Source organism: Sturnira hondurensis, unplaced genomic scaffold, assembly GCF_014824575.4.
Source record: "Sturnira hondurensis isolate 20B ecotype Veracruz unplaced genomic scaffold, ASM1482457v3 Scaffold0020080, whole genome shotgun sequence".
Classification (NCBI taxonomy): Eukaryota; Metazoa; Chordata; class Mammalia; order Chiroptera; family Phyllostomidae; genus Sturnira; species Sturnira hondurensis.
In genome coordinates, this window is record NW_028092711.1 from 696,922 (window position 1) to 841,100 (window position 144,179).

General features: G+C 37.5%; 2 protein-coding genes across 2 annotated transcripts; one reads left to right on the plus strand and one right to left on the minus strand.

Annotated features, from left to right (window-relative positions):
- Positions 1-5,772: 5,772 nt before the first annotated feature.
- TMEM68 (transmembrane protein 68) lies at positions 5,773-55,694 on the minus strand. Its single transcript, XM_037028563.1, has 8 exons — positions 55,496-55,694; positions 48,944-48,993; positions 47,944-48,337; positions 30,771-30,935; positions 28,257-28,450; positions 21,680-21,740; positions 19,477-19,616; positions 5,773-6,856 (listed from the first exon to the last, which is right to left on the minus strand). Exons 3-8 carry the CDS (start codon positions 48,266-48,268, stop codon positions 6,752-6,754), a joined length of 990 nt encoding a protein of 329 aa, XP_036884458.1. The 5' UTR covers positions 48,269-48,337; positions 48,944-48,993; positions 55,496-55,694; the 3' UTR covers positions 5,773-6,751.
- On the plus strand, positions 55,685-109,145 carry TGS1 (trimethylguanosine synthase 1). Its single transcript, XM_037028562.1, has 13 exons — positions 55,685-55,980; positions 68,371-68,435; positions 70,591-70,766; positions 71,119-71,941; positions 73,981-74,098; positions 75,536-75,622; positions 77,896-78,070; positions 79,764-80,070; positions 82,279-82,425; positions 90,627-90,770; positions 92,527-92,743; positions 93,614-93,692; positions 108,721-109,145. The coding sequence occupies exons 1-13, from the start codon at positions 55,877-55,879 to the stop codon at positions 108,841-108,843; spliced, it is 2,565 nt and encodes an 854-aa protein (XP_036884457.1). The 5' UTR covers positions 55,685-55,876; the 3' UTR covers positions 108,844-109,145.
- Positions 109,146-144,179: the final 35,034 nt, after the last annotated feature.

Consider the following 144,179-nt stretch of genomic DNA (forward strand, 5'->3'; position numbering starts at 1 on the left):
CGGGAACTGGCCTGCAACCCAGGCATGTGCCCTGACTGGGAATCGAACCGCGATCATGTGGTTCGCAGGCCCACGCTCAATCCACTGAACTACACCAGCCAGGGCAATGAACCCTTACTTTAAACCAAACATACACACAAAATAACCAAAACTGGTTCAAAGACTTAAACTTAAAAATTAAATTTTTAAAACTTTTAAAAGAAAACATACAGAAAAATCTTCATGATATTGGATTTAGCATTTTTTTTGCTACCAAAAGTACAAGCAACAAAAGAAATATTGATAAATTATACCAAAATTAAAAACTTTTGTGCATCAAAGGACACTATGAAGAGAGTAAAAAGACAACCCATTGAGCAGGAAAAAATGTTTGCAAATCATATATCTAGTGAGGAATTAATACCCAGAATATGTAAGGAACTAAAAAAAAAAACCTCAACAACAATAAAAACCTAATTCAAAAATAGGTTAGGGACTTGAATAAATATTTCTCCAAGGAAGATATGCAAATGACTAATAAGCACATGGAAAGATTATCATTGGTCATTAGGAAAATGCAAATCAAAATCACAATGAAATGCTACTTCACATCCACCAGAATTTTTATTGTCAAAAATACTGAAAATAACAAGTGTTATTTAGCAAAGTGTTGCTAAAGATAATGAGAAATTGGAACCATGGTGATTTCCTTTTCTTTTTTTACATTTTTAAGTATATTTTATTGATTATACTATTACAATTGTTCTATTCCCCCCTGCATTCCCCTCCACCCTGCACAACCCTCCTCCACCATTCCCCACCTTTAGTTTATGACCATGTGTCTCAAGTTCTTTAGATTCTATATTTCCCTTACTATTCTTGCCCTCCCCCTATCTATTTTCTACCTACCGTCTATGCTACTTATTTTCTGTATCTTCTCCCCCACTTCCCTTCCTCCCACTCCCCTGTTGCTAACCCTCCATGTGTCCTTCATTTCTATGGTTCTACTCCTGATCTAACTGTCCTCTTGGTTTGCTTTTGTCTTAGGTGTGGTTGTTAATAACTGAGTTTGCTGTCCTTTCACTGTTCATATTTTTATCTTCTTTTTCTTAGATAAGTCCCTTTAACATTTCATATAATAAGGGCTTGGTGATGATAAACTCCTTGAACTTGACCTTATCTGAGAAGCACTTTATCTGCCCTTCCATTCTAAATGAAAGCTTTGCTGGATAGAGCAATCTTGGCTGTAGGTCTTTGGATTTCATGACTTGGAATACTTCTTTCCAGCTCCTTCTTGCCTGTAAGGTACCTTGAGAAATCCACTGACAGTCTGATGGGAACTCCTTTGTAGGTGACTGTCCCCTTATCTCTTGCTGCTTCTAGAATTCTCTCCTTCATTTTAATCTTGTCTAATGTAATTATGATGTGCCTTGGTGTGTTCCTTCTTGGGTGCAACTTCTTTGGGACTCTCTGAGCTTCCTGGATTTCCTGGAAGTCTATTCCCTTTGCCAGACTGGGGAAGTTCTCTTTTATTATTTGTTCAAATAAATTTTCCACTCGTGGATGTTTCTTTTCCCCTTCTGGTACCCCTATAATTCGGATGTTGGAACGTTTAAAGATGTCCTGGAGGTTCCTAAGCCTCTCCTCATTTTTTTTTGAATTCTTGTTTCTTCCTTCTTTTCTGTTTGGTTGTTTCTTTCCTCCTTCTGGTCCATTCCATTGATTTGAGTCCTAGTTTCTTTTCCATCACTGTTGGTTTCCTGTGCATTTCCCTTCATTTCAATTAGTTTGGCCTTCATATGTTCCTCTAATTTGTGACTATAATCAACCAGTTCTGTGAGCATCCTGATCACCAGTGTTTTGAACTGTGCATCTGATAGGTTGGCATTCTCTTGATTGCTTAGAAGTATTGGCTCTGGGGCTTAGAGTTGTACTTCTTTAGTCATAATGTTTGGGTCTGTTCACACCTGTTATGTATGAGGGGCGGAGCCTTAGGTGTTCACCAGGGCAGGGCAACTCAGTCACTGGGTTGTAATGCTGTATGTGGGGGCTGGGTAAAAGGGGAGCAATGGCGGTCCCCTCTGCTGCCTCCCGCCGCTGGGGCCTGTTCAGTCCATCCCACTGCACTCAAATGTGCCACCACAGTCAGCCCGCCGCCTCTCGCCCTCACTGGGTCCACTGCTGAGGCCTGCGTGGTCCGTCTCACTGCTCACTCCTTTGCTGGTGTATCTGTGTGCAAATGTGTGACCTCGGTCAGCCTGCGGCCCCACACCCTCACTGGGTCCACCTGATGCTACCCCAGCTGCCTGGGCGCCTGGGGTTGGGGAATCTTTCCTGCCTGTCCCTGCTCCGCTGCTGGCTCTGCCCCTTACTGGTCCAGTTGAAAGGTTCATTGTTGTCAGACTTCCGTATAGTTCAATTTTCTGTTCTTTGGCTGCATCTTTGTTTACTAAACCTTTGTTGTATTCAAACTTGGTTGTGGGAGAAGGCACAGTGTTTCCACCTACGCTTCCATCTTGGTGAAGTCCCCGGAACCATGGTGATTTTCAAGAGGGAATGTAAAACGGTGCTGTTGCTGTGGAAAACAGTTTGGTAATTCCACTGCTGGGTATATACCCAAAACAATTAAAAGCAAGGACTCTAGCAAATACTTGTACATCAGCATTCACATCATTACTCACAATAGCTGTGACGGGTAGAAACCACCCAGATGTTCATAATACGTGACGACATGAAAAAAAATGTAACATATATGTGCAATGGAATATTTTTCAGCTTTCAAAAGGAATGAAATTCATTGATGAACTTTGAAGACATTATAGTAGATTATATATACAGGGGTGGGCAAAACTAAGTATACAGTTGTTCATTTAGAAAAAGACATGCAGACTATGATTGTTACAATAGCTTTATTAGCTCAAAAGAATGTTACAACTCTAAACCTACATTTGCCCACACCTGTGTATATTCTTTGTTCCCAGTTCCTGGTACTGAGTTCCTAAAACCTTGGATTTTCCTGAGTGACTCCTGTACGATAATGAGATGACTCACTGGGGTACAGAGGCATAGAGGTTGAGTTCGATCCACCGGTGGCCACAAGCAGGTTTGGAGGAGCTTCTCAGTTGAACACATCGGTGTGCAGGAAAGCTGGCGCACCCACAGAGAACATGGAAGTTCTGCACAACCCACCTCCATACCTTACCTTCTTCCATTTCTCCATTCCTGAGTTGTATTCTTTATAATGAAACTCTAAGTATCGCATTTTCCTGAGCTTTATGAGTTGTTCTACTCAATTTTTCCAGTGCGGGTGGGATGGGGGATGTCATGGGAACCTTCAAATTTATACTAGGCCAGGGAGAACTGGCATCTGAATGGGACAACCTTGTGGGAATTGATTCCCCTTACCCTGCAGCATCTGTGCGAATTCCAGTAGTTAGTGTCAGGACTGAATGGAATTGTAGGACACCCAGTTGGTGACAATCGGAGAAAGAGCATTGAAGCTATGTCGTTTGGTGTCAGAAAGACATTAAATAATCATGCTAAGTAAAATAAGGTAGACACAAAAGGAGAAATATTGTATGATACTCTTTAGAACAGGTGAATTCAGAGACAGAAAGTAGAATGGTGGTTGCCAGGGCCAGTGGGTGGGGAATGGATACAGAGTTAAATAAACACAGAGTTTCTGTTTGGAATGAAAAAGTTCTGGACAAGGATAGTGGTGATGGGCACACAATATTGTGGATGTACTTAATGACAGTGCATTGCATACTTAAAAAGAGCTAATATGGTCAATTTGGTTATGTGTTTTTTACCACAATAAAAGTTACAAAATATATTTTTAAATAGTAATCATATACACATATACAGAAACTCATCCCACTTACCCCTGTAAACATCTATTATTTCAATAGTTCATAAATGTCATCAACTTCAGAGGGTTTTATCTATAAATTAGAGTATATGCATAATCCTTTGAACAAAATGTGAACTTTAGAGTCCATACTGGTAATAAATAAGTCAGGGAGGATTGGAAGGTTTTTATGGTAAAATGCCAACTAATAAATGTAGAAGAGTTAGAAAGTCACATGTTTAAAACCCTCATAGTAATAATTTATTCACACAATAGTCAATTCTAAAGCAGAGGGTTTGTTTAGAAACAAATATTTACATGGTCTCAAAGTATTTCTCCATAAATTCATCTATTACAAACGGCAAAAAATAACAGGGCAGAAACCTGGCGGGCACCATTTTAACCAAGTGATTCAAGTTACTACCATTACTAACAACACAGAGCAATGTTATCGGCTGCCTGATCCAACACACTAGGAAGAACATAGCATCATTTATGTGGTACTTCTGAAATAATGCATCATCTGAGTTAAATCATGGTGAAATATCAAAGAAAACTGAAGGGTTATCTATAAAACAAATAATCTGTCTTCTCCAAAAATTTTACTACCATTAAAGAAAAGAAAGGCTTAGAAATTGTTCCAGATTAAAGGTGACTAAACAGATAGGAAAACTAAATGCTGGGTGGTCCTGCTATGAACCATGGATCAAGAAGAGCAATTGATATACAGGCTATTGTTGAAACAACTGACATTTGAATCATCTTTAGATTAGATGACACTATATATGGATTATAAATTTCTTAATTTTGATCATTGTTCTATTAATGGATGGTCTTATAGTTTAGGATAAATGTAAGGGGCATGTTATCTGCAATTTTCTAGTAGTTCAGGAGAAAAAGATTTTTTCAGGAGAAAAAAATATATATATTCAGAGAGATAGGACAAGGGGTGTGCGAAGAGAGTAAACCAAATGTGCCGTAACGATTGGTGAAACTCAGTGGAGGGTATATGGGAGTACTATGCAGTTACTGCAACTTTTCTGTAAATCTGAAATTGTTTCAAAATGAAAGATTTTTTAAAAAGAGTCTGAAAGATTTCCCATACAAGTGTGCCATGCTCACGTTTATGGAGAGAGTCCTAGTTTTCATCAGATTCTAACTTGTGAACACTCCCTTCAAAAGGTCAAGAACCTCTTTTTTCCATTATTACTTACGTTTTAATATTTAGTCATATTCCCCCATTCTTCTAAGTAGGGTTTAAATTCAAATAACCATGATAAAGATCTTATATTAAGCAAGACAGGAAGCCTTTCTATTACTTTCAGTATCAGAGAACAAGGTTTTAAATAAAGCTGGAAAACCTAAATACTGTTTTTTTAAAAACTTGCTGCATTATCAATGAGTAGTATTCTCATTTTTTAAAACCCAATAGTTACCCCAAAACATCACCTCATTCATTTTATGATCATCTATTCATTCATTCTGGGAATGTATTATCAATTTTAAATACCAGAAGGAAAAAAAAGCTTCAAAAATCATTAATTGACTCTTTTCACTGAAATTAAAATATATTTATTACATTAAAAAGTAAGTTTTATTCATTCTGGCTGAGATACATGAATATGACTGTGGATGAGAAGTAAATTCATCTAAAATAAGAAAATATCATATATTCGATTTTGTAAGAAAACGAATTACAATTCAGCTTTTTTATGTAGCTTGTTTATTTATATTACACATATATACATACATATATACATACTTGTTATACAAAAATATATTTTAAAAATCCAAGTGGAGAGGAAGATATTGCATTTGATCACTGGAACTATTCTGTTTCAATACTTTTAAAATTCAGATTTGAAGGAAACAACAAATCAAATGTCATTAATTTTTCAGAAAGCTTTATGTTCACATAAATTCATCATTCAAGTATATTTTTACTGAAACAATAAGCCATTTGACCTGTTGCAAAGTCAAACTGAATAAGCCATGATATGAAAAAAAAGGCAGTTTTCTTTAACTCTGCTTTCATCAGCCTAGAATCAGCTTCTGACATGAAATGAAGAGCATGACAGTGACTTTTAACCTTACAGTGATTTTTAATTTCACACTATTAATGCCATATTATAGGGCTGACAATTCACAAAACACATTATATTATTTGTTTACAGTCTCATTAAAAATAATAATTGTAAATTTTACTTTTCTTAATTTCTTTTTTATTCAATTTGAATGACAGTACATCTTTGTCATTGTGCTTGGCAACTTCACATCATACCTGAAGGAATATTTAAATATCCTATGGACAAAATATGTATATAAACTTATGAAAGATCTTGGTACTTTTTAATTAATTCAATAATAATTTCAATTCTACTGTAACAATCACAACAAATATAAAGAATTTAAGATAATATTCCTCACCATAGTCTTAACATTTTTTAAAAAGTGAATTTTCAAGGCACAAAAACATTATGTGATTTGCCCAAGGTCATGAAAGAAATGAAAGGCAGGCATAAAAGCTCCTTTTTTCTAACTTAAGCATCTGTACTAATCCTAGGTTATACCATCTTGCAAAATTAGCTCAGTGCAATAAATACAGAAACTAGACTCATTATTTAGGAGTACTTGTTTAACTGAAATTGCTATTATTAATAAACTTAACTCTAGTAATCTATATGTTTATCATACATTATTAGGAGTTCATAAAAGGAAACATGATAATTTTCTGAATTATTAGGCATGTACTGAATTAAATTTGACATGACTAAATAAAACAAAATTTACAATTTAAATGAGTTCAGCAAAGGATGCTTATTAACATGATTTTTATAATAATCCATGATTATAAAATTTACAAAATTTAGAAGACAATACAATACACACAAACATATTAATATAAATGTACCGAATCGCCTTCTAGTGGAGCTTTTGATTTTTATGAAAACGTTCTAACAAAGCACTCATAATGTTTCCTGGTATTCTTTGATGCTTATCAATCAAAGCTTGAACAGCATTCTTCGTCTATCAAGAAAATAACAGAAAAGCCATTATTCTTTTAGTTCTCAACAGAGATCATTTATTTTGTAAAGATTTTAATGTACTATTACTTTTAAGAAATCATCCCTAATTTAGCACCCATTTCTCTTCAGAATTATTGGTTTTCTTCTCAGAATAACCATAGGATATTTCTTATACTTACTTTATTATGCTTGAATTACAGTATTGTCCACCTGGGTATTTCCTACACCAGAGATATATACTAACATTTCTACAGCACTGCGTACAGCAATGCCTCTCACACTTTTTAAAAGAAGTAAAGGGAAAAACTCAAATGAACAAAAGTAGCAGGAAATTTTCTGGTAGACAAATGGAAGTTTTACTCCTTTCTATCCATTAATAAACTGTTGTATATTTTTCTTTCATCACCATAGACACCAAAAAATTATTTCAGGCAATGAAAAAGGAAAAAGTGAGGAAAACTATAAATGAATGAGCTGATATACTTTAGTTCATTACCTAAATGTCTAGACAGTTTAAAAAGAATTTAAATTAAATCATAAGAATAGAAAAGTCATTTGGATATTTCAAGAAATCAAAACTATTTGTTTCCCATTCAGTTCATGACAAATTTCAACAAATTTCAAATTTTTACTTTGAAATCAGTTGTGGCTGTCAAAAAAAAAAGTTTACGCACGTATATCGTGCATGCATGCACAAGTATACATGCTTCCTTTCAGATGCTAACCTTTCAATGAGACTTCTTTTTAAAACCTTGGAAATCCCTCTATTTAAATATAAGTAATAAGCCCTAGCCCAAAGATGAATTTTAAAAATATGCCTCTCGAAACTACAGATTTTCATATCTGTGAAATGGAACTATTTTATACAGTTATCATAAGGATTTAAGGAAATTGAAACTATGTCTTCAGGTGAGTAACATATAGGTTGTGTTCTATGAAGTATGTTTTTAAAATTTTATTCACTTCCTCAAAAAAATATTAGGTGCTTTAGAAGCTATAACATCAGCAAAACAAAGCTCAAATCTCAAGGAGCTCATAAGCATAATCAAGTACAAAGTATTTACAACGTAAGATCATTTGCGACATGTATCATCTGAGATGTGAAAAGAAAGTATTTGAAGTTCAGACTTGTGGGCCCATTTGGTGGGCAAGAACCAGGGAAGAACACATCAACGAGGTTTAGTTTGAGTCTCCAGAGACCAGTAACATCTCAGTAACAGTGAATGAAAAAGCATGAGAGATGAGACCACAGGAAAACAACTAACTGTAGAAGGAATGGCAAGGTAGAGAGTTTGGCTAGAGTTTCAGGTATGTGTTCATAATAAGCTGGGTTGCATAAGGCTTTAAAATTAGTATTCTATTAAATCATAAAGGGAGTTAAACACCAAGTGGAAAAGTATAGATGTTGTTTAGTATGAACTGAGGGGCCAAGAAAGGATTTGAGGATGAAGAAATATAAGGACTATGTATCAAGAAAATACAACTGTTGCAAAGATCACCAATGATCCCCTCGGGTCACTAAACCCAATAATCATTCTTTTAATCTTATGTGACCTGTCAATCACCCTTGATCTTACTCCTGTAACTACTGATAAACATGAGAGGAAAAGCTAGTTTCGTCTAGCTTTCAGGTTGCTCACTTTCAATCTCCTTCTGTAGATTTATAACCCCCAAATCAGGCACAGATTTATTCTTCAAAGGTTCAGTAATCTTACTCATTTCCACAGCTTTAATTACCATCCATTTGCTGATGACTCCAAATTTGTATCTCCAGGCCACTCAATTTCAAATAGAAATGTTAAATATAACTTCCCTTGATTGTTTTAAAGGCACCTCAAACCTGCTTAAGACTAAACTAACGTTCTTTCCCCCTCAAATGTCGTCCTTTCCTGAGTTCCCTCCCTATTACAGCCAATGATACATAAATCTAGCCAGGTAAGCTGAAGCCCCAGAGTCAACCTCACAACTCACAACAGCCATTCCATCAGTAGCAACCATTAGTATCACCTCCCCAATACTACTCAGATCAGTCCACGTCTCTCCATCTTCCTTCTACCTTAATAATACATACATACATACATACATACATATATATAAAACGTACATACATGTAAGTGAATCTGTACTTAGATGCCTACGTGGATGTGAGTATGAGGATGTAGAGTGAGAGGAGTAGAGACAGAAACAGACATTGTAAACATGGAAACAAAACAACGGAGAAATTAAGACTGAGAGAACTTTAAGGAAATATCCCAAATGTCCTCTTCAATATTAGTGCAATGGATTTTAATTTAGATGTAGTGTTTACAAAATGGTTCTCCACAATCAAATGCCTGAATAGTCTATTACCCATTTTTAAAATGAGGTTTATTTCCACATTAATTTGGATGCTAGTCATTTTGAATGTGTAATAATCCAGGGATCATTATGTTCTTGTTTATAATTTTATTAACAATGAAGATTAGAAAATCATAACAATGTATTTACAAAAGGAAAATTTCAAGTATTCTTTATTTCAGGTACACTTTAGTTCAATAATAACTTAACAGTAAAAAATACGGCTGGGGCAACAAGATACTTAAGTACATTCCCTCAAGAAATTCTATTAAACTGTGCTTTAGTCAGCTGCTTCTGCTAACTTAAGTACTGATAATAAAGTACATGAAGTAACTGGAGATAATAACTAAGATATTTCAATGGTCCAGAAAGACATTTCCTTTCTTGCTAAGTTTGAATTGGTGAAGCCTACACACACACACACACACACACACACACACACACACACACACACGATGAAGCTTATATATGTATATATGTGAAACTTACATATATGTATGTATATATGTAAGTAACACACATACGAAGAGGGAGAAATTTTTTTTCATATAAAATCCTCATATGAAAAAATCAAGTCACTGGAATTCAACTATCAATAATACATCCTCTTTAACTGAGAAAAGAAAGGGAATAGAATTTGTTTAATTTCAAACTTAAAAGAAACCTTTGAAATAAGGTCAGGCTTTTCTTCCCCTCTCTCCCCATCAGCTTCTATTTTGACCATAAAAAAAAAGACAATATCTGTGAAGTATTTCTAACTAGCTCTGACCCATTTAAATCCTAATAGATAGGAAGAAAAAAATTGAAAAAGAACAAAACAACTCGGTTATATCCTAAAGGAGAATACATTTGTTAGAGGACAGCAAAGAAATGTGCCATGTTAACAATAGAGAAGCGATGTCACAGGGTGAGGTCTCAGCCTGGTGGACTCCTGCAGCTATCTTAGGAAGGCATCGCTTCAGGATGAGAGAAAGAGTCATGCTTTGCAGAGAGCATGTCCTAATCCTGAAAATCAGTGTCATAAAGTTTTACTTTTAAAACAAAAAAGAGCAATAAACTGTGAGTGTACTTAATGAACCATTAGAATAACTGGAGGTAAGTTTTCTAAAAATAGACAAGTTCATAGACAAGGCCCATTAACGTTACCTTCCTGAAACTTCCCATGTAGCAGCTATTTGATTTGAATAGTATCATCTAATGTAACATTATAGTTGGTTCAGGTAGTCATCCTTTTCTAAGTGTCTGACTTTGCTGAGTCAGACCATAACACATTCATGCATTCCCACCACCTGTTCTGGGCCTTATCTGAAGAAGGAGTCCAGGTCCTGTTCCACTAGAATCCAGTGTAGCCATGTGACTGCTTTGGCCAATAACATGTCAGTGAAAGTGAGTGAGTCACTTCCAAACAGAAGCTTTGAGTGCCATCTCATAGTTCCATTCCTGACATTTTCCATTTGCCATGAAATGGCAACCTCCAACACAGGGTTCTTTCAGCCTGAACCCTGGATGAAGAACACATGGACCTCAGGGGAAACATAACATGAATAAAAAGTAAGTTTTACTATCTGAACCCTCTCAGATTCTATGGCTGTTATTGGAGCATAACCCAGCAAAGCTGACTAAATCACCAGTATTCCCGTGTGAAATAGTGATAACAAAGCCTATCCTAGAAAATTGAAGTGAGGAGTAAATCAGACTATACATGGAAAAGAAGAAGTGAGATTATCTTTGTTCACTGATGATATGATTTTATAAGTAGGAAATCCAAAAGATTTCACAAAGAACTGTTAGAACTAATAAATTCTGCAAAGTTGCAGGATATAAAATCAACACACAAAAATCAGTTGTGTTTCTATACCCTCGTTATGAACAATCTGAAAAAGAAAATGAAAAACAATCTCATCAAAAAGAATAAAATACTTAGGAATAAACCAAGGAAGAGAAAATCTTATACATTGAAAACTATACAAAAATTGCTGAAAGAAATTAATTTAGACACAAATAAATGGAAAGATATCCTGTATTCATAGATTTGGAAGATTTAATATTGTTAAGATGACCACACTATCCAAAGACATCTACACACTCAACACAATCTCTATTAAAATTCCAACAGCATTTTTGTACAAACAGACATCTTAAAATTCATAAGAAATGTCAAAAGACACTGAATAGCCAAAATGATTTGGAACTGAAAAAAGAAAATCAATGTTGCAGGCCTCACACTTCCTGATTTCAAAACATACTACAAAGCTACACTAATGAAAACTGGCATGAAGACAAATATTATGAACCAACGGAACAAAATAGCCCAGAAATAAACCTTTGCATGTATGATAAATGTTCTTTTGACAAGAGTGCCAAGACCACATAATGAGAAAGGACAGTCTCTTCATCGGGTAGTGGGAAAATTGGATATCCACATGTTAAAAAAAAAGAAGGTGGACCTCATATTACATATAAAAGTTAACTCCAAATGTACTGAAAAGCTAAACATAAGACCTAAAACTAAAAGACCTGTACTGGGAAAACTATAAAACACTGAAGAAACTGAGGAAGATACAAATAAATGAAAGCATATACTGAGCTCATGGATTGGAAGAATTAACATCATTAAAATGTCCATATTATCCAAACCAATCTATACATTCAATGAAATTCCTATTAAAATACCAGTGGATATTTCAAAGATCTAGAACAAATATTCCAAAAAAGATATGGAACCAAGAAAGACCCCAGATAGCCTCAGCAATCCTGAGAAAGAACAAAGTTGGAGAGATCACAATACCTAATATCAAACTATACTACAAGCTCACTGTAATCAGGACAGTCTGGTAGTGGCATAAGAACAGACACACAGATCAGTGGAACAGAACAGAGGGCCCAGAAATAAACCCACATCTCGATGGTCAATTAATATTTGACAAAGGGGCATCAGCATACAATGGAGTAAAAACAGTCCCTTCAATAAATGGTGTTAGGAGAATTGGACTGGTACATGCAAAAAAATGAAACTAGACGACCAACTTACACCACACACCAGAATAAACAACTTAAATATAAGTTGTGATACCATAAAAGTCCTAGCAGAAAACATAGGCAGTAATTTTCATATATCCCATGTAGTGATATTACTGCCAATATATCTCCTAAGGCAAGGGAAATGAAAGAAAAAATAAATAAATGGGACTATATCAAATTTAAAAGTTTCTGCATGACTAAAGAGACCATCATTAAATAGGAAAAGGGAACAGACTGTTTGGGAGAACATATTTACGAATGATACATTGGACAAGGGCTTAATCTCCAAAATAGATAAAGAACTCATATGACTGAACACTATCAAGACAAACAATCCAATTAAAAAATTGGCAAAGGACCTTAACAGATACTTCTCCAAGAAGGACATACACATGGCTCATAGACATGTGAAGAAATGCTCAGCATCACTAGCCATCGGAGAGATGAAAATTAAAACCACAGTGAGATATCGCCTCACACCTGTCAGATGACCATCATTAATAAATCAACAAGCAACAAGCAACAAGCAACAAGCGCTGGTGAGGATGTAGAGAAAAGGGAACCCCAGTGCACTGTTGGTGGGAATGCAGACTGGTGCAGTCAGTGCAGAAAACAGTATGGAATTTCCTAAAAAAATTAAAAATGGAACCACCTTTTGACCCGGCAATTCCACTGCTGGGAACAGACCATAAGAATCTTGAAACACCAATTCAAAATAACGTATGCACCCCTATGTTCATAGCAGTGCTATTTATAATAGCCAAGTGTTGGAAACATCCCAAGTGCCCATCAGTAGATGAGTAAAAAACTGTGATACATTTATACAATGGAATACTACGCAGCAGAAAGGAAGAAGTTCTACCTTCTGCATCAGTGTGGATGGAACTGACGACTATTATGCTAAGTGAAATAAGCCAAACACTTTTTGGTGAAAGACAAATACCATATGACCTCTCTTAAAACTGGAATCTAATGAACAAAACAAACTAATGAGAACCACAGAACCAGAGACATGGAAACATGGAACAGACCGTATCTGTCGGAGGAGAGAAGGGAAAAGGAAAATGGTGGAAGGAAGGGAAAAGGACTAGTTAAAGAACATGTATGAATGACTATGGACATAGACAAAAGAAAAGATTGACAGTGGGAGAGAAGGGTGGGCTGGGTGGAGGGGGGGAAGGGAAACGAATTGGAGCAATTGTAGTAGACAACAATAAAAAACAAGGTAGGAAAAAAGGACCTAAAACTATAAAACTCACAGGAGAAAAGCATCATGGTATTAAATTTGGCAATAATTTCTTGACTATGACACCAAAAGCACAGGTGTAAAAAAGAAAAATAGACAAATGGGACTATATCAAAGTGGAAAACTTCTGCACATCAAAAGAAATAATCAGCAGGGTTAAAAGGAACCTATGGAATGAGAGAAGATATCTGCAAACCGTATGTCTAATAAGGCACAGGTGGCAAACAAGGCCTGAGGGCCGAACCTTGTTTTATCCTGCCCGGCACCTTGTTTCTACACGGTGGCTGTGCCAAGCTCTCACCTAGCTGTCAAGGACTAGTTACATTTACACGGCCCTAAAATTACATTTGGCCCTTTGAAGGCAACCGCAAAGCTGATGTGGCCTCTGGTGAAAATGAGTTTGACACCCCTGCAATAAGGGCTTAATATCCAGAATATAAAGAGCTTTCGTAGTGCAGTGGTTACCATGTTATTCACCTCACAGAATATACAAAGAAATCCACAATTCAACAACAATAAAAAAGACCCCAAATTATACAATTAGAAAATGGGTGATTTGAACAGACATTTCTCCAAAGAAGACATACAAGTGGTTAAGCAAATGAAAAGATGCTCAACAGCACTAATCATCAGAGAAATGCAAATTATAATTAAAATGAGATACCATCTCAAATTCATTAAAATGGCTACTATAAAAAATAAAAAATAACAAGTTTTTTAAGTACTCTAATAAAATTCTAGTTGAAGCTTAAAAAAAAAAAGTTTTGGCAAGGATGTGGAAAAATTGGAACCCTTATGCACTGTAGATGGGAATGTAAAATGGCATAGCCAGTATGGAAAATAGTATGGAGGAGGTTTCTCAAAAAATTAAAAATAGAGCCCTGGCTCATGTGGCTTAGTGGGCTGAGTACCAGACTGAGAACCAAAAAGTTGCAGGTTCAATTCCCAGTCGGGGCACATGCCTGGGTTGTGGGCCAGGTCCCCAGTTGGGGGCATGCATGAAGCATCCACACATCGATGCTTCTCTCCCTCTCTTTCTCCCTCCCTTCCCCTCTCTCTAAAAATAAATAAAACCTTTTTTTAATTTTTTAAAAAATAGAATAATCACATTGTGAAATATAGAAAATACATACTGATCTCTGTCCCTGGTTCCTGGCAGCAGCTCCAAAAACCCTTGTAATTTTCTGGGTTATAGGAGTGTCTTTTGTTTTATTGAGGCAACTGTGGGTGGGCTCCTGGATGAGGGCTGGTCATCAGGATGACCAAGCCACGGTTTGAAGCTTGGAATTTTCAGCTCCATTCCTCAGTTTCCAGAAAGGGGAGAGGGGATGGAAATGGAGGTTATAATTGATCATGCCTATGTAAGGAAGCCTTCAAAAAATCCCAATAGTACAGAGTTCAGGAAGCTTACAGGTGTGTGAACACATCTACACCAGATGGGTGATGCACCTATCTCCATGGGACCAGAAGCTCCTGTGGTTGCGACAATCCCAGACCTGGCCCTGTGTATCTCTTCCTCCGGCTGTTTACCTCTGTCCTTTATCATAATCTTTAGTAAACTGGTAAATGTGTCTCCCTGAGTTCTGTGAGCCACTCTAGCAAATTAATTAAACCTGAGAAGGGAGTTGTGGGAACTTTCAATTTGTAGCCAAACAGGACAGAAGTTGTAGGACCTAGGGACCTGCTACTTTCCATCGGCATCTCTAGGCAGATTGTGTCAGAACTGAGTTAAATTGTAAGACATCCAGCTGGTGTCAGAGAATTGCTTCATGTGGGAAGAACCTCCAACCATCTGGTGACAAGAGTGTCACAAGTGTTCTGTGTAAGAGTACACACAGATGAAAGAAAGACAGGAAAGAGACATGTTTTTGATGCCTATGCTTTTGGTATCATAGTCCTTCCCTACACAGAAGGGAAAAACTAGTTTCTCCCTTCCACATATGATGCAGCAATCTCATTTTGGGTAGAGGGGATATCCACAGGAATTCAAAGCAGGATCTTGAAAACATATTTGCACACCCAGGTTCACTGTAGTGGAAGCAAACCAAATTGTCCATCAATAAATGAATGGATAAACGGATAAACAAAATGCGGCATATACATACAATGGAACATTAACCAGCCTTTAAAAAAATGGAAATCCTGTCACACGCTACAATATGAATAAACCTTGAGGAGTGAAATAAACCAGTCACAAAAAGGCAAATAACGTTATGATTCCACTTATATGAAGTTTCTAAAGTAGTCAAAATAGTAACAGAAGGTATTTAGAATGGTGGTTGCCAGGGACCTGGGGGAGGACAAATGGGAAGCTGGTGTATGATCTCACTTGTATGCGGAACCTAAAAAAGCTGAACTCATGGAAACACAGGACAGAATGGTGGTTGCCAGAGGCTGGGCTGTGGGGAAATGGGAGGTGTTAGTCAAGGATACAAACTTCCAGCTATAAGATAAATTAAGTTCTGAGGATCTAATGCATAGCATGGTGACTCTAGTTGACAATAGTGTATTATGTATTTGAGAGTTGCTAAGAGAACAGATCATAAATATTCTCAGCACACACAAAGAAAAGGTAATTATGGAGATGATGGATGTGTTAACCTTTGTGTGATAATCATTTAGCAATATATACATGTATCAAATCTTCACACTGTATACTTTAAACTTACACAATGTTATATTTCAATTACATCTCAATATAGTTTGGGGAAAAATATTGTGTAGTCCATTATCATGAATCAGAATAAAGTGTTGATGGATATATACGATAAGAAAGAAGGGAAAGGAAAGGAAAAGAAAGGGAAAGGGGAAAGGAAGAAGGAAAGAAAAAAAAAACAGTTGGTGTTCACTAGGTATAGAGATTCAGTTTTGCAGGATAAAAAGGTTTTAGAGATTATTTGCACAATGTTTAGTATATTTAACTCTATTGAACCATACATTTAAATTAAAAATGGTTAAGTTGATAAATTTACATTATATGTTTTTACCACAATTAAAATTTTTTTTAAAGAAATCAAACTATCTATATAAAAAGCATAGCATATTCATCTTATTTTCTAGGAGATTCAATGATATAACACTTATTGCCTTTTATGTAGTTTCTTTCATACTCTCAGAAAAGTATAATTGCAAACTGAGTGGACTTATCTCATGTCTCTTTATCTCTTTGCAGAAACGAATAGTACTACTGATCATTCCCACTTTTTAAAAAACTTCACCTGCTGACTTCTCTCACATAATTGTACTTGTTCTCCTACCTCTCTGCTACTTCCCTTTCAGCCAGCTTGGGTTGTTTCCCATCACCTGTTCCTTAAATGTTGTATCTTCTACAATCTGCCTTTAGTTCTCTTTGTTCTCTAACCTGCCCTGTATAGCTCATGGCTCCAGTAATTATGTCAGGGCAAATGACTTACAAACCATCACCAGTTCTGACTTCTTTCCCAAACTTGAGTAAAATATTTCCAAAAACCTACATATATATGAGGTCTGTCCAGAAAAAGTCAAACCATTGTTAATATAACAAGAATGATTTGCACAAAACTGATGTAACCCGCTGGCCAAGAAGAGTAGACTGGGACACACATACGTGAACAATGGTGACTTCACCATACTAGCCAATGGGGGCAACAGACATTGCTGAGTGAGCATGTGTACTCTGAGGCTATCCCATTCAAAATGACTGAGCAAGTAGAGCAACAAATCTGTTCAAATTTTGTGTTAAGCTTGAACATTCTTCTGCAGAAACTATTTGGATGATTCAGAAAGCCACAGCTATGGGCAGCTGGTGATTGCCAACTTTAACATGACAACACACCCACTCATATACATCACACCTTGCACAGGGTTTTGAGGGAAAACATCAAATTACCCAGGTGACCCAGACCCTCTACCACTCAGATTTGCACCCTGAAACTTCTGGCTTTTCCCAATATTTAAAACTACCTTTGAAAGGGAAGGGTTTTCAGACCATCAATGAAATTCAGTAAAATATGACAGGGCAGCTGATGGTGACTGAGAGAACTCTGTGAGGTCCCAAGGTGTCTGCTTTGAAGGGGACAGAGGTGTCATGGCCCTATGTATAATGTTTCTTGTATCTTGTATCCTCTTCAATAAATGCTTCCATTTTTCTTATTAGATGGCTGGATACTTTCTGGACAGACCTTGAAAGTGTATGCATAGCTATCATTATATAGAATTATACAGAATTAGTTTTCAAGTCTGGTGCATTCTATCTCTGTAAAATCTCTCAAATCTGTACCTTCCTCTACCTTTCAAGTAGATAAGATCATTACCTAATTCATTCATTCATCAAACATTTATTCAGATATAACTACCTAATACTGTACTAGGAACTAGAAATACAAAAATTCAAGGCATAACCTCTGCTCTGAAAAAGGGCACTTTAATTTACATGTCCTAAGTTATCACAGTTGCTAGTATCAACACAAACCATTGCAGAGGAAGAGATTATACATCTGCTTGCTCTAGCCAACAAATTCTGAGTGCACCTGATATGAGCCATTTCTAAACACAGGTTTATCCTAATTTAAATATATTTGATAGACAAATTTCCTGGTATGATACTTAAGGGCCTAAAAATGTAGCTCCTACTTACTTTTTCAATTTCATCAACCAAACCATACCCACTAAGCTAGTGATCCCAAATTTATTCCACAGCTGTTGTTAAGTGCTATTCAAGGAGAAACAGAGGGTTTTGGTCAAATGAGATTGGAAAATGCTCTTTGAAAAAAAGTTAAATAGACCACTCTACTGTAGGGCTTCTTAAAATCTTTAATATGTTAATGTGCTTTGCAAAATTCTTAGAGGAGAATTTATTACACAGTCTTTCCCAACCTCCCTGTTCTAATCACATCAGACCACTCAAAACTATTGGTATATGCAGTCAACTTAGTTCCTACCACTGTTTCTTTGTTCATACTCTGTCTTCCACGCCAAGTCCACACATCCAAAACATGCCCACCTTTCAAATGCCCTCATTCTAAACAGTTTTCTAGTTTTTCAACTTACAAAGAAAGCAGTCTCTATTCTTTTTGAGTTTTACTAGTCTCACTCAAATTCAGCCTCCATAGTGCTTCTATGGAGCTTCTAGTAATCTTTCTAAATGCAAACCTATTATGGGTTGGCCAAAAAGTTCATTTGGTTTTTTCCATGAGATGGCTCTAGTAGCACTTAGTTCTCTTTAACTTCATTTGAAACAATTTTGTTAGATTGCATTATGACAGCTGTCACAGCAGCTTGCATTAAAAAAACAATTTATTGAAATTAATGAACTTTTGTGAAGCCATTTTAATATTGAAGATGGAGGAAAATAAGCAACATTTTCAGTATATTACACTTTATTATTTCAAGAGAAATAAAAACATAACTGAAACGCATCTTGCTGGATGATGTTCCACGGTCAGACAGACCAGTTGAAGGTGATAGAGATAAAATAGAGACATTAATTAAGAACACTCAATGTTATACCATGCAGGAGATAGACAACATACTCAAAATATCCAAATCAATAAAGTTGTCAGTGAAAATGAAAAATGTGTCATTCACAGAAAAAAGGAAATGAAATTTTCCGCTAACCCAGTAATTTAGATACTTTCCCTTTGTGCTTCCATAATACTCTAGCACAGCAGTTCTCAACCAGGGTTGATTTTGTGCCCCAGGTGACATATGACAAGGTTTATAGACTTGTTTTTGTCATACTTTAGAACAGACAGTTCTTTGTTGCGGGGAGCTGGGGAGCTGTCCAGTGCATTGTAGGATGTTCAGGACCATCCAAGGCCTCTGCTCACTAGATGGCAGTAGCACCACCACTTCCCAAGTCCTGCCCACTGTGACAATGAAAAATGTCTCCAGACTGGCAAATGTTCCCTGGTGATCAGAAATCACCACCGATCTACAGCATGCTTGTAAAGTAAATTAATAAATTAATGAATTAATTTTATTATAATATTGAGAGTAAAAAAGTCTACCAAAGGACTAAGAAAGAAAAAATAATTTACCTTTTCTGCTAATTCTTCTGCTGTTATCTTTGGGTCATATGGAATAGGATCACCTAAATAGGTGCGTAACTTCACTGGAAAACCTCCATACATTGGAGCAAATGGATAGCGGAATTTTTCATAAAGCCACCTAAATAACCCTGTTTTAAAGTAAACAAAATCATTTAATTGGTTACATATTCTGAGCATGTAACTACAAACTCTCAAATTAATCATGTAAAGTTTAGAGGAAGGTGGCAAACAAAATCACCTCTTGGTAATTTTTGTTTTAAGTTGAGCTTTTCCTCAGTTGCCATAAATGTGCAGGAAGTTAATAGAAGAAACTGGAAAGTAATGAGGGAACTTATGGGTACTCTGTACTTTCTGTTCAATTTTTCTGTAAACCTAAAAATTCTCAAAAAAAGGCCTATTGATTTTTTTTAAATTAGCTTTTAAAAGTATGAGAATTTTAAAGGCAAACAAAGTACTATTATTGAAAAACAAAGGGTAAAGCCTGAAACCAAAAACTAGAAACTAAAAAGTCTAGAGACTCAAAAACATGTAATTTAGCCCTGGCTGGGTGGCGCAGTTAATTACAAGTTGGTTGGAACATCATCCCGTACACCAAAAGGTTGCAGGTTTGATTCCTGATCAGGGCACATTGGTTGTGGGTTCAGTTCCCAGCTGGGGCATGAACAGGAGGCAATCAATCAGTCTTTCTCTCATATGGATGTTTCTTTCTCTCTCTCTCTTCATTCCCTTTCCATTCTCTCTAAAATTAATAAACATATCCTCAGGTGAAGATTTTTAAAAACCTACTTAAAAAAACTAAGCATGATTTTAAAAAATATATGTGATTTACATGAGTAAAAAAAAATGGAAGCATAAAATAAATTCACAAGCATGAGACCAAAATGCATCAATAAACTAGGTAAAAACTAAAATATTGTAAATTAGGGCAATCATGACAAAGCAAAGAATTACTAATGCTAATGATAATGTATATATAATTTAGCAAGATTAAAAGTATTAACAATGCAAAATAAACTGATACTTTAAGACTAAGTTAAAAAAAAAATCCAAAAAGGCAAGCAACATGGAATACATAATCATTAATTGTACTGGATATTTAAATCACTGTTTACATATGGAAACACTGTAAGGCCCAAAGAAAAACTAAAAAAAAGTCACTAGGCACTAATTTTTGATATTCAACTACCAAAGTTAAAAAAAAAATTAAAGCAGTATAAAAGGATTTTGAGATCACTTTTCAATTAAAGAAGCAAAATCAAGAATAATTTCTGGTATGCAACTTAAATTCTAAAGAATGATCTGTGAGAAATTAAAATAAATAACTTCTGTCAAAAAAACAAAAGTTAAATGTCTCATCAATCTGCCTTTCCACTTAAGTTTGAAAAGAAAAAAGTAAGACCTATAAAACATAATGGAATGTCAACAACAAAGCAATGTCGGACAAAAAAGAAATAAGTTTAAAGTTCTTCAGAAAGGGATTTGGGTGAGGATATAAACACTAACAATATAATGCTAGGGATATAAAATACAGTCAACCAAATGTCATGTATAAAGCTTACAGTAAAAAAAATAAAAGCACAAAAATTTCAAAAGAGAAAAGAGACATTGCACAGGAATAGCACTCCTATAACTAGATTCGGAGCTTATTTTGTTACTGCTCAATTAAAGGTCAGCAAAAAGAAGCAAGCATATCATGGTTCAAAATATTTGAAAACAAACAAATAAAAAAGTAACAAATCAAGAAATAAAACCAAGGCAAATTATATTTCTTTAGGTTATTCACCTTAATTCAGTATCATATTGTCATCCATTGTTAAAGCTGTAACTTCTTCAGTGGTGAGTTAGGAAGATGGTCTGAGTTATACGTAAATCTGTCCTAACCTTCAACAACATATTTTAATGCAAGTAAACTACATAATTTACTCTGTAATTTTAAAAAGTCCATGAAAAACAAGCTTCAGTATGTTTAAGAGACAAAAATCCAACATTTAAGGACTGCCATTACTTAGAACCAGTTATTTAGCCTTTAAATAGGAAAACATCTACATTTTGAACCCTTCATGGGTTCAAAAGCCCAAATATTTAAAATATTACATTATGAAAACTTAAAAAAGAAACCAAAAAATAAAATAAAATACTGTATTATAAATATTACAGTATAATTAGAAAAACCATATGAACCAGAACTTACTTGTTCCTCCAAGTGATCTAAATCCTTCTCGAATATTTTGTGTAAACATAGGAATAATGGGCTAAAGAGAAAATGTGAATTAAAAAGTGAATATATTAATCTATTTAATATATTGAGTTACTAATGTAAACTTTTGAGGGACTATTAAAGATTATGAAAACAAAGTACTTATAAAATAAAGGTACACTTTTACCACTAGGTTGCTTAGACTAAACTTGGTCATTTGTAGAAATAATTTAACAAAATAAAATAAATGTTGAAAATTAAATTGGTTTTAGTGGGTTACTGAATGCTATGCTCAGTGACAAAAAAGTTAGAAGACAAAGAGTCTCGCTACTGGGAAATTTATATAAATTTAAATGACAAGTTTTGGCAACATGCCGTCACAATATTAGTAAAACATCATTTTTTGTGAGCTTATTAAATCTAAAAGTGTTCAACATCAATGAAAAGGATAAGACTCACCACAAAAAAAGGAAAACCATATATATAAAAGAATTCTTCACATCATTAATTTTAGAGGATTTCTTCTTACAAGTTTATGGTTCTCATTTTTCTATGAATGTCAATAATAAGTAAAATTTAAAAAATGAAGACCTTAAGCAAATGTCATAAAACAATGGGTGAAGGAGCAAAGGATCACATGAGGAGGTTATGCCACAGTAAAACTGACGTAGATGAAAAACTGAACACTTTAAAACATACACAAAATGTACCAAGTGAAATGGTTTTAGAATAGAAAACACTGGTGGAGGCAGTGAGTGTCATTTGACTTATAATCTGTATTTGCTTCATACAGAAATACTTGCCTTGGTGAGTGAGGTTTGAGATATGTAAATAAGCTGAAATTTAAAAAGCCATTCCTATTCAGCTTTGAAAAACAGTAAAATATGGTGGACTGAAGGAAAGAGACTATAGATACAGCTTTTTTCATAAAACTCATTATCTCACACATAACTAACTGATCTTCTATTTACTGTATCTTTCCCCTCCCCGAGAAGGACTGTGGATAGCACATTGTTTGTTCACTGCTGTATCCCAGCATCTAGAACACACGTGGCTAACACAAGGCCCACAGGCCAAAGCCGGCCCTCAACCTTATTTTATCCGCTCAGCACCCTATTTCTACCTGGAACACAGTGGGTGCTAAACGGAAGTATGATGGATGAATTAAGGAAGGAATAAATAAAAAGAACAGAGAGACAATGGTTTCAATGTATTAATCCATTCTCTGAATATAAAAGGTCAGATATAGGCAGCAGTAATCTTAACACCAGTTAGGAAAAAGAGAGGTCATGTAAAGAAAAGAAGTCAGTATGTATGTAACAGGGTGCAGCCAAGAGGGGGGCCCCAAATAGGGATTTGCAATGGGGTCCAGGAAACATTAGAAAAATATATATATGATGTCCTCACCCCGACCAGTCTGAGCTGGGGGACGGGACACATGTAGGAGAGCCATTCAGAGCTGTTTTCTATAGCAACAGCTTTGCAGTTAACCTCTGGCATGGTCATTTAAGAAATCTATAACCTTCCATTGGTTTCATGGATATGTTAAATACCTGTGGCTGTGCTTTGAGCCAGGGGGATGGAAGTGACTTCCACTCAAGATGTAACTGGGAGGCAACTCCTCCAGGTTACAGCGCCTATGTGAGATCTTGGAGATGACTGGCTTCATGCCATGGGGCCACACCTGCTCAGACTTATGGTGGCAGCCCAGAAAAGCTGGAAGAATACAGGAATGCTGGTAGGTGTAACTGACTGTGGGGGGAATTGGAAATGGGGCTGCAGAGAAAGACTGGCGCTGGGATTTAAACCCCAGGCACAGCAGCCATGCCTAGAGAGAACCACACAGCTTTGGCTGAGTAGGGACCCTGCAGCTTTGGTGAGAGTGAGGACCATAGGGCTTTGGGGTGCTCCCTTTTGCCATGTGGCTTAGGAAGCAGGAAAGACTTTGCCTGGAAGAAATGGGGTGAAAGGACTCTTGCTGGTGGGCCATGAGAAGGTGCCACATGGCTTTGGATTAACTGGAGATCATGGCAGCAACACAGGTGATGGTGCCAGGACCCTGAATCATGGACTTCTATTTCTTTTCCTGAGATATGGTACCCCAGACCAGAGCAGAGGGAGAAGGAAGGACTGTGTGCAGCTGTGGGTATCCTAAAGAACTTTAATATTTTAGTGAAGACATTAAGTCACTACTATAAGTCTGTACAGCTTTAAATAAATATTTCCTTTCCTTTTCACAAATCTCTGGCATTGAGAAACGTCTTTCCTCTGGTGGTGGGCATAGTAAAACTAGTGAGGGGGGTTTTCGTTCACCCCCCGCCTTGGGTCTGTTCCATAACATGTGTAGAAGGGGAACTCTTTCGTACTGTTGGTGGGAATGCAGACTGCTGCAGCCACTACGGAAAGAAGTATGGAGATACATCAAAAAATTAAAAATGGATCTGCCTTTTGACCCCGCTATCCCACTTCTGGGAATATACCCAAAGGAACCCAAACACTAATTCAAAAGAACATAAGCATCCCAGAAGTTCGTATTGAAGTGTGCACTATTTAAATACTCTTCAAGTAACATATCATCCTTTAAATAGCTAATTTTCCAGAAGCTGGACATTTCTAGAACCTACTAAACAGGAGAAAGCTTACTCTAGCAGGCTCAGTATTCCAGAGTACATTTTGGGCACATTTTTCCTAAATTTGCATTCAAGCTACAGCCTTAAAACTACAAATGTTACCTTGTTACAACTTGATGTTGTAGTACAATTATTCATTCCTTTCCTTGTGCATACTTTGTATACAAGGTAGTTGCATAAGTAACCTAGCACCGCATTCTCTTTACATGTATACATGTGTCTCTTTATGTATGCATATACACACATGTACAAAAGAGAACATGTATTTTGTTAAAATTGTTCTTGGAGAATCAGTCTCATGGTCTTGGAGTCTTAACTTTGCCATTAAAAAAAAGTGGGAACCACTGGACAAGTTACTTACCATATCTAAATCTCAGTTTCATCATGTTAAAACAGGGCTACTAATGATCATATCTCAAAGATTTTTTTAATAAGCTGAAATAATACATACAAAAATTTTATTGGAACAAATACTATTTTCTTTTATATCTGTTATTTGTTTTCCAACTAAACAGGCTAATATTATTCCAACTTATTTAAAGATGAAGTTACCTAAAAATTCTTATTCAAGTCATAATTCTGAGGAATTCACAAAGAGTGATTTATACTATATCCAAAAGCTATAACTTTCAGATGAACTTTAAATATTTTCTAAACAATATTTTGTGAGCTTGCATTGATGATCTAGGCTTTTTTGCTTTAATTTCTGTCACTAAGTCACAATTTAAATGTAGTTAATACTGTAACAATAGTCTTAAATTTTTGGCCAAAGTTTATGATAATTCTGTGAGGCCTATGGAGGGGTTTTCCAGTCAGGACACTTATGACATTGACAACTACACCCATATATAATCGAAATACTTCCCTCACGTATGGGGAAGGCCCCTCTAATCTCAAGGTCAGCAGACTCACTGTGAAATGCAGTCAGTGATGGCAACAGCACTGGCTGCCTGCAGTCCTGAACTGCGTGCTCTGCTTCTGCCTTGCTGTGTGACCCGATCCCTCCAACCCTTCATCTCTGTGTGCCTGTGTTTCCTCATCTGCAACATTGGAATAATTACATGTCACCTACTTACTATACAGGAGTACCAACAGAAAGCCTTTAAAAGTACTACAAAAGGTTGGGGTGGTACAAGACTTAACAAACTTACAATGCTTCTTTGTAAATCAGCAGTGTTAAAGATTTTTGTTTATAAACTTGTAAAAGGCTGCTTCTTAAAATTTCTCGAGTTTCATACAAAAACTTTAAATTATATATATTATCTTAATTATCTAGAAACACTTTCAAGGATTGGAGGAGTTTCTTTCTGTACATAATTTCTTTCTTTCAGGCAATGTTCTTTAAAACTGTTAACTTAATAATGAGAAATTAGAATCCCATGATCAATTTATATAATTCCAAACCTATCTGACATTTTAATCTTAAATCTTAGAGGAAATAATTCTTTCAAAATATAAATGTGAAAATTGAACTATTTTTGAATAGAGTTTAGCTTTTGTCATTGTTCAATTATATATTATATACCCTTCATTTTTATACAACTGTGTATATATCCTTCTGTATTCTATACTATTTATATAGCCTAAGGTTTTGTTTTCTACATTAGTACTTATGAATTTTTGGTAAATTGTTGGGAGCCGCTCTGCTTTATTTCAGGAGCTGTTACCCCACCAAGGCTAAGGCCGAGTGAGCGACTTTCGGACCATAAGCCACAAGGAGACAAAGCTATCTCCCTGGCAGGAGTGTTGCTTCTGCTCCTTTTTCCTTAACTGGCCCCCAATGCTTGATCAGTTAGCCAATGACAGGTAAGATTCCCTAGAGGGGAACAACCTAAGACAGGCATGATCACATGGTGGCCCCAGGGAAGGACTTGGGGGGATATTGCAAAAGGGGGTGATGGACCCTCGCACCTCGATTTTGACAAAGCCTGAGTCTTCATTCTGTCTGTGAGAAGTCTCCTAATCTCTTGGCTGCTTTACCTCTCCTGCCTGACGTAAGCCTGAAACAATGACAGAGGGCGGTGCAGCCCTATGCTGGGAAGAGTGGGTTCCCCAGGTAATCAGGCCTGCAAAAGAATACATAAACTCCTGTAAAATTTGCTTTGCTAAGAATGCTCTCAACTAAATAATAAGGGTCCAGGCAGGAAATGAGTTTGTTTCCCAAAGTTTTATAGCACTTTAGCCAACACACCCTGACTCAGAATAGGCCTTCAGAGGTCTTTGCATGCTATCTATTGTTTCATCCTTACTGCCTGATAATAATTAATGAGCTTTACCTATATTCCTGTGCTAACTGAACCCAATAAAAGCCTGTCCAGGCAAGGGTCAACGCACTCTTTCCTTGAGAGAGTGGCCAGGCCGCTCTGAGGCGCTCCCGCCTTGAGGGAGTAGCCGTGCTATCCCTTTTCCTCCACAGGACTCGGTAGTCTGTGTGAATGTATCTTATCAAACCCATAATGCTGTGGACACTGTGAGCCAGTGTCCAAGTCAATAAAATGTACTATAAATTAATTTTCTGTATCACTGATATTATTATAAAATTGAATTCAAAAGCCTCCTTTCTAGAAAACTATACTTGAACAATAAAAAAATGTTTAAAACAAAAGGCTCCTTTCTAGTATTGTTTAACATTGTATTAAAAAATCAATTTAAGTTAATGAATACAAATAGCTTACTGAGTGTCAGTCATTATACTAGGGACTTAGAATATAACAAGATGGTCTGTCCTCAGAAAGTTTATAATCTACTACAGGACAGTAGTATTTAAGTTTTTATGTTGTGTATTATTAAACACTTGGGCAAGTCCATTAACTCTTATACTAGGACCACATTACTAAAGTACTATACAGTAATAACTTACTTCTAGGAGTTATATATACATGTGTACAGGGGAGACTAGAGCTCAACGCATTTGAATTTACTGCAACTCTGCAATTAAAAAATGTAGAGAAAACTTTCACTCTTCTTCAAATATTGACCTTGGGTTGGAGTAACTTATCCATTAGGTTTTATTTTTTGAATCAACAATCTGTATTTGCAAGACGAACAGACAAGCTAAGGGTGCAGACGGCTCCCTGTGCGGCAGCAGTGGGTACAAAAACCTGAAACGTGAATGCACTGGCAGCTGCCTCTAACTGACTGACTGGCCTAGAAAAAGAACACACCTCGTCCAAGGTACTGCGATTTCTTTTTCTACCAGACAATCTAAAATTAAAACAAACAGAAAACAAAGAAGAAACATTCCATAAGTAGTAAATGTTTCATAGGATAAAGTACAACATGGACACCAAAAAGCTGAGAAATACTTCCCGAAGCAACGGAAAAGGATAAAATGGCATTCACATTTTTCAGTCTACGAAGTAGAATAATTACAGTGAATCCCAGAGGATCATTTAATTTTACTGACAAATTCATTCATAGTCTTTTTGGATATCTAAATTACATCAATATCTACTTCTCAGTTTTATTCATACTGTTAGATAATTTTATGACATTTTTATCACATTTCCTGACACAAAATGATGAGTTACATATTATTTGAGTCTTATTGTTATATAAATTGGTCACAGAGAAAAGAAATGCAATAAAACCAACCAATAATCATCACTGAAATATGCCAACTCAATCACACAAAAGGATTAAAATCCACAGAAGTGGACTGCTTATTACTTATGAAAACAATGATATCTAAAGGAGTACAAAGAATTTTATAAATCTGAATAAAATGCTGTATTTTGAAATGTAAGATAAAATTTTGCTGGATATTTGCCATCCACAGGAACATTTCTCTATAGTTAACTCTCTTTTAAGAGGTGTCTACACTAATTTTTAAAGTACTTCAATGACACTATATAAGTTCTTACATATTTTGGCTCACTATTTAAGCATTTATTATAAATTCAACCTAGCTTTACTTTAGTAATTAGTTGTATACAACTCACCACTTTTGCATCAATTGCAACCTGAGCGAAGCCTTTACGATTGCCCCATACGATGTTGTAGGTTTCATCACTAAGCAGGGCTTCCCGAACTCCACCTGGTGAAATAGCTAACAAGTGACCACTCTTCAGAATTTCAACACATTTTTCTCTTGGTCCATGTAGAGCACAAAATACATCAAGCAATAAACTAAACCCTGTAAGAAATATTAGCATGAATATACATCTTAGTACTTCTTGTCCAGTTCTTCAAGAGCAAACATCTCCACAACCTACAAAATTTACTATGTATACTTAAGTCAGTATACTCCTTTTTACTTTTTAAAAAGCAACAAGAACTCTCAGGTTAACCTAAGATTAATATTGCTGGTAAAGTTATAGCTATGTCTTCTTGATCACTGACTATTGATCACCTTCTTAGTGATCACCTACTACTCTGGCCAATTTACGTATTCAATTCTTAATCAAAACTCACAAAAACCTTGAAAAACAGGGATTCTTATCCTAATTTTACAGGTGAGGAAAAGCTGGCTCAGAGAGTAAGCTCAAAGTCACGCACCAAGCAAATGGCAAGACAGAGATTCTGGTCCAGATGTCAGCTAATTCAAAATTCCTCCCATTGCGTCTCATGGCTAAACACTGTCTACAGTATTTATTAGAGCAATCAGAAACAACAGCTCACCAATAGTTACAAATCTAATCTTCCATTAACCCTTTAAGAAAGAAAACCACTTAAGAGAGTGTGAATCTGACTATGATTAGCCCTACCAAAATTGGCAAGCCATAATCAAATCTACTGAAATTAAATATTAGATGGTAATTTCACAATTACATTTATATGTCAATAATAATGGCAAAATCATTAAGCGTTTCCAATAAAGTGAATGCTTAACTCAGGAATAGCTAATTCCAGGTGTTTATATAATACAAGTTTTCAAATTACAACTATTTATGGATAGAAAAACACAATCCTGTCAAGCGATCAAGTATTTTAAGCAGATCCTAAACTGGAACTCTAGATGACTGAATAATGAATACTGCAGTATCCATTACTCCTCAAGACTGCAAAAGGGAAGCGGGCAGTGAAAACAGTGCAGACTGACCAACCTTCTCCTAAGTTTAAGGACCTGAAGCCAGATTATAGATATTATTAAAATTGAAATAATTTTACCCTATATTTAATTAAAAGCCCACTGATTTAACAAGATGCATTTCCATAATAAATGAATGAACAGGGAAGGTTTCCTGATTATAAGACCATAAATAGGAAAACATTTGTAAAAGCCAAAGGCTAAATAAAAATATTCATAATCTATTACATATAAAAAGACAAAAATGGAAGCACCCTAATGTTCCATAAGATAAAACCAGATAAATAAATTATTTTAGTCATCCATTAAAACTATTCTTTGTTTTTTAAATAATTTTTAAAAATATTCTCCACAAAACATGGTAAAATGGTAATGCTAACATTAAATTTTTTTAAAGAGAAGAAAACTGTTTGTATAACATGTGCATACGTTATATGCACAAATGAAATAAATCAAAAGGCTAACTGGTTATGTTAGGGTGGCAAGATTATAATGATGTTCTTTTATTCTCTGGTTTTAAAATTTTATTATACAGTGATCATTATTATTGCTTTCTAAAGAATAACCTTTTATAGATTATTTAGTTTATATACAAAGTACAAATGACTTTTTAGTGACATAAGGACACCCAAAACATTAACCATGTCTATAAAAGGCACTGAGTAGATTGTTATTTAATTCACTGCTTGGTGTTTGTCCGTTTATTATTCCAGAGAACATACTATAAGCTTTTTGGCTTGTTTCTGGTGATTTAGTGACAAAAGAAAATAAGATTAAATCTCAATGAGTTTATGTTATAATAATTTAAAAACAACTATTGTGTTTGAAACCATTTGGCTAATTAATCTTTTTAAAAAAGTACAAAGTCTTTATGAACAGATTAAAAAGAATGTGGTCCTCATCTTAAGAGTTATAAGTCTACCAGGAAAGTAAAGAAGAATGATAAACAGCCCTGGCTGGTGAAGCTCAGTGGATTGAGCACCCGCCTGCGAACCAAAGGGTCACCAGTCCAATTCAAGACACATGCCTGGGTTGAAGGCTAGGTCCCCAGTAGGGGGTCTGCAACAAGCAATCGCACATTGGTGAAGTATGATAAAACAATGTAACACACTCTCTACCAAAATACAAATTATATGGCAAAAGTTATAACTTATTTTTTAAAAGTAAAAATTCAGGATTTAATTTTGGAAAATAGTGATTAAATACCTGTTAATAAAGAAAGAGGTTAGATAATCTTTTGGCCATAATGTTTTTATAGTTAGATACAGTATCTAAACAGGATAATCACATGCTCCTAAATTGGAGTTCCAAGTGTGTTATCCAGAAGGCAAAAAGGTTTTCCAACTGGTATTAGAGAGCTCAAAAAGACAGATTATCACAGACTTTGATTGTATTAATTAACATTGTATCTCCAGTGAAAGTTTACCTGGAATTTTAAAGACAAAGTGATCAGCTACTACTCGGCAGGTTCTGCCTTTATGGATAAAAATTTTAGCCATGAAGTAGTAAAAATCTATGGGAATAGCTCCATGATAAAAAATTATAAGTGCTGGTCCTTCTGGTATTTTTTCCATTCCATGAACTTCATAACCTGTTAGGAAGACAAAATACAAATACTTAAAACATATTTATTAATTGTTTAAACTAAAGGATGGTTACCAACTCAGAAATTTGGTCTTTTCTTACAAAAGGACATGAGACTCCTGCTTTCCCTTCCCTCCTTTCTTGAACAAATCAGTCCTACAGGCATCAGGTGGGCCAGGGCGAAGCAAGCCCCTGTGTGTAGAGGGCAACCTACACACAGGGGCGTGAGTGTTGGAGCCGAGGCAGGGTGAGGACAGCATCCACACAGGGTGGCCCAGACTGGGGAGTCAAAGTCTAAGTGCAGTCGTGAGAGCACCCACACAGGGTAAGAGCCCAGAACAGAGTGCTGGTGCCCAAGGAGGAGAGGAGACAAGGGTGGGCAAACACGGGGGTCAGATCCTGAGTGAAATTAGAATGGCATCCACACTCATAAGTGGCCTGGTTCGGGGTGTGACGGCTTGATGGGGAAAGATGGTCCATGAGTGGAAGAGGACAGTGGCAATGATAGGAGTTCGGTTACACACAGGGGACACTGACTAAGTACGTCCACGTGTTAAGGAAAGTGTGAGCCGGGTTCCTCACTGTTGGAGGAGGTGGTTGCAGACACAGGAGAAAATATGAATAAACTCGGTAGTTGTAAGAAAACTTCACTTCCACCCTAAGAATGAGAAAAGGCAGCGTGTCAGAAAACTGAGGTCACTCTCTTAATCAGGTAAACTGAGCTCTGAAGGGTGACAAGCCCATCTAACGAGATTCAAAACAAAAACAAACTGAGTATGGGAAGAAGTGGCAGGTGCCATAAAAGTGGGTAAGACAAATACAACTGGAATATTAACAAACACTTAAAGGCCAGCTGTGGGCAAGCACTGAGTGTACATTCCCTGAGCACCTGAGATACAAACAACAGCCCACACTCACCGGCCTTCCTCCACAGGCCTCAGTGGGTGCTCTCAAAAAAGGTTAGGCAGGCAAGAGACCTAGGAGAGCCCCTGCTAATGGTACAGACTCCAAAACCCCACTCACTTCCTCGACACTTTTCTTGGGAAAGCAAAACCTGCCACTGGAAGGGGTGCGGGAAACTCTGCCTCCCCTTCTAAAGAAAGGGTATATACAAAAGGCATGTGATGCTGGAAGGGACAGATCTTCATTTCCCTCTCCTGCCTCACCCCACCATCCTAGTCTCAGGCAAAAATTCACTATGACTACTATGACTAGGGGAGGGTAGAAGCCAAGCATCTGCCACTGGAAGAGAAGGCCCCGAGACCTGAAATGATGTAAAGCAGAGAAGTGCTACCACTGGAATGAGGGGCAGAAAACGCTACCAACCTCAAACCCCTCCCTACAAAAGACAAGGTTTTGCCACAGAAGAGCGAAAGGAACACTGAGAAAGCATCACACTGGATGCCCAGACATACAGGACCTGTGAAAGATTTTGGCTACAACAGAAATATTAAGGAGTGCCCCCCGCCACGCCCATCCCCTCCACAAGCTTCACGTGGAGTTATAAACAAAGGCAACCTTTTCCTGGGGAAGAAGCAGGAGCATGGAGAGCCCTTCTGTGTGGCAGAGGCATACAGGATTGAGGGGCAGCAGGAGCACCGAGAAAAACCCTCTGGGGCTCTAGGCTCCACACAAGCACAAGATAGCAGCAGCAGGAGTTGGAAGTCTGTGCTGAGCTGAAGGAAACTATACCTACAAGAAAACCCAACCCGTTCAACTACTAAGTGGATGTAAGCCCCAACCCCATTCACGAATGGCCTGGTAGAAAAAAGGGTCATTTTCAGGGATAAATGTTTACCATGACCTCATTCACAACTGTTATTTGTTTATCTATGTATCTATTTTGATAAACAATGCCCAGAATTCATTTTAAAAATTGTGAAGCATGGCCCTGGCCAGTGTGGCTCAGTTGGGTGGAGCATCGTCCCATACACCAAAAGGTTGCAGGTTCAATCCCCAGTCAGGGCACAACCCAGTCAGGTTGTGGGTTCAATTCCCAGTTAGGATATATGCCAACCAATCAATATTTTTCTCTCACAATGATGTTCCTCCCTCTCTGTCTCCATCTCTTGTCTCTGTCTCTCTCTCTCTCTCTCCCTTCCTCTCTTTTTTTAAATATATTTTATTGATTATACCATTACAGTTGTTCTATTCCCCCCCTTCATTCCCCTCCACCCACACACTCCCTCCCCCACCATTCTCCCCCCCTTAGTTTATAACCACGTGTCTCAAGTTCTTTATTTTTTTTTAAGATTTTTTTAAAAAGATTTTATTTATTTATCTTTAGAGAGGAAGGGAGAGAAAGGAGAGAAGTATCAATGTACGGTTGCCTCTTGTAAGTTCCCTGCTGGGAACTGGCCTGCAACCCAGGCATGTGCCCTAACTGGGAATCGAACCGTCATTGTGTGGTTCGCAGGCCCACGCTCAATCCACTGAGCTACACCAGCCAGGGCTCAAGTTCTTTAGATTCTATATTTCCCCCACTATTCTCGCCCTCCCCCCTATCTATTTTCTACCTACCCTCTATGCTATTTTCTGTGCCTTCTCCTCCCTTCTCCCCCTCCCACCCCCCTGTTTCTAACCCTCCATGTCTTCTTCATTTCTATGGTTCCACTCCTGATCTAGCTGTCCTCTTGGTTTGCTTTTGTTTTAGGTGTGGTTGTTAATAACTGTGTGTTTGCTGTCCTTTAATACTGTTAATATTTTTCATCTTTTTTTTTTTAAGATTTTATTTATTTATTTCTTTAGAGGGGAAGGAGAGAGAGAGAAACATCAATGTATGGTTGCCGTTTGTGCATCCCCTGCTGGGAGTTGGCCTGCAGGGAACCAGCCTGCAACCCAGGCATGTGCCCTGACTGGGAATCGAACCGCGATCCTCTGGTTCGCAGGCGGGTGCTCAATCCACTGAGCTACACCAGCCAGGGCCAATATTTTTCATCTTCTTTTTCTTATATAAGTCCCTTTAGCATTTCATATAATAAGGGCTTGGTGATGATGAACTCCTTGAACTTGACCTTATCTCAGAAGCACTTTATCTGTCCTTCCTCTCTTTCTAAAATCAATAAATGTATCCTCAGGAGGAAAAGCAAAAAAAAAAAATTGTGGTAGATAGAAAATAGTAAGAAAAAATCCATTGTCAGGAGATTGTTTAATCAAAAGAACCAAGCCCAGATGTTTAAATTATCAGACAGTAATCTAAACTGATTATGGTTAATTTGTTAAAGGGTACACTGGAAAAAAGAGGACATATAACTGGATTCAAAATTTCAGTATATAGAAGAAAAATATATAAAAACAATGAGTCAAATAAAAAGGCTACACACTTAAATGAGATCTAAAGATTAGATGTTAGTAATATATCAATGTTAATTTTCTGATTTTAATGGTTTCATTGATATTAAATAGATATCTTTATTTACAGAAAATATACCCTAAAAGTGTTAAAGAGAGGGCAGCGTAGGCACTTACAGTCAAATAATTAGAGAAAATAAGTTTTTTGTACAATACTTGTGACACTGAATTTTTTTAAGTCTTTGGACAAAAAGTTATCTTTTATGGAAAAAAATCATGTAAGATTAGAAAATCATAAAAGCTACAAGGTAAAAGGACCTTTCAGGTTCCAAACTAACAAAAAACTATCAGAATTTAAGACTGTTTTTGGTTTTTAATCAAGGTTATCCAAGGAGTCCAACATCTCTGAAGCATCAAACACACTTTATTGAATCTGCTAACTTCTCAAAAACAATATGGACCTTCCTGTGTAAGTATGAGATACAGTAGTTGCAAAGGAATACAACATTCTACTCGTCACAAGCAGGTTGTGAAAAGTGTAAGGAAATGAGGAGATACAGGGGCGTGGGTGACAAGGGCCAGGGTAGGAGACATCAAATAAATGAAAACTTCCCTATGAGATAATGCAACTAGAGTAAAATTTTAGAGTCATAAAATAATTCATTGATAAAAGTAGAAAAACTTTTAAGAGTGACCCAATGCAACATAAAACACGGTTAAAATACTATATACATGTGGACAACTTAATAATGCTGTAAATTATTTATGTTTATTTCATTCACAAATTATTCTTTAGAAATCCCCCCCATTTTATTCTTTAAAAACAACAATAAGGTTATTGAATCTAACTACTACACTGTGGAGCGGGGGGCTGTGGTCACAGATTTGAACTGGATGTCAAGAAAACATCTCTCTAGTAATACAGGTAAAAATAGTGGCCCATGACATTCTTTTCTTCTTGCTACACTGTAAACCCTATTCCAAGTTACTATAAACTAGAACAAGGGTTTCAGCAAGGGAAGCAAATGACAGAATGAAAAGGATGGTAAGTAGAAGGGGGGGAATTAGGCTTCCTTATAACTTAACCTCAGTTCAAAGTTGGCTTCCTGGCAGTTCCTTTTTCTCTCCTCCACCGGCTGAAGAGATTAATATGCGTACTGTCCTCCACACTGCTACCAAACACCAGCACATTTTTAATAGCAATCCTGTGCTGTTGGTGGACTGTGGGGAATAGCAAAGATTTAAGGGAGCTCCACCTGTTTCAGAGAAAAATACTCTTGAGAATTTTATCACAGGAGTGGGAACAGAAATTCCAAGGAGCAGGTGATCATGGCTCTAATCATAAAACTGCCTTTCCTTCCTGTCTCACCAGTCAGGCACAGCCTCAAATGGTCCTGGCAAAATAACAAACACAAAACAAACAAACAAACACTGAACAACCAATGAGTCAATAAGGAAATTGAAAGAGAAATAAAAAGAAATACCTTGAGACAAATGAAAATGGAAATGCAACATATTAAAACCTAACAGGATGCAACAAAAGCAGTTCTAAGAAGGAAGTTCATAGCAATAAATGCTTACCTCAAAAAACAAGAAAAATGTCAAAAAAACAACCTAACTTTATACCTCAAGGAACTATAGACTGATTATTAGTAAGGAGATAGAACCTGTAATAAAAACCTTCCAACAGACAAAAGTCCAGGCCCAGATGGCTTCACTGATGAATTCTACCAAACATCCAAAGAATTAATACCAATTCTTTCTAAACATTTCAAAGAAAGAAGAGGAGGAAACATGTCAAAACTTCTTTTATGAGGCAGACTTTACCCTGATACCAAAATCAAGAAAGAACACCACAAGAAAAGAAAATTACAGACCAATATCTTGAGCAACATAAATGAAAAAAACCCCTCAACAAAATTTACCAATCCAAATTCAACAACAAACACCATAATCAAATGGGATTTATTCCAGATAAGGATGGTTCAACATTCACAGATCAATCAACATGTTTAATTACATCACCAAAATGAAGAATAAGGTCATATGATCATCTCTAGAGATGCTGAAAAAGATTTGACAAACTGTAACATCCATTTATGACAAAAACTCTCAACAAAGAGGGGATGGAGGGAATGCAGATCAACATAATGAAGACCATACATGACAAGCCCACAGCGAACACACCCAATGGTGAAACACTGAAAGCTCTTCCTCCAAGATCAGAAACAAAACAAGAACGCCCATTCTCACCACTTTTATTCAATATAATTTTGGATAAGAACAATAAAAGGCAAGGAAAAGAAATAAAAGATGTTCAAATTATAAAGAAAGGAGTAAAACTGTCACAAATTGCAAATTACATGGATATTATATACAGAAAACCCTAAAGACTTCACCAAAAAACCCCAAACCTGTTGAAAGTAATAAATTCAGTAAAGCTGAAGGCTACAAAATCAATATATTATGCAAATATCTCTTGTATTTTTATACATTAGTAACAATCTATCAGAAAAAAAAGTTAAGGAAAATCCCACTTACAATTGCATCAAAAAGAATAAAATACCTAGGAATAAATTTAACCAAGGTGGTGAAAAACCTACACAGTGAAAACTATGACAATGACAAAAGAAACTGAAGAAGACACAAATAAAAGGAAAAATATTCTAAGCTCATGGGTGGGAATACTTAATATTTAAATGTTCATACTATCCAAAGAAATCTAGAGATGCAATGCAATTCAATTGCATTTTTCACATAAATAAAACAAACAATCCTAAAATTTGTGTAAAACCACGAAAGACCCAGAATAGGCAACACAATCCTGACAAAGAACAAAGCTTGAAAGCATCATGCTCCCTGATTTAAAAAAAATATTGCAAAGCTCAGTGGATTGAGCGCGAGCCTGCGAACCACACGATCAAGGGTCGATTCCCAGTCAGGGCACATGCCTGGGTTGCAGGCCAGTTCCCGGCGGGGGACCCGCGAGAGGCAGCCATACATTGATATTTCTTTCCCTCTCCTTCCCTTCCCCTCTAAAGATAAATAAATAAAATCTTAAAAAAAATATTGCAAAGCTATAGTAATCAAATAGTATGACATTGACATTTTTTTTAAACAGATCAGTGGAAGAGAACTGAGAACCCAGAAATAAAGTCACATTTTACGGTTAATTAATTTACAACAATGAGGCTCTGGCTAGTGTAGCTCAGTGGATTGAGCACAGGCCTGAGAACCAGATGAATCGCGGTTCGATTCCCAGTCAGGGCACATGCCTGCATTGCAGGCCAGTTCCCAGCAGGGGACCCACAAGAGGCAACCATACACTGATACTCTCTCCCTCTCTCCTTCCCTTCCCCTCTAAATATAAATAAAATCTTAAAAAGAATTTACAACAATGGATCCAAGAGTATACAATAGGGAAAGGACAGCCTCTTCAATAAATGGTGTTAGGAAAACTAAACAGACACATGCAAAACAAGGAAACTGGACTACTAGCCTACACCATATGAAAAAAATGACTAAAAATGGATTAAAGACTTGAATGTAAGACCAGAAATCATAAAACTCCTAGAAGAATATATCGGCAGTAAGCTTCTTAACATAAGCCTTGGCAATGATTTTTTGGATCTGACTCGAAAAGCAAAAGCAACAAAAGTAAAAACAAACAAGTGGGACTACAAAAACTAAAAAGCTTCTGCACAGCAAAGAAAATCAACAAAATGAGAAGACAAGCTACTGAATGGAAGAAAATATTTCCAAAGCATATATCTGATAAAGGGTTCATATCCAAAATATATTTTAAAAGCCATACAACTCAACAGGAAAAAATTTGATTAAAAAATGAGCAGAGGACCTGAACAGACATTTTTCCAAAAACACGCAAATAGCCAACTGATACAAGAAAGATGTTCAACATCACCCTGGCCGGATGGTTCATTTGGTCAGAGAATCATCCCATACACCGAAAAGGTTACAAGTTCAGTTCCTGATCAGAGTACAAATCCCAAGTTTTAAGTTCCCAGTTGAGGCACATATGGGAGGCAGCTTTCTTTCTCTCTTCTCTCTCCCTCTCTCTCTCAATAAACATATCCTCAGGTGAGGATTAAAAAAATGTTCAACATCACTAAACATCAGGGAAATGCTAATCAAACCAAAATGAGATATCACTTCATAGCTGTCAGAATGGCTATTATAAAAAAAACAAGGAACAAGTGTTGCTGAGGATGTGGAGAAAAGGGAAACACTGTGCACTGTTACTGGGAATGTAAATTGGTGCAGCCACTATAGAAGACAGTATAGAGGTTCCTCAAGAAATTAAAAATTGAACTACCACATGTCCCAGCAATCGCACTTTTAGGCATTTATTCAAAGAAAACAAAAACACTAATCCAAAAAAATACACACACACCCATGTTCACTGCTAAATTATTTACAATGGCCAAAATATGGAAAAAGCTTAAGTGTCCACAGATGAATGAAGAATGTATGATATATATACACATACACAATGGGGTATTATTTAGCCATAAAAAAATTAAATCTCGCCATTTGCAGCCACATGGATAGACCAAAAGGGTATTATGCTAGGTGAAATAATTCAGACAGAGAAAGGCAAACACCATATGATCTCACTTACACCTGGAATTTAAAAAGCAAAAATAAACAAAATCAAGTTCATAGATGTAGGGAAGAGAATGATGGTTGCCAGAGGTGGAGGGGTGGGTTGGGGTGTGAAACGGATAAAAGGGATACTAGGTAGAAACTTCAGTTACAAAATAAATGTCATGTGGGATGTAATGTATAGCACAATGACTACAATTAATTCTGTATTGCGTATTTGAAAGCTGCTAAGTGAGGAACTCTTACAAGTCCTTATAACAAGAAAAAAATTATGTACAGTAGCTGGACTTATTGTGGTGATCATTTCTTATATATACAAATATCAAATCATTAGGCTGTATATTCATGTTATATGAATACACACCTGAAATTCATGTTATATGTCCATTAGGCCTCAATAAAAATTATAAAGTAACACTTAAGATGTTTTTATTATTATTACTTTTTCATGTCACAAAAGGAACATTATTTTTGGATTATACTCCAATTAATTAAATAAAATTATTTTGGAAGTCTTTCTCCAAAGAAAGGGGAAGAGAAGGGTGTGGGCAGAGGCAGCACAGGGTGGGGCAGGGCAGGGCAAAGCAAGCATCCAGAGGCCAAGAGCATAATTAAGCTCAAAGAAAAAGGGTAAAAATGGCTATAGCAGAAAAAGAAAGCAAGTTCAGCATAAATTTTAGCACAGAAAATTCACTTTTAAAGTAGTGTATAAGGTCTTCACCAAACAGAGTAAATTAAGTGTGGTAACTATGATTCTAGTATTGAAAGCATGAACTATTTGGTAATATTTCAAATGGAATCAAGAGAATGGTTTTTAATAACTTTTATTTTTATTTTTTGCCTTTCTTATCCTTTTTATTGAATTTATTGAGGTGGTACTGGTTAACAAAATTATACAGATTTCAAGTATACAGTTCTATAAAATAATTTTTTCATTTTAAAAATTACCATTGACATTTCATATTATATTAGTTTCAGGTCTAGAGAATGTACATTTTAAAAAATTAAGCTTAATGCTATTTCAAGATTTCATGTTTCTATACTTTAAACATTTCTTTCCAATTACTTAGTCCTAATTCAAGTAATTTGATTTACTTTAAACTCAACAGAATAATCACTGAGATTATCTGAAGTTACCAAAAGGATCAACTGTCCCAATTTTCTGAGAAATAAAGAATACGTTAAGGAGTCTATACAAAATATTCTTGAAGTTTTCTCTTCCTTTCCAGAGTATTTTTTAAATAACTAAGAAAAAATTTAACTACTCAGATAATACCAAATCACCTGGTTGAAAGCAGAAAAATTCAATTCATCAATTTATTTACCGACAAAACCTACAGTTCACCATAATGCCACGAAACATTACATGCAAATATTATTTAACTGTGTCACTCTTAAAGCACAGATGTGGTCATACTACTCCTGGCTCAGAAAGCATCAATGGATTATCACTGTAGTCCAACACTGTCAAGGCCTTTTAGATCCCGACTGTGGATCAAGTGATATTATTGAGATTCTTTCATGAATCATAGGGACTAGTGGTGGCTCCCTAAATACGTTTTCCCGCCTTTGTGCTTCTGCTCTTTTAAATGGAACACTTCCTGTCCAGTGTTTCCCTATCTAGCAGCGGTAGAAAACTTAGTGCACTTAAACTTCCCCTTCTCTCAGACTCTACATTCACCTGGTCACCAACTTCTATGCATTTTACCTCTAAAAACTCTCCTGTACCTATCACACCTTCTTCCCNGCCTTTTAGATCCCGACTGTGGATCAAGTGATATTATTGAGATTCTTTCAGGAATCATAGGGACTAGTGGTGGCTCCCTAAATACGTTTTCCCGCCTTTGTGCTTCTGCTCTTTTAAATGGAACACTTCCTGTCCAGTGTTTCCCTATCTAGCAGCGGTAGAAACCTTAGTGCACTTAAACTCCCCCTCTCTCAGACTCTACATTCACCTGGTCACCAACTTCTATGCATTTTACCTCTAAAAACTCTCCTGTACCTATCACACCTTCTTCCCAACATTAGTTTCTAAGTGCAGGCCCATCATCTCCTGTATGTGCTCCACCAGTCCTAAGGGGATCTGATGAACAACAGCACAGAGAAACCAATCACAAAGACAATTTCACCCTCCATCCAACCACGGTCCAAGGAGGAAACACTCCATTATGCAAATTTAGAGTAGTCTGGGCTCCATTAATAAAAAACATCCCTATTCTGGGATAAATTTGGTTCTTATGTGATGCCATTGAATACAAATTTATTTACCTTCCCTACTCTAACCCCATGCTCACTAAATACTCTCCTGATTTTTTGGCTTTCCATGTAGCTTTCTTAGCCTAGAGAGAGAGGATTTGATGGTTGTTACATTGGTGCTCAAGTAGTCTCATTTCCACAGCAGTATTTATTATGGTAAATGAGTTAACTGCCTACTGGCTGTAGATATCAGCAGCATTAATTTAGATAGTGGATTAATATTCATTAGATCCCTTCTAAATTTGTCATCAAAAATCCTACACACTATGGTAAATTAACAATGCATCATTTTGGATCCTCCTCAGGAAAGCAAACTACCTATAAAATAGAGTACAGCATTCAAGATCCTTCAAAGCCAGCTTTAGTCCACCTTTCCAGGTTTGTCATTCAACATACTTCTCACCCACGAGTGATTCATCTCCTGGTCCTGAATACACAGTACATTTCATTTAGTACTGGTGTGTATATGCAGATATGTGTTTTAACATAAATAATATTCTACCATGACTATAGTTATGAATCTTACTTTTTCTGTTCAAAACCAAGTGTCCTTGAAGATCCTCCCTTGTTAGGCACATGTAGCGATCATATTCTTAATGGCTATGAAGCATTCTATAATGAATCCCTCTCACAGTTAATTTAGCTATTTCCCTATCCAGAGATCACTGATATAGGTACCACCATATATATACCATGGTGGTCCCATACATAAGGAGGCTGAAAAATCCCTATTGCCTAGTGATATTGTAGCTACCATAATGTCATAGCACAACACACTGTTCACATTTGTGGTGGGTGATGCTGATGTAAACCAACTTACTGTGCTACTGGTTATAAAAATATAGCACATAAAATTATATATAGTACATAATACTTAATACTGATAACAAACAACTGTTACTAGCTTATGTATTTACTATAATTTTATCATTATTTTAGAGTGTACCCTACTTATTAAAAAAAAACCTCTGCTATAACACAATATGCCATGCCACACTGGCAGCAACCTCATATACCTCATCTTCACTGCATCTCTTGATTGCATTATTTTCTCTTGTGCTTAAGTTAACCTCATGCTGTTTGGTCCAGTAACATGCTGTACAAGTCTGTAGCCCAGGAGCAGGCTATACCATGTAGATATATTCCAGGGTTGTAGCAGGCCATACAATCTAGGTTTGTGTAAGTTACTCTACGGTGTTTGCACAAAGACAAAATTGCCTAATGCTGCATTTTTTGGAATGTATCCCCATCTTTAAGCAGCACGATTATACTGAACAATGAGTATGTAACAGAAATTACGCTAAATACTTTACATGAAATTTCACTAAGTCCTCAGACCAACTCATTTTACGGAAGAGGAAAATAAGATTCAGAAAAGTTAAGTATCTCATTTGAGACGGGTTACTTATATAGTTTTAAAGTAGCTCCCAGATATGCATTGATTATGAAGTAAAAAATAGCAACTTTATCATGGAGAAACCTGGCAGATACCTACTTAACCACATGATCAAAGTAAATGTCACCAGTAATAAAACATATCCACATGATGAACTTCTGATATAATGCACTAAGAACACATCATCAACTTTGTGGTATTCTTGTCAAAAATGTATAACTTCAATGTAATTATGAAAAACATTAGATCTAAATGGAGAGACCGTCTACAAAATAACTGAGCAATACTCTCCAAAACTGTGATAAACATGGAATACAAAAAAGAAAAAACTGAATAACCATCATAGATTCGGTAAACAGGACAACTAAAGGCAGTATCCAGACCCCAATAAAAGAATAGTGGGAAAACTGGTAAGATTTGAATAAGATCTGTAGTTTAGCTAATAGTATTGTATCACTGTTAATTTGATAATTGTACAAGTTATTATATAAAATGTTACCATTAGGGAAAGCTGGGTGAAAATTATACAGAACTTTTCAATACTGTTTTTGCAAATTTTCTGGATTCTATTTTGTTTTTTGAAAATCAAGTTTTAAAAAACCATAACTGTTGCAAAAAGGAGAGAGGAGGGGGCAGAAAGAGGAGGGTAAGGAGGGAAGAAAGAAGAAAGGAGTAAAGGGTAAAGGGAGAAAAAATGTTAGATAACGTGCCAAGGTAACCCAGCCAGAAACTGAGGAGAGCCTGGTTTTGCACTCAGGCGGTCTGACGGAGTAGTCCTTTTGTGCATGAAAGGCAGAGGAGACTAAAGGAAACTCTTAGCCAACAGAAATAGAGAAGTACTACTTAAACAAACCATTGCATTTTTCCAAAATTTTGTTTTGAAAATGAATCAAACCATGTCTGTTGGCGTTAGTTAAGCATAAACATCATTTTCAGACAATGAAGTAAATGCTTTTGTAAAACAAAAACCACCTCAATACATATATACACAAGATAAAACAAACAACTAAAAGCCCCAAAATAAAATATTCCTTACTTCCCTAAACTGAAAGTTACATTCCTGATTACCTTTACAGTTGTCCTAAAATATAGTTTTTAATTTTCTCAAAAAACATCTCTAGGCCTCTTCCTCATCAAATTAATTGTCAGGGGAAATTGTTAACTATTGAGTGTAGCTTTTTAAAATATCATTCATAGTTTAAGGAATTAAAAAAATAAGTCATGATTTTAGAGTTTAAGCAACTTGAGCATAAGAAAGTCACTGACCCATCATCACCAAGCAAACTACCTACAAATGTAGGTACTTAAAGAAACATTAAACTGATGTTTCTTGATAGTACAGGCATTATTTGGAATAGGATATAAGAATCAGAGAACTTTTTGAAAAATCAGAGTACACTTACATTATATATAGTTGAGGACAAAACTTAACTTCATGAAAAAACATTGGATAGATTCTTATGTAAACATAAACAATTTATAAATAAGTAATTCAATAACTGACTAAATTATATAATTACAGAGCTCCATATAATCATTAAAAGTCACTAAAAAGGCTTCATGACATTAAAAACACTAGTCTATACACACACACAAAAATGATTAACACACTACAATTTCAAAAGACTAAAATATATGGTAAATTTTAGGCAATTATTATTCTCTTCTTTTTTTTCTTATTTGGTACATTTTTTACAATGAATATTTATATTAGTTTAAAAATTCCTTTGAAGATTCTTTAAAGGCATGATTAAAACTAATCTGATACCAATACAAAACCCAAACATGCACAGAAATGCCTTTTATATATGTCACTAAATAACAAGGTAACGAAAATCATTTTTAAAGTATCAGTTATCTGGAGACTTCCGCCAAGATGGAGGCGTAGGTGGAAACACTGTGCCTTCTCCCACAACCAAGTTTGAATACAACAAAGGTTTAGTAAACAAAGACACAGCCAAAGGACAGAAAATTGAACTATACAGAAATCAGACAACAACGAACAATTCAACTGGGACCGGTGAGAGGGGCAGAGCCAGCAGCAGAACAGGGTCGGGCAGGAAAGATCCCCAACCCAGGCACGCAGGCAGCCGGGGTAGCAGCGCGGACCCATTGAAGGTGTGGGGCAGACTGACCGTGGTCACACATTCACCTGCAGATAACCGGCAGTGTGAGCAGTGAGACAGACTGCGCAGGCCCCAGCAGGCAAAGCCAGCGGCGGAGGGCTGACCACTCGGTTACACATTCACCAGCAGTTGGACGAAACGAGTGGGCCCCTGTGATGGTGGCAGCTGCAGCGGGAGGTGGCAGACAAGACTGCCATTGCTCCTCTTTTACTCTGCCCCCCATACAGCATTACAACCCAGCAACTGAGTTGCCCCACTCTGGTGAACACCTAGGGCTCCGCTCCTCATACATTAACAGACACAAACAGTCCAAAATATGGCTCAAGAAGAACTCAAAGCCCCAGAGCCGATAACTCTAAGTGAAAAAGAAATAGTGAACCTCTCAGATGCACAGTTTAAAACACTGGTGATCAGGATGCTCACAGAACTGGTTGATTACAGTCACAAATTAGAGGAACATATGAAGGTTAAACTGATTGAAATGAAGGGAAATGCACAGGAACCCAATAGTGATGAAAAGGAAACTGGGACTCAAATCAATGGAGTGGACCAGAAGGAAGAACGAAACATCCAACCAGAAAAGAATGAAGAAACAAGAATTCAAAAAAAATGAGGAGAGGCTTAGGAGCCTCCAGGACATCTTTAAACATTCCAACATCTGAATTATAGGGGTACCCAAAGGGGAAAAGGAACAGCCACGAGTGGAAAACTTATTTGAACAAATAATAAAGGAGAACTTCCCCAGTCTGGCAAAGGAAATAGACTTCCAGGAAGTCCAGGAAGCTCAGAGTCCCAAACAAGTTGGACCCAAGAAGGAACACATCAAGGCACATCATAATTACATTAGCCAAGATTAAAATGAAGGAGAGAATCCTAGAGGCAGCAAGAGATAAGGGAACAGTCACTACAAAGGAGTTCCCATCAGACTCTCAGCTGATTTCTCAAAAGAGACCTTACAGGCAAGTAGGAGCTGGAAAGAAGTATTCCGAGTCATGAAATCCAAACATCTACATCCAGATTGCTCTATCCAGCAAAGCTTTCATTTAGAATGGAAGGGCAGATAAAGTGCTTCTCAGATAAGGTCAAGTTGAAGGAGTTCATCATCACCAAGCCCTTATTATATGAAATGTTAAAGGGACTTATGTAAGAAAAAGAAGATGAAAAATATGAACAGTGAAAGGACAGCAAACACACAGTTATTAACAACCACACCTAAAACAAAAGCAAAGCAAGAGGACAGCTAGATCAGGAGTGGAACCATAGAAATGAAGAACACATGGAGGATTAGCAACAGGGGAATGGGAGGAGGAGAAGGGGGGAGAAGGTACAGAGAATGAGTAGCACAGATGGTAGGTAGAAAATAGATAGGGGGAGGGCAAGAATAGTATGGGAAATACAGAATCTAGAGAACTTGAGAAACATGGTCATAAACTAAAGGTGGGAATGGTGCAGAAGAGGGTGTGCAGGGTGGAGGGGAATGAAGGGGGGAATAGAACAACTGTAATAGTATAATCAATAAAATATATTTTAAAAAATAAAGTATCAGTTATCTAATAAAATGTTATCATTACAAACATTAAAACAGACTAAGAAATATATATATACATACACACATATATATTTTCCTTTGAGTCATAAGGGCATATTTAAAAATACCTCAATAAATAGGATACCTCAAAATTACACGTTCTGCTACAAAATAAGTTCAGCATTTGAATTTATCCAAATTAAATCATGTCACCTGAAATACAAATAAATTATAATTCCCTACAAGGTATGTTACTTTGAAACATAGGGGGATATGTATGTGGAAGACAAGTATTCCCATGAGTATTGTAAATGATGCCACTGAATTGTTGCATAACTGTTTTCAAGACAACAAACAACAGCAGTCCACACAGATGCAGTCTCTTCAGACACACACACGTGCAACGCTGAAGTATCGCCTTGGCTCATCGTGTTAAACAACCATCAAAGAGTAGAAGAGTTGTACTGACTGGCAAGAGCATTAGTATAAATGAGTAAATATTAAGAATTCAACTCATCAAAGATACACAGTTCCTGTTTGCAAAACTGCTGAATACCACTTTTCACCCTGAACCCCCTGGAACAAACTTATCACACAGCACAGATCACAAAAGCATACATCTTAGAGCCTGATACCTGAGGTTGCATTCTGGCTCTTCTTCCTAGCTTCCTAGTATGTCTTGGGCATATAACATCTCTGGTCCTGTTTCCTCATGGGAAAACTGTAAAATGGAGGTAACAGAACCTATCTATTTTGTTACAAGGTTTAAAAGAACTAATGCTTGGTAAGCATTTTACAGTGTATGGCATGGTTAAGTGCTCAAAAGAGACTTACAAGAATTTATGTAGTATTAAAATGACAACACATTAACCTAATAAGCATGTCACTGGTGATCTTTGGTAAGAGCGGCCTTATATATCCTTAAGGGTCTATTTTTTTGAAGTGTAGCTGACATACAATATTATATTAGTTTCAAGTGTACAACATAGTGATTTGACATTTACATTACTTAAGTGTCTATTTCAAAACTTGTGCTACTGTTCATTTCTTTCTGTGAAACCACTTCATGCTGAACAACAGGATACAGAAGGCACATCTTTATTACAAGCGTACTCAATCTTCTGTATTTTTTTATAGTCCAAAACAAAAGAAACCAACAAGTAAAGTAAAAATATTGGTAAACACCAAGTTCTTGAAAATAGGCTACTAGAAGGCAATTTTCATGATGGTCAAATGAAGAACCACCAATCATTAAATGCACAAAAGTCACATTTTCTGAAATAACAAAGAAAAAGATGAATATCCTGAAGAGAAACTTATTGCTCTCTCATTTATTGAGAAAGCTGTAATGACCTCTGAAATGAATAGTATCAAAAAGGTAAAACTTTTGTTTACAAATTACATATAATATTCATTTTTTAAAAATCCCTATACTGGGAAAGTCAAACTTATCTTAAACAAAATGCAAGTAAATAATAAATAAGTATTTTCAAAACAGTTTCTATATTGTTTTAAATAGTCTCTTACCCTTTTAGATATCTTAAATATAAATTGTTATATCTAATTAACAGTAACAGTCTAACAGCTGTGTGTTTCTTTCTTTAGTGGACACTAGTATGTTTGGAAACAATAATTTTTAAAAAGACATATATATTCACAAGCATGCAAATACAGGAAATAGTTACTATCTCTTCCATTATTTTTCATTATCTTTTCAATCAATAAAATGGATTGATACAGTTTCTGTGCCACAGATACAATCAGCAGCACCGAGAGATCAAAGTAATCTGCTTACCATGCCAAACTGCTGCATGTCCATCCCACAGAGTTGCTACCGTCTTCCTTGCACCATCCCATAAATTATGAGAATAGGCTTTTTTTAATACATTCTTCCTCTTATAAATGTGTAAAAAAATAATAGTAAGGTAAAGGAGAAAAATAGTGAAATAAGGAAGTATTAAAAGTATCAGTGGTGTAAAAACCCATAACAGATAGTTCGCAAAATTCAAATAGTCCTCTAATTGATCCACTCCAAACCATTCTTCAAATATGTGAATCAGACAACTCATATAGGGCATTGAATCCTGTCGTATAGCACAGGTTTGATTTTTGTCTATCATTTTTCTTTACATGAATATGACAAATTCAGCCTCTTTCTTCATCGTCAGGACAAGTCTTTAATTTTGCCACTAGAACAGAAAAATAATCCATTGTTATTCTTTTAATAGCTAAGAGGTTAAATTTTTAGTCTACATAAATATTATCTAGAGTCACTAATACAAAAAATGAATAAATCATTAATGATTAACTTTGTTGCAGATTTAGATGTAAAAATTATAAGGTTTCATCTGTCCACTTATGAAGTGTATTGGGTTTAGCTTTGAAAATAACTCACGAGTTATATAATTGGAAGAGTAAAATAAGCCTGATAAAGTGTGAAATTTCAGACTGATTTTAATAAATTGACTTTTATCTTAAGCAGATCATACTTAATGCTAGTATTTTACACCATGTTATGTTGAAATAGCTCTGTTGTCCACAAAAGATAACATCAATATCTAATTCAATAAACACATCCCAAATCTGTAGGAAATGATGACACACATTTTTGGATATTTTCTTTTATAAACAGGTTTACAGAAAAGTTCTCTATTATTTTGTCATATGTAATAATAAAAATTTATCAACAGAATTTTTATCTTACAGTCACTAAAATTTCTCTTAAATATTAAGTGACTTAGAATATAGACATACAGTTATTTTATGTAATTCTCTAATACAGTCACTTAACTTACCAGAAATTATGGTAGATAAATATCTTGTCCCAAGCACCTACATATGTAATCTAAAAAACACAGTATACAGAAAAAGAAAGATATTTTTAAAAAGATAATCATTAATATCTAGAGTTAGAATTTCCATAAAATAGCAAGAGACATGCACAAATGTATAATAAATATGAATACAGCCTACAGTATTGTATTGCACTTAAAAATTAGACCCTACCAATGTTTAATGAGGACACATCTATACACTGTTCTACTATTACTATTTAAAGTCCCAGCTGAGGTTTAAACTTTGCTTCTTCTGACAAAAAGTATGAAATTCAGATGTGTAAGTGACTATGTCTCTTTAAGTAACTGTCAGATAATTAGCTGATGATCAAACACAATATTTGATGATACATTTATACTAGCCCTTACAATCATGATCTCTTATATATGATAAGATTGAAAACATACTCACACAAAAATCTGTACACATATGTTGACAGAAACATTATTCATAACAGCCAAAAAGTGGAAACAAAGCAAGTGTCCATCAACTGATAAATGGATAAACAAAATATGTTATACCACATAACAGAATATTACTCAGCCATAAAAAGGAATGAAGTACTGGTTCATGCTACAGTACACATGAACCTTTATAACATCACACTAAGTAAAAAAAAAAAGTCAAATACTAACTAAAGGCCACATTTTATGCGATTCTATTCACATGAAATACCCAGAATAGGTTAATCCACAGAGACAGAAAGATTAGGAGGTGCCAGGTGCTAGGTAAGGGAGCAAGTGACTGCTCCCTAGCAGTCACTCCTGAGAAGTGACTGCTAATGGAAACAGAGGAATCTTTTGGGAGATAATGAAAATGTTACAAATCAGATAGTTGTGATCTCTTATGACCTTGTGAATATGAAACCACTGAGGTATACATTTTTAAATGGTGAATATTATGGTAAACTATGACTAAATAGAAAAAGAACTTTTAATTATTGTTAATATATGAAAATTTAGGACAGCCTCTCAAATATGTTAAAAGGAGATTTTCCAGGGCCTAAAAACCAATTGTTTTGATGACATGACCCTTACTGCTTAATATAATTGTCCCTAATGATTCAAGTTTCATTTACAATTTTTTTTATTTAATTCTTATTCAAGTACAGCTTTCTATTTTATATTCCCTGCCCTCCCCCCCCAGTGCTCCCCACCTCCCTCCCATTTCCTCCCCCCACCTTAATTATTGTCCATGTGTCCTTTATACTTATTCAGGTGAGTCCCTCCCCTTTTCCCCTCATTTACAATTTTTAATAGGATAGTAAAATCTTGTGATTTTAAAAACTCCCCCAGCCCAAATTGGTGATAGAACTACACTTCTTATCCTCAATCACATTCCGATTTATTATACACACTAACACACGCAGTAAAGGAGAGAGGGACATTACTCAGACAGATACCCACTGAGAGTTTACAGGGACACTTGCATGAGATCTAGCAATCCCTTAAGAGTGCCCCGGGGCAGTATGCAGGAATCTCCTCCACAAATGGTCATCCTTGATTTTTATTTAAACCCTCTCAGGACAGAAAACTTAAAAGATGTTCCATTCCAACTTCAGAACCATCCATCAAAGTACTAAAAAGATCTTCCTTACACTTTCCTCAATGTAACTTTTCCATACTGGACCTAGTTCTGCACTGTAGGATCTCTTCCACCAGACCACCTCTTTATTTTTCTGGACAGCTATCCTGAGCTGTGAAATTCCCTTTGCTAGTCAGAATCCTAATCCTTTCAACCATATCTCACACCTCTCTTAACCTTTCACCACTCAGGTCATTTCCTGTGGTTGATGCGTTATCCTATATTGAAAAGAGCATGGACAGTAACCCACCCATCTCAGAGAGAAAAATACACAGCAGGGCAAGAAGATGACAGAGATGTACAGTAGGCAAGGAGGTACAATGAGGGGAGGGAGTTACAGAGGGTAGTCTGGGAAGGCCTATCTAAGTACATTTAAGTAGAGACCTTAGGAAGTGAGGAAGCAAACCACATGCGTATTTGAAAGAGAATTCCTGACGAAACAGACAGTAAGTACAAAAAGGTGTGGTCTGACAAGCAACAAGGTAAGCTAAGGAAGATAGGGTGCGTAGTCAGAAATGGGCAGGAGAGGTAGCTTTATAGGCTGGCTTTTATCTGAGGGAGATGAAGAGCGAGACTGCCTGATGAGTTTTAAATGACTGCTGAATTGAGAATATACCATACAAAGAACAAATAGCAAGTTTGCAATAATCGAGATGAGTGGTGAAAGTGGAGAAGACAGTGTGGCAGCGTAAAGGCCATAAAATAAATCAGTTTCTGGATATATTTTTATTTTATCTGGATGAGATAAAGCCAAGAGGATTTGTTAATGAATGGATACAGAATATGAGTGAGAGAAGTCTGGGATGACAGTAGTTTTTTTTTAACAACATGAGTTTGTATCCTGGGAGGTATTGCCACTTACTATGTAAAATAGGCAGGTTACTTAGTATCTCTGCCTTAGTTTCTCCATCTGTAAAATTGGGATAATAACAGTACCTAGCTAGTAAGACTGTTATGAGATTGCACGTAAAAAAAGCTTAGAAGAGTCCCTTCCACTACACAAGCACTAAGTAGTATTGTTATCAACAGCAGCAGCTTACTTGTGGAAAGATGGAGTTGCAGAAAGAACAGGTTTCATTCTGGGGATTCGGATGAAGATCGAGAATTCAGTTTTGAACATGTTAAGATTCTACTGAATATCCAAATGAAGACATTTAATAGGCAGCTGGATATAAGCAGAGTGAAACAGAAAGATCAGGAGTAGAGAAATATACCTAGGAATTGGCAACATGTAGACAGTACTGAAAAGCATTAAACTAAGCATCCCTATAGGGATGTAAAATAAAGGAAAGTTTCCAGGACTGAGCCATGGGGCAATCAATATTTTAGAAGCTGAGAAGACAATGAGGAACCAGCATTCCTCCTTCCAGGAGTGGCACCCTGGATGTCAAAGTAAGAAAGTGTTTCAAGAAGAAAGGAGTATTCAGGTGTTTCAAATGATGCTGAAAAGTCTAGGAATAATTGATTTTTACAACAAAGAAGCATTGGAAAGCCTTGATAAAAATTGTTTTGATACCATGGGGATGAAAGTTAAGTGGATTAAGTTCAAGGAAAAATGGAAGTAAATGAATTGGAAACATAGCAAATATGGACTCTTCGGAGGAATCCTGTTGCAGAAAGGGTATGCAGAGAAACAGGTGGGGGTATCTAGAGGGTAATGAGGATCAAGTTTGTTGTTTTAAGATAAAAAGAAAATGCAGCAGTTTTTAATACCAACGATAATGCATCAGTGAGAGAGTGAAAAGTGGATGATGCAGAAAAGAATGTGACTGTTGCGTCCAATGCTTGCCTAGGCCAGAGGAGACAGCATACAGTGGACAAGAGAGGGGAAGACCCAGAGAAGAACTACATAATTGTGTTATTACTTCACTTACTCAACAAATACTTATCAAGGAAGTATTTTGTGCTTGACACTATTTTAAACACTGGAATCCACCAGTAAACAAAATAGATGGTTATATGAGAAAACATACCACTTAGTTTATATGAGAAATAAATCACTTAGAACAGTATGACTCACACATAGTTGGCACCACCTACAAAATGCCTGCTACCTATGTAAAGGTCTAAACTATGTTGATCCACATCTTTAACAAAAATGTGGACCAACACAGTGCCCTAACACTTGCCACTGCAGCACTATCAGAGGAGTTCAAATAACAAGCTTCTGAGTTGATAAAATACTTTACTTTTGATAATATGAGAAAATGGCCAAGTTGACTTGCCCAAAGTTACTAAATTAATTCAGTGAAGGACCAAGAGCTAAAATTAAAACCCAGTTCTTCTACTTCCCACTCTGGTTTTCATCACACTTTCTTTAATCTATATATATATATAATCTTTTGTCTCTCTCTCTCCCCCTCCCCGTCAGATACGCTGAAAACATTTAGACTGCAATGTCTGTCTGCTTCTGCTGTACATGACTCTTTACCACTTTATTTTAATCCAATAAAAACTGTAATTGTTAAAAGATGTTTTGGGGGAGATATAATGTTTTAGTTGCAAAAATTCCAGATTGTTTCCTATCAGAAAAAAAATCTACCATAAAATACAGTCCTATGCACCACATATAAAGTACCTTAATTTTCCCATCTGGAATTAATGTAACGTGCAAGAAAAAGTTAACAAGCTGAAATATTACCAATGACCAATGTTGATACTCATGAGGAACATTTACTGTAACTGACTTTCTAAATATTTAAAACCAGAACATTTCAAAAACTAATAAATCAAAACAGAGAGGCTTTTGTTTGTTTTCTACAAAAACTTAAGGAAATGTTTATTTTTAAACAATACCAGACTTTTACCACCATGGATGGTAGCAGGTCCATTTCTTACTTTTGGTATATGAGCTACATTGAAGCTAAAAATGCCATTGAAAAGAAACTCACTGAAATATAAAATAACTTTCCCTTTTCCTTTTTGTATACTTAACAATGATTTAACAGTTCAGTACTCCGTTTTAGTACTTAAGCATTCTATTTTAAATAATCAATAAAGCTGAAGTTTAGCTAATACTTCAGTTAAGACTCCCAGCAAACCCAATCATTTTATCTTTAGAACAATACCTTTTAGAGTTCAAGCTTCAAACTTGAATTACCTTTCAAGGTGTTTGTTGTTTTTTTTTTTTTAATTCTAGAGTATCTTCAACTTCTAGCTAAGATCTTCTGCTCTGTTTGATAATTACTGTTCTACCCTTATCTTCTTAAATCTATCCTTACCTGGAAAATGTTGCACATCTATGCTAACGTATCTGTATCTGTGACTTACCCCCCTAAGTCACCAAAACAATAAGGATATCTTTGACATGAAAGTGAGGCAACAGTAAGGATACGGGAATAGACATTTCATGTGAAAATTAGTCTTCTCTTTCCACTCATGAGTAAATGCAACCAAAATATTAGCGATGTTCTAAATGTCTGGATTTTACCTCGGTTCTTATATATTCTAAAGTAGTAATTTTCAACCTTTTTCATCTCATGACACACATAAACTAATTACTAAAATTCTGTGGCACACCAAAAAATATATTATAGTTTTGTCAATCTGACAAAAAAATTAGGTATAATTTTGATTCATTCACACCGGATAGCTATATTGTTATGTTGGTTCTAATTTTTCTTATTTGATAATCTAAGGGAAAATAGGTCAGTGCTCCCAACAAAATAGTTGCTTTTAGTAACTACATGTTTTAAAGATTCTTGAGGCACATGGGTTGAAAATCACCGCTCTAAAGAAATACCAATGCCATCTCAGCATTAATAGCACAGACCAAGTCCTAAGGGTGCCAACAACCTTCAAATCCTGACCTGCTTCCTTGAGGAAGCTGCCTGGGCAGTGTCAACCAACACCCCACACCAAACACTGACTGCTTTTTACAAACCTGGCAACAGCATTCCAGTTTTTGACATCCTGATTATGCACACACACATTTTTTTATTAATCAGCAGCATGAGAACAGAAACTTTGTTCTACAAGCTGTAAACCCAAGGGACTGAAACAGTGCCCAGCACCCCGTACAAAGTATGTACCACTCAAACTACTAACAGCACATATGAGAGATCTGATTTAGTGTTTCATTGATGATTTGATTGTCCTTTCAGTAGCCCTGAAAAGAAGGCACTATTTTTAAGTTATTTTAATTGTATTTTTTCCATTACCATTTAGTCCCCTTATATACCCTCCCCTGCTTCCCCCTGCAATCACCACACTGTTGCCATGTCCATGAGTCCTTTTTTCTTTTTGCACAATCCTTCAGCCCCTTACTCTCCCCACCTCCTGGGCTGTCATCCTGTTCTCTAACTATGAGCCTGTCTCTATTTGGAAACAGGTACTCTTAATCAGCCCTATTTTACAGATGATCACAATGAGGCTCAAAAGGTTAAGTTGCTTGCCCGTGTCACACACTTAGTAAAAGGAGCGTAAACCAGGATTCCAAGCCTGATTTGTTTAAAAGCGAGCACTCTTTTAATCATTACCCATGTGGCTCTCAACTACATTCTCATGAACACCACATAATTATATTTAGCTCTTGTACAGACTAGGGTCGATTCAGATCCCAGAATCAAAGAAATCACTGGGCAAGAGGCCTCAAATGACGTTAGAGACACCCCGCCCCACCACTAAACATGAAACACGCCGCACTGGGAGGTGGGGAGGGGGGGGGGTTCCACCTGCCCCGAGATGCGGGGCGAGGTGAATGGCTGCGTTGTGATCCAAGCAGAACCTCCCCTCCCTGCCACTCCATGCCGGAGCTCAAGGCCAACTCTGGAGGAAAGCCCAACCCGCCCGCGCGCCCCACCCGGGAACTCGAGGCCGCCCGGGGGACTAGATGCGCGGCCTTGGCGGCTAGCCGCCCGAAGGGACTGACGCGCCCTGGGCGCCGGGATGGGAGAAGCAATGGGAGACCAAGGCTGGAACCGACGCACCTCGGCGAAGGAGGGCAGTGGAGGCTCGCCCTCACCCTCCAACAGTAGAAGCAGTTCTTCTGTGTCTTAAGCAGCCGAGGAAAGTACAGAAATTTGAGCGGCCGATTTCCCACGCGCAACGCTTAGAGGATAAAGCCAGAAAGCGTCTGCAGCCGGAACAGAGTTGAGTGTGACACCTCCCTCCACCTGGTCCCTTCCTGTGGCCTTCCGGAGCCACTTCCGGTGGCGGCTTCTTCGCTGGCTTGGAATCTCTGCAGCTGGCCTAGTCTTGAGACGGCCCCGGGCTCGTACTTAATTCGTCATCCCAAGGGTACGCCGGCGAGTCTTCCTTTCGGTCTCCAGTAACCGGGTCCGTTTATCCCCCTCCTCTGAGGTGGGGAAATGTGCTGCGAGAAGTGGAGCCGCGTGGCCGAAATGTTTCTGTTCATTGAAGATCTGGAGGAGGATAATAAGATCCTTTGCCTCTGCTCCAGGGCGTTTGTGGAGTAAGTAAAAAGTTTGCTCATCCTGTTTAGCAAGATAATTTCCCAGAAACGTAGGTGGTGCAAACCAGTTGTAATGGATTCGGGTAACTACGGCCGTAGTGTTTGACCCTTAGACAAGGTGATGTTTAAGAAAAAGGGGGGGAAATGACTTAAGACTTTACGGCGTGGTGGCCTTCAGCCAATAAGTGAAGGAGTAGGTCTACTTTGCAGGCTGTTATGAAAAAATGTGAGAGCTGATATGTTTTTGTATGTTTATAAATTGAGGGGACACAAGAATTGGGGGGTGTGCAATGTAAAATGAAACCTCGTTAATGGTTGTGATATCACAAGGTGAAATTTTAAAGATGAGTAACTTGTTTTGGTTAATGTCCTTTTTAAAACCTTAAAATTTATTAAAGCACAAATGCACATAAATAGAACTTGTGAGGTAGAAGATTTAACTACTATTACATCCGTTTTTGAGCTGCCTTTTATTTTGGGGAAATATCCGTTTGGGTTAAAAATTGCTGTGACAGTAAGATACCTAGTGGATGGGGGGAAAAAAACTGCCTAAAGAATTGGATTCTAGGGATGGCCTTCTTTATATTATATGTGCTAGTTGATCTCTAAAACAGGTATATTTACCATAATCAGCTCACACCTTGTTGCTAGATTAGCTTGTGGAAGTAAATTTTATGTGAGAGACTTTTAATATAGTTTAATGTGGTAGAGTTTTAGTGTGAAGAAATTCTTACTAGTCATCATGTGTTTTTGTGGAGTAATCTGAAAACTAATATGAAAATAAATGAAAAATTATGTTAAATTTAATGTGAAAAGTATTGTTTTTCTATTCGTATATCATATATTCATTCAAGGAAAGCTTTTTGTGGTCCTTTGTGTTAGGTACTAGTCGGCACTGGGGTATAAGACACAGCCACTCTCTACATGTTTTGAGTATACTTACTGGCAAAGGAGATCAGTATCAAGATAACTTGTACAATTATTTGGTTAATTAAAGTTGTAAGTAGTATGGGAGAGTAGTACAGGATGCTATGATAGCAAAACCCTAACCTTTCTCCACTGATCAGAAATTTTTTTTCAGGAAGTAGAATATGAAAAGAGGTCTAAAGGGTGACTGGAAATAAACTAGGTACATTTGAGGGGGAGGAAGCATTCTTGCAAGAACTCTGTGTTAAAGCCTTGAGGGAGCAAGTTCATGAAACTGAAGCAAAATGGCAAAGACAGAAGGTAGAGTTTGGTGAGGTAGGCAGGGTTAAAAACATGGGATTATTTTATGGAGGACAGGATCAGATTTTCTTTCTTTTTTTAATTTTACTGATTTTAAAACCAGTAAAGTCAGTGCTCATATTGCCTGTCACTACCAGAACCAATAAGTACAGGAAAGGATTGAATCTTTATATATATATATATTTTATATATATATATATATTATTGATTATATATATAATATATATATATATTTTATTGATTATACTATTACAGTTGTTCTATTCCCCCCTTCATTCCCCTCCACCCTGCACACCCCCTCCCCCACTATTCCCCCCCTTTAGTTTATGACCACGTGTCTCAAGTTCTTTAGATTCTGTATTTCCCATACTATTCTTGCCCTCCCCCCTATCTATTTTCTACCTACTGTCTATGCTATTTTCTGTACCTTCTCCCCTCTTCTCCTCCTCCCACTCCCCTGTTGCTAACCCTCCATGTGTTCTTCATTTCTATGGTTCTGCTCCTGACTGATCTAGCTATCCTCTTGGTTTGCTTTTGTTTTAGGCGTGGTTGTTAATAACTGTAACTTTGCTGTCCTTTCACTGTTCATATTTTTCATCTTCTTTTTCTTACATAAGTCCCTTTAACATTTCATATAATAAGGGCTTGGTGATGATGAACTCCTTCAACTTGACCTTATCTGAGAAGCACTTTATCTGCCCTTCCATTCTAAATGAAAGCTTTGCTGGATAGAGCAATCTTGGATGTAGATCTTTGGATTTCATGACTTGGAATACTTCTTTCCAGCCCCTTCTTGCCTGTGAGGTCTCTTTTGAGAAATCAGCTGAGAGTCTGATGGGAACTCCTTTGTAGGTGACTGTCCCCTTATCTCTTGCTGCTTCTAGTATTCTCTCCATTTTAATCTTGGCTAATGTAATTATGATGTGCCTTGGTGTGTTCCTTCTTGGGTCCAACTTCTTTGGGACTCTCTGAGCTTCCTGGATTTCCTGGAAGTCTATTTCCTTTGCCAGACTGGGAAAGTTCTCCTTTATTATTTGTTTAAATAAGTTTTCCACTCGTGGCTGTTCCTTTTCCCCTTTGGGTACCCCTATAATTCAGATGTTGGAACGTTTAAAGATGTCCTGGAGGTTCCTAAGCCTCTCCTCATTTTTTTGAATTCTTGTTTCTTCATTCTTTTCTGGTTGGATGTTTCGTTCTTCCTTCTGGTCCATTCCATTGATTTGAGTCCCAGTTTCCTTTCCATCACTACTGGGTTCCTGTGCATTTCCCTTCATTTCAATTAGTTTAGCCTTCATTTGTTCCTCTAATTTGTGACTATAATCAACCAGTTCTGTGTGCATCCTGATCACCAGTATTATGAACTGTGCATCTGAGTGGTTCGCTATTTCTTTTTCACTTAGAGTTATCGGCTCTGGGGCTTCGAGTTCTTCTTGAGCCATATTTTGGACTGTTCGTGCCTGTTATGTATGAGGAGCAGAGCCCTGGGTATTCACCAGAGTGGAGCAACTCAGTCACTGGATTGTGATGCTGTATGTGAGGACGGGGTCAAAGAGGAGCAATGGCGGGCCCCTCTGCCACTGGGTTCGCCCAATGGGGCCTGCGTGGTCTGTCTCACTGCTCACTCTGCCGGTTTATCTGCGAGTGAATGTGTGACCGTGGTCAGTCTGCCCCACACCCTCACTGGGTCCACGCTGCTACTCCGGCTGCCTTCGTGCCTGGATCGGGGGATCTTTCCTGCCCGACCCTGCTCCTCTGCTGGCTCCGCCCCTCTTACACATCCCGGTTGAATGATTCATTGTTGTCGGACTTCCGTAGAATTCAGTTTTCTGTTCTTTGGCTGTGTCTTTGTTTACTAAACTTTTGTTGTATTCAAACTTGGTTGTGGGGTTGTGGGAGAAGGCACAATGTTTCCACCTACGCTTCCATCTTGGCGGAAGTCTCAAAGGATTGAATCTTTATGGACTCTTCCTTCAGATGGCCAGTGATCTGAGAAAGCAGTGGGTTATGTACCCTGGAAAAGCATCTTACCATCTCATTTCAAGCTGACCTTTTTAAAAGGGGAAGGAAGGGTAGGTAACGGTTTGGAAAAAGGGTTGAACAGGTAAAAGTTGTAGTCCAGTGGTGGTTTTCCTAGTACTTTTGTATCTATTGATCATCAATTCTTTAGCCATGTCACTGAAACTGTTCCCTCCCTGCAACACAATGGCTCAGACACCATCTCCATCACTTGCCTTCCTGGGGCACAAAGGTGGGATTGCTTCTCAACCTCCTAGAGTCATGGCCATGGGTTCCAGCTCCTGGAACAACAGCTTTCCGTGTGTATTAATTATGTAAGGCTAAAATCTTTAATTCTGGAGTTCCCCCACCAATTTTAGAGGGGGAGAGGAAGGAGTGGGAAGTGAGAGACATCTACCTGCCATTCCACCCCATTCACGCATTCATTGGTTGATTCTTATCTGTACTCTGACTGAGGATCGAACCTGAACCTTTGGCATGTAAGGACAATACTCCAACCAGCTGAGCTACAGCAGCAGCCTGGGGGATGGTTGAGAGGAGGAAACCCAGTTAACCATTTTCCAGGCAACAGATTCTCCTGGTAGCAGTGGAAACGGAGAAAGGAGGAAATATAGCAGAGAAACTGTTGAGTTTAAGGAATTAGATTGGATGTGAGGGAATGAAGGAAAGATAAAGGATGGGTGAGAGGAGAATAGGTCAAGGGTAACTCCCTGGCTTCTGGCTTATATTGATGCCTTTCACTGCGATAGGGATCACTGGAGAGACATGAGTTTTTATTTTGGGATAGCAATGAGAAGATAATCAATTTTGTAGTTTCGATTTTCAAGTACTTATGAGACAGGCAAGGGCAGATATTATAGGTTGTTAGATATACTGGTTTGAAGCTCTGCTGATGCCTAGCTTTGTCTTAAAAACCTAACCCATTTTAGCACAGATAATAATTGAAGCTATTGATTTAGTACTGAGCTGCAGGAGAGTTGAAACCAGAAGAGTTGGCATTCACGTTGCCTCTAACTACGAGAACCAGTAAGTAGAGACAAGGATTGTCTTTATGGGCACTTTAATCAGAGAGCTAGTGATCTGAGAAGACAGCAGGTTATTCACCCTCAAAAGGCCATCTTAACGTCTCATTTCAAGCTGACCTTATTAGGAGAAGAAAGGGTAGGCAAGGCATTTGGAAAAAGGTTAATTAGTTAAGAGCTGCAGTCCAGCGGTGATTTTCCTAGTACTTCTTTATCTGTTGATCATCAGTTCTTTAGCTGCGGGGCCTCCCTGGAACAGAGTGGCTCGGAAAGCATCTTGATTGCTTGTGGACCTCCTGGAGTCCTGTAGGTCACATGTTCCAGTTCCTGGAACAACAGCTCTCCACATACATTAATCACTCAAGCCTGTTGACTATAATAACTAAAGCTAAAATCTTTAACTCTTGAGTTCCCCTATCAGAGTGGGGTCTATTCTTGAGTAATTCCAACCCCTTTTTTTTTTTTTGAAGATTAAGAGATGTATTAACTGAAAAAGATGTAGAAGACAAACTCAAGTGTACTCTCACCATACCTTTGAAGGAAGGGGTACATTGGAAAGCTGCTACAACATTGAGCAAAATGAGGTCTGAAATATATCCACTAGAAATAACAATATTTTTAAGCCTACCAAATTGATTACTTATTGCTTTTACACTTCACACTCCTCCCTGCATTTAAGCATTCCAGCAACCCCCTGAGGTATGTATTGTTATCCTTACTTCATTGAATAGAAAACTGAGTCTCAGTAATGGCCTTAAAAATTACACAGCCAGGGAAGTGGAGGTTTATGTGACTTAACAGCCTTTCCACTATCCCACTAATTAGTCTAGAACACATGATTTCATTGAATCTTTCTGACTGAGGTATTTAAGTGGTCTAAAGTCACTAGAACATTAGTGACTTGTTAAAATTCTTTAACATAATGCATTTTAGTTAAGATAGAGAACTATTCTGAAAACCGAAGAGCCTGTATTTGCCTCTGATCATATCACTGTCACTCACACTCTCTGGTGGTCTCTTTTTTTATATACAGAACACCAAAATTATTTGATATGCTTAGGACTTATTTTTTTCCTTTTCTACTTGAAACTAACCCACAGTCACTCTGCAGTAGAGAAGTTGCTACTAGTACTTCAGAAATTTCCAAGAATCATTTATTCAGTGTGTGTTTCAGCCACCTGTGTGTATCAGGTACTATGGTAAAAGGATGACTCAAGCATGGTAGTGATGATTGTTGTAGTCGAAGGTATAATGATGCTTCATCAGGACTATTAAGGGAGCAGTATTAGTGGGGTCACTACAATGCAGGTCTGGTCTCCAATTTTATAAGTTAATAGTTAAAATTTCTTTACTTCTTACAGGGTGCCAGGTCCAGATACTCACTGAGAATCATTTTGCTCTATGGCACATGTTACACTGATGAAACTTAAAAACTACTTTATAGAGAACACTTAGGAAGTATGACAGGAACTTCTTTGAATACCAAGCCTCAGAAATACATCTTTCCCAGGGATGAATGCTCTTCAATGTTATTGAAAGTAGCCCTAAGTTGGAAACAGTTTTCATAAAAATTTAAGAGTTAACACCTTCTCTCTTGTTGCTAGTCTTTTTTTAAATTGGTTTTTAGAGTGAGAGGGAGAAAAAAATCTATTGGTCCATTTATTTGTGAATTCATTGGATGATTCTTGTATATTCCCTGCCTGGGAGTTGAACCTTGATGTATAGGGATGATGCTTTAGCCAGCTGAGCTCCCTAGCCAGGGTCTTGTTGCTAATATTGCTGCCTCAGATTATCAGTACACTTAGGATATACTAGTAATAACCGTGGACACCTTTTTCCCCTCTGACCCATGAAGATGTGTTTTTTTGCTTCTTCCTCTGGACCTGGTCTGACCTGATAGGCTTGCCCATTCTTCAGAAAGTGTGCAATCTGGCATTGTGGGCAGGACCAAAGAGTTCACCAGAAAAGAGTACCTGACTGTGGAATATATGGGCCAAAAAAGAAGAGTCAGCTTGCATATGGTACCAATTTCTTAGCCTGTAGCCTTCAGAGTCTCGGTGCTTTCTTCATGAAGCCTCCTTTCCAAAAAGAAAAACAAAGGGATAAATATAAGTTATAAAATATAAAAAGTTTAGAAAAATTCTCATGCTGTACCTGTAGAAACTTGTAACTGGATTTCAATTAAAGCAATATTAAAATACAGTTATTTATGATATAAATCACCAGTTACATTGAATTTAGTATTTTGAACCAAAACATCCATTCTTTTCATTACAGTTAATTTCATACATCTTCTTAAAACCTAGAAGCTCTACTTCACTTTTAGAAACTGCATTTTAAATTCAAAATAAGTAAAGAGAAAAGAATGGCTTTTTCACTTAAATCATTTTATGCTCAGATTAATTATAATTGTTTAGAACAAGAAGAACTTGGAGATAAGATCTTGAATTGTTTGCCAATAGTCATTGAGAAGTACTTGGGAGTGGGAGACATGCTGGAAATTCAGATGTTTATAAGTGTAACCTTGACTGACTTGTTAAGGTAGGGAAAAGATTTGTTTTAAAAATGTAAAAACGCAGATTTGATAGTTGGCAAAATTCTAAAATATATATATATATATTTTAAAGATTTTATTTATCTTTAGAGGGGAAGGGAAAGAGAGAGGAGAGAAATATCAATGTATGGTTGCCTCTTGTGAGTCCCCCTCTGGGAACTGGCCTGCAACCCAAGCATGTGCCCTGACTGGGAATCGAACTGAGATCATGTGGTTTGCAGGCCCATGCTCAATCCACTGAGCTATACCAGCCAGGGCCCTAAAATATATTCTTAAAATGAAAGACCAGTATTGTGTAGCAGAAAACATAGAAAATGAGCATTAGCATTGGTGCCAAGTAACTTCTCAGTAATTGAGTAGATTCTTGTACTAAATAAGATATTTTGTAGATCTCCCCTCAAAGACAGGAAATAGAATTAACTCTTATTCTCTGAGGACACAATATTAACATACTGTCTTATAAACTTTATTATTGGAGTAATCATTCTGTTTCATCTACACATTCAATTTTCTATACATTATTTATATGAAGAAGACATAATTAATGTTATTGGGCTCTAAATAATCATTACAGTGACTGTAATAACATGAACAAAATTTTTGTTAACATATTAAAATACTAAATACCTACAACTGTGATTACAATTAATTAAAAATTATTTGTGTTTACATACAAAGCCTAGACTAGAACATGCTGTAATGATGGAGTGGTAGAAAGTTGCTTATGCTATAAATAACAGGCTTTATTTATTTTTAAATAATTAATTTTGAAATAATTTGAAACAAAAATAGTTCAAAAAACCCCCATATCCCCTTCACCCAGATCCACCGACTGTTACGTGCACTTGCTCCATCTCTCCCTCTCTCTAACAAATACACACATGCACATCTGCCATCATTAGTGCTGAAAACAAGCTGAGACATGATTCTTCATTAGTACTAAACACTTCATTGTATGTTTACCCCAAACAAATATCTTCTCCTACATAACTGCTGTAGTTGATTCAAATTCGAATTTCCCAGCTTTTCTATCAGTGTTTCTTTCTCCTTTGAGATCCAGGATTCTACATAGGGACTTATTATATTTACTTATGTCTTGTCAGTCTCCTCCAATCTGGAAAAATTTCACACTTTTTCTTCCCCGTCATGTCTTCATCAATTTAAACAGTTCAGGCCTTACCTTCTGTAGAATGACCTTACTTTACCTGGGTCTGTCTGACCTGTCAGCAGGAACAGAGCCAGGCCAATGCTTTCTTGGCAAGAATGCCCCAGAAATTATCCCATGCTGTGCTCAGTGTCACTTCATGAGGCACTTTCTGTGGACCCATCCCACCACTGGTGGTGCTGACCATTTTGTAATCATGTTGCTGTCTCCCAGGTATTTCTACTATAAAGTCACAATGATGCCTCTCACTTTATGAATTAGGATCAATACACTGTAAGAGGTATTCCAGTGTTATATCAGTGCCCTGTTCTTGCCTGAATCCACTGCCTCTAAAGGTTGCCAAAGATTCATTCTTTGTCTCTATCATTCCGTCTGCATTTATTAGTTAGCACCTTGTATGTGGAGCACCTTCCCTCTCTCCTCATGTATTTGTTTACTCTTTTATTTATATTAACATGCACTCTGGCTTATTAATCTATGATAGGTTATATACTGTTACTATCATTATTGTCTCAGATTTGGCTGGCGGGGGGGGGGGCCTTCAGATGGTTCCTGTATTCTTTGGATGTATCCCTGACATTTTTTGAGCTCCTCCTAACTTTCTGGCACAATAAGATGACCCAGACATATCTTTTACAGTCCATGATCCAGCTTAGGATTGCCATTTTCTAAGGTACCCAGGTTCCTTTTAGTGGAGAATAGTATTTAGAAACCAAGACCCAGTTGCTCATTGTGCTCATTACTCCTGAGTTTTTGTTGCTTCCAAGCCCTCTCAGCAGACAGAGTTAGTCAGTACATACAGTAAGTCCTCACTTAACATTGATAAGTTTGACATAAGCAAACAAAGTATAGTGAAACCAACTTTCCTTTAGGTTAATTAATATAAACAAAACTTAAGTTCCTATGGCATTACTTCAGTATTTTCATAAAATGAATGAAATGACTTTGAATGTTATTGGAAGACCTGATATGTACATACATACACAAATGTGTGTGTAGGAGAATCTTGGCTATTATTATTTTCAACATGTTATTTATTTTCCCAGTGTAACCACTCTTGCAACCATCTTGGCCCTTACCTCCTCTGGACACCTTGGTGTACCATATCCTTGGGTGCTGGCAAGCACACCATTAATGTCCACTTTGTGGCTAAAGCTCCACCCACCCCACCAGTGTCCATGTTCTTGGGACTAGCCAGTGGGCATGCAGCATGCTACCCAAGCACATTTGCACCTCATTCCCTCCCCTCTTTTTTTTTTAAGATTTTATTTATTTATTTTTAGAGAGGGGAAGGGAAGGAAATAGGGAGAGAAACATCAAAGTGTGGTTGCCTCTCATATCCCCTACTGGGGACCTGCCCCACAACCTGGGCATTTGCCCTGACTGGGAATCAACTGGTGACCCTTTGGTTCACAGGCCTGTGCTCAGTCCACTGAGCCACACCAGCCAGGACCTCCTCCCCTTTTTTAACTCTCTCACTATGAGTCACTGCCTGTTTCATGTTTTATAAAGTATCAAAAATAAACAGGGTATGAAATAAATGAAGTACACAAAAATTTTATTTTGTTGAATTTATTGTAGCTCCATTGAAAGGTAGTATCAGCTATTACTTGCAGATGGCCTTCTTATGTGGCCAATGTGATGGACTTTATTACAGCAAAATTTACTGCTAAAATGATAATAGCAAAATTCCTCCTCTTCTGCTTTGTAAAGTATGTTGTTAGGTTTATTTTGTTTATGTAATTTCCAGTCTTAGTAGATAAAGAAAAATGTAGAAGTAGATATGTAAAGAAAATTTCACCCGCCGGCCAAGATGGAGGCATAGGTAGACACACTGTGCCTCCTTGCACAACCAAAATTAGGGACAACAAAAATTTAGAAATAAAAAACAACCAGAACTGACAGAAAATTGAACTATACAGAAGTCTGACAACCATTCATCCAGACCGGTAAGAGGGGTGGAGTCAGCAACCAGTGAAGAGAGGTTGCGGCAGGAAAAAGCGGTGGCTGGTGGACCCGGGTGCAAGGTGGCAACAAACAGACCCAGTGAGGTACGTAAGGCAGCTGGCTGACCCTGGTCAAATATTCACACACAGATAAACCAGATGAAAAAGAGCAGCAAGACCGATGGTGCAACCCAGGCTCCCAGCACTGAGAAATAACACCTAAAAGCACTGATTGAAAACACTTCTGGGGGTTGAGGTGCCTCAAGAGACTCCCAGCCTCACAGGAGAGTTAGCTGGAGAGACCCACAGGGTCCTAGAACGTATACAAGCCCACCTACCCAGGGACCAGCACCAGAAGGGCCTAATTTGCTTGTGGGAAGCAGCAAAAGGGACTGAAATCCAAGAGAGAGTGGAGCAAGTGCCATTGTTCCCTCTCTGACCCCACCCCACATACAGCATCATAAACAAGGGGCACAGGTTGTCTCGCTCTGGTGAACACCTAAGGCTCCTCCCCTCACTACATATCAGGCCCGACAAGGACCCCCCCTCCCCCCAAAAAATGGCTCAAATGGAAAAACAGTTCAAAGCCCCAGAGCCAATACATCTAAGTGACCAAGAGATAGCCAACCTATCAGATGCACAGTTCAAAGCACTGATATCAGGATGCTCACAGAATTGGTTGACTTTGGTCACAAATTAGATGCAAAAATAAAGGTTACTTCACACTAAATGTAATGAAGGAAAATGCACAGGGAACCAATAATGATGGGAAGAAAAATGGGACTCAAATCAATGGAGTAGACCAGAAAGAAGAAAGAAACAACCAAACAGAAAAGGAAGAAACAAGAGTTCAGGAAAATGAGGAGGGGCTTAGGAACCTCCAGGACATCTTTAAACATTCCAACATCCGAATTATAGGGGTACCAGAAGGGGAAGAGGAACAGCAACAAGTGGAAAACTTATTTAAACAAATAATAAAGGAGAACTTCCCCCATCTGGCAAAGGAAATAGACTTCCAGGAAGTCCAAGAAGCTCAGAGAATCTCAAAGAAGTTGGACCCAAGGAGGAACACACCAAGGCACATCATAATTACATTACCCAAGATTAAAATGAAGGAGAGAATTCTAGAAGCAGCAAGAGATAAGGGGACAGTCACCTACAAAGGAGTTCCCATCAGACTGTCAGCTAATTTCTCAAAAGAGACCTTATAGGCAAGAAGGGGCTGGAAGGAAGTATTCCAAATCATGAATTGCAGGGACCTACATCCAAAATTGCTTTATCCAGCAAAGCTTTCATTTAGAATAGAAGGGCAGATAAAGTGCTTCTCAGATAAGGTCAGCTTAAAGGAGTTCATAATCACCAAGCTCTTATTATATGATATGGTAAAGGGACTTATCTAAGAAAAAGAAGATGAAAAGTATGAACAGTAGAAAGACAGCAAACTCACAGTTATTACAACCACACCTAAAACAAAAGCAAACTAAGCAAACAACTAGAACAGGAACAGAACCACAAGTGGAGATGGCATGGAGGGTTAGCAACAGGGGAGTGGGAAGAGGAGAGAGTGGGGAAAGGTACAGAGAATAAGTAGCATAGGTGATAGAAAATAGGCAGGGGAAGGACAAGGGTAGTATTGGAAATGTAGAAACTAAAGAACTTATGACACATGGACGTGAACTAAAGTGGGGGAATGTGGGTGGGAAGGGGTATGCAAGATGGAGGGGAATGAAGGAGGGGGGGAATGGGAAAATTGTAATAACAATCAATATATTTTTTTAAAAAAACAACAGAATTTTAATCCAGAAAAAGGGCATGCAAGTCACAGAATTAAGGGCAATATTGAATAAATTTTGTTTTATGAAAATCATGTTTAAAACCGGTTAACCATTGTTTCAAAAGTCGTTGAGACTGGATTGTTTTCTTCAAACTTATGTCTTAGTTTGATAAAATATTTAAATAAGAAATTCATTTTATATTAGTCTCTAAAACATTTGCTTGTACCATGAATATCTTGTCTACTGTTAAGTCAGTAATTTGGCCTATTTGCATATGGCCTAGGGTTTGCATGTGGATTTTATGTGTGTCAGATAAATTTTCCACTTTTGTGCTTTCCTTGTACAGCAAATTTAGAGAGCATTTTGTTGTTTTAGTGTAGCCTAAGGGGGATTGGATTCTCCCCTCAATATCCGAATACCACTTAATTTTTAATAATTAGTAGTTATAATTATCCATGCTTGCCATGAGGTGCATACTAAATGTTTTACAGCTACTGTCAGTCCTTAAAACAACCCCTGAGATAATATGTTACTACTTTTTTGTTACAGATGAGGAGAAATGTATTAACATTGCTTTTCTGTTCCTTAACCTTATTATTAATTAATTTATGCTGCCTTGAACTTTTTTCCTCTAAATTTATAATTTAATTTTTTCCCGATATTGACTGTTTAATTTGCTTCACAGGGATCGAAAATTATGCAATTTGGGATTAAAAGGCTACTATGTTAAAGGCAATGGCAACAATGCAGGTAATATAGTATAAAACTATATAACCCCCCCTTTTTTGCTAAAATTAACCATAATATTGTATTATAACTTGTTATATTACGATACTAATTTCTTAGCATAAAATTTTATGTGGCAAAAAAAATTCTGTAATAGTAGACAGCCCTTCTTTTCTATTCTAACATGGTTCTAGAATTCTTATCAAAGCAGATCTTTTTTTCCTATGGCAAGCTCCTGTGTGGACCTGAAATAGTAGCCTCCCTTACCTCATGTAGCATCCCTTCCTGAGTTGTCACCATTAGATAAAAACAACCTGAGAATTGAGGCTTTGAAAAAGTAGAGAACGTACAGTTTCTTCTGCGGATTTTTATCAGGCATTATAAGGTATACAGAGCCACACTAAAATATTTCAAGCGTTTGTTTGAGCATTCAGTGATTCAGATTGGGCAGTACCGAGCCAAAGATGGTTAGGATCACTCCACTGACAGGAACTGGGAGGGGTATTTTTATAGAGAAGCTTTAGAAGCAAAACAAATTACTTGACTGACCATATATTAAGCTGTCGCCTTAATTGGGAAAGCTTAGTTGGCTGTTTGTGATTGGCTGTTCTTATATTTCATTTTCTCACGTTCGAGTGCGTTAACTCTGGCTTGGGTTTTGATTTGTTTGGGTGATCTATTAAGGCATTAGAGCCATCTCATCTAAGGGCCTCCTGTTTAATTACTTTAACGACTATATAAACAAATGATTAGGGGTAAATTCCAAGTGAACATCATAGTCCTACCTGAAGTAAAAGGGCCACAATATGGGTTAACTTTCCCAAATAACAAATAGGATTTGTTCTATACTTAGACCTTTGCCCAGCTACCTGAAAACCATTTTGGTCTCTCACATTTCCCTGTTCTTTCCACACAAGTCCTGCATGTTTCTTTGCACACAGGGAAAATTGCCGCATAAGTTTGGGATTAAGACTTAAAAGTAGGTTGTCATACTACCCTTGAAAATCCTTTAACTTTCATAATGGTTAAACAAATCACTGTTTCTAAAGAAAGTTGCATACTGGATGAAATGGTTTGTTTTTCAGTGTTACTTAGTACAAATAAAATTTTTTGATACTAGACTACAGCAGACTCCAAAGTATGTATACCATGAAAGGATCATAAAACTTAGTTGTTTCATTTTTCCTGTTTTGCTCTCTCCTGAGCTTTCATAAGTTCATTGAATGAAGTGATGAATGGAGTCCTCTTCATTATTTAGATAGATATCTTTGTTCCTTTTTTCTTATAGTAGAATTAGCACATATAAGATTTCTTTCTTTTTTCAGTGTCAGTTTTTTTCTTTCTGTGTAAGACTCACTGTTCTCTTTCCTAAAATCATTAAAATCATTTATCTGGAGGGCTCAGTCCTAATTGAGTATGCTGATACATAAAGTGATTTTTATCTCTCATTTAAACAGTTAATAGAGCATTTCGAATGGCATCTGTCCAATTAGTGGTCTGATCCACTTAGATAACCATATTAGGATAAAGTTAAACTAGTTTTGTTATAACAAAACAGGTTTTCTATAGGAACTAGAATCTGAACACTTGAAAGGATCGTCCAGTTCAGTGGATTTCAGACATTTAATAGCAGAGCCCTTTTATTAAACCAACTCTTCCTCAGAGTTGCAGGGTATAAATCTAGTTGTGATTGAAATACCTGGGAGGAGCTAGAAGTCGTGCTCTCACCTCTCTTACTAACTGCTTCTAAAATAATTCCATGAGTGATTATGTAAAATACACCAATCTAGAAATGTTGCAGATAAGGAATGTTAAAATGTAAACATTCACCTTCTGGTTACCGTACTGTGTTCCTTCTTATGTGCTCAGTACTTTTTGCACGATGCACAGCACAGAGGAGATGGTCAGTCTGTGTAAGTTGAACTGACAGCTGGATGGATAATGGCAGGTAGAGCCAGACTACAAATTGTCTCTCGATTCTTAGTTGGCCATTTTCTTACTAATCCAGATTACCATAAATTCCCTTTTTCTTCTGTCCTTAAAAGCTATAACATTTGTACACCTTTACTTGGGGCAAGTCATGTAATAACTCTGGGTCTCGGGTTTTTCTTCATTAAAATGATGATAAAACCTGCATCTAAATTTTTTCTCAATCTAAGCTAACAAATGCTATCTGTAGGAGACCAAGCTACAGAACAAGAGGAAGAAGGCGATAATTCCCACAGTACTAAAGAATCATGTGATAGCAAAAGAATAGCTCTAGATGAAAGTGAACTTGATTCTGAGGCTGAACTCATGAGAAGTATGGGACTGCCACTTCAATTTGGTGGGGTGTCTGCACATAAGAATTTTGAAGTAAGTATTAATTTTTATTATTTGTATTTATTAGTTTTCTTTGTAAAATCGCATAGAATTATTTAACCCCAAGTCTAATGCATTTATGAATTAGAGCATTCCACCTCTTTTCTAATGTACATTTTCATATATCAACCAAAACTGTAAGTTGTGGTGTGTTCTACATGTGATTTTTTTTCTACTCTTGGAAAATTAGGTAGCAAGATTCACTTGTTTGTGTAACTGAAAGCCGAGGGTGGTGGAGGAGGATCAAGGGTATTTTGTTTAATTTAATGTCAAAGTAGACTGGGGTTCTACCTTCTCTTTTAGTTTATGAAGTGGATTTTATATTTAAGTTATTTATCTTATGTAGGTGTCCATGAATACTAGGAATAAAGTTAAAATTAAAAAGAAAAAGAAAAAGCATCAAAAGAAGTACTTAGATGAGCTTATTAAAGAATCTTTGAAACAAGACTATGAAGAAGATGACATTTTGGCTTCAGATGATCCATCCTCAGTTGAACAGTATAATAATAACACCAGGACATGTAAACTTCAATCCAAAAAAGATACTGACATTGAAAATTTTTCTGTTGAAAATACATTGTCTCCAAAGCTAGAAATTACAGACAAATGGGAAAAGTACTGGAATGAATATGGTGGAGGACTATTATGGCAAAGCTGGCAAGAAAAACATTCAGATCAAACACCATGTTCTGAACCTTGGAACATTCCTGACACCAAAGCAGAATGGGAACAGCACTATAGTCAACTTTATTGGTATTATTTAGAACAATTTCAGTATTGGGAAGCTCAGGGTTGGACTTTTGATGACTCACAAAGTTGTGATACAAGTATGTGTGGGTCTAAAACAGAAGATGACAATGAGAAAGATGAAGACTGCATGAAAGGAGACTTACAGTCATTTCCATCTTCATCAGTTGGTAGCGAAAGCTCTAGTTCAAGTGATAAAGATCATAATGAAGCACTTGATGGAATTAGGAACATAAGGCTGAATTCAGGGAAAGTAGAGGAGAGCCAGTTAGAGTCAGTTGAAAGTTCTGATGGACATCAGTGGCTAAGTGAAGTTAACAGCAGAAGAGAATGCCCTGCTTCTGGCGAAAGCGAACCTCATGGTAAAGGAACCAAGGAAAACAACTTGTCTGGGAATAGAAGCACAAACCAATCGGCTAAGGGTAAGACTGACCAAGACTTATTCTACTAAGGAACAGTTAACTAAATGAATCTATTTAGCAAAATAACTGAACTAATTCTTTATGGTAGAGTTAAATAATGCCAACCACATTTTATGTTACAATGAAATTATTTAATCAATCTTATTTTTATATCACAAGTTGTTTATTACCCTTTTATGTAAATAAAAAAGAATATTTGCACAGAGTTCTCCAAAGTATCATTCCTTCCTCTTGTACTTTGGTGGCCAATAAATTAAAATTTGGAAATTTCTAATTAAGTCAGAAATCTAATTTAGAGTGATTTTGGAATGTCCAAGCTTCTCTGGAACAAATTAGTTTATAGGAGGCCCATAAGAAAGGGGCTGAGAGCACCTTTGATATTAGGCAAATCTGAATGAGAGCCGTAGCTGGAATTCAGCTGAAACACATGAAGTTTTGCTATAAAGAGAATCTAAACAGGAAATTATGTTCATTTATAACTGGAAGGATTGATTTCAGGATTCTCATAAAATATCCAAGATAAGAACTTGGTTGGCTCCTGCCTAAGTGATTAAAAAAATTAATTGCCATGCAGACTGGTGCCACTGTCAAGACTAAAGAAAGCTAGTGAGAAGTGTGTTAAGATAAGGAAGAGTAGGCTAGAGAAGAATGTTCTTGCTTGGGAAAAGGGCACTACCAACTGATGGCACCAGGAAAATGAGAGGTGAGGAAAATTTCAGGACTTTCAGGTTTTTCCTGAAAGTATGTTATCTTGGCATCCTTGATGTTTGGTACTGGAAAAGTCTGGCACATAGGGACTTTCTTCTCATCCTTATTCAGATATGAAGTGAAAGGTTTGGGCCTTTTACACGTATTTAACAATCAGGTTTTCTTTGCTCATCTTAGGTTGCTGGTCTTCATCTAGTTGAGTTTCCCTTAGAGAGTTACCAAAGAGCTCTATCTGCTTTTTATTTCTTTTCTCTGTACTCTTACAATAGAGCTTAATTCAGTATAATATTCTCAGTTGTTGTTACCAAATTTTTATGTAATTTTTTAATATGTCTTTGATACTCTTCAATACTTTCCTAATTACTTCCTGTAATTTATTTTGACAATAAAACCTGAACTATGTACATTGGCCAATGTGTTGGCCCCTTTGTGTTACTCCCTTTTTCTATCCTTCCTCCCTCCTTTTTTTCCTTTGTCAAACCTATTAAACCCACAATTTCTGCCTTCTCTTATCTGTTTCCTAAACTGTGTGTATAGAATGACCATGTCTATTGCCTATTCCCTTATGTATATAATTGCTCATTTCTGTAATTAGCTGTAGTGGGACTGCCATCGGGATCAGTTTAAGAATTGTACATTTTGATTTGTTTTAGATACACCCTTGAGATCAAAACACAAGGTATATATTGCATTTTCCTATAAGTATGTTTTTTACTATTTGCGGTTGGGTGTTCTTCTGAAGTAGTCTGTCCCCACACATTGGAAGCTTCCCACTGTCTACACTGCAGACCCCTCTCCACTTTTAGTCTCACCCACCTACTCTGTTCCAGTCTGAAGAAATAAAGAACGAGGACAGACGTGTACCTCAGTTGGAGCTAAAGGTTAAAAACACTCTTTTTAAATGGTGGTATTTCTTTGTTACTTCCATTATTACTTTAAGAGCAGTATTCTAGACCATTAAATGTATTAGCTTCTTAATAAAGATCACTTTTTAATCAATGTGATCATGCCAACTTTAGAGTCACTTAGTTACAATTTCATCAAAATATATGGAGTTAGACAGTTATCAGGAAAGAGTAGTTTTAATTCACTTTTTAAGTAGCTAAATCATGGAAACTTTTAAGCATTAATAGTTTAGACATAGCTCCAATTTTTTTGTGGTCCACTTCCACCTGTAGATGTACACAGAATAGATATGGTCTGGCACTTTGTCTTGTCTACACATATCGTTCATTGCAGGAAAGGCACTGAAATATTTTGATTGCCTTTGCAAATGGCAGAAGAGTAGTCAAACCAGAGATGAAAATCCACAGTAATAACTGCCTCTTTAGATTCACAGGACTCTTCAGAAGCAAACACGATCAAAGAAAGGCCACATCCCAACAGTATGGATGGAGATGACAGTGAAGAAGATCCACCAGAACATAAGCCAAGCAAACTCAAGAGGAGGCAAGTTGCACATTACCTTTCTCTTTCGAGTGTGTTAGTGTAAGCACTCTGACCATGAGTGAGTAGTTGTAAAGTGCCTGTTACGTTATAGCAGTGCTGATCCCGTGAGGAGAAGAAACAAGACCCTGGGCTTCAGAGAATGGTCAAATCCCAACTCTGCCTCTTCAGTTCTAACACAATTTCTCATCTGTAAGATGGAACTGGTGCCTTTTTGTGAAATCATTGGGAAGACTGGTACTAGCATATAATATATCTGACACAACTAGTGTCAGCTATCAACTAGTAGTATATAAGTAGGTACAGTCTGTCTTTCTCAAAGAAGTTCTAATTTTTTTCAGAAATCTGGGAATAATCACGGGACTTTAATACATCTCAGATACATCAACTGTAATGCTTTCATTGTATTGATAAGAGTACTAAGACAAAACAAAGATAAATACCTTGCCCAGAGTTATGTAGCAGTAACAGCAGCTTTAAAGCTAGAGCCCAGTCCAACTCTTTCAGAGACAGTACTCTTTCTAGTGTGTCATCGATACATGTGATTGAACAAGGCGAGAATAATATAAGGTAAGATATAATCAAATGCTAATGCTGTAAATTACAAGAAAAGGGTGGACATGACAGAAATTGGATGTGAGCTGGACACATTTCATTCCTGTGACAGGACAGACAGTGCTTTATTTAACATTTTGTTCCATAAGCTTAAAGAAAAACAGTAAGCAAGCTTCAGAGGCTCAGTATCTTAGTATATAAAAGCATGACTCCAGTGTTCCTTCTACGTGGTAGACAATGCATGCTAACTCCTCCATTAGTTCTTGTTAGTACCTGAAGGCACACTGTGTACTTATATTTTACCTAGTAGGTCCACCATAAGTGTTTAGTGGGCGTAATTTAATTTGCAAGAATAATCTCTCACCATTTCCATTTACTTGTTACTGTTTCTCAGGTAGTAGGAATATTAGAATTATCTCCAATAGATGGAGGATCCTAGGTTACTTAGTATCATTTGTATCATAACCTTATTCTTCTTAACAGAATATATTTTGTCTTTTTTTTTCCACTAAGCTGCTATTTCTCAAGTATTTCCTTGTTTATTTTTCAGAAAAACCTTTAGAGGTATCATTCTAGGAGATTGGTTTGAGGCTGAAGCTTTTAACTGGTATTTTTTCAAAGGAGAATGGGTAGATCCATATTTCTATAATGTTCAGGAATAGAGATAATTAACAGGATTTAAGATTTGGGTGCTTATTACTGTGTTCCAAACACTGCTTTGTACTTTATCTCATTTGGAAAATCCTGTTCTTCCTGGGTTTGTGGACTGTGGCTGATTATTGTGATGGGAAAGCTTGCAAAAGTTGACTATATATACTTTTGATATTTACCTGAACATGTGGGTTCTGGAGATAATTTCTTGTCACCATTTGTTTATTTCTTTAGCCATGAACTGGACCCTGATGAAAACCCAGATTCAGACTTTGATGACAGTGGTTCCCTTCTAGGATTCAAGCATGGCTCAGGACAAAAGTAATTATACATGAATACTGTTATTCTTAAATCTTAACCATTTCAGCTGCCTTAAAGCTCTCTGATATTCAGATAGCTAATAATGAGTATGTATTTTACAGCCTTTGAGATATTTCAATTAAGACACTAACCTCTCTGATTATAATCACCATACATTTGACGATGTATTCACATATATTAACTCAATTGTACTTTCTAGCAATCCAGTGTTGTTATTTCAGTTTATAATAAAGCAACTTCAGCTTACAGGTTTTGACTTAGTCATAGTCACATTATTTCCTGGAGAGAATGAGGTCAAGGCCAGCCTTTGAGATTCTAAGCATAGGTTCTCTCTTCACCTAGTGTCTCGCGTAACTCTTTGTATTTCTGAAGTGTTTAGCAAACATGCCATGAAAAGTTCAAATCTCCAGTAACCGGTTTTCTTTTTCACTATAAAAATAATGAAACTAAAAACAAAACAGAAGTAACAAGTAGAGTGTACATCTTTTCTTCAACTCATTCCCCAGAACTAAGCAATATGTGGCATATATCCTTCTTAATTTTTCATGTGTGTTTTTATGACTGTGTACATATTCATACCTTATTCCCTTTTTGTAAAACACAAAAATAGAATCACTATACATAGTTAACAGCTTGCTTCTTTGGTTCAGCAGTGTACCCTCAACAGCCTGCCTTATCAGTACATTTACCTAATCCTTTCCATTGGGCCCTGTGCTTAATTGTTTATCCTGTATATAGAGCTAGGTTGTTTCCTAAGATCTAAGCTCATGTGTTTGAGGTACCCCCAGGACATATGTATTGCACGTACTATTAGTTCATTTCTTCTTATTTCTGAATAGTGTACCATTGTATGGATATACTATAGTTTGTTCAAGCATTATCTATAGAAGGATGTTTGGATTATGTGAAGTATTATGTGAAGTAAAATACATTTCCTAAAGTATTTCCACTTTATTACAAATAAAGCTGCCATGAACTTTTGTATACAGAAAGTGTTGGTGTTCTTGGATTAAATGCCCAAGCATTAAATATAAGGAAACTGGATAGTTTTTTATCTATGACATGAACACTGAACCGAGTAGCTAATGCATACTAAAGACCTACCATTTATGTCAATTTGCATCAGTGATACAAACCACGATGTTTGGTCTTTGATGTTTCTAATGGTTGAGACATATTTTGTTAGTTGTGAAATTTTAATGGGTTCCTACACATTATGAAGTCAGCAAGGAAAGGACATAGGTTGATGTAAATTGAATCCAAATTAGTTCAGAAATACATGCTCATAATTATAATACTGTGAATAACTAATAACTAATTGTTATTAGATATAGTTATATAGTTATTATAACTATTAGTTATAGTTGCACATTATCTCTCAGTTGCAATGGTTATCTCTCACATATGGTATTTCAAAGCAGTTGTAGTTCATATAATAATTTCAAACTAAAGATCATAGAAAGTTTTCCTGGTATTGCCATGTTTAAATTCCTGGTGGAATTTATTTTTACCCACATGTAGTTTGATTGAGAAGCTATTTGGGTAGCTCTTGCTGATATACACTTGTTAGAGATTTATCCTCTTGTCTTGGATTTAATTATTTGTCCTCTACTTAGAACACCAAATTCTACCTAAAAGGGAAGAATAAGATGTACTTTTTTTTTAAGAAGTTTTGAATACGGCTAGAAGATAATAGCTGGCATTTAAAAACCAAACTGTTGAGGAGTTTATAAGTGCTAAATTATATATTACACTTTATCTCTAATAGGCTGACAGTAGGTGTATGCATTGTAGGACTGGAAAATGTAGGTGGTTAGATCAAAAGATATTCTCTAATTATGTTAATAGGGATTTGCTTCTTTGGTGAGTTCAGATTGATTTGGGTTAGGAATTTTGTGGCCACTTTTAAGATAATTCGAACGTATCTAGATGCATGTTAAAGAGCTTTGGCATCACCTCACCAATTGCAATGGTGTTATATTTTTTTGCCATTTCTTTATTACATATGTACTATGTAACTTCTACTTTCCACTCTATATATGTTGATATTCCCAACTTTGGTGTTTCACATCGACTTGAGAATTTACATTCGAGCTAGACTTTAAACTGCATTTTGAACCTTATTTCATCATTTCCTTATTTAGAAAAGTAGAATTAAAATAGTGGCTGCTAATAGAAAAATAGTGAAAATCATTAGGTTTATTTTCTTTTCATATGAAGAAACAAACTCCTGGACTTAAGATTTGAATAAACTTCATTTGATTTGGTCACAGATACGGTGGAATTTCAAATTTCAGTCATAGGCGGGTCAGGTATATACAGAAGAATGTGAAATATAAGTCAAAGTTCTTGGACATGAGAAGACAAATAAATATGAAAAACAAACATATTTTCTTTACTGAAGACACAGAAAAAACATGCTTCAAAAAAAGTAAAGCTTTGAGTAAGGTAAGTATTTGTTTTATTTTTACAGATAGAATTTCATCTTGTGAGCTTGGCTCCTTAAAGTTTTTGTTTTCGAAAGAGAACCCTGTTTCTACCAGACATAAGGGCACCTAAGATTCTCTTCCACTTGTTTCCTAAAGGCATATACTGTGTGAACTACATTTGAAAAAGATTAAGTTGAGGATAATATGAAAAGGGGGTATTTTGAAAGCTACAAAGTAGTAGAGTTTAGGAAGATAAATGGGTAAAATTGCATTATGTGTGTGGTAACAACCATGGAAATGGCTCATGTGTTTTAGGCTAAGTAGGATCCTGGAAATCCAATGTCTGATACTACTTTTATTGTAATCCTTAATTTTGAGGTCATCTAAAGGTGATGATTAAACTTTACACTAACAAGTTCATCCTAATGACATGAGACTCAAGGCAAATTTGATGATTCACATTGTTAATTATTCATATCCCCTCTCTTGGACTTTGCTGTACTTGTCTTCCAACTACCTGGAAAACAGAGGTAATTAAAATTGCTTTTGCCTGGTTGTGATGAGTGCATCGTATCCATTGTGGAAAAAGAAAAGCACCTTCCAGTGAGCAGAACCTTTGTGGCAGCCACATCTCCAGCAGCTGTTTTCAGTCAACAGGACAAAATCTCGGATTGTCTTCCCCTAGTGGACATTACTCTTCTCAACTTCAGTATTCTTCTAAAACTTACTACAAATGTATAGCTAGTCTCATTTTTACCATATTTCAATTGTATGGTTGCTCGTGATAATTTTAAATATTTTATTGACCCTAGTTATATCTGGAAAAAATTTCCAATATCAGTTCAATCAGTCCTATAGGACTTTTAATAATGTTTTAGATATGAGAGTCCCCATATATCCATTTGTAGATGAAGAGCAGAAACATAAATGCTAAGTGTGGCTATGTCCTTAGATATCTGATTGATGTATAGGCACAGTTCCCCCAGAGGAAGATTCTAGGTGGTTGTCCTTGCTCATCTTCTACCTACCACTCTTGTTCTAGTTTCCTAACTCTTAGGAACATCAAGAAGATCTGGTATGAAGATAGTAAGGAAGTATATATCTTTAGACCTTGAGCCTTGTGAACATTTAATAGAAGAAACCTAGTTTTTAGGAGTCATTGTACTGACTCCACTGCTTCATTGAAGGGCAGCTTCATTCTTTCCAAGATAGCAGTGCTTTTGTTCTTAGAGACAGATTGGCACAACGCCTTTTTAGAGTTCCTCTTTAGTACTGAGTATCATTTAATGTAGATAATAGCCCGGGCCTTGCAGAAAGCTCTGTGTAATTTGAAAAATCCAAATTAATGACTCAACAATAGGTGGGTACATTTGAAAATGGTAATAGCACAAAATATAGTTATATTGTTAGAAGCCATTATGAGCTACTGGGAAAGTTTAGCTTTATCTTCTTCGTGTTAATTGATAACAGGAAGGTCCTAGTTTTGTGTGTAATATAATATTTTCTTCCTTTTAAGGAAGTCTTTAATAAGGTTATAGTGTGTCTAGACAAATTGCAATTGGATTTATTCACATTAGTTTGTATGATACAGTGTACTTATCAGAGTTAATGATTGTGATGTAGCTTGTCAGTCAAGTCACAAATTGTAAAGCAGGTAGGAATATTCTGTGTAATTGGAATTGGTTAATACTTGTAACATCTTAAAATTTCAGGTCGAAAAGTTTCTAAAATGGGTTAATGAACCAGTGGATGCGGAGGCATTACAGGAGTCGATTTCTCATGACAATGTGCAAGACACTTGCACAAGCAGTGATTCTGAAGAACAAGAAATGTCTATTACCAAAGGGGATAAGCCGCTGGAGTTGAGCAACCCAGCACCTGGGCTGTGTCATGCAATATCTTTAGCTGGTGAACTTGAAACAGAAAAAAATGAAGGGGACAGCACAGTAGCAGCCATTATAGATAAGGAGGATGGTGTTGCTCAGGATATACCAGACTCTCTCCAGGTAGAAACTGAAGGTAAGACTAAATATGCTCCAACTTGATTGTGGATTTAGATAAGTACATTTTTAAAATGGTTTTCCCTAGTTTTCACTTACGAAGTCTCTGCTGCTTATTTTTAACTTGAGAGAAGGCATATTAAGTAATAGCTAATGGCTATGATTTGGCACCCAGAGTGAACAAGCATGATAAAAATCAAAGGTAAAGCATGGGCAAAACTATCTGAGTACCTCTCTCTGTGCCATTAAGATCAGTTTTTGCCACTACACTGTCTCATGAGCTAAAGGTGGCCAGACTGTTTTTATCTCTATTGAAGTTTAAGTATTCTCCTGGTTTTCATTTTGATCATCTTTCTTATTTATTTATTTGTTGTAATAGTTGTGGGTAGTGATAATTTGTGTTTGGATGGTACATTGACATAAAGTATTTATAGTAGTTAGCTGTAATGAGTGGAGAACAGAGTAGCATTTTCACTTTATGCTCTTTTGTACTATTTGAATTTATTTTTAGCAAATGTTCTTTTATGGTTTAAAAATAATTATAGTCAGTGGAACATTGAAGCTTTTTAAAGAAATTTTATTTGAAATAATGTTCAGTTTTATAGATGAGTTATTCCAGACTTGCCTAATGAAATAATTATTTATTGTGATGATGTCTTTCTTAGGAATAAATGAGATCCTTTTCTATTGAATGCAGCTAATGACCCCTGTTTTGGTTTTCCTTAATTTCATATTAAGGAAAATACCTCATTTGAATCTTTACATTTTTTCTTTGTGTGTGTGTGTGCATGTTATAGACCTATGATATCTATATCATATACTTCCTTGATTTTCTAAAGAGCATACTTAAGGTAGTTAAAATTTTTAATTAAACAACTATTTGTTATTGTACAATTTTTTGTGTACAACTAGTGTTCTTGGGGCACTTGCAGATTTCTGAAATGCTCTTACATGCCTTATTCTCATTTAATCTGTACAGTAGCCCAATGAGGTAGGTGGAATAAGCTCCATTCTATAAACATGGAAAGTAAAAATAAAGCTCAGAGAAATTAAGAAATTTGCCCAAGGTCATAGTCAGTAAGTGGCATAGCTAGAAGTCAGTACCAAGTTGTCTGATTCCTAAATCCCATCTTCCCACCCTTCGCTGTTTCCCTAACCACCACTTGTCACAATGCTAGTAGTTCTCACCTGGGATGATACCACCATCTCGAGCATCTGGGAGATGTTGGTTGTTAGAATGACCTAGGGAATTTTGTCATTGGGTTACTTAACACTAAACTGTGTACAGAATGGTCTTGCACAATAAGGGTTGTTCACTCAAAATGTTAGTGTTGTGTCTCTTGAGAAACTTGCTGCAATTTGCTGTTGATGACCCCTTTAGCTATTTGTGATGATCACATGATGGTATTAAGACATAGTCCCATTTATGAAGACCATTTAAATGTGATAGAGGTTTATTGGTCAACATTGTTTTTTGTTACTATATTTAGCTATGATAACACTGTCATCTTCTAATCTCCTCAGCCATGAAGCCAAATAACCAAACTAATAAAAATGGTTTAAGAAAAGGACAGTCTCTGATTGAATAAGATGTTCTTATATCGAATGGGGCTAGTGACCTCTATTTCAGTTTCTCAGAGCACTATGAGTTCTCAGTCATGGCTGGGTTCAGAGGGTGGATGTGCCGTATTTTGCCGTGTATAATGCACACCAGTGTTTTGGTGAGCAACATGCATGGGATTATTATGCTCGTGGTCTGGAGTCATTACACATGGCAGAAATATGGGTAGCTGCGAGAGCTTAATCAGTCCTTAGGAAATTGTATTTTAAAGAAAGGAAGGGAAATGTGTGGATTTCTGGAATTTGCCAGTGAAAGCACTGTCTTTTTTTTCTTTACACCTGTAATAGTACATGTCTTCTAAAGTAAATAGGTAAAATACTACTCAGCCATTTATTCCTTTTGAGAAATTAAATATTGGAGCTCAGAGAGCCTAGATTACTTTTCCAAGTTTGGGGGTCCAGTAAATAGCAAACTACAGTCTGTCATCTAAAGTCAGCACTGTTTCTGTTATGCCTTCCTGTTTCTCCAAGTGTGTTGTTGTGCACATATTCTGGAGTTCAATCCCAAATGCTAATTATTTGATATACCTACACTTTTATATAAATTCACATGTTACTTCCTTTTTTCATAGTGTGCATCCATGTTCTTTATATTCTTTTATTGTAGCTGAAATTAAAAAGAAGAAGAAAAAACAGAACAAAAAGATAATTGGTCTGCCTCCTGAAATAGCTGCGGTTCCTAAGCTGGCAAAATACTGGGCCCAGAGGTACAGACTCTTCTCCCGTTTTGATGATGGGATTAAACTGGACACAGGTAAACAGTATATAAGTAATTTTTAACTTTATTTTGAAATAATTTCAAATGTAGAAAAATTTTCATATCCTCTTTGCCTGGATTCAGATGTTTCTTAACATTTTGCCACATGTGCTTTATTGTCATTCTATGTGTGTGTGTGTGTGTTCCTGCTCCAGTTGCACCTACCTTTTACTTAAAACTTGACTGTGTATTTTCTAGGAACGGGGATATTTTTATGTAACAGTGGTGAAATTGTACATTTAACAGTGTTACAGTATTATAGTCTGTAGTACATACTCTAGTTTTATCAATTATCTCAATCATGTCCTTAATAGTATTCTTTTCCTTCTAGTATAGGATCATGTATCACATTGGTTTCATGTTTCTTTGGTCTTCTTTAATCTGAAATAGTTCTCAGCCTTTTTTATCTTTCAGAATTTTGACATTTTCCAAAGGATAATAACCAGTTAATATCTATAATGTCCTCACTTTGGGTATATATGTGTTCTTAAAACTTTAGACTCGGGTTTAATCTGTATTTGTAGCTTCTTGGGATAGATGACAAAAGGAATTGATAGATTATTGGACCAAGCTATTAAAAAGAACATCAGATGAAGAAATATCTACTGCAGAAATAATGTAGTTTAATGAACTTTTTATATTTATTTTTTAACATTTTTAATGTTGTTCAAGTACCGTTTTCTGCTTTTTCTCCCCACCACCCCAGCCCTCCCCACCTCCTTTCCTTGTTTCCACCCCACCTCCTTGTTATTGTCCACGTGTCCTTTATAATTCTTCCTCTAAACCCTTCACCCTTTTCCCCCATTATCCCCTCTCCTCTCCTCTCTGGTCACTGTCAACCTGTTCTCATTTTCAGTGTCTTTGGCTATACTTTGCTTGATTGTTCATTTTGTTGATTAGATTCCTGTTAAAGGTGAGATCATATGGTATTTGTTTTATTTCACTTAGCATAATGCTCTCCAATTCCATCCATGCTGTTGCAAAGGATAGGAGCTCCTTCTTTCTGTCTGCTGCATAGAATTCCATTGTATAAATGTACCACAGTTTTTTGATCCATTCATTTACTGATGGGCAGTTAGGTTGCTTCCAGCACTTGGCTATTGTCAATTGTGCTGCTGTGAACGTTGGGGTGCATACATTCTTTTGGATTGGTGTTTCAGGGTTCTTAGGATATAATCCTAGCAGTGGAATTGCTGAGTCAAAAGGCAGATTCATTTTTAGTTTTGTGAGAAAATTCCATACTGTTTTCCGTAGTGGCTGCACCAGTCTGCAGTCCCACCAATAGTGCACTAGGGTTCCCCTTTCTCCACAACCTCTTTTAACACTTGTTGTTTGTTGCTTTGTTTATGATAGCCATTCTCAATGGTGTGAAGTGGTATCTCACTGTGGTTTTAAATTGCATCTCTCTGATAGCTAGCAGTACTGAGCATTTTCTCATATGTCTCTGGACCCTCTTTGTGTCCTTCTTGGAGAAGTGTCTGTTCAAGTCCTTTGCCCATTTTTTAATTGGGTTGCTTGACTTCTTAGAGTGGACACATGTAAGTTCTTTATATATTTTGGAGATCAAACCCTTGTCTGAGGTATCATTGGCAAATATGTTTTCCCACATAGTTGGTTCTCTTTTCATTTTAATGCTGTTTTTTTTTTAGTCGTGCAGAAGCTTTTTATTTTGATGAGATCCCATTTGTTTATTCTTTCCTTTATGTCCTTTGCTCTAGGAGACATAACAGTTAAAATACTGCTGCGTGAAATAACTGAGATTTTCCTGCCTATGTTCTCCTCTAGGACTTTCATGGTGTCACGACTTACATTTAAATCTTTTATACACCTTGAATTTATTTTTATATATGGTGTAAGTTGGTGCTCGAGTTTCATTTTTTTCCATGTAGCTGTCCAGATCTCCCAACACCATTTATTGAAGAGGCTATTGTCGCTGCCAGCTTTGTCGAAAATTAATTGACCATAGAGACTTGGGTTTATTTCTGGGTTCTCTCTTCTGTTCCATTGTTCCCTGTGTCTGTTCTTATGCCTATACCAGGCTGTTTTGATTACAGCTGACTTGTAATGCAGTTTGATATCAGGTATTGTCATCCCTCCTGCTTTGCTCTGTTCTTCTCAAAATTGCTGCACTATTCGGGGTCGTTTATGGTTCCATATAAATTTTTGAAGTGTTTGTTCTATGTCTGTGAAGTATGCCATTGGTACTTTAATAGATATTGCATTGAATCTATAAATTGCTTAGGGTAGTATGGACATTTTGATGACTTTAATTTTTCCAATCCATGAACACAGTATATGTTTCCATTTGTGTTCCTTGATTCCTTTCTTCAGTGTTGTCTAGTTTTCTGAGTATAGGTCTTTTACCTCCTTTGTTAGGCTTATTCCTAGGTTGCTATATCAAATTGGACTTTTCTTGTTGCTATATCAAATTGGACTTTTTGTTGTTGTTGCTATATCAAATTGGACTTTTATTTTTCTTGTTGCTGTATCAAATTGGACTTTTTTTCCTAATTTCTGTTTGTGATGTTTCATTGTTGATATACAAAAATGCCATTGGCTTCTGAATATTGACTTTGTATCCCGCTGTTTTGCCAAATTCAGTGATTAGGTCCAACAGTTTTTTGGTGGAGTCTGTAGGGTTTTCTCTGTACACTATCATGTCATCTACAAGCAATGGCAGTTTTGTTTCCTCTTTTGCAATTTGGATGCCTTTTATTTTTCTTTTTTGTTTGATTGCTGTGGCTAGAACTTCCAATACCATGTGAAATAGAAGTGGAGAAAGTGGACAACCTTGTCTTGTTCCTTATCTTAGTGGAAAAGCTTTTAGTTTCTGTCCATTGAGTATGATATTGGCTGTCGGTCTCTCATATATGGCCTTTATTAGGCCGAGGAATGCTCCCAAATGGGTGCTATGCCTTATCAAATGCTTTTTCCTTATCTGTTGATATGATCATGTGATATTTGTTTTTGCTTTTGTTTATGTGATGTATTATGTTTATTGATTTGCTTATATTGTAGCATCCTTGCATCCCTGGGATGAATCCTACCTGGTCATGGTGTATGGTCTTTTTAATGTATTGTTGGATGTAGTTTGCCAGTATTTTGTTGAGTATTTTAGTGTCTATGTTTATCAGTGATATTGGCCTGAAATTTTCTTTCTTTGTTATATCTTTATCTGGTTTTGGGATTAGGATGATGCTGGCTTCATGAAAAGAGTTTGGATTTTTTGGCATAGTCTGTGAAGAATAGAGGTTAGCTCTTCCTTAAATGCTTTGTAGAATTCTCCTGTGAAACCATCCAGTCCAGGGCTTTTGTGTGTCCGAAGCTTTTTGATTACTGCTTCAATTTTGTCAGCTGTTATTGGTCTGTTCAGGCTTTCTGCTTCTACTTCGTGAGTTGTGGAAGATATATTTTTCTAGAAATTTATCCATTTCGCCTAGGTTTTCATGTTTCTAGGCATATAGTTCTTCATAGTAATTTCTTACAATCCTTTGTATTTTTGTGGTGTCAGTTGTAATCTCTCCTCTTTCATTTCTGATTGTGTTTATTTGGGTCCTTTCTCTTTTTTTCTTGATGAGCCTGCTTAAAGGCTTGTCAATTTTGTTTATCTTTTAAAAGAACCAGCTTCTGGATTTATTGATCCTTAGAATTGTGCTTTTAGTCTCTACGTTGTTGAATTCTGCTTTGATCTTGGTTATTTCCTTCCTTCTACTTGCTCTGGCCTGTCTTTGTTGTTGTTCCTCAAGTTCTTGTAGGTGTAGGGTTAAGTTGTTTATTTGAAATGTTTCTCTCTCTCTTTTTTTTTTTTTTAGATAGGCCTGTATTGCTATGAACTTCCCTCTCAGGACTGCCTTTGCTCTGTCCCATAAGTTCTGGGTTGTCGTGAGTTCATTTTCATTTGTTTCTAGAAACTTTTTGATTTCCTCCTCGATCTCATTCTTGACCCATTAATTGTTTAATAACATGCTCTTCAATCTCTGTGAGTTTGAGTGTTTTTGAGTTTTTTCTTGAGGTTGGTTTCTGGTTTCACTCCTGTATGGTCAGAGAAAATGTTTGATATGATTTCAGTTTTCTTGAGTTTGTTGAGGCTTGTTTTGTGTCCTATCATGTGGTCTGTCTTTGAAAATGTTCCATGTGCATTTGAAAAGGATGTGTATTTAGCTTGTTTGAGATGAGGGGTTCTATGCATATCCGTTAAGTCCAGTCTATCTAGAACATTGTTGAATACCTCAATATCCTTGTTGATCTGGAGCATTGGTGGTTCAGTGGTAGAATTCTCAATATCCTTGGTGATACTGTGTTTGGAAGATCCATCTTTTTTCCTTTTCCTGCTCTATATGGGTGTTTTTTTCCCACCTTGTCCTCCAGCTCACTGATTCTATCCTCTGCTCCATACAGCCTGCTTATAATTTCTCCTAATGTGGTTTTTATTTCTGAGAGTTTATTGTTCGTTTTTTCCTGGTTTTTGGTTGTAGTTTCTATCCTTTTTTATGCTGATGTAGTTCTCACTCAGTTCCTTGCAGTTGTCTGTGAGTTTCTTCAGCATCTTTATTACCATTATTGTGAATTCTATAACTGATAGTTTGGTTACCTTCATTTCATTTAGCTCTTTTAGTGGGGAATCTTCCATTCCCCTTGATTGCATGTTCTTTTTTTGTCTCCCCAGTTTAGGTGACTCTTCTTTGTTTGTTTCTGTGCTTCAGGATGCTTCGCTTTGCTAGCTGTCTTTGTAGAGTGAACTTCTGTGATAGGAATTCTATGGGGTTCAGTGGTGTGGTTTATGATCTCCTTGTCTGGATGCTCTAGGTTTGCCCTTTCTTCTGTTTGTGTGGGCTCTCTTGTTGTACTTGGGTTTTTACCTTTTGGTGGTTCCTTTGGTGGCGGTTTCTCTCCTCCAGCAGGTATACTGATGTTTGCAGCTCCCATGTATTCTTGTCTGTGATCAGTGGTAGGGGGTAGGCAAAATGGATTAAGGCAGCAGGACAGTATTTTATGGGATTTAAAGTACCAGCAAGTAGAGAAGTGATAGGAGATTCTTTGGATAAGTATAGTGTTAACTGTGGTATTTCACCCAACTAGCCACTTTTTATAAAAGGTGGAAGAGAAATTAGATTCCTGTTAGAGGGGAGGAGGATTATGAGCTGAATCCAAAAAACCTAGATGAGATATAGTGAGAGTAAAGGATAGAAAGTAGGCATAGTGTGAGAGAGAGTAGAGTTAACCACAACAATGATACTGCTCAGTATTAAAGTGAAGTGGGCTCAGATCAAGGGAGGTTGCTGTGTAGTATGTACAATTGTATGGAACCACAATTATTTACAAGAGTACTGGAACGACAATAATATGACAAGAAATATATGATTTGGATAACCAGAATAGAAAGTACACGATCAAGAATTGTGTGTTATTAGGCTCTGGCTGGTGTAGCTCAGTGGATTGAGCGCAGGCCTGCGAACCAGAGGATTGTGGTTCAATTCCCAGTCAGGGCCCATGCCTGGGTTGCAGGCCAGTTCCCAGCAGGGGACACATGAGAGGTAACCATACACTGATATTTCTCTCCCTCTTTCCTTCCCTTCCGCTCTAAAGATAAATAAATAAAATCTTTAAAAAATTTTAAAAAAAAGATTATGTTTTTTGGAACACTGGTGAAGTAAAAGAAGGAAAATTAAAATACAGTAAAGAGAGAAGGAGGAAAACCAGTCAAACAGTGCAATTAAGCAGGGAAATAGTATGAGGAAAACTAAACATAAGGAAGAGAAATTAAAAAAATGCTAATAAAATGAAAGTGGTAAAAATAATGACAAGATTATAATAATACACATACACAATAAAATGCCAGTTCTGTGGGACAGCAAAGTGACATTGTCTCAGTTTCTCGATTTGGGGAGTTAACCTTGTGCTTTCCCTTTGGATCTATCTCTGGACCCTTTGTAACTCCACATCTTATTGTCTCACTTGGGGGAAGAAGAAAAAAGGGGAGGGGGAGAGGATCCGAAAAGAAGAAAAATAAATTAAAAAGATAATAATAAGCCTTCTGCTGGCTTTAAAGCTGTTCAGCGAATTCTGCTGGTCTTCCTGGATATCACAGGAAGAAGGGGGCCGGACTTCGCTTTTCTCCCTTCCTTTGGTTCTAAGAGGATGGGGACCAGGTTTGGATGGCAATATTCACAGTTTCCTGGCCTCCGGCCCACGTCTTCTGTGAGCTGCCAGGCTCAAATCAGCCACTCGGCTGTTTGCAGTGTGAGTCAGTCTCCAGTGTAGAGCCCAAGACAAGGAGGGAGCATGGTTCTGCCCAGCCTCTCACTCTGGGCATGCAGTGCCAGACAAGCGGGGCACAAGATTCTGCTCAGTCACTCACTCTGGGCACACGCAGCTGAAATCACCCTCTGGACGCAGCACCAGCCAATGCTCGGGGGATCCTTACACAGCAGCTGCCTGCAGTTCCCAACTAACGCACAGCTTTTCACACAGCCCCACTTTCCAGCCAGTCCTGAGACTATCCGGGTCAGGGTCCAACACAGCCCAACTCCTCCCTTCTCCACCTGACTCCGGCACCCCAATTTCTCTGGTGCCAGAGCCCACAGTCCCAGCAGATGTGTACCACCTCTGTGTATTTCCCATTTCATCTCTGTTCCCCCCAGTGACTTCCAGCATCCAGGTCCCTCCTGGTGCTGGGCTGCCTCTCCTGCTCTGGTAGGAGAGGGAGCTGATGTTCTGACTCTCCTCCCCTTATCCTGTAGCAGGTGCCAGGCCGGGGGTCTGCAGCAGCCTTGGTCCCCACGCAGATCCCAGGGACCTTACTGTCCCACTGCAATCTCCTCACCATCTGTTTTTCAATGTCTTCTGCAATTTTTTGCCTCCAAATTTCATATAAGCTGGGATTCCATTGACTGTTCACTCTTTTCCCCAGAAGATTGGCTAGGTGTTCCAGCTTGGCGCAGGGGGGACTGGGCTCCACTCCCACCTACCTTACCACCATCTTCTCATAATTTAATGAATTAACACTAGGAACTTTGATTTTTTTTCGAGTTTTCCTGTTCTGACCTTGAACAGCTAACTTAATGATTCTGCAAGTTGATGCTTATTTTCATATTAGAACTACTTAAATTAGGTGTGTATTAATTATGAAAACTAGGAAATCTTGATCACTGATGGAATTTCAGGGATCTGTGAACCTCTCATAATTATTTACAAAATGTCATGTGTTGGAAAAAGTGCAAAGGAGTTTGTTAGGACAAATAAGAGTAGATAAAAGCTTTTCATTCTGGCCCTGGCCAGGTGACTCAGTTAGTTGGAGTGGCATCTTGTACACTAAAAGCTTGTGGGTTGATTCCCAGTCAGGGTGCATACCTAGATGGCAGGTTCTAGCCCCAGTCGGAGCACGTATGGGAGGCAGTTAGTCCCTGTTTCTCTCTCACATCAGTGTTTCTCTCTCTCCCCCTTTCTCTCTAAAAAATCAATAAACATAACAGAACAACTTTTAAATTCTGTAAAACGAGGTACTGTTTTTTTTTTCTTTCAGCAATGAGAAACTATTTAACGTCTTGGTAAGAAAAAAGAAACAGGAAAATTGGTGCATCAGAGAAATACCTTTCTTAAAAACATGTATTTCTTCTATTGCAAAAGGAGGGCAGTGCCTTCCTTCTTCTGGGGTGGACATGGGTCCTCATTTCTGAAAGTGATGCTGGTTCTGCTACTCCTGCAGTTTTGCAGCTTTTGCTGTAACTCCTTGCTTTTCCTGGCCCTTTAGAAATGTTTGCATTTTTCTAAAGTATCCAGTACAAATCTGGTTCCTTGCTTCCTCATTAGGAATGAATTAATTGGGAAACTCAGTGGAGTTTGGGGAGTTGGCCGATTAGAATGACTAACTTTTTATTTTCTATACTAGACAGTCAGGAGTTAATACTTCAGACATAAAAATTAGAATCACACTCAGTTATTGGAGATATATCGCAGAAGAATCAGGCCAGGATTAAGGTGGTTAGTTTCCATGGAAAATGAGAATGGGAATGTACTTCTTTTTTGTAACAAGCTTTGTCGAACTTTTCTTTAAAACTAGGTTATTTATAGTCTTGAAAAGAGAACAAAGGGTTTTTTTTTTTAGTATATGTTACATGGTAGTGTTTGCTATGTTTATTCTTGCCTTAGCTTCTTGAAATTGAACATCTTAATTTAACAGAAATACTCTTCCTTTGCAGAGGGCTGGTTTTCAGTTACACCTGAAAAGATTGCTGAACACATCGCTGGCCGGGTCAGTCAGTCCTTCAAGTGTGACATTGTAGTGGATGCATTTTGTGGAGTTGGAGGAAATACCATTCAGTTTGCCTTAACTGGAAAGAGAGGTAATTAGCCAAGCCATCAAAGGAAGAAAAGTAAATTATATAGTTTATTTAGTAAATGTTTCATTTTGCTTCACCTTGTTTTTACTAACATTTAATATGCACTTAATAATTAATTCCAGATATTTAAAATAGTAATAGCTAGCATATATGAAGTATATACTTTCTGTCATATTAGTGTATGTGCTTAATATTTGTTAATTTATTTAGTCAACCATCTTGTGAAGTAATTACACAGTTCCAGTTTGGTGGAGCCAAGATTAAAACATAACAGAAAAATAAAACATTAAAATGGGAAGACTATGCTCTAGAAGAAAAGAAGAATAGACAGGGAATCTCAGTTTTGCCACTCACTATTATTATGACTTTGGACATCATTTTATTTTTTTTTAAGATTTTATTTATTTTTAGAGAGGGGGAAGGTGGGGAGAATGAGAGGGAGAGATACATCAATATGTAGTTTCCTCTTAAGTACCCCCTACTGGGAAGCTGGTCTATAACCCAGGCATGTGCCCTGACTGGAAATCGAACCAGCAGCCCTTTGGTTCACAGGCCGGCACGCAACCCACTAAGCCACACCAGCCAGGGCATGAAATGAGACCATGTGACTAAGAAGCTAAATTCGTAACATTATTTAATTTTGATAATTTAAAGGTAATAGCCACATGTGGCTAGTGGCTCCCATTATTGGACCATGCAGTCCGATATAGTGTTATCCAACATTTGTCAGCATTTGAGTTATAGGTGAGGACACTGAGTTCTTGCATTCTGTCAGGCTTGAAAACAAACTCAGCTTCCAAGGGAGTCATAAAAATGAAGATTAACTGAATATATTTGATGTTTAAAGTCATTTTTTCATTGAATTTTTGGTAGTGTCAGCATCTTTCTCTCTGTACTATCAATGTAGCAGATTGCACAGCTGAAAAGGACATATTTATCTTTTCTCTTATAAATATGAATTTTAGTTTATTTAGAACACAAAAATAGCATTTGTAAATGCATGATTTTTGCAACATACAATTGGTGCTTATATTTATTGTTCAAGTTTATTTTGTGTATTATTTCTCAAAAGTGTTAACAAATTTGAAACCACCATGTCTGGAAAACAGCTATGTTTCCTCGGCAACCATGGTGTATGCATCAGGTTCCACTTAGCCCTTCCAAATATAAAATATTGCCAGTAACCCACTGCTGCATATACAGATGCACTTGCTGCAAGACATGAATGAGCTAAATTTAACTTATGTTTGCATTGCTAATTATGAAATTGCAGTAAATCAAATGAAAGCCCATTTGGTGAAAACATAAGGTTGTCTGTTCCTTCTACCTAAAATTTCTCATTAAACGTCATCAGCAGACTTTTACATTCTTCTTCATAAGTTGGCTAAAAAGGTTTGTCAAAGCTTATTTTATTTTGCTTTTCTGCGGAAGCTGTCAAATTTGTCTTCTTTGGTAGTTGCCTGATTTTGAGCAGATTGGTCTTTTTTGAAATCTTAGCATTTATAGGCTTTACAGAGTGAGGGGCCTTTCCATGTGTTTGCTGCTCCTCCTGTCCCCTGCACAAAGCACAGTGCTGACCACCTGTTTGTCGCTCAGTAGATACTCAGTGGCAACTCTTGGCGATGTGTGAGACCAAATCTCCCTGTGTCTTCAGAAAAAGATTTTTGTAATTAAATAGACACACTGATCAGAAGATGAACTATTCCATGTAACTACTAATCAGTATCATTTGACTTATCTTTCATGTTTCCATTTTTAGTGATTGCCATTGATATTGATCCTGTTAAGATTGATCTTGCTCGCAATAATGCAGAAGTTTATGGGATAGCAGACAAGATCGAGTTCATCTGTGGAGATTTCCTGCTGCTGGCTTCTCGTCTAAAAGCCGATGTTGTGTTCCTCAGTCCCCCTTGGGGAGGGCCAGACTACGCCACTGCAGAGACCTTTGACATTAGGACAATGATGTCTCCTGATGGATATCCTTTGGCAGTTCGAAGAGTTTTCTCAACAGTGGTTGTAGAGAGGAAAGGTTGCATGTTTGTGTTTGAAAGAGAGAAATTAGTAAGGAAGAGAAGATCTAGTAGTATTTGATAGAGCCTGGTTTCTTTTACATAAAAGACACATATGAAAAAGTTAACTGGTGATAGACCTCTAAAAGTTACAGCGCATGTGTGAGATATTTCTCTTGGTTACTATCTATTTTTATAGTTACAAAACAAGAATGAGAAAGCATTAATTATTTAGAATTGTTGTCTGGAAATTGGGAATTTTGTGGAGACCTGTTACTAAAGTGCGGATTTGACTACTCTTCCACTCATACCTGTGCTAATTCTCTGTTTATCTTGAAATCTTTCTAGTTACTCTTCCAAAATACTGAAGCAAGCCTTTGTTTCATAAAAAATAGCATTTATATTATTTGTCCCTTTCTCTCTGCTCTCCAGAGGAGTCATCTCTTTGATTCTAACAGGAAATATGTTTCTAAATTCGTACTTAAAATTTAGAATGTAGATATAACGAACAGTTATTTATCTTTATTTCTTACTGGAAAGAGGTAGTATTGTGCTTTCCTGTTCTGTTTGTACACAAACTAGGAAATGGCAGGAGGAGAAAGCATGTGTATTTTCTGACTCTTAGTTGTCTACCACTAAGACAAATGAAAAATGGCTTTAATTTCTAACCTCTGACCTGTCAGGGATAGTGTACTTCTGAGTTACAAAGTCAGCTACTTAATTTAAACGTGTGCGTTATTAAGCACACATCAAAATACATTTGAGTTACGATACAAGAAAACAACTTGATCAGAAATTAACTGCTGTTCTTGTCACTTTTCCTTAACTGTTGTCCACCTTTGAAATTTTCAGACTTTCCCAGAAGATCACTAATAATATTGTTTATTTTCTTCCAAGAAATGCTGATATTGACCAGGTAAGCCATTACTGCAAAACTTCTATGAGCCTTTGTAACAGATATAACTGTTTCAAAGTTATGAATTGCTGGTGGGAATGTGAAATGGTTTAGCTGCTATGGAGAACAGTATGGTAATCCTCAGAAAAGTACAGAATTACTTTATGATCTGCCAATTCTACTTCTGATTATATACTCAAAAGAAGTGAAAGCAGGGACTAGAATAAATGTTTGTATATCCATGTTCACAGCAACATTTTTAGCAACATCCAAAAGGCAGAAACCCAAAATGCCCACCGATGAATGAATAAACAAATGTGGTATCTACAGACTATAGAATATTACTTGGCCATAAAAAGAAAGGAAATTCTCATATATGCTCTAACAAGGATGAACATTCAAGAGATTATACTAAGTGAAATAAGCAAGACACAAAAGTACAAATATTGTATGATTCCACTTATATGAGGTACAGAGAGTAGTCAAAATTTTGTGGAAACAGAAAGTAGACTGGGGATTGCCAGGGGCTGGTTGGTGAGGGTGATGCAGTTAGTGTTTAACAGGCACAGAGTTTCAATTTGGAAAGATGGGAAAAAGTTCTGATGGTGGTGATGGTTGCACAAAAATGTGAACGTATTTACTGACCCCAAACTATGGTTAAAGATGCTTTATGGTAAATTTTATGTACATTTTACCATTATTAAAAAAACAAAACCGCTAAGGTAATTCTAATTTGCAGGTGAAAGCCAGTGTTCCAAAGACTAAACACTTAAGCCAAGGACAGGAAGTATAACAGATTAATGTGAAAATATGTCCAGTATAAGCGAGTAGATCTGGTTTCTGACAGGAGGAAGAGAAAAATCTATAATCTTGGGTGTGGGGGAGCCTTGTCTTGAGATGGTATTTTGTGATAAAGAACTGCCCTCTGTGGTGCCTGGGTGTGCAACCCCAGAGCTTACCCACCTTCACCCCTTGAAGTTACCATTGGGGCTGGCACAGACTTCGACAGTGGTTCTCAAAACAGGGTGTACATTACAGTGACCCGGGAGATTTTTAAAAAAATGGCTGGATCAATTTCTGGGGTAGGACTGTGTAGTCCCAGTTTTTTACAAGTGTCCCCAGTGATTCTCAAATGCAGCCAGTTTGACACTCACTGGATTCTGGCCTGTCCTTTGTCCTTTTGCATTCCTCATGAATCATCAATACCCACTAAGACATTTGAGGATCATAAGTATTTCATGGAAGAAAAACAGACTGGATTATAAATTGTATCACTGTGTATATAAAGAATAAAATAGATTAAGAATGTAAACTTCTTATAATAATGTCAAAATGAAAAAAGTGACAAATACAGAAATAATAAGCATAAAGAATATAATGATTGTATAGATTCTGCCAAAAAAAAAACTGCTCAATCTATAAATGAATTTGGCAAAACAGCGGGATACAAAGTCAATATCCAGAAATCAAAGGCATTTTTGTATACCAACATCAGAAGCAGAAATGAAGAAAAAATCCCATTTGATATAGCAACAAGAAAAATAAAATACCTAGGAATAAACCTAACTAAGGAGGTAAAAGGCCTGTACTCAGAAAACTACACAACACTGAAGAAAAAAATCAAGGAAGACATAAACAAATGGAAACATATACTGTGTTCCTGGATCAGAAGAATTAACATCATCAAAATGTCCATACTACCCAAAGCAGTTTATAGATTCAATGTAATACCTATTAACGTACCAATGGCGTATTTCACAGATAGACAACTACCACTTCAAAAATGTATATGGAACCATAAATAACCACAAATAGCTGCTGCACTTTTGAGAAAGAACAACAGAGCAGGAGGTATCACCATGCCTGATATCAAACTGTATTACAAGGCCACTGTAATCAAAACAGCCTGGTACTGACATAAAAACAGGCACATAGACCAATGGAACAGAACAGAGAGCCCAGAAACAAACCCAAATCTCTACCATCAATTAATTTTCCACAAAGGGGACAGCAGCATAAAATGGAGTAAAAATAGCCTCTTCAACAAATGGTATTTAGAGGTCTGGACAGCTACGTGCAAAAAAATGCAACTCAAGCACCAATTTACACCATACACAAAAATAAATTCAAGGTGGACAAAAGATTTAAATATAAGTTGTGACACTATGAAAGTCCTAGAGGAGAACATAGACAGGAAAATCCCAGATATTTCATGCAGCAACATTTTCACTCAGATGTCCCCTAGAGCAAGGGACACAAAGGAAAGAATAAACGAATGAGATCTCATCAAAATAAAAAGCTTCTGCATGGCTAAAGAAAACAGTATTAAAATAAAAGAACCAACTATGTGGGAAAACATTTGCCAATGATACCTCATATGAAGGTTTGATCTCCAAAATATACAAAGAACTCACACGACTCCACTCTAAGAAGACAAGCAATCCAATTAAAAAATAGGCAAAGGACTTGAACAGACACTTCTCCAAGAAGGACACACAGAGGGTCCAGAGACATGAAAAGATGTTCAATATCGCTAGCTATCAGAGATGCAAATTAAAACCACAATGAGATACCACCTTACACCATTGAGAATGGCCATCATAAACAAAGCAACAAACAACAAGTGTTGGAGAGAGGTTGTGGGGGAAAGGGGACCCTAGTTCACTGTTGGTGGGACCAGACTGGTGCAGCCACTATGGAAAACAGTATGGAATTTTCTAAGAAAACTAAAAATGAATCTGCCTTTTGACTCAGCAATTCCACTGCTAGGATTATATCCTAAGAACCCTGAAACACCAATCCAAAAGAACCTATGCTCCCCAATGTTCATAGCAGCACAACTGACAATAGCCAAGCACTGGAAGCAGCCTAAGTGCCCGTCAGTAAATGAATAGATCAAAAAACTATGGTACATATACACAATGGAATTCTATGCAGCAGAAAGAAAGAAGGAGCTCCTACCTTTTGCAACAACATAGATGGAACTGGAGAGCATTATGCTAAGTGAAATAAGCCAGGCGGTGAAAGACAAATACCATATGATCTCACCTTTAACAGGAACCTAAACAACAAAACAAACAAGCAAGCAAAATATAGCCAAAGACACTGAAATAGAGAACAGGCTGACAGTGTCCAGAGAGGAGAAGGGAGGGAATTTCAGGGAAAAGGGTGAGGGGTTTACAGGAACAAGTATAAAGGACACATAGACAATACAGGGTGGGATGTAGAAACAGGAGGGAGGTGGGGAGGGCTGGGGTGTTGGGCTGGGGTCGGGGGGAAAGGCAGAAAACTGTACTTGAACAATAATTTAAAATATTTTTAAAAGAATGTAGTGATTGAACTAAAAAACACAATAGATGGAGTAGATAACAGAATGTATACACCTGAGGAATGACAAGATTGAGGTATTCTCTCAGAAGGAAAAAAGAGACAGAACACCAGAAAATACAGTTGAGGAAGACACACCCACAGAAGAAATGTTCCAGAAAAAGGAAAAAAGATAGTAAGGAGAATACAGTTGAACAAATAATAAAGATAAAGATATTTCTCATGAATAAGATGAAAAAGCTCAGAATGACAGGGTCGGTTCTCAGAGTATCAGGCAGGAAAGGAAAAACCCACCCCTAGCAACACCTGTAAATTGTAGAATATGAAAGACAAAAGATTTAACAGATGCATAGCACTAGGCAGTAGGTAGTGAGTGCTTATTAAAAATTCAACAAAAGCATGAAATAAAGACATCATTGGCCCTTTATGAGGCAGTTACTACACTACATCCAATTTTATTAGGGGAAAAAAAGAACATGATTAAAATAAATGATTATGGTACGAACCCAGTGAGGACATTATAATGTTAGTCAATTGTAACTTCCTACTTCTCCACATTCTTGCTAATAGGTGTTATTTTCTGGAGGTTGTTGTTTGATAACAGCCTTACTGATGTGGATAAAATGGTATTATATTGTGGTTTTGATTTTCATTTCCCCAGTGAGTAGTGATGTTGACTGTGTGTGCATGTGTTCTAGATACTAATCTCTTATCAGATGTAGGCTTGACCAGTATTTTCTCCTGTTCCATGGAGAAAAAGATAGCCTTTTTACTATCTTGATAGTGTCCTTTGCCTTATGGAAGTTTTTGATTTTTAGGAAGTTCAACTGATCTTTTTTCTGTGTGTTGCCTGTGCTTTTGATGTCATATCCAAGAAATCATTGTCAAATTCATTGTCATTTCCCCCTATATTTTCTTCTAAGAGTTTTATAGTTTTAGCTAAGTAGCTTTTAAAACAACTGATACCCTGCTCCACTGAGAAAGAGTCTCTCCAATTTCTTTTCTAGGATGAAGCCCAGGCATACATTTTTTTAAAACCCCCAAGTGATTGTTATGTGCTCTCAGAGTTGCAGTCTCTGTGTTAAAAGAAGAGTAAATAACAGTTACAAAGCCTGAGCTCTTACTCTGTGAGTTAGAAGATGAAGTTACATCTCACTACCTGTTATCCGTTTATGAGCCTTTGTGCCTAAACGTTAGGCCTCTCTAAATACTATTTGTTGCACCAGTTACAAGAAAAAGCATTGTCACTTGCTTCATGCACCTTTATAACAAATGTGATATTAAACCTAATATCTGCTACTCACATCTGTGACTCAGAACTGCATTTTAGAATCCCAGTAAGGTTGAACGCATTGATTCCATAATTCTTACCTTTTTCATATGTAAGTATGCTCTGTAACTAGTCTCTTAAAAAGCTAGATTATCTTCATATTAAATATTAGGTGGGCTGATTTGAATACTTCATTAACATTGGGAAATTATTTTAACAGTTACAGTAAATAAATTTTTTTCTAAATGAACTGTAGCTCAAGGAAAAAAATTTATTTTGTTTTGTTTTGTTTTATACAGGTGTTTTTGGTTTACTTCAGAAACCTACCAAATTACTGTTGGTAGTTCATTCACATTTCCTACCTCTAGAGGGAGTAATGACACTAGAAAATACTACAGTAAAAGTAAGAAAGGAACCTTGAGATTTCAAGTATATTGTATTGAATTCGGATCAAATTACAGTGGGAAATCAACTTTTCTTTTTTAAAATTAAGAATATCTGTAAGTAGTATTTTTTAAATGTGAGAGAGAGCAGAGTTACAGAGAAGTCAGCTTTTTGTTAAGGGATATTTAGAATTTCTAAACTTAAAAATAGGTAAGGTTCCCAAAATTTATGAGTCTGCAGTTTAAAATTTAGGCCGCATTTCCCCCATAGAAATATCTGAAAAGAACATTAGTTTCCAATCCAGGGAGATTTGTACTCTGGATAATATTTATATTTAGGGAGGTTATACCGACCATGGATGCTATAAATGTAACTTGTCTGCCAGTCTTTCCATGTAGGAAATGAGTCTAATTATTTTCTGTATCTAGTAAAATATTTTTCTAGGTTCACTCTTACCTTGATGTCTCATTCCCTTTTTCTCTCTGAGGACATATATCTCTTATTATCTAGACTTTTCACTATCAAACTCACATGTCGAATGATTTAGAACTCTTTTTGCAGTAGGCTCTCGTGATGGAAATTGTATCTCCCTGCACTCACTGTAGAAAGTTGGGAACTGATTAGATTAAATTCAAGAGCCCATGGTAAATGTATTTTTTTCTACTCGATGCCTAAATCTTAATGTTTTCTTCATTTTTCCCTTTCATAGCCATAAAATTGCAGCCAATGTTAACTGTCAGTCTGTCATGCTTTCCAACCATGAAAGCTTCTCTTTTGAGTAGTAAACACGTATGACATGGATAGAGGTCTCTGAGCAGTAGAATGGGTTAGTCTCCCCAAGGAAGCTACCCAGCAGTGGTTGTCAGACACCGTATTTGTGTGCAGTCCCTGTTTGTGGAATCTCTGACGGAGGGGTCTGTCTGCTGGGCAGACATGGGAATGACCAGAGGAGCGACTCCTGATTGGTTTGATGTAGTACCTCCTTTTCCTTGTTTGATCTCATACCTGTAATGTCTAGCCCCAGAAAAGTGATAACATTCGTACTTTTCAGGTCAAATTAATTCAAATTGCCTGTTTAAAAATAATGTATTCAGACCAGTACAGAGAACAGAGCAACACTGAGCATCATCCCTAAGAACTGTGTTGAAAAGTTAACTAGGAGGCCCTGCAGCGTGTAATTTTGGCATTTATCTGGTAGGCATTCCCCACCCTCCCGTGACCACCTGCAGACAGGCGTTATGGTAACACTTAGGCAAAATCCTACCTATTTTATTTCCTGATAAAAGGAGGAAATATTTACAAATTGACCCAGTATCGTAGGTAAAACTTATCCTGTGATTAAGTTGTATCTTTAAGTATAGAAGTTGATGTTAGATTTAGTCAAGAGAGCTCCCCTTTCTAGTTGGTGGAGTTCTCCCATGAGAGCCAGTGTAGAGTGACTAGGAGGGAAAGGTTCCCATCTGTAGCAAATCACACTTCTAATAGTTTATTAAGGAAGCAGGAAGAAAGAAGGGGCTTATTTTATGGGTAAAATTTCTTAAACTCACTATATAAAAGAATACAGTTACGTAAATGCATTTGAATAATGAAAACTGTAAATGTAGAGACTACTGGGTAATAGCATTTGGAAGAATCATTTTAAATACAACTAAATTCAATTCATTAGCATTTTTAGTGTTTGTTTTTGGCTGAATACAATAAAAATGTACTAATTTCCTTGCCTATATTCATTCTAAGCTATAATACTGTTTATTTAATTTTTTAAAATCGGGGCCTTATTGGTTTATAAATATTAGGATTGATTAAAACTTGTGTCAAATTTTTCCAAATGAAATTTCTACGGTCAAATTCTGCTCTAATGGCAAAACTCTATCCATGTGCTCTACATAATAAAGTCATCCCAACAAGTGGGGGGCCCTTACTCCAGATGTAGACACTAGAAGCAGGAGAGTAAAAAGGAAGCTAAGGACTGGATTGGGTTTTCGGTACATGCAAGAACAGTAAATTCTACAACTGCCTAAGGTGAAAATACCCAGCGTTTAAAACTCAGCAAACTCAAAAGTAAATTCATCCTGAAACAGACTAGTATGCTACATTTATATATATACAATGTCAGAGCTTAATAAATGTTTGTCTTAATGGTATACGTACAGTTTGTAGGGTTTCCCTGTACATTCTCATTGATCATCATAACAACTTGGGAGTAAGCAAGTCAGGTTATAAAGCCTCATTTTATTGAGTAAAACTGGGAAGTTTAGTGATTTGCCCAGTCATTTTGACTAACAGTGGCGTAATTAGAGTGCTGTCTCCCACTGACAAGGTATTCATTACTGTGGGGGTGGGGAGGTGAGTAACAGATTCATCTCTTCTCACAGTGCCCACCATAAGGTTCGGAGTAGTGGATAGAAATTGTGACAAGAAAAGCAAAGAGAATTGTAGAGAATTTCAGTTTAATCCGTTCTGTAATATTCCTGATTGATGAGGAAGACAACAAAGGGCTAAAAATTCAACACAAAATGAAAGACGACTGCTGCGGAGCTGTATCTCCTAGTAACTGGTACCTAGGTTTTTAGATCATCTGTCTGTCTTCTTAGTAAATCCACTGCCTAATGATACATTGCAGCTAGGGATTCAATTGATCAGCTTGGGACTATGAAACTGGCCTTGTCAGTCTAATTGGAAAGGCACAAGTGCCCCAGAACACAAGCTTATGTTTCCTGCACACCTTTGGGTAAACTCTTTCAGTAAGTGGTGTAGATAAAAAAAACAGAAGGATGCCACACAGTGCTATGTACAAGACTTTTGCGATTAGCCAAGGGCTTCCTGACTCTGGTCTGTTGTGCTTTATGCAATTTGTCCATGTTTTCAGGATCTGGCTCTGAAAACAGGTAAAGGACAAGGCTTCCTGACCTTGGTATTGGTAGCCTTCTCCTAAGAGAGCAATGTAAGTGAATTCTGATGCCCAGCAAAGTTATTTTGACCTATCATCAGTATGTTCCTGTTGACATGTTAACTTTTTGAAGTCATATTTGCTTTAATCAACAAGTAAATACTTGAAAAAAGAAACAAGAAATCTGTAAAGAGCTTGAGGTATCTGTAAGAGCTTGAGGTATCATTTAAGTTATATGAATACTTGTCAGCAAAAAAAATTAAGATTACTCACTTAAGCATAGAAATGTTATTTCTGTTTACCATATGCAGAGAAATAGAACTAATTTTAGTAATTATGAATGCTTAAGTATTGACTGGTTTTCTACTGATAAAAATATTTTCTTGTTTATTTCTCAGAGATCCGTTTATTAGAAATATTTTTAACAAACCAACTTTTATTTTTACATAGTTATTTGTTGTATATAACGAAAGCACCTTGAGGACAGAACAGAATCTCAAATAAGGCACTTGCCTGTGTGGTATTACTGTATTTTGCTGTGTACCATGCACACCTTTTTTACCCAAATTTTTGAGGGAAAAATTGGGATGTGCATTTTACAAGGGCAGTACTAATTCTGTATCTATATAATTGTTTTTAATTCTTTTATTTATGCTTATATGTTAAAAGTATAACTCTGAAAGGCAATGATATTTGTATGCAAAATATATACCCTTGAATATGATAATTGGTTTTGTTTATAAGTATAAATAAACAACAAATTTAATTAAAATAGAAAATTATTTTCCTGAAAGTTTGGGCCAAATACATGGGTGCGCATTATACATGAGAGTGTATGATATACAGAAAAATATAGTAGGTTTCTTTTTTAGTTATATTTTATTGATTATACTATTACAGTTGTCCCAATTTTTACCCCTTTGCCACCCTCCACCCAGCACCACTCACTCCCTCAGGCAATCCCCACACCATTGGTCAAGTCCATGGGTCATGCATATAGGTTCTTTGGTCACTCCATTTCCTATACTATACTCTACATCCCCATGTCTATTCTGTAATTACCAATTTGTACTTCTAAATCTCCTCACCTTTTCACCCATTCCTCCACACCACCCTCCCATCTGGCAGCCATCAAAACAGTCTTATGATCCATGATTCTGTCTTTGTTCTTGTTTGCTTAGTTTGTTTTTTAGATTCAATTGTTGATAGATATGTCTTATTGCTAATTTTATTTTGCATAGTTTTGATCTTATTCTCAAATAAGCCCCTTTGACATTTCATGTAATAATGGTTTGGTGATGATGAACTCCTTTAGGTTCTTTTTGTCTGGAAGCTCTTTACCTGCTCTTGTATTCTAAATGATATCTTTGCTGAACAGAAGAGTCTTGGCTGTAGGTCTCTGCTTTTCATGAGTTTGAATGTTTCTCACCAATCCCTTCTACCCTACAAAGTTTGTTTTTTGTTTTTTGAGAAATCAGCTGACAGTCTTATGGGAACGCCCTTATTATTACTAACTGCTTTTCTCTTGCTGCTTTTAAGATTCTCTCTTTATCTTTAACATTTGGCATTTTAATTATGATGTGTCTTGGATGGGCCTCTTTGGGTTCATCTTGTTCAGCACTCCTGTGCTTCCTGGACTTCCATGTCTATTTCCTTCAACAAAATGGGGAAGTTTTCCTTCATTATTTTTTCAAATAGATTTTTAGTTTCTTGCTCTTTCTCTTCTTCTGGCACCACTATGATGCAAATGTTGAAATGCTGAAAGCATGTTGAAAGTTGTTCCAGAGGCTGTTTATACTGTCCCTGGGTTTTTTGTTGTTGTTTTTTATTCTTTTTCTTCTTCTGATTGAATGGATTTTTTTGCTTCCTCATATTCCAAATCATTGATCCGATTCTTGGCTTCATCCACTCAACTGTTGTTTTCCTACAAATTGTTCTTTATTTCAATTAGTGTATCCTTCATTTCTGACTGGGTCTTTTTTATGTTTTTGAGGTTCTCGCTAAGTTCCTTGAGCATCCTTATAACCAGTGTTTTGAACTCTGCATCTGATGGATTGCTCATCTTCATTTGGTTTAGTTCTTTTTGTAGAGTTTTGATCTGTTCTTCCATTTGGGTCATGTTTCTTTGTCTTCTCATTTTTGTCAACCTCTGTTTGTTTCTATATATTAGGTAGAGCTACTTTGACTCAGTGTCTTGGTAGTGTGGCCCAATGTAGTAGGTGTCATGTGGCACAGCCTCACCTATCACCCAAGCTGGGTACTTGAGGAGTGCGCTTTGTGAGGGCTGAGTACATCCTCTTATAGTTGAGCCTTGATTGCTATTGGTAGGTCAACAAGAGGGGTTTACCTGGGCCATTCAGCCGCAAGGACTGGCTGTAACCACTGACCACAAACCTCTGCCTTCCTTGGAAGATCAGCTGGTGTGGGAAGGGTGGTGGTGCTACACTGTGGTCTGTAGCTGTCCATTTGGTGTGCTGGCCCTGGGGTTTTCTGGGTGGTGCAGGTCAAAGTCAGCCCCCACCTGTGTTTTGCCTGGGGTCACCCTGCCTCAGCTATAAAGTAATCGGAGATGGCTGCTGCTTGTGCTGGGCTTAGAGATTCCCAGGAAAAGCTAAGCTGTGAATCTAGGCTCCCTGCTGCTAGTGTCGGGCCTGGGCCACTTAGGAAGAGATACAGGGAGTGAAGGCTCACTGAGGCTGGCTGTTGCTTGTTTGAAAGAATTTACTTAGTTGTGAAGCATGGTCCAAGACCAGCCATTCATATGGAAAAGCAGTTTGGGTGGTCCCAGAAGATGGGTGGAATTGAATCTCTGGGGATCCCCAGGGTGGGGCAAACAGTGTTAGCCAGGTTGATGAAGTCTCAGATATGGCCCCACCCTTCAAGCTCTGTGGCTCTGTGGCTCTGTAGCTCTGGGGGGCTCAGAAAAGGAATAGTGGCCTCTGCGTGCCCTGATGCCAGGCAGTTCAGTTCCTCCCTGTATGCCACTGGTGCTTTTCAAGCTGCTACCTTGATGCTGGAACTCACAGAGACTGGGTCTGAGTACGTCTATGTGTGAGTTTTTTAAGAGGAACTGCTGGGGACTCCAGAAGTTTCTTCCACCAACTCAATCCCCTCTGGATTTTGCAGCCAGAGGTTTGGGGGACTCACCTTCTTGGCACTGGAGTCCTGGGCTGGGGGTCCTGGTGTGGTGCTGGGACTCCTCACTCTCAAGGTATTCCTCTTGAATTTTTCTGGTTCTCAGGCCTGTGCTCAATCCACTGAGCTACACCAGTCAGGGCAATACTCCTCTTGAATTTTTATCCACCACACGTGGATGTGGGACCAGCCCATTCTGTGTCTCCACCCCTCCTACTAGTCTGGATGGGGTTTTTGTTTTTTTTTAATTCCATAGTTGTCAGACTTCTGTTCAGCTCAATTTCTGACAGTTTGAGTGATGGCTGTTCTATAGTTAATTGTGATTTTGATGTGGCTGTGCAAGGAGGCGAGACCAGTTTACCTGTGCCACCATCTTGACTGGAAGCTGGCATTGGGATTCTAATCACAGCCAATGTTTCAGATGGTTGCTCTTCTTGTCACTGTAATTGACAGAGCTCAGTGGGCCCCATAAAAGATACTCTTCATTCTCACCTGGTATAATTTCCTTGTAGTGAAAGGACATTTTTCCGTTGCTCTGATATACTGTCACTTTATTATGAAGTGTTCCTATCCTTTGTATATGTTATATATTTTGCCATTAAGATCCAGTTTTTAAGTTATTTTCTCTCATTCATCCAGTTACCATACATTTTTACTTTAAATCAGTTTGCTTTTGAAGAATAATGCAGTTTTGAATGTTTGACTCATAAATCTGATATACCTTACCTGTTACTAAAGTTACCAACCTCATTGTGATCTTTAGTCATTTCTTGTTACCCTATCCCCAAGCAACTTTACTGCCTGATAGAAAAATCAACCTGATGGATATATATATATATATATATATATATATATATATATATATATATATACAAAAACATATCATGTAATCCAGAGCTGCTAATCTTTGTTTACCTACCTATCCTTTCCCCTCACACCTTCCATCTCCATCTCTATCTCCATTTCTCTTTCTGTCTTAATTTATTAAACTTTAACTAAGAAAGGGGAAGAAACCAAATAACATTTGCCACTTAAATGTCCTTGTGAAAAATAAAGACAGCTGGAAATTGATGGCATTAAGTTTGCATAAAGATTTATAGTCTTTGCAACTCCAAAATTCTAACTTCAAATATACGTAGTTGTGAAAATGTGAAAAAGTACCCAAAAGGCTAAAGTTGAAAATTATTTTTAATTAGAACACTTAAAAGTAACATTAAATACATTTTTTGTAAATTTATTTTTAAGCACAAATAGATATCTCTTCTCATTATATTTTGACATAGATTCACCTTTTTCTCCAGTTTCAGGAATAATACTTGTTTTATTTGTCTATTATCTGACTCTCCCAGCTAGAATGTAAGATTCATGAATAAGGTAATTTGTTTTTTTGGTTTTTTAGATTTTATTTATTTATCTTTAGAGGGGAAGGGAAGGAGAGAAGGAGAGAAATATCATTGTATGGTTGCTTCTCGTGAGTCCCCTGCTGGGAACTGGCCTGCAACCCAGGCATGTGCCCTGACTGGGAATCGAACCGCGATCATGTGGTTCCCAGGCCCGCACTCAGTCCACTGAGCTACACCAGCCAGGGCAAGATAATTTGTTAAATGTTTTGTAATAGATCTCAGGAACCTCTCACGTAAGCATGTCATTATTCCTTTTTTTATCCAATCACCCAAGTTCAAACAACCATCTAAATAATGGGTGGGGGGAGGGGGGAGAGAGAGGGAAGGAGAGAGGGAGGAGGGAGGGAGAAAAGAAGAAACCACCCTACCTTCTCCAAGATGTATTTTAATGTGATTTTATATTTATGACTTACGAAATGCTTTTTTTTAGGGAGATAGGTAGTATTCCCATTTTTTAGATGTAGAAAGCTGGAGCCTATCTTAGTGGCTTTCTGTCTTATTAATACAGCAAATCACTGGTGAAGCTGGCATTAAAATTTCCCTCTGACTTTCCTTTTTCCTGCTAGACCCATCGTAACAGAAGTTTTGCTGTTCATTCAGCTCTACTTTGGTCCTCTTTACCCTTCCTGTTCTTTCCTTTCTCTTCCCCTCTCTTTCCCTAACCCCTGCCTACTACCTCTCCAGAAAACTTCAGTTTGCTAATCTCACCTTCTTTAAGTAAATCACTGTTAAAGGAATGGGAGAATACTGCACTTAGTTTATACCTTAACAGAAAACTTTTGTGAAATAGTTATATTTTAATATGTTAGTCAAAATGCCATTTATTAAAGACAAAATTGTTTTTGCCCTTGTGAAAAATCAGACTGACATGATAGGCCAGAACAGAAGATAATCATTCCTAATTATTGCCACTCTGAGATAACCATTTTTAATTTCTACTTTTTCTTTAATCATTATATTTTTATTAGCAAATAGTAGGATGTACTGTTATTAATAGATACTGTGTTTGACTTTTGTTGTCATCTGTTTCTATTGATAAAAACAGCCATCTCTTGTTTCCCTGTGCAGGCCGGGGTTAATGTTGACATTTTACCATCTCAGTGGGACAAACTTGTTTTTCTTTTAAGAATGTCCCATAGAATGACTTGTTGTTTCTTCCATATTCCTCTGTCTGCGGCTTCTTTTCTAAGAGGAAGTTGAAATGCTTTAAAAACTACATACACATTGGGAATGCACGATAAGTCTTTCCTCTGCCCAGTGCTGATATATTACGTGTAATGCCACTGACGAGAGATCTTTGCAGCCTCCAAACCAACTAGACCAACAGCACATCTCTGGAAAAATACACTAGTTTTGCCAATTTCAGTTACAGAATTAATTACAGAAAAGCAGGTCTCCTATATTTTGTACCTGTCCCTGACAGTACTTTGCGATTTCCTTTCTCCACCACTCAGGGTTCTATTCAGTGACTCTCAGGGCCCTTCCCACTGCATCCTCCTTTCCTTTATTCCTCACTGCTGCCTCCATAAACTGATCTTCTGTGATGTAATGGTGAGTTAGAAGGCAATGTATTTGATAGTTAAAAGATCCAAGAAGTTGGATGAATAAATGTTGGACTAAAACAAAACTTTACCTGTGTAAGAACTTAGGGTAAAACATTGCTAGTTTGAAGCATCCTTGTGATGCTAACTCTGTAGAGGTGGAGAGGGTGTTTTTAGCATCCCAGTGAAGGGGTTGGTAACTGTACTCTAGCAGACCTCAAAAAGGACATTACATTTTACCCCAATGAAAAGGGGGTAGGTCTGACTGGTGTGGCTCACTGGGTTGTGCATCACCCTGCAAGCCGTCGTAAGGTCGCCAGTTTGATTCCCAGTCACAGCACATACCTAGGCTGTGGCCTAAGGCTCTGGTTGACAGTGGTGAGAGAGGCAGCCAATTTTTTCTCTCACACATCAATGTTTCTCTCCCTCACACATCAATGTTTCTCTACCTTCCTGTCCCTCTAAAAATAAATAAATAAAATATTTTTTAAAGACTGGGAAGGAGGTAAAAATACACACACAAAAGAGCAGAAGGTGGAGGAGGTGGTCCGAGTTGGGAGAGATCAGTTAGAGAAGGAAAAAGTAGGTAGTACAGACTAGAGCTTACGAAAGTGGGATCATAGCTGCGTTGCCCTCTGATATATTATTCCTAGTATCGTGTAGTGGGCATTTAGTAAATATTGCTGAATGAATGGTAGGGTAAGATTCTAAAGCTAAGGTAACAGGACAAAAGCATTCAGGAAAGTGAGTTATTCTTTAAATTTCTATCTTAATAAACCTGATATTTGGGGAGGGTCTGTTCATTTTCTCTTCCTCTGAGTTCTTTAGCTTCTGTTATTCGAGAGATTGGGTTGTATACAATAACATAGCACTGTGGTCTTCCCTGTAATATCCAAAGTGTCTGAAACAGCAGGTATTTCTGCCAGCAAATGGTGCATTAATATCTGGAAAGTAAGAGTGAACATTTGAGATGCCTCATTTATTGGACAGACTTGAATAAAAAGATGAGTTGTCTTATTATTTGATGAAATAGGAATGAAAAATTTATTTTGAAATCATGATTGTGAATGTGTGACTTTCTTCTGTTCATTTTTTTTAGGTGGCATCCTTAGCTGGGCCTGGAGGGCAAGTGGAAATAGAACAAAACTTTCTTAATAATAAATTGAAGACAATCACTGCTTATTTTGGGAACCTGATTCGAAAACCAGTCTCTGAATCATAACTGTGAGGTGGTACAAGGACAAGAAGATACAATTGGTCAGAACCTTATTTGGATGAGAGACTTGAAATTTCCTTCTGTATGCACTGATATACATTGTACCTGTAGTCTTAAATCAGCATGTAAAATGGAAACTTACAGAAGGTTGATGAATATTAATGAACTACTTTGAACTACATAGAGACTTTTGGGTAACATTAACTATGTATTGGGTTGACCAAAAAATTTGGTGTTTTTCCATAAGGTGGCTGTAGTAGCACTTAGTTGTCTTTAACTTCATTTGAAACAATTTTGTTACGATTATATTGTGACAGCTATCATATCAGTGTGCATTCAAAAAAACTTAATTGGTGAATTTTTGTGTAGTCATTTTACTATTGAAGATGGAAGAAAATATACAATTTTGACATAGTATGCTTTATTATTTCAAGAAAGGTAAAAGCACAGCTGAAATGGAAAAAAAGGATTTGTGCAGTGTATGGAGGGTGCTGTGACTGATCGAACGTGTTAAAAGTAGTTTGCAAAGTTTTGTGCTGGAGTTTTCTCTCTGGATGATGCTCCATGGTTAGGTAGACCAGTTCACGTTGACAGCGATCAAATCGAGACATTAATTAAGAACAATCAATGTTATGCCACGTGGGAGATAGGCGACATATTCAAAAAATCAATAAAGTTATTGGTGAAAATGAAAAAAGTTATATTTTACAGGAAAAAAGTCTTTTTGGCCAACCCAATATATTATTATACATTAGGATGGTAAGTGTCTGATATGGGAAAGGCAGGCTTTCTCCTGTGTTTAATGTCAGTCAGCAGCTCTGTGTGTGTATGTGCCTCTGCTTTTATTTTATATGTTTTGATTTAACATCTTTGTGTGTGACTGTGTAGAAAAACAGTTGTTGTGTGGTCTTCTTTTAATACAGAAAGATACAAAGAAAACAAACCTAGTTAGCCCCTGTTGAAATAAGTAATGTTACACCTTTAAGGGTAGAAACAGAGAGACAGAATGGTACAAAGTGAAAAGTAAAAGTCTTCCTCCCTCTACCCCTACCCTTCATTCATCTGTCTAGAGATAACAGTGTTTTAAACTCCTTTGGAAAACAGAAAGGAGTTGTAGGAAACTCTAATACACTTTTCCCCCTCAATGACACACTGTTTGTTACTCCCCCACCCCCTCTTTCACTCACTCTATTTTTTACTAGTATATCCTAGACACCTTTTCCTATCAGTGCATACATACAGGTCTGCCTTGTCCTTTTAGTGGCTATCTGGTATTTCATCTCCCAGATATGGTGTAATTTAACCAGCTTCCTATTTTAGGATGTTTTGCAATCGCCGACTCTTCTGTGCTGTGATTAGAGTACATGTTTTCCTCCACGTCCCCAGCTCTAGGCATCATCAAGCATTTTAATCTTTGCCATCTTCTGTGTGAGAAAAATGGCACCTTATTGTTTATGAGGGGCCTCCTGAATGAGATTTGACAGTATTTTCATACATTTGGTATTTTTAAAATAGTTTTCCCCCTTTAAATTGACAACTATCTTTTACCAGTTTTTGTTTTGGATTGTTCTTTTCCTTATTCATATGTATGAATTCTTTGTAAATTAAAGATCCTCTTGTTTTTAGTAGGTATTATAAATGTGTTTCCAGTTATTGCCTTTTAGACTTATTTTGTGATATTTTTTTGCCATATATAAGTTTTTAATTTTAACATAGTCAGACTTAGCAGTCTTCCACCCACCCCCTGTATTTGGGTTTATGTACTTTGGAAAAATCCTTTCCACTCCCAGAATATAAATACATTTATGCAGCCTTTTTTCTAGTACTTTCTTGTTTTCATGTCTTTGCTGTACTTGGAATTTGCTTTTATGTTATAAAGTTAGTGTTTTTAAAATGTTCATTACAAAAAATGTGAACTATATTTTGTAATATGGTTTGTATTTTTTTCTAATAAAATAGCCATGAAAGGAGGTAGAATATGTGTTGCTTCATTATTCATCTAAAATTATGTTCAACCATTTTTACAAGTAGGTACAAGAGACAAGAATTTGTAGCTATTGGAGATCTAGACCTTTTTATCTTTTAATAATGTGAACATATTAAACATTAAACAAAACATGGTTTGATCTCGGATGGAGCTGGGGAAATTGGAATAAATTAGGGGAATTTCCAGTAAGTACTGGAAAAATAACTAGTAAGTAAAAATCGCCTTTGCTGAAGAATAGAGAAGCAATGCTAGTACTAGTCTCTCGAAATTTTACGGTGTAGGCCTGATTGCTCTGCAATACAGTAGCAATTGCACTAACCATTAAGGATTAAATTAATTTTTTATTTGCAACATTAAAGTGTTCTCAGTTTTAATACATTTTTATCATGTAACATTAGTGTATGTATCATAAAATTATCACCATTTTTTAAATAAGGGCAGCATTGATCACCAACAGTTCTATCTGTGACCCCTAGAAGTAGAATATGACAACTTAACCACTCGGGGTGGGAAGTGAAGGGTAAAAACAGATTTCCAAAGTCGGTTATTTTTTTAGTTTTTGTCACTTAAACTTTGCATATACTTTTCTCACAATACATTTTCTCATTTTGCGTATTGTTAATACTAAAATTAATTTGTCTTCCTGAACACACATAACCTTATATGACTAAAACAGGAAGCCTGACCAATATTTAAATATTCCTGTACACTAACTACACACAGCTATAACTGATTTTAGGCCTGTTATAGGTTATTAGTGCTCAAAAAAACTTTATTATACAACCCTGTTTAAATACAATCCTATCGAGAAGTCAAATGTGCAAAATTGATAAAAAGTAAAGCCCCTTGATCTGCTTAGGACAAAACAAGTGAAGGAGCTGACAGTCCTTGTTCTAGTCCAACTGTTTGTTGTTAAATTGCAAAACTTTTTAAAGCCATTTTAATAAAATGAGTATGTATTTTAATGATTTAAGTCCAAAGTGAACAACTCAAAGAATGAACCACCTCACCCCCACCCTCGGCCTTGAGCCCTTGCTCTCCACCCCGTCTCCCATATTCCCATTCCCCTTCGCAAAGGCAACCACAGGTGACAGTGCAGCGTGTGTCATTTAAGACACTTACGTGTGCAATGAAACCTTGTGAGCACACAGTGCGACAAGACATCATTATACTATTTTGACATTTGAGTTTTTAATTGAATGTCTTACAAATTTGTCCACGTTAGTACTTATACATCTGCACTATCATTTTTAATGGTCACATAGTACAAGTGTATGAGAATGTTTTAACCACTACCCAACTATAAACATTTACATTGTTACCAGATTTGGCAATTACACATAGTACTGCTGAGTATATTTCTAAGTAGAGTGGGCTCCTAGAATTGAAATTTTTGTCAAGGGTCATGCTTATTTTTTTATTTGGTATATCATGTCAAGTTGCTCTCCAACAACATTCTCACCAACTATTCATTGAAAGGGGCCAATTTTTCCCAAATTTTCAAAGACATTACATATTGTCACTTAGTGTTACCAATCTCATTAGCAATAATTATTTTAATTTGCACGTTCTGATTACTAGTGAGGTATGAGCATTTTTTCATATATTTATTATCCAAATGCATGTGTTAGTCCTCTCATTTTTTATCTAATGAATTGTTCATTTCTATATCATTTTCTATTATACTAACCTTTCTCCACGAATTTGACATTGAACCTGTGTCCTGTGTGTGTGTGTGTAATTATTTGGGGAATGCTTTGTGTTCCACTTATCACTCATCCATTCCTTTGTCTCATGTTTTTTTATCACTGTTGTTTTTGTTAGGTGTGTGGGTACTTGTGAATCCCCCTGTCATTAGTCTCTCAAAATTTTCTAGGCTCTTCCTGAGCAATTTTACTTTATTAAGTGAGCTTGAATTTATCAAGCTCTATTTTTAAAATCCTTTCGAATTTAAAATCTGTAAGAAGAATAATATGACTCTTCCTGTCCAAATACTCGATAATGTCCCTCCATCTCTCTCAAGGTTCATCATTTAAGTTGTACAGTAGTCCTCCCTTATGCGTAGCATCCGTAGCTTGAAAATATTAAATGGAAAATTCCAGAAATAAACAATTCATGAGTTTTAGTTGCTTTTATGAATTCTCAGGCGATGCCCTTCATCCTACCTGGGATGTGAATCGTCCCTTTGTCCCGTGTCCACACTGTACACCCCGACCCATTAGTCACTTAGTGGCCACCTCGGTTATCAGATCAACTCTTGCAGTATCACAGTGCCTGTGTTTAAGCTAGCAATCCAGCTGTGCTGAATAGAAGCCAAAAAGTGCTTTCTCAAGTGAAAAGGTTAAAGTTCTTAAGGAAAGGGCAGGGCAGGGAAGGGAGGGGAAGAATTGTGTGCTGTGGTATCTGAGACCTAAGACAGTAAATTTTCTAGTCCTGAAGTTGTGAAGGAGGAAAAAGGAATTCGTGCTAGTTTTGCTGTCGCACCTCACAGTGCAGAAGTTAAGGCCACAGTACATGGTAAGGGCTTAGTTAAGGTGCAAAGGGAATTAAGTTTGCGCATGGGAGATATCAACAGAAAACATACATAAGTGTATATGTACGTAGTATTCAAGGCTGAGGCTTCAGGAATGCATGGAGGGTCTTGAACATACCCCCTGGAGATAAGAAGGGACCACTGAATAAATCTTGCATACTTTTTTCCAAGCTTATTGATTGGTATTTCACATTTTTTGTTTTATTTTTAATGGGATCTTTTCGCTACTACACTTTCTAACATTGGTATTGTTTGTATGTAACAATGCTTTTAATTTCTTATATCCAGTCACCTTACTGAACTTTTTAAATAGCTCTAATAGTTTTTCAGTTGATCTACTTTGATTTCTCAATAGGCAGTGACATGCACATACAAGTTTTTCTTTTTGACAATAGTATGCCTCTTAATTCTTACTCTTCGTATCGCATTGGTTAGGACTGACAGGAATGGTATCATGATAAAGGCACCTGTTCCTCGATTTTTATTATTTTCAAATGAAAAGTTAGACGCATATCTACTAAATGTTAATGTAGCTTGCATTAAAATTAAAGATATTCTTTTCTTTCCTAGAATTTTTGTCGTTTAATAAAGAACTATATAACTTAATATTTCACGTTATTCAACCCTATCTGCATTCTATCATTAAAGCCTACTTTATCACAATGTATCGTTTTAGTTACTACTATATTTCACTTGATTAGTTTAATTTGTTTTGTTAGTTATGTCTGTTGTTTGTGCACCTTGCCTGGTATTGGCATCAGAGTTCAGCTGTTCCAGGAGGATGCTTTGGACAGTATTCTGTTTTTTGTGTGTGTCGTAAATAACTCTAGTGGTATCTGTTCGTTGAACTCATGGTGGAACTCCAGGAAAATTAGGCCTGATGTCTTTTTAAGCAAGCCATTTTGATTAAAGCCATTTAATTTATTTTTGCAACATTTTTAAAACTTTTTGGTTATAATTGAAATAAAATGTTGTCTTAGTTTCGGGTGTGCCACATAGTGATTAGACATTTATATAATTGTGAAGTAATCACCAAGATAATTGTAGTACCCATCTGATAACCACAATCACAATGTTATTGACTCTATTCTCCTTGCTGTACTGTATACTCCCAAGACTATTTTCATAATGGGCAATTTGCACATCCTAAAACCTTCCTCTTTTTTACCCAATTTCCTTTCCAGCTGGCAATCACCAAAATGTTCTCTATGTTTGTTTTGGTTTTTAGACACCAAATATAAGTGATACCATATGATGATTGCCTTCTCTCTGATTTCACTTAGCATAACACCCTCAAGGTCCATTGATGATGTCACAAATGGCAAGATCTCATTCTTTTTACTTATTTATACTTTTGTAAATTTTTAAAAGATTTTATTTATTTATTTTTAAAGATAGGGGAATGGAGGGAGAAAGAGGGAGACAAACATCGGTCAGTTGCCTCTCGCAGGTACACCAACTGGGATCTGCTCCACAACCCAGGCATGTGCCCTGACTGGGAATTAAAGTGGCGGCTTTTCACCTCACAGGACAACACTCAACCAAGTGAGCCACACTGGTCAGGGCAAGATTTCATTCTTTCTAATGTCTGAGTAATATTCCAGTGTATTTATGTAACACATCATCTTTATCCATTTGTCTGTTGATGGACACTTAGGTTGCTTCTCTATCTTGGCCATTGTAAATAATGCTACAATGAACATAGAGATGCATATGTCCTTTCAAATTAGTGTTTCGGGTTTCTTTGGATATATACCCCGTTTGTGGAACTGGTGGGTCCTCCTTCGGCTTTTATTATAGCCTTTCTTTTTAGTCTGTTTTGTCTCATGTAAGTATTGCTACCCCAGCTTTTTGTTTCATTTCCATTTGCATGAGGTATGTTTATCCATTCCTTTACTTTCTCTGTGTGTCTCTTACAATCTGACGTGGTTTTCTAATAAACAGTGTATGTATGGATATTATTTTCTTATTAATTTGGCCATTTTATTATTTATATTTGAACACATCTTCTAATACTGGTTTAGTAGTGATGAACTTCTTTAGCTTTCCTTGTCTGGGAAGCTCTTTATCTGTCTGTTGATTCTAAATGATAGCTTTGCTGGGTAGAGTAATCTTGGTTGTAGGTCCTTACTTTTCATTATTTTGTATATTTCATGCTAGTCCCTTCTGGTCTGAAAAGTATCTGTCTGTAGAGAAGTCAGCTGAAAGTACTATGGGAGCTCACTTATAGGTAACTGCTTCTCTCTTGCTGTTTTTAATATTCTCCCTTTGTCTTTAATCTTTCTCATTTTCATTACAATGTGTCTTGGTGTGGACCTCTTTGGATTCATCTTGTTTGGGACTCTCCACTCTTCCAGGACTTATATGCCTTGTTCCTTCACCAGGTTAGGCAAGTTTTCAATGATTTTTTCATAGCAGATTTTTAATTTCTTGCTCTCTTCTTCTGGTACCGCTATGATATGAATGTTGGTATACTTGATGTTGTCCTGGAGCTGAGGCCCCTTATGCTGTCCTGATTTGGGGGGATTCTTTTTTCTTTTTGCTGTTCTGATTGAGTGTTTTGGGCTACACTGTCCCCCAAATCACTCATTTGATCCTTTGCTTTACCTAATCTACTGTTAATTCCTATTATACATTCTTCATTTCAGTTATTATACCCTTAGTTTCTGACTGGTTACTTTTTATGTTTTCTACCTCCATTTTTATGTTTCCTATCTCATTAAAGTTCTGAGTTCATCTACTCTTCCTTTGAGTTCACCGAGCATCTTTATAAGCAGTGTTGTGAACGCCTCATCTGCTAGATTGCTTGTTTTCACTTTGTTTAGTTCTTTTTCTGGCACCTATCAGCAGTAAATCCATGTGCAAGCCCTTTAAGAGGAACACCTAGAAAACCAGAAGCCCTCTGTCTCACTCAGTCACAACCTCTTTTGGTTTTCACAGCCAGAAGTTATGGAGACTTCTCTTGCTGGCACTGGAATCCTGGGCTGAGGGGCCTGGTACAGGGCTGGGACTTTTGGCTTCTCAGGGGGGCACCTCCACAGCCAAGATAACCCTCCCTTTTCTTAACTGCCACACATGGGTGTGGGACCAGCCTGCTCCTTATCTCCACTCCTCCTGCGAGTCTTGGGGTGGGTTCTTCTGTATATCATGAGCTTTGGACTTCCGTTCAGCTTCTCTTCAGGCAGTTCTCAGTGATTGTTGTCCTGTAGTTTAGTTGTAATTTTGGTGTGGTCCTGGGAGGAGTCAAGAACAACATTTACCCATTCCGCCATCTTGACCGGGAGCTCTATAGCATTTTTTTAAAAACATCTTTCTATTTGAGTTTTTAATGCCTTCTTAAGGTTTTTAAAGTAATTTATAATTCCCTGGAAAATATCTATTCACTTAGATTTTGGTTTATTGATATAAATTTAGTACATAATTTGTGATATTTGCTTTCATTCTTTATCATTTTTCAGAATCTGTCACAAAAGGTTTGAAAAGCTAGTACAAAAAATGTTGATAGACAATTTCGTCATCTTCCCAAATGTTAATATCTATCCCAGGCTAATCAGAAGTGGAGCCAAACAAAAGCTGGAGGAATGTGACTCCTACTTATCTGCCAGCCACACTGTTGACCCTCCAGTCCTCTCGTCCTACCGTCCAGACCTGATGCTACTGCTCCCAGTTCTTCCCTGCTTTTTCCCAGGCTGTTCCCTCAGCTGGAATATTCCCCTAACACACGGCACTTCACGTGACTTTATTCAGACATTGCTTCTGAAGCAGGCCCTCCAGTCCTTTCTTCCAATTCTCCATGGATCAGTCCCTTTTTTCTATGAATTTCTGTGACTTCCTGCACTACTTACCCACCGACTGTCCTTCACACTGTCCTGTGTCAGTTTGTACACCACTTTGAGTTGAAGCATTGACAGAAAACCTCTGCTAAAATGCAAAAACCCTTTATTAACCACAGCCTTATATATCTTTAGCTAGAACAGTTATGTTGTCATCATCCTTTGTACTTTCGAACTGGAAAGACGACAAAAAATTCTCACAAGTTCCTTCAATACATGGTAAGTATTTGTATTGCCATCTAACTTTTCAGGTTAAAGAAATTGACCCACAATCACATAGTCAGTTTCAAAATCTGCACATCAAATTCTAGAATCTCTTCTTCTGCATCTTTTCCTTGAAACTTTAGCCTTTTGCCCTTAGCAAAAAGGCACTAAGTGTTCCTACGAGTTCACTTCCCCCCTCTACTCATGCGCACTTACCCATTGATTTCCCCTTTCTGCCCGTGAGAAAAGCAACACCCACCCGACAACATTACAACACATTTTTACATGTGCCCCAGACACCCTTCCATCAGGAAGTTTATGTAAACATTTTAAACGTATTGGGAAAATTCAAATCCAACAAGACTCTTAAAGGTAAATTCACTTTTTCTATTCTATTGATGAAAGAAGTGATTAAAAAATTAGTGAGATTTGTATCATTTGTGATCAATATTAAAGTGCCAATTATGAGCTCACTTTCTAATCTTGCTTTGCCAGATTTTTATTCATAAATGAAAGAATTTTAAATATCAAATTTTAATATTTACTACTTTTCAAATGATTATAAAAATTACATTAAAATTTTATTTGAGGTTCTAATTTTTTTTTAGTTTTTTAATTATGGAATCCTACAGTGTGATAAATTTTAAAACTTCCTTCTCTCATTAATCCTAGAAGAAAGGAACCTATTTCAGTTGAATAAGGAAGCCATTTTCAAATTGAAAAAAAATATGTAATCAAGACTAAATGGTTTGGCACTTAGAAAAAACAAAACCTGTAAAGCAGTCAGTGTGGTTCCAGAGAATATTGGTAGCAGCAACTATATGCTGTAGCAATTAATCTTTGCGTGTGGTGCTTTCATAGGTCAGCATGTACCTCCACATAGCTAACTATCTCAGCTGGTGAGCCAGTTTGGCAGTTGTGATCATCCCTTACACATGAGCAGAGATTGAGAGAATTTCAATGAACCCTACTCTCTGCAGGAGCCAGGCCAAGAGTACCAACAGAGGCCCACATACTGTGTGCTTTTCAGTATATCAGTGTGTCAGTATTGGTGGTAGATGGCACTCTCCAAAGCATGGGGCACAGGGTCCAGCTCTACGAGCAGATTTGTTATTAAGGGCTGGGGTCACAGCTGCAATTTGGGATCCAACACTCAGTCACTGAAGCAGTCAGATCATAGGAAGTGGACAAAAGCTCTCAAGTCAGCACTTGAATTAAATACCCCAAGCGACTCGATGATGAGGGAGACTTGTTCTTGGAGTGTTTTAAACTCAGACAACATTCCCTAAATTGCCATATGAAGTACAATATACGTGTTTTTGTGTTAATAACCTAAGTGCTATCCTAGAGGGTATTATTAGTGGTTGCCAATCTATCAGCCACTCCTAAAAGATCCAGAATCTCACTGCCATGTGATTTGAGTACATGGACCTAACTTCCATTCTAAGGCTGTGCCCTGTGTACTCAATGCTAATTGTTATAGTACTGTCTGCCACATCTCAATGACTGGATTACTAGTAGACCCACAACCTAAGTTACTTCCATCAGCATAAGATAAGACTTACTGATAAATAAGAAACTATAGCCCCTGGAGATAAAGCAGCCAGCCATCTGGTCACCACGAGTAAACCACAGCAACAAATCCTTGGGCCTATTTATACCTGAAACCATACTTCCGATGAACTCTACATTAGAAATAAATTCCCTTTATTATCAAAGCCAAGCGGGTCAGAATTTTTGTTTCTTGTAACTGAAGGCATCTCAACTAAAACAAGTTAAATGCAGAGTGGCCATCAAGTCCCTATCCATAAGACTGTGCCTTTCAACAGTAAACACCTAAGGACAGCTATCAGGAATGGCTTTACTTACTTCCATTGAGATGGAAACAGTCCAGAAAAACATGGATAAAAAGTAAAATGTGAGAAAAATGGAGGGGCTCACCAAGGGAAAAAGGATTTCTACCTTTCTCGCCTTCCTACTCTTTTTCTTACAGGTGTGATCTTTATGTCTTAATAACCATTTTTTCCTCTCTTATGAGACTCATCCCTCTCCTTTGCTATTATTTCCCTGCCCCAAAATCTAGGTATCTCTTCTTCCACCCAGATTTTGAGGGTCTGTTTTTCACATGAAAAAACAAAGAAAGATAGTTTATTTTGTAAATGAAGAAGAAGAAGAAAAAGAAGAAAGGAAAGCATATGGATAACTTCTAACTCATGTGCATAGTTCTTGGTGCTCAGTCTCTATATATAAATGTATGGTTCTATTTATGTCAGGTACCTAGAATTTATAGGTAAATTTATAAGTAAAATTTATAGAGACAGAAAGTAGAATAGTAGTTACCGGGGGGTGGGGGAAGGGAGGAATGGGAAATTGGTGTTTAATGAGTACAGCATTCATATTGGGGATGTTCTGAAGATGGGTAGTGCTGTTGATTGCACAACATGTGAATGTACTTAGTGCCACTAAACTACATTTTAAACTGCAACATTTTACATATATTTTACCAACAATAAAAACACAATGTATACATAAATACACATTGTACCCATCAACATGTAGTCTTTATTACATAATCATACAACTATAATTTTCAGTGTGGCCTTACCTACATCACTTTCTCATTAAGCCACTTGCCAGCCCAGCCTTTGATCATTACAGGAAGCAGACCTGAGACAATGGATGAATCAGCACAAGTTATATCAAAGCTGGGAAGCAGCTCAGTGGTAAACCAACTGACTCCAACTGTGGAGATAATGCAGTGCTCATGACAGACGCAGACTGCTCTATACACTTTGTCTATATTAACTCACTTAACATACATAAGAACTCCATGAAACAGATGGTATTTTGCTCATTTTTGCAAATCAAGAAACTGGCTTACTGGAAAACGAAGTAATTTCTCCCAACTTCAAAGAACTAGTAAGTAAGGTAGCTGGGACTGGAACCTAAGTACTCTGTCTCCAGAATTACTGTGTTCTTCTACCCAAATGATGCTTAAGAAACTGGAGACCCTCTTTGCCTTAGATCTATCAGGATAGAGATGAGTCTAGAAACAGAGCTTCCCTCCCTGTTTCTTGGTTTCTCCATCTGAAGAATGGATACTAATAACACCTATTTCATTGGGTGGTCATGAGAATTATGTGAGTTAATGTTCGTGACTGCTCTGTGTATCTGGCATGTGGTAAGGTCTAGCTAGTATTGGTTATTATGATTCTTAAGGGAAAATGAGAGGTCAAAAAGGTTTTCATGATATAAAACAAACTGGATATTTAAAAAATGCCTTAATATTTTTGAGACATATATCACCCAGCTAACATCATGCTCAACAGTGAAAGCTACAGTCTTTTCCTCTATGATCAGGAGCTAGACAAGAATGCCTATTCTCACCATTTTTATCCAACATAGTACTGGAAGTCCTAGCTAGAGCAATCTGGCAAGAAGACATAAAAGGCATTCAAGGAAGAAGTGAAACTATCTCTATTTGCAGGTGTCATAATATTTATTATATATAGAAAATCCTAAAGGCTCCACCAAAAAACTGTTAGAACTAGTAAACCAATTCAGTAAGATTTTAGGATGCAAAATCAGTACACAAAAATCAGTTGCATTTCGTATACACCAATAAACTATCAGAAAGAAAAATCAAGAAAACAATCCCATTTATAATTTAATCAAAAAGAATAAAATATTCAGGGCCCTGGATGGGTGGCTCAGTTGGTTGGAGCATCATCCCACATGCCAAAAGGATGCTGCTTTGATTCCTGGTCAGGGCACATACCTAGGTTGCAGGTTTGTTTCCCAGTCAAGGCACATATGGAAGACAACCAAAAAAATGATTCTCACATTTTCCTCTCTCTCTCCCTCATTAAGCATGTTTTTGTGTGAGGATTTAAAAAAATACCTGGGACTAAATTTAACCAAAGAGGTGAAAGATACATATACTGAAAGCTAGAAAGCATTTATTAAAAAAATAAATGAAAACACAAATAAATGGAAAGATATTTCATGCTCATGGATTCAAAGAATTAACCTTGTTAAAGTGTCCATACTACACAAAGCAATATGCTGATTCAATGCAATCCCTATCACAATTTCAATGGACTTCTTCAGAGAAATAGCACAAATAATTCTAAAATCTGTATGGAACTACAAAATACTCCCAAATAGACAATGCAATCTTGAAAAAAAAAGTTGAAGTCACCACTCTTCCTGATTTCAAACTGTTAGAAGGCTATAATAATCAAAACATGGTATTGGCACAAAAACAGACAGAAAAATGGAACATAGAGAAATGGAACAAAATAAAAGCTCAGAAATAAAACCAGACATATGTGGTCAATTCATTTATGGCAAAGAAGCCAACAATATATAATGGGAAAGGACCATTTCTTCAATAAATACTGGTGGTAAAACTGGACCGCTATCTTACCCCATACAAAAATCAACTCAAAATGGATTAAAGACCTAACTATAAGTCCTGCGATCGTAAAACCCCTAAGAGAAAACATAAGAGATTAGCTCTTTGACCTTGGTCTTGGGGATGATTTTTTTAAGATTTTATTTATTTATTTATCTTTAGAGGGGAAGGAGAGAGGGAGAGAAACATCAATGTATGGTTGCCTTTCGTGTGTCCCCTCCTGGGAGTTGGCCAGCAGGGAACTGGCCTGCAACCCAGGCATGTGCCCTGACTGGGAATTGAACCGCAGTCCTCTGGTTCACAGGCCTGTGCTCAATCCACTGAGCTATGCCAGTCAGGGGCTGTTTTTTTTTATTGTTACACCAAAAGCAAAAATAAACAAGTGGGACTATAGCAAACTGAAAGGCTTCTGCAAAGGAAAGAAAACCAACCACAAAAAGAAAAGGAAACCTACCAAATAGGAGAAAATATTTCAAAATCGCATATCTGATCAGGAGTTAATATCCAAAGTCTATAAAGAACTCATACAACTCAATTGAAAAAAATTTGATTAAAAACTGGGCAGAGCATTTCAATAGACTTTTTTTCAAATTAAAAAAAATCCCAATGGTACATAAAAAGATGCTCAGCATCACTAATCATCAAGAAGATGCAAATCAAAATTATAATGAAAAGCCACTGTAAGAATGGCTATTATCAAAAACACAAGAGATAACGAGTATAGGTAAGGATGTGGAGAAAAAGGAACACTTGTGCACTGTTAGTGGGATTGTAAATTGGCACAGGCACTATGAAAAACACTATGGCTGTTCCTCAAAAAAGGTAAAATTTAACTACCATACCCAGCAATTTCACTTGTGGGTATTTATCTGAAGCAAATGAAATCACTATCTTGAAAAGATATCTGCACCTCCTTGTTTAGTGCAGCATTATTTACAATAGCCAAGGCATGGAAGCAACCTAAATGTCCACTGAGAGATGAATGGATAAAGAAAATGTGAGATATACACACACTGGAATATTATTCAACCATAAAAAGGAAAGAAAGCTTGCCATTTGTGACACCATGGATGGACCTCCTTTAGGGGGGTGACTTATTTTCACTAAGTGAAATAAATCAGACAAGGAAAGACAAATACTCTATAACCTCACTTATATGTGGAATCTAAAAATATCTAACTCATAGGTACAGAGAATAGACTGATGATTGCCACAGGTGAGGGACAAGGGTCCGGTGAAATGCCCGAAAGTGATCAAAAGGTACAAACTTCCAATTAAAAACTAATTCCCATGGCTATAATATACAACAATAGTTAACAATACTATATCGCACATTTAACCTACCCGGACTTCTGGCCAAGATGGAGGCGTACATGGAAATACTGAACCTCCTCACACAACCAGATTTAAGGACAAAAAGATTTAGAAACAAAAACACAACCAAAACAGAAAATTGAACTGTACCGAAGTCTGATAACAATGAAACATTCACGCAGACCGGTAAGAGGGGCAGAGTCGGCTGCGAGCAGAGAGGGGTTCCCGCAGGCAAAGGCGGTGGTTGGCAGACCCAGGCGAGCACAGGACAGAAACCCAGTAAGGCTCGCAAGGAGGCTGGCTGACCATGGACACACATTCCCATGCAGATAAACCAAGCAAAAAAATGGGCAGTGAGACAGACCATGCAACCCAGGATCCCAGCAACGGGAAATAAAGCCTAAAATCACCGATTGGAAAAACTTTCAGGTTCAGGTGCCGGGAGAGGCTCTCAGCCTCACAGGAGAGTTCGTTGGGGAGACCCACAGGGTCCTAGAACGTATACAAGCCCACACACCTGGGAAGCAGCACAAGAAGGGCACAATTTGCTTGTAGGAAGTGGCAGAGGGGACCAAAATCCAAGAGGGAGGAACAAGGGCCAGTGATCCCTCACTGATCCCACCCCCACATAAAGTGTTACAACCCAGCAACTTGGGTTGCCCCGCCCTGGTGAACACCTAGGCTCCACCTCTCATGCGTAACAGGTGCAAACAGACCAAAACATTATGGCTCCAGCAGAAGAACAGCTCAAAGCCCCAGAGCCAATCCTTCTAAGCAGCCAAGAGATAGCCATCCTTTCAGATGCACAGTTCAAAATACTGGTGATCAGGATGCTCACAGAATTGGTTGATTTTAGTCGCAAATTAGATGAAAAAATTAAGGCTACACTAAGTGAAATGAAGCAAATTGCACAGGGAACCAACAGTGATGGAAAGGAAACTGGGACTCAAATCAAGGGAGTGAACCAGAAGGAAGAAAGAAACAACCAAACAGAAAAGAAGGAAGAAACAAGAATTCAAAAAAATGAAGAGAGGCTTAGGAATCTTCAGGACATCCTTAAACATCCAATCATCCAAATTATAGGGGTACCAGAAGGGGAAAAGGAACAGCCATGAGTGGAAAACTTATTTGAACAAATAATAAAGGAGAACTTCCCCAATCTGGCAAAGGAAATAGATTTCCAGGAAATCCAGGAAGCTCAGAGAGTCCCAAAGAAGTTGGACCCAAGAAGAAACACACCAAGGCACATCATTATTACATTAGCCAAGATTAAAATGAAGGAGAGAATCCTAGTAGAAGCAGCAAGAGATAAGGGGACAGTCACCTACAAAGGAGTTCCCATCAGACTGTCAGCAGATTTCTCAAAAGAGACCTTGCAGGCAAGAAGGGGCTGGAAAGAAGTATTCCAAGTCATGAAATTCAGAGACCTACATCCAAGATTGCTCTATCCAGCAAAGCTTTCATTTAGAATGGAATGGCAGATAAAGTGCTTCTCAGATAAGATCAAATTCAAGGAGTTCATCACCAAGCCCTTATTATATAAAATGTTAAAGGGACTTATTTAAGAAAAAGAAGATAAAAAATATGAACAGTGAAAGGACAGCAAAGTCACAGTTACTAACAACCACACCTAAAACAAAAACAATCTAAGTGGACAGCTAGATCAGGAGTAGAACCATATAAATGGAGATCACATGGAAGGTTAGCAACAGGGGAGTGGGAGGAGGAGAAGTGGGGAGAAGATACAGAGAATAAGTAGCATAGATGGTAGGTAGAAAATAGACAGGGGGATAGCAAGAATAGGATGGGAAATACAGAATCTAGAGAACTTGAGAAACATGGTCATAAACTAAAGGGGGGAATGTGAGGGGAGGGGTGTGCAGGGTGGAGGGGAATGATGGGGGGAATGGGACAGCTGTAATGGCATAATCAATAGAATATATTTTTAAAAACAATACTATATTGCACATTTAAAAGTTGCTAGGTAAGTAGATCTTAAAAGTTCTCATCACAATAAAAAATTGTAACTATGGTGACAGATTAACTAGATTTATTGTGATGATTATTTCACTATATATATAGATAACAAATCATGTCATCTGAAAATGATATAATATTGTAATTCAATTCTATCTCAATATTTAAAAATTAAAAGAAAGAGAAAGTTCTCCTGGCTGGTTTAGCTCCGTGGATTGAGCGCGGGACTGTGAACCAGACCATCGTGGTTCGATTCCCAGTCAGGGCACATGCCAGGGTTGCAGGTCAGTTCCAGGCAGGGGCCAGTTCCCAGCAGGGGATGCACGAGAAGCAACCATACATTGATGTTTCTCTTCCTCTCTCCTTCCCTTCCCCTCTAAAGATAAATAAATAAATATTTTTTTTAAAAAAGAATATTTTAAAAGAAAGAGAAAGTTCTCATCACAAGAAAAAAATTGTATCTATGTGTAGTGGTGGAACTCACCATGGCAATCATTTTGCAACAAATATATATATATATATATATATATATATATATGTACCTATATATATATATATATAGGTATATATATATATCAAATCATTATGTTGTATACCTAAAACTAATACCCTGTTATAGGTCTATTATATCTCAATTTACAGAGAAATGGTTGTTACAGCATTAATGAGAATGCTTTTTTATTTCCTCTGTATATTCACTGTGTTCCAGGAACTATTAAATTTCTATAGACACATGAGTATTAAAGGTATTACATATCCCTGTATCTCATCTTAAAACCCTCACCTTCCTGTTCATCTTGTTTAATCATGAGGAATTTTAACTATTGGGCCTGTGGTTGTCAGACTGTAATATGACCCAATCTGGGCAAGTCATGCAGTATCTCTGACAGTTTGTTCATGAAATGAAAATAATTCTGACTTCACAAAATAATCGGGAGAATAAATTAACGGATAGTGTAGTGCAGTGGTTAAAGGTCTCAGAGTCACTCACACCTGTGTTTATAGCCCAGCGTTTCTCTGAACCTCCTTTGCTTTTTAACAATTAAGTGCAGCTGAATGGATCTCATAGGGTTGCTGTAGGGCTTAAAGTATTGGGTTGGCCAGAAAGTTCCTTTAGTTTTTCTCCATGCAATGGCTCTAGTAGTGCTTAGTTGTCTTTAACTCCATCTGAAAAATTTTGTCAGATTGTATTGTGACTGCTGCCATATCAGTGTGCATTTTTAAAAAACGTATCAAATATGGTGAATTTTGTGCAGCCATTTCCATATTGAAGATGGAAGAAATATGCAACATTTTGGCGCATTATGCTTTATTATTTTAAGAAAGGTAAAAACATAACTGAAACACACACCAAAAAAGATTTGTGCTGTGTGTGGAGAAGGTGCTCTGACGGATTGAACGTGTCAAAAGTGGTTTGCAAAGAGTCTTGGTACTACTGACATTTTAGCCAAATAATTCTTTGCTCCGAGGCTGTCTTATGCATTAGAAGATGTTTAGCAGCACCTCTGACTTCTACCCATTAGAAGCCAATAGCAGGAGAGAGCCAACAAACTCAAAATATTCAAATCGATAAAGTTATTGGTGAAAATGAAAAATATATCTTCTTTTTACAAAAAAAAACTAAACAGACTTTTTGGCCAAACCAATACCTAGCACTGTTCCAGACAGTGCACCGACTCAAAGCATGAGAGCGATCATGAGGACATTGAGGATAACGATGCTGCAGGTATTGTGAAAGCCCTATGAAAATACAAATACTTTTGTTACTTTCTAAAGAACTCTTAAAAATGGGACTGAGAATCCACTTAAACAACTAGGATTCAGCATCAACAGGAACTATGGCTTCACTCCATGAAACATTCATGAGACAACTCCCTGACTTGGGAAGTCGGCTGGTGTCCACTGTGCAGCAAAAGAGTTCCCAGGTGTGGTCACTGTGTCGTGCCCTTGAGTATAAACATGAAAAGATTCATCAGTACATGCTGCTGCTTTTTCAGTTTCACTACCGGAAAAGCCTGCTTGGATGGAAAGATTTCATTAGCTATGCTTTCTGCCTTTGAGGCTGGTTAACATGGTAAGCAGGTGGTTTTTCATTCAAAACATGTTGTGAGCCCTTGATGAAAGCCATCATGCAATGAGCACCCAGTGCAACTGGGAGTGGCGGGGGAACACTATCCTAAATCTTTATAGCGGAAGCAAGTCTCTAGAAATTATTACAGTAAGAGTGCTTCACTCCCTGTCTGATACACCTCATCTTACTTATGTGAACCAATCATCCTTCATTTTCCTATACCTAACCAAAAGAGAGTGGTGAATATTTGAAATATCTCAGTTCTGCTAGGTCAGGAGTTGGCAAACCCTGGCCCATGAGCCAAATCTGACCCATCACTTTTTTTGTAAATCTGTCAGATGAGAATGGTTTTTACATTTAAGAAGAAGAAAATATATTTTATTCTATGACACACGGAAATGAAATAAAATTCAAATTTCCATGTCTATAAAGTTTTATGGGAGCACAGCACATTCATTTACATATTGTCTATGGCTGCTTTCAAACTACAAGGGCGGAGCTTCACTGTGAGTTGGGAAGTTGCCATTTCAATCAGGTTAACAAAATAAATAAAAAATAAATGTTTCTATTTTAATAGAGCAAATTTTGATTTTTCAGTATTGTTATAAGTCAAAAAACTAATTTCAGAACTTAATCTGTAAATATTTTGTAATTAATTCAAATAAAAGGGGAGAAACATGACAAAGGTATTGTATTTAATCTCCATTCTGTCAACCAAGTACGCACTCCTATTTTATGATTGTCTGAAATAGTTATTCAAAAAGAAAAGAAACAATTGTTTTAGAATAGGAATTAAGCTGAAATCAATACTGTAGAGTATGAAATTATAGAGACTTCAGCGCAGTTATTCAAGATTTTAACAGGAAGCGTGAAATAATTTCCTTAATTCTCTGTTTTACTTCTGTAGTAAGGCATGCTAGGTTACACTAACTAGATTAAATGCTGCCTAAAATTTCAAAGGCTTTTCTTTATAAGATTCTCAATGCTTACTGTACTCCAGACTCCGGAGTTGCATCAGCCTTTGATTTTGCTTCTGCTTGTGTCCCCTCCCAGTGGAAACCAGTTGGGGTGTGTGTGTGTGTGTGTGTGTAGAGAAAGAATGTGTGTAATAGCTACACCGGCTCAGTAGCCAAGAATCATCCCAATGACTAAGCACTACACGCAAACTGTGAATGTTATCATAGGTCCAGAGAGCATAAAACTTTGCTTGTACTGAAAAAAGTCAGGCTACAGGGAAGTAAAAATTCAAATGTAAAATTAAAATTCTTATTGATGACGTTCGTTGCAGTGCTCTTTTGAGTAAAGAGCTAAAAACAGCCTGGGTGTCCAAAAATGGTGAATTTTTGAATAGATTGTGGTACATACAGATAGAGTGATATTATTTAAAACTGTTAGAAAGAACCATGTAAAAGTACTATGTAAAATCAACAGAGAAGTTCTGTGTAGCCAGTAAGACAACCTGGAAGAACTGGATTTATTGATATATTGATTTTGATATATTAAGATCCCCTTCCTCCATAAAGAGGCTCCATCCACCAAGTTTCCTTTGATCACTCCTGCCCCATGGTTCAGCATCATTATCCACCCCTGTTGTTACCATGGCCCACTTATACTCGCAAGTCACCACAGCCTGTACCCTCTCATTCTAAAGTAGTAAGAAGAAGAGACAAAGATTGAAATAAATAAAATGCAACAAAATCATTTACTGTTTTTCACAAGCAACGTCACTTATTCAAATGATTATTTCAATTTTTCATTTCATTTGAGTATTTTATACAACACCCTGGAGACAAAAAAATAACCAGGACTTCTCTAAGTAGAAGACAGATGAATAACACTAATTTGCAAGCAGCCTATCAGTGAAAGAACTAGAGAAGAATTTGCATGTTTGGATCTGTCTGAGCCTTTGGTAAGAAGTTCTTTTGTGGCTCATCAAGAACTCCCCTGGCAGCATCTGGACCCCTAATCTACACCATTCATTTGGTCTGAATTGTGTCCCCCAAAATTTGTATGTCAAACTCCTAGTCCCCAGGACCTGAGAATGTGACCACATTTGGAGAGAGGGTCTTTAAAAAGGTAATTAGGGTAGGCCCCAATCCAAAAGGACTTATAAGAAAAGATTAGAACACAGATTCACACAACCATGTGAAAATACAGGGATAGGAAGGCCATCGACTAGCCGAAGAAAGAAGACTCAGAAGAAAACTGCCAACACCTTGATCTTTGGACTTCCAGATCTGTGAGAAGATTCATTTCTGTCATTTAAAAGCCCCCTACCCCTAGCAAACTAATAGAATAATTAATCTTTCACTACGTAGAGAAATCTCTTCCATTGTTGTTTTATAATTTAACATGAGAATCACTTCAAAACCTCTGTGTTTACATATTTTTGCCCAACTAGATGGTAAGGTTCTTGAGGCATTTCAAACCAAACCTATTTAGCTCAGTGTCCTTGTAGAGCTTTTGTTGACCTACTCAAATAACAAATGTGTAACTTCATTCTATGAAAAAGAAGAAGTGAGAAAAGAGAGGGGAAAGTTAATTTGGGGTAGACATTGACATCTCTGAGATAGATATTCTTTTAGGTGATAGTTAACCAAAGAATGAACTAGTGCTTTAAGGCTTTTCACAGTGCTTTTCTTAGACCTAATCACATTTGCTCTTCACAACAGTCTGAGAGAGAAGTGTCACCATTGGTTACACTGTCCTCTGCTGAGGAAACTGAGCTCAGAGGCACTCTACAGCGCGGTGGATATCACAGAATCAGAGGACCCATCTATGGGCACAACAAATCTAGGGCTCAGGCTGAGGGCACTGAGGAACTGCAATGCTCTCCTCAGCTGGGCTGACCCCAATCACCAAACTAACCTACATCCTCCCTGAAAACCTGACTGAAGTGGACCTACAAACCTCGACTTTCTCAACTGAGCCCTTTGTAAGAGTCAGAACCTTGGACTAGCAGGGGAGAGGGGTCTCTGCCATTAAAAAGAAAAGTATGTCTCTTTGCATGCCAGTAAAGAAATCAAGCGCCAGTACTGGTACTGTGCCCTTAATGCAAGTTCTCAAAGGTTTCTCAGGGCAGTTTTTTCTTTTTCCATTTGTGGTTTTCCGGCCTCGGTCAGGGTGGCTGTGCACTTAGTTGCATTACTGAACATTCTCACTTCTCTATTCCCTGGGCTTCCTCCTGGGTGACCAGCTGGCTGACAGCTGGCCGGGTCTCTGTAGACCTGATAAAGCCCTCCAGCTGGGAAGTGTTACAGGACTTCTGCTCTATCTACAGGAGACTCTGGCTCTTCTGGGTTGTCCAGCCTTTTCTTGAAGCTGCAAACCCTCTTTCCCCTCATCACAAACTCAGAAACAGGTTGGCAGTAGTTACTCAATACATGGAGCAAGGAAGGACTTATATTCTGATGAAGTAGATATTTTTCTCCAATAAATTAATGAACTAATTGGGATAATGCATTGAAAGTAGATCTCTGCCATAGGTCCTGGACTAAGACCACGGGAGTCCCCCAAGTCACTGAGAGGACCTAACACCACACCCCTCCCTGCTCATGGGTGACCCAAAATAAAAGCAACGCTGAATAGTACAGGCAGTGCAAGAACTGAGAACGCTCTGACTTTTGGTGAGGATAACTTTGATGCTTTCAAGAATATCAAGTTCAATGCCCTTCTTTCAGTTTCGTTTAGTTTCTAATTGGTATGAAGCCATTTAGATTATCATTAAGTTATTATTTAGACTTCCAGCTTTAGTCTCTAGGATCTAATATATATCTTGCAAGTCTCTTAAAAACAAATATATAGAACCACTCTTCAACCTTTAGCTAAAAGCTTTCGTTCTTTTTCATAATTAATATCCTGCCTGTTTTTCCCCAATCTGGTCACTGCCCCCAAATATGTTACACACTTATCTAGGTATATCTGTATAAACTAATGGCACCTTCAACCCTGTAACTCATCAGGACCTTATTTTGATGAAGAGCTGGCTTTCCCCCAGGTAGAGTTGGCAGTGCCTAACACAGTATCTCCAACAAAGGCGGTCTCACGAAAGGATGCTGAATGAATGCTGTCCTCTGAATGAGATGTTTGTGTGAAGTGTGGTTGGAGGAAGGGAGTGGACATTAAAAAGAAGATACCTTATCCTTTCCCATTCAGCATCTGTCTCTGAGGTCTGCATGAGTAGATGCAGAATATTCTACATATAGAGAAGTGGGTGATGGTTTGAGTAAACTCTAGGTAAACATATTTCTGAAGTGTGCAGAAGTGTGCTTGAAGGAAGGGTAACTAACTGCACAGTCTATATACTGTTAATCTCACATCCTCAGGCTGAGTCCAGAGGAATCCGGGGCAGGGCTGAAGCAACAATGAGGGAGAAGATAGTGGCCCCCAGCGCCTCTCAGATGGTCTTCTCCAGGGAAGCCTCTGGTGGCATCCAAGCGTGGGGATAGAAGCCAGCAAAGATAAGCATAGGTCTCTAAAGGCCTTTTGTGTGGCGCTCCGCTTCTCCCAGAGATCTCACTGATGCTTGTTTTCAGTCTCAGGTCCCAAAGCTATTTCAAAGGGAAACCCCAATAGTGTGTCGAGTTTTGCCACCAAGTTCCCCATTGTGACTCACTGAACAAGGCTCCATCGTGCCCTGTGAACGTGAACTCAGGACTGAATTCTGCTGGATCCAGAGAATAGAAAACTCTGCACTTCGGGGGCAACTTCTCTGGGCAAAGGGCAGGACGGTGTCGCATCTGCAATTCTTTCTGGGCAGGAACCACCTGCAAAGCGCACACTCTTGACCCCCAGGTCTCGATTTTCGCCTGAACCCCTGAGGGCTCTTTGCCACATCAGAAATTCTCAGCAAGTGGCCACAGTTCTAAATTACTAGTTTTCTAAGCAGTGCTGTGATCCCCCTGCCGGCTTCCAAGGAGCATTTTAAATGACTGTCTACACAGTTTAAAACATCGGCAAATGCTTGGTACACAATGAAGTTTAGACAAAAATGATTTTCTTTCCCAACAGGGTTATAGTTTCTCATGTAATGTTTTTGTTACATTGAATTATCTATACTATTTTTAATTACTGGAGTGTAAGTATTGCCTTTATTACTGGCAGTGATAATCCTAAGGGTTTTAATTTAGAGGCCACCTGGGATCCATTCCTGCTGAATGGCTGATGAAATGGCATGGTGGGTAGTTGCTCCTACCTGCAATGGCCTGCAAAGGAGGTTCTTCTATTATAATTATTGATCTATGCTTTTCTTTTCTTTTTTTGAGAGATTTTATTTGTTTATTTGTGGAGAGAGGGGAAGGGAGGGAGAAAGATAGGGAGAGAAACATCAGTGTGTGGTTGCCTCTCATATACCCCTCACTGGGGGCCTGGCCCACAACTCAATTTCCTTGTCTTTTCAAAGAACCAACTCTTAGATGCATTGATTTTTGTATCTTTTAAAATATTTTTTATTTCTGCTCTAATCTTTTTTATTTTCTTTCTTCTACTCACTTTGAGCTTTGTCTGTTGTTCTTTTTCAAGCTCCTTTAAGTGTGAAGTTAGATTGTTTATTTGAGCTTTTTCTTGTTTCTTGACATAGGCCTGTAATGCTATAAATTTTCCTCTTAGGACTGCTTTTTCTGTGTCTCATAGATTTTGTGTTGTGTTCTCTTTTTCATTTGTTTCAAGGTATCTTTTGATTCTTCCTTGATTTCATTGTTAACCTATTTATTATTTAGTAACATTATTTAGCTTCAATATTTTTGTGTGTTTTTCAGAGGTTTTTTTGTGATTGATTTCTAGTTTCATACCATTACGATCAGAGAAAATGCTTGATATAATTTCAATCTTCTTAAATTTATTGAGACTTCTGTTGTGTCCTAATATGTGGACTATCCTAGAAAACATTACATGTATGCTTGAAAAGAATGTATATTCTGCTGCTTTTCAGTGAAATGCTCTGAAGACATCAATTAAAGCCACCTGATCTAGTGTGTCACTTAAGTCCTCCATTTCCTTGTGGATTTTCTGTCTGGAAGATCTATATATATTGATGTCAATAGGATGTTAAAATCCCTTACTATGGGTGTATTACTGTCAATCTCCTTCTTTATATCCATCAAGATTTGCTTTACATATTTAGGTGCTTCTATGTTGGGCGCATAAATGTTTACAAGCATTATATCCTTTCATTGGATTGTTTCCTTTGTCACTATGTAGTGTTCTTTGACTCTTTTTTATTTTTTAATATATTTTATTGATTATGCCATTACAGTTGTCCCATTCCCCCTTCACTCCCCTCCACCCTGCATACCCCTCCCCCATCATTCCCCCACCTTTAGTTTATGTCCATGTGTCACAAATACAGTTCTTTAGATTCTGTATTTCCCATAGTATTCTTGCCCTCCCCCCTATTTTCTACCCACCACCTATGCTACTTATTCTCTGTACCTTCTTCCCCCTTCTCCTCCTCCCACTCCCCTGTTGCTAACCTTCCATGTGATCTCCATTTATATGGTTCTACTCCTGATCTAGCTGATCTAGCAAACCTCTTGGTTTGCTTTTGTTTTAGGTGTGGTTGTTAATAACTGTGAGTTTGCTGTCCTTTCACTGTTCATATTTTTTATCTTCCTTTCTTAGATAAGTCCCTTTAACATTTCATATAATAAGGGCTTGGTGATGATGAACTCCTTGAATTTGACCTTATCTGAGAAGCACTTTATCTCTCCTTCCATTCTAAATGAAAGCTTTGCTGGATAAAGCAATCTTGGATGTAGGTCTTTGGATTTCATGACTTGGAATACTTCTTTCCAGCCCCTTCTTGCCTGCAAGGTCTCTTTTGAGAAATCTGCTGACAGTCTGATGGGAACTCCTTTGTAGGTGGCTGTCCCCTTATCTCTTGCTGCTTCTACTAGGATTCTCTCCTTCATTTTAATCTTGGCTAATGTAATTATGATGTGCCTAGGTGTGCTCCTTTTGGGGTCCAACTTCTTTGGGACTCTCTGAGCTTCCTGGATTTCCTGGAAGTCTATTTCCTTTGCCAGACTGGGAAAGTTCTCCTTTATTATTTGTTCAAATAAGTTTTCCACTCATGGCTGTTCCTCTTCCCCTTCTGGTACCCCTATAATTCAGATGTTGGAATGTTTAAGGATGTCCTGAAGGTTCCTAAGCCTCTCCTCATTTTTTTGAATTCTTATTTCTTCATTCTTTTCAGTTTGGTCGTTTTTTTCTTCTTTCTGGTCCACTCCCTTGATCTGAGTCCCAGTTTCCTTTCCATCACTATTGGTTTCCTGTGCATTTCCCTTCATTTCAATCAGTTTAGCCTTCATTTGTTCCTCTAATTTGTGACTAAAATCAACTAGTTCTGTGAGCATCCTGATCACCAGTATTTTGAACTGTGCATCTGAAAGGTTGCCTATCTCTTGGTCACTTAGAAGGATTGGCTCTGGGGCTTTGAGCTGTTCTTCAGCCATATTTTGGTCTGTTCACACCTGTTATATATGAGGGACAGAGCCTTAGGTGTTCACGAGGGCAGGTGACCCAGTCTCTGGGTTGTGACGCTGTATGTGGGGGTGATGTCAGAGAGGGAAAAGAATGGCGCTTTGCTCCACTCTCTAGATTTCTGTCCCCTCTGCGGCTTCCCACAAGCAAATTGGGCCCTTCTGGTGCTGGTTCTTAGGTGTGTGAGGTTGTGTACCCTTCAGGACCCTGTGGGTCTCTCCAGCAAACTCTCTGTGAACCTGGGAGCCTCTCCGGGCACCTTGACCCTGAGAAAGTCTTTCCAGTTGGTCCTTTCAGGCTCCAATTCCCATCACTGAGGCCCTAGCCTGAGCAGTCTGCCTCACTGTTCCTTCCTTCACTTGGTTATCTGCGTACAAATGTGTGACCGTGGTCAGCCAGCCGCCCAACGCCCTCGCCGGATCTGCCCATCACCACCCAACACCTGGGATCCACCAACTGCCTCCGCCTACACTCCTGGGTTGGTCCGACTGAACGATCTTTCCAGCCTGACCCCACTCCACTGCTGACTCCGCCCCTCTTACCACTTTGGCTGAATGGTTCGTTTTTAGTCGGACTTCTGTACAGTTCAATTTTCACTGTTTCGGCTGTGTTTTTGTTACTAAAACTTTGTTGTTTTTAAACTTAGTTTTGCGAGGAGTCACAGTGTTTCCACCTATGCCTCCATCTTGGCCGAAAGTCTGCTCTTTGACTCTCACTATACACTTTGTTTAAAAGTCTCTTTTGTTAGATATAAGTATTGCTACCCCAGTTTTTTCAGTTTGCATAAAATATCTTTTTCTATCCTTTTACTTTTTTTATGTGTATCTATTATTCTGAGGTAGGACCCTTGTAGACAGCATATATATGGGTCTTGTTTTCTTATCTATTCAGATACACTATGTCTTTTGATTGCAGCACTTAAGCTATTTACACTTAAAGTGATTATTGATGAATATGTCCCTATGTATTTATTGCCATTTTATTCATTTAACTATGTTTTCCTGTTTTTTCTTGTTGTTATTCTTCTTCTTCTTCACCTTCTTCTCTTCTTCTTCTCAAAACATGCTCTATAACAATTTGTGTAATACTGGGTTGATGGTAACAAACTCCTTTAGCTTGTCCGGGAAGCTCTTTTTTTCTCCTGTAATTTTAAGTCATAGTCTTACTGGGTAGGTAGTTTTGGTTGTAGGTCCTTGCTTTTCATCACATTTCATGTCAATCCCTTTTCTGGCCTGAAATGCTGCAGTGAGTTGACAGTCTCATGGAGCTCTTTTGTAGGTGACTAACTGTCTTTCTTTTACAGCTTTTAAGATTCTCTCTTTGTCTTCAACCATTGACATTTTAATTATGGTGAGTCTCAATGTGGGTCTCTTCAGATCCTTCTTGTTTGGGACTCTGTGCATCCCTGACTTGCATTTCTTTTTTCCCTTTCTAGGTCAGGAAAGTTTTTGTAGCTATTTCTTCAGATAGATTTTCAATTTTTTGCTCTCTCTCTTCTACTTTCAGCATCCCCATGATGCAAATATTGGTATTTGTCCCAAGGCTTCTACACTATCCTCATTGTTTTGGATATTTCTTTCTTCTTGCTGCTCTGATTAGGTGGTTTTTCTTCATTATATTTCAAATCATTGATTTGATCCTTGTCTTTATCCAATCTACTATTTATTCCTTTTAATGTATTCTTCATTTCAGATATTGTATTATTCATTTCTAACTGGTCCTTTTTTATTGTTTCTATGCCCTGTATCACGCTGTTGAGCATCATTATTACTATTTGAACTTTATATCTAATAAATTGCTTGCCTCCTTTTCATACAGCTCTTTTTCTGGAGAGTTCTCTTCTTTCATTTAAGGCCTGTTTCTTTGTCTCCCCATTTTGGCTGCCTCTTTGTGTTTATTTCTATGTATTAAATGGACCTGCTATGACTCCCAGTCTTTGTTGGGTGACCTAATGTAGTGGGTGTCCTGTGGGGTCCAGTGGTACAATCTTCTTGATCACTTGAGCTGTGTGATCCAGGAATGTCCCTGTGTGGTTTATGTGGGCCCTCTTGATTGTTATTAGCTCCTTATTGCTTGGGGTGGACCCTCAAGCTGGCTAACTATGTGGATCAACCTCTACCTCAGTATAAGAGCTGCTGTGCAAGTACTGACCACATGAAACAGAACTTGCCTCAGCAGAAATGCTGCTTGCCAATATCTCCCTTTGGATATGCCATTTGTAAAGCCAACTGGATACTGATCTGATGTTGTCTGAAGCTGGCCACTAGTTGTGTTGGTTCTGGGCTTCTTAGGAGGACTCTAATGCAGACCAGTGTAAAAGACTGCCTGTGACGGTCTCTTGGCAACCTGTTTGGAGATACAACCAATTCCCAGTTTGTGGCTGCCTCTGCTGAGCCTGGATGGGCATGGAAAGAACCAAGTTGCGCACCAAGACTGGCTTTTACCAGCACCGGGCCTAGATGCGTGTCAGCAAAGTTCCCAAGGTACCCCAAGGTAGGCCTCCATCTGCTTTTGCCTGCCAGCTACTTGTTAGGCTCAATCACTGAAAGAGCCTCTGGCTGTACTCCTCAGCAGGGCATAAAGTTGACAGGGTGGGGTGAGAGGGCATCCAGAGGTTGGAGCTATTTCCTCTTCCCCAGGCTGATGCTTAAAGGAGGAAAATGCCACACCCAAGAAAGATGGCCCCTTGCACTATGAGAGAATGACTCAGCACATGAACCCTGGTGGCTATTCTTTCAGCTTTCCACCCAGAAATATAAACCCCAGGTTCTACTCCTGCAACTTTAGAGCACTCTACCCTCCCTCCACCAGGGGCCAGGGTGAGTGGCTATGAATGACATTTTGTGTGTTACCCCTTTAGGAGGATGCCTGTGTTTCTAGTGGATTTGTCTCTTTTTGAGGGACAAAAATCTCACTGCTTTTCACAATCAGATGCTACGTGGCCTCCTCTCTCTTGCTCTTGTGCCCTGTGCTGGGGAGCCCAGCTTGAGGTTTAGACCCCAGGCTTTTCAAGGGTCCCCCGCAGCTGAGATAGCCTTCTGGAAGTCCAGCTGCTGACCAGGGGAGCAAGGCCAGCCCTTTCAGTGTCACCGCCCTTCCTATCAGTCTCACTGTGGTCACTTCTTTAAGTCCTTTACAAGGCTTCTCTTCGGCTAGTTATTCAGGGTGGTTGTTCTATAATTTAGCTGTCATTCAACTTAGGTCATGGGTGGAGGTGAGCATAGCTTCCGCCTACTCCACAGCCATCTCGAATCTCCTGAGAGTGCTAATACCCCTCCTCATCTATTTCCAGCCCTCATTTATCTGAGTCCTTAGAAGGGCACTGTTTCTGCTTCTCTCCTCACCACACCCACAGAAAATAGTGGAAGGAAGAGCTCTGAGTGAACAGAAACAGTAGGACCCTCTGGGCAGGCTATTTCTTGTACATCTCTCTGTGATTTCCTCACCACCCGTAGTCCACAGTACAAGGCCACTGAAACAGAGGGTCCTTATTACTTGATTAAATTTAGGTTTAAATCCTAGCTCTAAAAATCATCTATCTCTCTCTTTCTCTCATCTCTCTTTTCTCTATTTCTCTCCACCCCTCATAAGATCTAGCTTTTCCCCCAGATAAACAGCAACCCCTGAGCGAGGTAGCAAAAGATAGTAGCCCAGACCCGACAATGGTCACACAGTTCACACCTCTGGCAGACTAAAGATAACATCTTGACCTAAGTTATGTTTCAGTTCCTGAGCCCTAAGGTGGAACAAGTCCTTGGTTACTTTTCCATGAGACTGGAAAGGGGGATGCTAGAATAGACCTCAGAGCTGCCCTCAAGACCTGTGGAAATGATTCATCACCCTTGCCTTACTTCTGACCAATCAATCAGCTTCCAACCGTCCATTTCATGGTGTTTTGTGACTTTGTTGTATATAGTCTGTGACCTACATTATCAGAGAGTTGGGTTTTTAGCTTTTGCTCCCTGTCTCTCTGAATTGGCCAATTTAATATTAAACTATTTTTCTTTCTATACCACAAACTCCTATTCATGCATTTCTTTGGGCCAGTGCCCGCAGGCAGGTGGACTCAAGGAAAAACACTGGGGTCCATCAACACCATTTCTCTTTCTATGTATTAGTCTAAGTATTCCCATGAGGGGTCCAAACAAATGAAGTCCTAGCAGTCTACATAGCATAACACAGAAGACTGGCATTTACAAAACAAAGAGGAGGGCTAAAGGAGGAAATATTTAGAGAGTGACTGTAATCACGGTCCAAAACAACAAGTTTCCGATAGTGTTCATGATATACCTCTGCTTCCAGAAGGTGTGCCCGGGGTCCCAGGGCTTACCCACTCAGCTTTTGGCAAGTCTCCATGGCTATGACAGCTACAAATGTGGCAGGTCCAAACTGAGATGTGCTCTAAGTGGAAAACACACACTTGATTTCAAAGATAGAACCAAGTGAGTGCAAAATAGATTAATAATTCTTATACTAATGACATATTTAATGATAATATTTTGGATATTTGGAGTTAAATATGTGGTTTAAATCAATTTCACCTGCTTCTTTTTAATTCTTTAACATGGCTATTAGAACATTAACCGTGACTGTGGCTGGCCTATTGCCATTGGATATTGCTGCTCAACAAACCGCCTGCTCTCCTGCTTTGCAGAAGCCTTCTCCAGGGGAATTGCCTCCTTCCTTGCATCTGTCCAGAATGAAAGTTCTCTGGTTTCATCCCCCACCTTCCACAACCCTCTCACTCAACTCTGCTCTTCGGTCTGAGACAGTGTCCTTATCTACAGATAACCAAACAAACTGTCGCAACTGGCCTCCTTCAGATGGGACATGTCTACACGCTAGAGGAGTCACTTGCCCTTTGCAAGCCATCTTCTCCATTCAGTAATCCCCAGACCCTGTCACAAGAATTCGATCTCCTTCCACCCCACCCCACCTCAGTCTTAGATCTTTTCCACAGTAATGCAATATTTAGGGTGAATATTTATTGCTGAATAGTTAAGAGCCCAATCCTATCGAGGCATTCTAGCATCTGGCTGTATCTACGCAGAAGAGTCGTGGGTTACATGGTACCACCTGCTTGTTCATGGGTGAGGCTGTGCCTTGCCCAGCACCACAGAGCCCAGGAAAAGCAACACTGACTCCAAGAACCAGGCATCTCGCTCTACTCTCGCTTAGATTTCTTTCCAACTTACATTTCTTTGGTTGCTGTAAAGGATTCAAACTAACTTTGCATTCCTTTATATTCCTTTGCATTCCTTCCTATAAAAATTAACTCTTTCACTGTGACTTGCCTGTGGGAGAAGACTTTTCCTGCCTTTTAGGGGATAAAATCCTGGTATGTGATGAGCGACAGGGAGAGAAATAACAAGATGAGAGGAGTTGCCTACATGATACTAAAGAGCTGCCCTCCACGTGGCCACTCTTGTCTATGCCAAAACGTCTGAAGACGAGATTAAATGTTGTTGACTTTCCATTCCAATGTTTGAGCCTGGTGTAAAAACAACTGTAAGATTTATGAAAGTGGCATTGTAATGGGAAAAGGCTACAGGGTACTAGATTTACACCAAGCACTGACTGTGCCCCAGTCTGGGGCAGTTTCTGATTGTAGATGTGTGAGGAAATAGGCAGCTACACCCAAATACAGATGGCTCCTGCTAATTGGCCATCTCTCCTCCAAGTGGCCCACGGTTATTTCCTATACACAGCACAGAGCAAACCATCCGCTCAGGGTCTGGGGGAGGCTTCAGTAGGTCATATACGGAGAGCACAGCTAATTAGGCAGAACTCGAGCGTGGCCATGGAATGTGCCAGAGGCCACCCCAAACCTCAGACTAACTGTAAGGGACACTAGGACTGCCGCAGTGACAGATGTCTGCAGGGCCTCTGCCAGGTCTCCACTGTTCCTGTGACTGGGGAAGTGAGACATGTTGCTTCGCTGTCTGTTTCCAGTCACCCGAAGGCTATAACTTTCCCCAAAAAGTGTTATAAAAAACAGTGTCTCTTATTAATAGTACAGAAGCAGTCGTACCCCAGGGACAAGAATTACAACACACAGCAAATAACGGTTTCATTTTCCAAAGGGTTGAAGAAAGCGAAACTTTTCAGTGAAAGTTATAGGAAATAACTTTGTTTTATCCCAGGTGGAAATTGTTGTTGTTGTTGTTGTTGTTGTTTTAATGCTTAAAATCCCAGAGTTATCTTTGTAAATATAAACCGTGCCTCACTAGGTCAGACCAGTGGGGCCTCTGACCTCTCCCGTCGCTGTCCATGCCGCTCAGGGCTCTGCCAGTCACCTCTTCTTGTCTTCAATATGTCCCTCAAGACTGAAGAGTTAGCTCACACTTCACATGTCCTATAAAACAAACATGATAGATGAATAAGCCATACAGCACAAAAACACAAGCGTGCTGAAACAAAATAGTTTCATTCTAGATTTCTTGGATGATCAACTTTGGGGTAATTTGTCCCATTCTTTTTTCCTCCCTATCTACTGTTCTTTATCCCTGTTTGCTGGTTCCATTGCACCTGTGTAGTCCACCTATTGAGCAATTCAGCTTTGGGGTCACCTTCAATCTCATTTCTCAAAACTCTTTAACTTCCTGAATATCTTATCTCTTTATGGCTCCATTGTCCATGAATGGACCTACAGTGACAAAATCATCTCTTCACACTCCCCCGCTCACATAAAGGCACTTCATTCACTGGTTTCTGTCATCCCTGGTATCTCTGGGGGTGGCACTATGGTCCCTTAGTAGCTCTGCTGGCCTCTGACTCATGTATCTCAGACCACCATCATCTTCAAAGAGTAATAGACCACAGAGTGGGACCCCATCAGGTGTTCCCTTTCCTTCCCCTGCTCAGCATCTTGTGGGTGTCTCTTCCTCCTTCTTCTTCAGTCCATGGGCCATCCTCAGAACAGGTAGAGGACAGGTCAGTGGGAAGCGAAGATGCTTTACCCTTCACCAAACATTCCCATTCCTTCCCTCTTCTCTTGGCCTCAGAGCGGTCACATCCCTTGCCCTCTTCTCCCTTGTACACAGCAAATATTCTGTAATTCATGCCAGGAACTTCACTCTATAAATACAATGACTGGAGTTTCCAGAAAGTCCTCCTTTGAAGTTTTCTGTTTGCCAGATCCTATTAGCACCTGTAAGAATAACTGATTTTCTACTTTTTAAGGTCTAAGTTGATGTCGAGTCGTAGAAGAAGGAAAGACTGACAAAGTTAAGGTACTTTGACTTTATGTTTGACTTCTCATATTTTTAGAGAACCTTGAAAAAGTGATACACCTTGACCTAGGAGAAAAACACAGCTGTGACACCAGGCTGCCCCGCACGTGAATGGACATGAATGGGAAGCATCAGAGACCGAGACCCCACAAAGGGAGGCAGCAGGACCTTGTTCTCTCGCTCATCAGTGCTTTGCTCTTTTCTTCGGCACGTGCTAAATGCTAGAATATTCTGGACACTGCGAGAAAGGCAAAGTGACTAAGACATTCCCCTTGCCCTCCAGAAGTTTAATAAAGCAAAGGGAGACACACCTATTCCCTCTCTGGTTATTTTTTTTTATCGTCAAATAAACTTAGAAAGCAGTTGCAGACATGATACAAAGACTTTTTTTCTTCAATCAGTTTATACTAAGTTGCTGACCTGTAGTCCCATCTGTGATAACCAGGCCTTTCATTTCTATATTTCTGATGCTTTGACACTTGGGGCTTTGCTGTCTCAGTGTATTAGCAGGTCATGTCAGTATTAACCGAGTTCATTACATTGGTCAGTTGATGAAGTTGGCATTTGCCAGGCATTTCCACTGAGGAGTTAGTTACTCTTCTTCCCTTTGTATATATATTTGCAAGGAAAAGGTTTTTTATTAATTCAGTTTATTTATTTATTTTTAAGACTTTAAAAAATATTTTATTTATCTATTTTTAGAGAAGGGAAGGGAGAGAAACATCAATGTGTGGTTGCCTTTTGTGCTCCCCCGTCCTGGGGACCTGGCCCAGCAACCCAGGCATGTGCCCTGACTGGGAATTGAACCAGCAACCCTTTGGTTCACAGGATGGCATTCAGTCCACTGAGCCACACACCAGCCAGGGCATAATTCAGTTTATTTAAATTTTTTAAAGTTCACCTATTTCTTCCATCCCCCACCTCCACAACCACCAATATATTGTCTCTATGAATTTGTCTTATGTATTTATTTACTTATTTTTAGGCTCCACAAATAAGAGAGACCATATGGTATTTGTACTGTCTATCTAACTTCATTTTTCCTAATGCCCTTGAGGTCCACTCATGTTGTCAAAATGGCAAGATTTCATTCTATTTATGGCTGAATACTATTCTTTATATAAATACACCAGTTCTTTATCCATTCATTCATCAATGGACACTTACTGTAAGTTGTTTCCATGTGTTGGTGGTTGTAAATAATACTTCAATAAACATAGGGCTTCAGATATCTTTTTAAGTTAGTCTTTTCTTTTACTCTGGATAAATGTCCAAAAGTAGAATTGTTAGATCACACTGTAGTTATTCACTTAATTTTTGGAAGAACCTTCATACTGTTTTCCACAGTGGCTGCACCAATTTCATTCCTACCAAAAGTGCACAAGCGTTCCTTTTTCTCCACATCCTCATCCGCAGTTGCTATTCCTAGTTTTTTGATAATAGCCATTCTAACAGGTGTGGGATGATATCTCATTGTGGTTTCGATTTGCATTTCCCTGATGATTAATGATGTTGAACATCACGTACCTGTTGGCAATTTGTATGTCTCCTTTGGGAAAATGCCTGTTCAGATCTTTTGCCCATTTTTTAACCAGATTGTTTGGAGATTTTGCTATTGAGTTGTATGATTTCTTTATATATTTTTGGGTAATAACCCCTTATCAGATATCTAATTTCTAAATATTTTCTCCAATTCAGTAGGTTATCTTTTAATTGTTTTGTATGGTTTCCTTGCTGTGCAGAAGCTTTTTAGTTTAATGTAGTCCCACTTGTTTATTTTTGCTTTTGTTGCCTTTATTGTTGGTGCCAGATCCTTTATATTTCTGTGGAGTCAATTGTATCTTCTCTTCTTTCATTTTTAATTTTATTTACTTGAGCCCTCTCTTTTTTTCTTGGTGAGTCTCACTAAAGATGTGTCAGTTTTATGTATCTTTTCAAAGAACCAACTCTTAGTTTCATTGATCTTTTCTATTTTTTTAGTCTCTATTTCATTTATTCCTGCTCTACACTTTGTTATTTCCTTCCTTGTGCCAACTTCAGGTGTCACTTTTTCTTCCTCTAGTTTCTAGAGGTGTAAAATCAGTGGTTTCCTTTAGATTTTTCTTGTTTCTTGACACAGGCATTTATTGCACAAACTTCCCTTTTAGAAATGTTTTGCTGCATCTCTTAAATGTTGGTATGTTCCATTTCAGTTTTTCTTTGTCTCAGGGTGTATGTTCATTTTTCTTTCAATTTCTTCTTTGACCCATTGGTTTTTCAATGTCATGTTGTTTAATCTTCACATATTTGTGAATT

Bases quoted from the DNA above. Each gene is read 5' to 3' on its own strand.
- TGS1 (XM_037028562.1), top strand. From the start codon at position 55,877: ATGTGCTGCGAGAAGTGGAGCCGCGTGGCCGAAATGTTTCTGTTCATT. The intron at 71,942-73,980 runs GTAAGACTGACC...CTGCCTCTTTAG, and splicing joins CACAAACCAATCGGCTAAGG to ATTCACAGGACTCTTCAGAA. The intron at 75,623-77,895 runs GTAATTATACAT...ATTTGGTCACAG, and splicing joins AAGCATGGCTCAGGACAAAA to ATACGGTGGAATTTCAAATT.
- TMEM68 (XM_037028563.1), bottom strand. From the start codon at position 48,268: ATGATAGACAAAAATCAAACCTGTGCTATACGACAGGATTCAATGCCC. The intron at 21,741-28,256 runs GTGAGTTGTATA...TTTTCTCTTTAG, and splicing joins TTGCAATTGATGCAAAAGTG to CCCATTATTCCTATGTTTAC. The intron at 6,857-19,476 runs GTAAATTATTTT...TTTTCTTGATAG, and splicing joins CAGAAGAATTAGCAGAAAAG to ACGAAGAATGCTGTTCAAGC.